We start from the raw sequence: 141,275 nt of genomic DNA, 5'->3' as shown, positions 1-141,275 counted from the left end.
ACTCACTGAATGTGAGCCCACACACCCCCCAAGTCCTGCAGGCAGTGATCAACAGCACACAGACAGCCCCAAACCCCAGCACACACCTTCAGCAAAGACACATTTGCTGTACCACTGCATCAGGTGTCACGTCCACACTTCAGCTGTATGAGGAAATAATGAGGAGGAGTGTGACTGCCACCACTGAACATCTCTGGAAAGGTTGCAGGGAACACCAGCCTTCTCCCAGACCAGGAAATGCTGCCCAGATGATGAGGGATGCCTGGAATTATGGATATGTTGCTTTTCCTTCCAGTCCGCTCAGTACAAGGCACAGCAAGCCCTGAACTATTGAGCTGCTGTGATGACCTGCAGAGTTTGCAGCAGCCACTGCAGACATTAATAATGCCACTGTCTGTGCCAAGGGCTGACCCTGCTCCCAGCCAGGGTCAAGGTCCATTGACTGCATGCTCTGAAATAGTCCAAACTGTATGGACATAGAAACAGAACAGCTTGCCCTTGGGCCAGTGATCAGAAGATGGAGTAACTGAGGGAAACAGGAGCATATAATACCCTCGTGCTGCACAGCACATGAATAAATGGTGAAGCACTTGCCAGCACAGCTGTCTCCATCTCACCCTGGCAGGTGACATTATCCTGAAGGCAAACACAGAAGCACAGGCCATGAAAGGGAGTGCAGTCCCTTCCCAAACCTACCTGTCATTCCATTGCCACATTTTTGTGAGACAGACAGACCCAGGTAAACAGAAGGGAGCCAATTAGGTGCTGATCTGAATGGTTCCATGGAAAGTTATTACTTAAAAGCTAATTAAAATAATTAGGGGACATTTTAATTAAAACATCAACTTAAAATGAATGCAGTAGATATCAAGCCCAGCAGGATGCACAGCTAGCAGATTCCCCTTGGAGGCTGCTAATTAGTGTTTGAAGTGACTGCTAACAATAAATACAATAATGATATTCCTTTAGGCCTTAGAAACTTTAAGAATCTGGTTCCTTTTTGTCCAGTGCATGCTCAAGGCTCAATCCCCACTGCATGCCCAAATAGTTTGAAACAATATTTCAGGATATTAGAAGATTAGAAAGCTGTAGTAACTTAGACTAAATCTTTTTAATGTTGCTCTATTCCTTTAACATAAAAATCCCTTGCAGCAGAGAGAAAACCACTGGAATTCCCAGGAACCACACCACCCACTGGGCCACACTGCAGGGCTGCTGTTTTATGTGGCTCATCTGTTCTCATGTCAGGACTACTTCCATGAGCAGGTTGTTTATGACCAGAAATTGAAAGGAAACCTTATTTTTCCTTACTCTGATACCAGAAGTGTTATAGCCTGGAAAAAGTTGTTCCTGGGTGCACATCTGAAGAGTCCTGATGGTCCACTGAAAGATACAGAAACCCACACAGAGCTCAAGCCCTCCTCTGATACTGTGCCTCCCTCTCCAAAGAGGGGTACACCAGCATTTGTTACCTTTGAAAGTTCTGCAAAGCATTTGCTGTAACACTGCAAAGGATCTAATTCTGATCTCAGGGGCACTGGTGGTGATCTGAAGCATCTCTTGTTCAAGAAGATTACTGACCAAGCCAGAAAGAAATTCAAGTGTCTCAAGACTTGCTTTGATGCCCCAGATGACACCAGGTGAAGATCAGCTCATTCACCGCTGAACACAGCCTTTTCCCAGCTGAAACTGATCACTGCATATCAATGTTACATGGCAATGCAGGACAACTGTGACTTAGATGTTGTCTCCAATCTCTCTTATCTAATTCAATATCCTATTCCACAGTGCAAATGGACAGGACAATAACATTTTCTGACTGCTGGCAAAGCCAGTTGCTGACATTTCTAGTTCACTTCCTTCCATCCACCCATCCACCCATCCACCCATCCATCCATCCATCCGGACTCCCAGCCAGGCAGGGACAGCTGCAGTGAAGGACAGAGTTACACTGATCAGCTGTGTCTTTAGTCCAGGGACGTGCTGCAGCAACACCAAGTCAGCATGAAGATGGACTGGGACAAAGGCTGGGAATGGCTTTGAGCAAAGACAGAAGACACAGTGCTAGTGGCAAGAAGTGAATAGAAAGAGCTGGCCTTGATCTCTGTGCTCTCTGAAGTGCTCCTGTAGGAAAGCTCCAGAATCAGAGGGTAATAAAAACACTTGTGCCTCTTGGCCACCAGCTGCTGCCTGAATTGATCCAGCTCTGCCCGTGGTGACTTGCTGTGCAGGCTCAAGGCACACATGAAACATCAGTTCAACACTACCCTAGAGGACAGAACATCAATAATTGTACCCAGTGACAGCCACGGCAGCAGCTCTTGCTCTACAGGAGCAATGGCTGAAGGGGAAGCAAAGAACTCATCAATGAAGATCTAAACAAATCTGGATTGCATTTGCATTTCATTCCGATTTAATAAGATAGTTATTGTTTGTTAAGTATGTGCCAATTGATTACTGCAGCAACATATTTATTAAAGAGGAATAATTCAGCTGAAGATGCATATTCTATTCATCGAAATTGAATCAAGCAGATTGAAAGCGATGAAGTGTCATTGAGCATTCATCCCCAGTTTACATGCACTTTGGAAAAATTTCTACAATCTGGAAGACAAGCTGCTCTGTTCCACAGCAACCTGTGACTAGCAGGAAGTATCATCCATGAAGGACTTGAGTGTAAGATGCTGGAAGCCAATTATGAGCCTGCAGACCCTGAAAGCCACAAAACCTTGCTCTGCCAGGAGTCCTTGTAGTGCTGTACAGAAGCTTCTCCCAAGAAGAGCTGTACACACAAAGAGTAAACGTAGAAATAAATGAAAAAACACAAAAACTCACTCCCAAAACTGGAGGCAGAAATCACAAGAGTCATTGCTCCTATCCATCTTTCCAGTAAAAAGCAAGTTCTTGTCTCCACTAAACTCCACAGAGAGCTGAAAAATCAGGAGGTGTGGCAACGACCACCCCTAAAAAAGGTGAAGAAAAGGCAGAGTTCAGAGCTTGTGCCAGTTCTGGAAAGGAGATGTGGGGTATGTGGGGATGGGGGAAAATTAAATCCCATTTGATGAATATGAAAAACTAATGATCCTCTTCATGGTGGTCTCTGCACATGAGCAGCTGCAAATTAGAAGACTGCTCCAGCCAGGAAATGTCAATTGTGTGGAAATGTCATCTTCATTGCAGAGCTCTCCTGAGGCTGCTGGAAACTGCAACTCAACTGCATTAATTTCCATCCCTCTTTCTCTGTCTCATTTTCTTTTATTTTTCAATCTTTTAACCTTTATTAAAATTTTTTAAACAACCACCTTTTCTGCATTCAGTAAAAATTTGTATCTATAACTGTGGAGAAAGGTCAAAGATTTCAATTAGAAAGGTCACTCCAGGATGATTGTGCAGCTGGATTCATATGCTGCCTGCTCTTTGGGAAGTTGAAGATGGCACTGAGTAGCTTCCTGTGCCAGGGCTGACATCTCCAGCTTTTTTAGTCCCAACAAAAATAAACTTTCAGACCTTACTCTTCAAACAGTGCAAAGGTTCACAGATCTCAGGAGGCTTTCAACAGGGAAAACTGAAATTTGAGTACAAATTGAAGGCCAGATGGAGAGGAAAACAAGATGTATACAGTCAGATGATTCCCAGTGGGAGCCCACTACACTCTCAGAGGTGAGTGTCTCTAACTGAGGACACTGGAGCTCTTGAAATCTCCAAAGCACCCTCAGCATGAAACAAAGCTCACTGGTAGGCTTATATAACATTGCTGTCTCAACTCCCCCTTCCCATATTCCACAATTCTTTCCCCTACCCTAAACTATACCTTGTTTAATAGAAAAAATAGATGACTGTATTCCCTGCTTTTGAAATAAGGGAGAAACAACAAAGTGCACAGGAGTGACAAGCATATGGCTGGTCAGGAGAGAGGGATTAAGTGAATTACAATTGATTTTCCACTGTTAATAAACCATGAAGTGCTCGTGATTGCATCTTGAGGAGATTTATAATTATTCATTGAATCTCAGAAGATAATTAAACTTCATTAAACACAGACATGACAAGCTTGCATAGTAAAGAATAAACCCCAGAGCAGGTTCCTTATCAGAGAGGGAGATACCATGTGGGAGATGATAAGGAGATCCAGGGGAAATAAAAACATTTTTAACTAAAACCAGTTTGTGGCCAAACAAGAAACTACTGCCCTCAATGTGGCCTTTTCACCTCTTTTCCTTTGTTTTTAAGGTTCTTTGCTTTGTCTTTCACACACTGCCTTTGACTGGCTGTGAATGCTTTATGTGAATGCCACTTCCCTATTCTGCAGCAGTTGCTGCATTAAAATGTTAGGAATGTTTTAGAGCCAGTGGGGACTGGTATTGTTGCATGTTTACCAGAGAGTCTGTGATCTCCAAAGCACAGCTTGAGGAAGGAGCAGGGCAGAAGCAAGGAGACACTCTAGTGGGGAGATGCAGTTCATCACCACATGGATCAGAATTCCCAAACAGTAGCATTTGTGGTATCAAGATAGTGCATATCTCTTTCAAATAGTTTGCTCTTAGCTTGTGACCATGTGAAAATTTAGCCCATGTAGTCCATATTCTAGAGATTTATTAGGACATAATGGGATATGTACAGGCTGTATGGTATGTTCAATACTGATATAAATCATGACCTAGTTAGGTACAAAACATTTGACACTGGATGAGCAGAATCTAAGAGTATTTCATTAAAATAAGTTATTCATCAAAGAAGGAACCCACTGGAAAAAGAAAAAGCTAACAATAATGTGCACTACTGAGGAGCAAAGGAATCTTGGCCAGCTAGTGTTGGTAACCAAAGCCCCTAACCCAGAATAACAATTGTAAAAATTTGATTACTTTGGTATTGGAAGCTGTCAGTGATTACAGTGCCCCAAACCAAGTAAACATCTGCTAATACAGTCAAAGGAGCCACTCACTGGAATGTTCTCTGCTGCTCATACAAGGTAAGCCAAGGTAAGTGTCTTAGGAAATGGGGTGTATATTCTATTCCTATCTGTTAGAGGTGTGGCAGTTGTCTTCTGTTAATTGGGCAGTTTACTTTATCTCTTCCACAAACCAATCCTCCCTTCAGGGAGACATCTGCTGTTAATGGGCTATTGAATGTCCCTGCATGGCTGATAAAATTCCATCATCCCACTGGGAGATGTGAGCCCAGAGGGAGGAGCCACGCATTCCTAACTGGATATAATCTGAGATTTGGAAGACCACAGTCAGCCTTTCCCACTGTATTCCCAGAGAAAGACCAGGCCCATCTACACCACCACTGGATCTTCAGAGGAAGACTACACCCTTCAACAGAACCACCCCTGGCACTGCAGGAGGGCTGAGCCACAATTCCAATGGGACTGCTACCAACAGCCTGACCCACAGGGTGTCAGGCTGTGTTCTGACTCTGTCAGTGTTGTTTTAGTTTACTGCATTGTTTATTTTATTTTTTTATTTTCTTCCCTAATAAAGAACTGTTATTCCTGCTCCCATATCTTTGCCTGAGAGCCTCATAATTTCAAAATATAGCAATTTAGAAGGGAGGGTGTTTACATTTTCCATTTCAGGGGAGGCTCCTGCCTTCCTTAGCAGACACCTGTCTTTTCAAACCAAGACAGTAAGCTAAAAGCCCCCCTGTCTTGGCCTAAGGTGATCTCACTGCCTTTTACACTGAATTTCCTCAAACAAAGAGAATGAAGATTTTTCAGTCCTGACGCAATCTTATTTTATTAAGAAATCTGATTTTGTTAAGAATTGCAAATGTTGACATGAAAGATGTTGATGCATAATGTTACCATTAAAAGATGCTTCCCCCAGTGGGCTGACACAATTTTGCTAATCACATATGCTCTGTGAGCACACCACACAGGGGAGGAGACAATGCACTTTGCACTGTGTTTCTGGGATGAACACCTTTTTACCTACCTGTGACACCCACAGGAATGACTGAGCCCTACATCTCTCCTTCATTTTCTATTCCTGCTTGACATAACACCTCCTCTTTCCCTTTTCTAAAATAGATTTTGGAAATATAGGTCTTCCCTAGCAGAGTGTAACTTAAAATCTTTGCACTATGGTAACATTGCCAGAGATGCACAGTGTACATCCAGCAGAAAAAATATTGGTATAGACAAACAAAAGGATAAACAGGCAGGCACATAAGAGGCAAATGATCATCCGAGAGCTGTTACTTATTTTCTCCCTTAGACAATCTTTGTACAAAGCCCAGAGTCTCTGGCACAAAGAGGATTCAGGTTTATCAGGCCTGATTTCTAATTGGTGCAATTGAACTAGTGAAAAGTCCTTCACCAGGTTAAACATTCTGTGAGCCAATTAACCTAAATTGATTTAATAAAGGAGCAAACCAGTCTTGCTGTATATACCCATAGTACTTGCTCCAATTCAGTTGAATTAATTTAAAATCAGTTTCAGAAAATCTTTGCAAAGCTTGTAAAGGGATTTCCAGTTCTTTCAGAGAAGAGAAAGGCTGAAGGGACACTCTCTACACCCAAGGCCCTTTCTCTCTTATTTGGCAATGACTCACACATCCCAGATTTGCAATGAAGATTTCTAAAGGCAGCCTTTCCTCTGGCTCTCACCCCCATGCTGTAGCACCATGTGTTTTACAGCATTGTCAAACATAATCATTCTTACCCTGGAGAGAAATTGGGTACCATTTTATATTTTACTACCTAAGAAAGGAGATTTTTTACTTTCTACAGTCCACAGCTGGCAGCAACAGCCCCATAAATCTTGTCAAATGCTTTTTGTTGAAATATTGTCCAGCAAGATATCTGTGAGGCTGGGGCCTTCATAGAGTAATGTGGAAAATGCATATTTTATTATTGGCTTTTCACAAATATTAAAATTAATATCATATGTGTTATGTTACAAAGTTATGCTGTATTAATTTTCTTAAGTAGTGTATTAAATATAGTTTTAGATTATAACATAATGTTAAAATAGAAACTATGCTATGTGGGATATTTTTTTAAAGAGAGGAATGAGGTACTCCCACTGAGATAGCAGCCACAGGACACCTAAATCTTTCAGAGAAAAAGAATTTATTGCTCCATTATCAGAAGAAACTAACTTCTTCCCACCTCCCTCAGCCATGAAGACACGGTCAGGATTCAGAGGAAGAAGCTGACACTGACCTGACAGAATCCTCTCTTTGAATGGAATTTATGCATCATGGATGAGCTGTATGAATATACAACAGGCTGTTGCTTTTAAGGGTTAATCTTCTGTTAACGTGGGTCCTTTTTTGGGCTTATTTTGCCCACAAAGAGGTACCTGGACTGTCCCTAACTCTTTGTTTTTATTGTCTCATATTATCCTAAATCCTAATTCTCCAAATTTTTGTTACTCTAATTATATTACTATTTTAATAACCATTTTATTACTATTAAAATTTTAAAATTTTAAAAACAAGTTATTGGTGGTTTTCACAGTAAACAAGTTAATGGCTTCCTGATCCCTGTCTGATAAGGAAGGGCAGCAGGGATAAAGAGTGCTGCAAAGTCCAGCAGCTGATGGGTGAGCTAAGAGACCACTGGGAGTTTGTTTCCCATGTTTCATCCAGAATAACATGTAAGCTGCAAAGTTTCCTGGCTCCCAAGAAAGGGATCTTATTCAAGAAATGCCACTCTGCCAATACTTGTGTTGCTGCAAGGACCTGGCTCTTGCCAGAAACCATGATGGGGGAAACCTTCAGGAACCACAGTGTGTGCCAGCAGAACTCATGGAAACCAGGAAAGAGGATAACTGGAAGGAAGGGAAAGGCAAGAATGTGAATGCATGTGCACAGAAGCAGATCTCCCAGCTGAGGGGACAGAATGCACTGGAATGCAGTGTCAGCACAGAGGAATGCATACAGGGGAGACCCAGCTCTGTCCATAGGAGCAAGCTTGGCACAGCTGCTGTGCCTGCTTTCTGCCAGGAGGGTGGCATTGCTAGGTGTAACTGAGCTGGATGAGGTTGCAAACAGTGCCTACAGAGCAGATGAACTGGTCTGCAGATGCAGAGCATGTTTTGGTATATGTGCTTCTAAATTTAAGTGGACAGTGATGGAAGGAAAGATGATTGTTCTTGCACTATGGGGGCATCCAAGATGTGCATTGCACATGTGTTAGTTGGTGCAGGTCTGTGTCCTTTTTGGGTGCTGACAGAGCCTCTTCTAAGAGAAAGAGATATTCAGCTTGATTCCTTCGGGCAGTTAATGAGCCATTTCCCTCCTCTCTGTCTTTCTCCTTGCTCCTCCCCATCCTACAACAGCACTTTGTGGGTAATGAAGAGATAATGTCATAATGACTCAGGATGTTATGCTCAGCCCTGTTGTGATGCCTTGGGACAATAAGTGCCCCTGTGAGAGCTCTGTCAGCTCAGCTGGTGGTGGTCAGTCAATGCACGGTCCCTTTCTGCCTCTCTGGGCTCAGGGATGTTTCAGTGAACCTTCATCCTGCAAAACCAAACCAAACCTTGCAAGGCCAGACGTCCCCAGCTTTACTGCCCCACACTTTTCCTGCAACCACGTGGCAGGAATGCAGTCCTACACACACAGCCTATACCAGTTACTGCGGGTTGGCTGTGATTTCTTATGAGTTGGAAATTCTCCTGAGGCCTCAGGAATAAAAATACTGCTAATTTTGGCTGGAAGCATAATGAACAGGAAGAAAGATAGATTGCTAGATAATTAAGTGAGAGCTTTGATAGCCTCATAAGCTGTAAGAGCCAAACTGGAGTCATGTGGAATTACAGTGGCATGGACTCCCTCCCTGCATCCTGCCACCCTCTCCTTTTAGGAACAGCACCTTAGGATTCTGAGCATGCAGCCGTCCTGCTTCAGGCTTTATAGGCTACAAGTCATTTTAAGGGGAAATGGAAGAAATGAGCTTTCCACAGATGAGTGTGATAGGAGACTCAGGGACTGACTACAGTGGGAAGGAGCAGGAATTGGCAAGCTGCCTCCCACCTGTGCCTCACCTGATTATAAGGTGTCTCCCCACACTGAGCATCATTCATTTATACTCTGAGAAACATGTCTCATACATAGGGCAAGAGGGCATGGGGAGAGGAGACAGAAAAAGGAGGGAATAATTAGCCACCAAGGACTTGAATCCAATGAGATTTACACCCTTCCTCAGCCATAAACATCTCTGTGAGCTCTATAGATAAACACACTTGCTCAGCAGAAGCAAATGCTGCCTACCAGCCTCCAGCTGCTCAGCCTCCCTGCACTCAGGATAACCCAATTATCCAAGGGGATGCAGCTTTCTCCACCCCACTCCTCTCCCATTTGCACACAGCAGCCAGCGGCTTCATTGGATATCTCATTCACAGTATATGTGGTGTCCTAAGAAGGACAAAGATAGTTTTTCCTCTTAGATGAAGCTAATGATTTGCCTGCCAGTCTTCTTTTTTTTTGCAGCACAGCCACACCAGTATATTCCCACACAATGGAAAAATCATCACACCATCACTCTCCCTCAGCTCCTCCTCCCAGTCCAGCTTGCCACGTGTAGTGCTTGTGCTGGAGTGGCTTCTGTGGCAACACAAAGACAGGCTGCTCACATACATGGCAAAAGAAGACATTTCCACGTAGCTGCATATCAGCTGTGTACAGTGCACATTCATTGCCATGAGACACATGTGCATGGATGAGGGCCACCAGGTCTGTAGATGCACATGGGATACTCACCAGAGTGTTGTAGATACATATAATATTGGCTTTTCACAAATATTAAAATATGTGTAGTGTTAAAGTAACTTTGATGTAGTTTTTATTTCTGTTGTTAATTAAGCTTAGACATAGTACTAAAATAGCTATATTTGTATTAAAATGCTTGGATGGGATAACATCCAGTGAACACAGGATGAGAACACCTGTACAGATCTGCCAACTATCAGCACTCACCATCTGAACAGTGTGGACCAAGGCCCAAAAACTGGAGGTGATAAAAAAGGACTAAAACCACAACCAAGGAATGTTCTTGCTCTAGAAAGGCAGACCCAAGGAGGAGCCAGGGTAAACAGTTCTTGGAATATGTAACCTAGTTTGGGAAAAAAGGTTACTGTGCATAAGGGTCTATGAATATGCAACAGACTGATGTAAGGAAAAAGTTATTTAAGGGGTATCCCTGGAGGTAACAGTGCGCTCTTGGTTCAGTGCCAAGATGCTCCGGGCATAATAAACTTTGCTCCATGGTCCTTGTCTCCTACTGTTCTTTAATAAATTTTTAAATTTTCACAGGAGAGTGAATGTGTTTTTCACAAGAGTATAGACACAATGCTTGGGAAAGGAGATTACAGTGTAGTCACTCATCAAAAGGTTTTGTCAAGTCTAATTTCCTATGCCATTTCCCCCATGAAATTACTTTGCATGCCCAAGCTCACTTTCCCAGTTGCATTGACCCTTTTGCCTCTTACGAAATATCAGAATTTTAAGTGAGGCTGCTGCTGTATGAACCTGGTAATGACAACCATGAGCTTCCTGAGCTTTTAAAGTCCCAGACACCTTGATTAGCCAAAGGCCACATGTCCAGAGCTGCACAAAGAGGCAGGGGGTACAGAAGAAAAGCTCTGGCAAGCATTTCTTCGTTACATTATCCTGCATGCACCCCTCTGGGAGTGGCTAGTTGTTCAAGAAGTTGTGATAATAAGCTCTCTAAAGATGCTGGCTTTGTGATGTCCAAAGCACAGACACCTGACAGCACTGCAACCACTGCTTAATTGCACTGTCAATACCACCCTGACCAACAGGGGCCAGGCTGTACTCTTTGTGGTTTGTGGTTTTAAACTAGTTTTTTCAGTACTGTTGCATTTATTATAATCTCTCTAATTGATTGTAACTCCAGCTGGAAATTTCTTGAAAGGTATTTGTGTGGGGTTATTTTCTCCCACTAGTTTACTTTCAAACCAGCACAATGTGTTTACTTTTTTTTGGTAAACTAATTTCTTTTATGACAGCATAAATTCTAAATGTAAAAAGAAAATGTATTTTTAACAATTTATAATGTATTTTATTAAGAAATCCTATTTGTTCATTTTACTGCAAATCAGGGCTCCTTTTCTGCACATTAACACACTGCTCCAGGAAGGGATCTGGAGTCTCCAAGCTGGAGATTCAAACCCCCATGCAAGCCCTCCTGCAGTTCTCAGAGGATGTCAATCTCTGCCCAGATGCTTTGCAGGCAGGGCACATTCTCACCCTTCCCACAAAGAGTGACCCAGCTCACAATCCGGGCTGAGCTCCACCAAAGGGCTCTGCAGTCTTTGCTGGCACTGCAGATGTACTCCACACAAGCAGTTTCTCTGTCCTGACCTTCCTGCTAATACCCAAACTCCAATCCAAACACCTGCACCTCAATGAAATTGAATCACGATTGCCATGAACTCATCTCCAGCCTCATTTTCCTTTTCCTCTGCCTGATTGTGAGCCTTGCCTGTATGACAGCTTCATTACAGGCGACCTTCAGCACTGGCTTTTGTGGGGAAGTGATTTAGAACCAAATTACTGATATATTTCTTTCATCTCCTCCCTCTTACTGAAAGAAGCAATAGCAGCCCTGGAGAGGCTGCCTGAGACAGCATACTTTTAACACATTATAGAAGGGGAGAAAGAGAGCAGAAAGCCATTCCCCATCACAGGCCAACATGAAGGGGCTAAACTGTTCTTGGAGAAATGCCAAAACAATTGTACAATTTATTCTAAGAGTACAGAAGAGTCTGGTTTAGACCAGCCAGGAGACAACTCTTGAGGAGTTGGGGATTCTTCTGAGAACAGAGAGAGGCAGCTGGAAAAAACAGGGGCCAGGTGGCTGCTTGGAAGACAGGATCCCTGTGGCACATGGGCAAAGCAGAAGGGAGATGGCAATATGAGCCTCATTGTTATGGGCTGGTTTAAATCTCATTGGAAGCAGTGAGAAGAGCAGCTGTCTCTGAGTCAGGCTAAATCAAGGAACACTTAAACGTGTCTTTGGTTGGTACAAACAAAGCAATGTAGGCTGCTCGAATTACAAAGACATGGGTTGATTTGAATTGAGCTGTGATACAGCTTCACTGTAGACCAATGGCTGTGAGTCTGTGAAAGAGAAGAGGAGGAAGATGAAGAAAAATAACCAGAGCTAGAGCAGATTATCAAGGACAGTCAGAATAAGCAGGGGAAACTTGAAAAAATGTCAGAGAGATGGTAATGGAGAATGGAGTTTTTAAAGAGGCCTCTGCCTCCTACAGGGCACTAATAGCCAGGGGACTCAAAAGCAGGGGATGTGGGGAAGCAGGAGTGGGGAGGGAGTCCCTGCTCCCACTGACTGAAGTGTTTTCCACCATTAGAGCCTAACAGGTAACAGAATGCATCAGCAGCAGATTCTTGAGTGAGTGTCCAGATCAAAGACTTGAAAACCTTGATCCACCCATGAGGCACTCATTCTTTTCAGCAGCAGCATCCCCAGTTAGCCAACAGCTCCTGAGCAAGACTGCTGTATGATGAACCACATAAAAGAGAATCTCTGTGATTCTTCACTCATGTGGGCTCAGGAACAGAGGGCAGAGACACACTGAACCATCCATGGAACAAAACCAGTAGCAGACTGTTTCAGCACCATTTCAGTAGAGTGACTGACCAGATGAGAAGAGCTTAATTTACAAACAGAAAATATAAAAGGAAAGTCAAGACTGCAAGCAAAGCAACAACAGAACAGCCAGTAATGAGAGGTTCACACAAGAGGAGATTGGCTGATCTGTGTGGTAAAGAGCAGCACACAGGGACAGAGCAGGAGGAGATTAACTGCTAACACTGAAGTGCTATTTCCAGCTGACATTTATCTCTGCCTTGAAACTCCCAGTTGGAGAAGTGAATACAAACAGGAGAAATTTACACTGGTCCCTTTATGCAAATCTAACCTTTCTGCACCTGCCAGGTAGGGAGCATTTATTTACATTCCGCATGCCTGGCTACACTGGCAGAGGGAATGAATCCAAACAGAGAAGACAAAAAGGAATATGGTCTATGGCTGTCATTTCAGGACTTATTACAGGCATTGCAATTTTAATGTGGCAGTTGAGAGATATACACCCCAGCAAATGGACTGGCAGAAGACCTGTGTGTGTGCCAGTGCATTGCTTCACGTGAGAATTTCATTGCTCCCTGACAGGCAGATTCAGAGATGTTAATCACTGACACAGTCTGTACCTGTGCCTTGCTCATAAAGGACCTCAGCAAATTCCTTTAGCATTATGTATGAAGAGAGATGAATTCTACACCAGACAGATCTGAGTCAATTCTCCTTTGCCACAATGATTTTTTTAAGATGAAAATATGTTGAGTAGTAACTGTGAATTTGTCACAATTTAAAATAGAAATATAACACTCATAAACACTATCAAATTAACAAGTTGATATTGACTCTTAACAAGTGAAAATAAACTACCATCACCCCAGACATAAGGCTGCCTTCTTTTTGGCATGTCAAATATCTTTTTGCAAAATAAAGTCATTTTAAGCTTTTTACATTAAAAAGTCTCTTTTTGTCCATGTAAACACAATGCAGCTGTCTCTTCAGCAGAAAATAGCACAAGAGCCCTTTGTACAAATGACCAGGAAAAGTAAATGTCATAATAGAGATGGACAGACACCTGTTTCTTGGTGCATCATGCTGAATCTTTATTGCACACAGTTCATAGTTATGTGGTTATCAGAAGGCACCTTGTTTAATTCCAACTGGCCAGCAATTTATTGTAACTCAGTTCGTTGGTTGGTAATGACTAGTGTACATGTCCATCACAACCTTTCTCTCTAATGATGTTTACATATTTGTCTCCTAGGTAAAAAACAATTTGTCATGGATAAGAGTCTTTCTCCTCACAGGAGCAATCAGTTCCCACAGGAATAAATTGATATGCAAGCTCATTCCCACTGTTACCATTCTTTTCTCATCAGGCTAGCTGTAAGCTATACTTAGCCAAAGTAACTGTAAGGCCTGAACCATGATTTTACAAGGCCTTTCTTTTGTAAGGTTTTACCTATATGTGACAAGTAAAGACCCACATATTCAGCTAAAAGGAGAAGATTTCAGAAGGACTGCTTGTGCCTTCACACCATCTTGAACTATGGTCACAACACAAGAAATTAAAAACAGTGCCCTAAAAGTAAAAATGCCCTGAGATGTCTGGCCTGCCAGGTCAAGAATGACGTTGCACAGCCCTGCTAGGTGTGCTCCAGCTGCATATTCCAGGAGGCTGACCCAACTGATTATATCACATTTTCCAGCTCATGAAGCATCCTCCAAAATACTACTGACACTAGCACTCATATAGTCAGTAGAAACCCTGATCTTTCAAACATGTTCAGCAGCTCAGGATCCTACTGACAAATGCCCTGGAGGGATTAATTTCTAGAAAGTACTCAGATCTCCCTGTCTCTGTGGTATCAGTGTCTGGGCACCAAGGCCACTCAATGCATACAGGCACGGGGATTGTTGGCAGCCAAGTTTTTTTAGAACTGCTTTAAGTCTCTTGAATTCAAATCTAAGTCAAACACTTTATAACTGATGAAATTGGCTTAGAAAACAAGAAACACTTTAAAGCATACCTGCTTTAAATGTCAAATGTTCAAGCTTTTCACTGCAACTGTGAGACTAGAATTGACTTCTCAGCGCAGCAAAATAGCTCGTGGCATGTTGTTCCTCTAGGGTCTCCAGAAGATGAAATGATGCAAAGTTTGCAGTGAATACTATAGAAATGGGCAACCTTTGAGCAAAATCACTGGTTCCTCAGCTGATCTCCCATACTGCATGGCAACACTGGGACCAAGCTCATTGGGGTCACACGTAAGAGCCTTGTGCACACAAAGCTCCCAGGTTTCCAGCATTGCCTCCTGTAAAATCAGGTTTCTTTCAGCATTTAACATCCAGCCCAGTTTTGCTTAGTACACAAGAACGGACAACAGCTTGAGGTGATGGGGCTGCAGGTCACTGAACCAGGCACACCCTCACCTTACCCCTGCCCTGCATCTCTGCCTGTCTGGTTTTGTGCAAGAAGGGGGAAAAAGGATTTATGAAGGGTCAGAGAAAAAAGGCAGAGAAAGAGAACTCCCATGGAATAAAAGTGATGAGAAATTCAAGGTAGTTTTAAAGCAGTTCGTGAAGTCAAGAGACCAGGCTGACCTGAAGTCAGGGCAGTGAGAAAGTAATTGGATGTTTAAAGGCTTAGACTGAGGTTTTCAAAGCCTTTTCAACAACCTGAATGTTCATTTTCATTTTACTGGATTGTAGCCAAGAAAATCCTGTGGGCTGCTCAGACACTGGAGGTCTGAATTTGGAAAAAAGAAGCTAGACTTAGCTTTATTTTTCATCTTTATATATAGAGATCATTATAAAGAATCAGCAAAACGAGCCAATAATTTTCTCATCAGAGCACCTGAAGGAAGGGTTGGGAATTGCAGCCTACAGACTACTCCCATTCCAATTCAAGACATTAGAAAAAGCCCACCCATAGGAGCCATTGGGTTGTCTTTCCAGTAGGAAACAGCAGTAGTGGAAATTACTTTTTTCTGTTTTCCAGCTCTGATGAACTCTAGGTTGAGAAGACTTGGGGTTTCAGTTCTGTCAGACCATCAACTGCCCAGCAGTTAAAGAAAGCAGTAAGCAAAAAGAAACTGAGAGCAGCAGGTAGCTCAAATAAGTTTCTGAATCAATACCATTTATAGCAGAGACAGCTTCAAACACTGAAGCAGAGAAACCCAGCTTGATATGTTTACAGTATTTCTCACTTTGCTTTGCTTATTTTCCCCTCTCTACTTATTTCAGCCATGATTTTTTAAGAACTAATTTCTCCATGGACGTAAAAGCTTCATGTTTCATTCACCATTTCCTTACAAACTCTTCATAAAATGAACTACCTGTGGCAAAGGGGAACTGCCCCAGTTCTGTGGGCTCCTGAGTGGAACTCAGACACGTGGCCTTTCTTTTAGCAGAAAGAAATTATTTTCCTATTATTGAATTTAAAGGGAGGAAAACTGAGTGGAAAGCAGACAAAAAAACAGGCACTCCCCAAAAGGAATGAACAGCACAAGCCAAACCATGATGAAATCCCAGAAACACCTGTGCTGTGTGCTGTCTCTTACCTGAAAGCCACTGGAATACATGGAGATTCTTTTTCTCTTCCTGATCCAAGTAATAATGATACAGAATCTTTCTCCTTCCCAGCAACTTCTGGTTCCCAATATAATTCCTCTGGAAAAAGATGCATATCAAATCAGTTACATGGAGAACGTGGATACAGAGGATTTCTCTCTCTACAAGGTGCATTTTTCTTCTTCCTTGCTAGCTGAGAAAGTAAAATGAAAAATTGAATCTACAGTTCTTTCAAAAGTTTGCACAGAATCACAATCAATATTTTTCAATACACAAACAAGCAAAACCATGTTTTACCCTGAAAAGTTTGGTATAAAAAGCTGGTTATTACATATAAAAAGCTGGTTATTACTCCAAACAACCAGATGGAGAATCATGAAAAGTCCATATTTGTTAATTATCAACATTTTTTAGCAAGTTTTTAACTAAAATCCACTTTCCAGTGGGTAAAAATACTCCATACTTTTCATCAAAATGCTGAAAATATTTAGAAAGAGTCTAGGGTAAAATTTTTGGCAAGACAAGTAAACCTCAGTAGAAAACCTGGTCCATGGGATATGTATGATTCCTCTCCAGAGACTCAGCAGCATCAGACATGCTTCCAGGCTGCTAGCTGTTCCTCCAGGGATATTCTAGAAACCCTTCCTTCTTCAAGAAACCTTTTACTATATAAGATGGTTTAGGGATAAAATAGTCAAAGCTTTGGTTAGTTCCCACTGAGGAACCCAAAACAAGGACATTAAAATTCAAGGTATCAGAAACTACCCCTTGTCCTCATGTACAGAGAAGGAAGCAGCAAGAAGACAATCCCTGAAAAGCCATATTCCCTGCTCCTGCAGTACAGAGGCACAGTCAAGGTTAAACAATTGCCACTGAGGCTCTCTCGTGGTTTCACACTGGCCAAACACCGAGCACCCACAAAAGCCACTCACCCTCCCCTGCCACAGCTGAGCAGAGGAGAGAAAAATTTAACAAAGTGTTCATGAGTTAAGGACCAGGAGAAAACACTCCAAGGGCAAAACAGGCCCAGCTTAGAGATACAGACTGAGCTTACCACTAATAAAATCAGAGGAGGATAAAGAGAAGGAAAATAAGCCCTTAAAAACACCTTTTCTTCCTCCAGTCCAGTCCCTCCTCCTTCCCACAGGCAGCACAGGCAGACAGGGCATGGGGTCTTGGTCAGTTCATTACCCAAGGTTTTCTTCAGGTTGGTCAGGGGGAGAAGCTGTTACCTTGTGGGACCCTGGGGTCCCTTCCTCTCAGCACAACAGGTCCCCAGCTGGGTATTAAGTGACATAGACTACATGCAGCACAGAAGGCTAATAATAATCGTTATTACTTTTATACCCTAGTTTGCTACAGGTGGACCTAATTGGTCCTCCAATCAAAACACCATCACCACTGGCTAATTAAGAAACCACCCTTTGGCAATCTGCATCCCCTGAGGATCCCCACGGGCTGGAGGTGGATTTCTGCATCCCCCAGGAATCCTCAGGGGCTGTGGCTGGATCTCTGCATCCCTTGTGGTTCCCTCAGGGGCTGCAGCTGGATCTCTGCATCCCCCAGGGATCCCCAGGGGCTGGGGGTGGATCTCTGCATCCCCCTGGATCCCCAGGGGCTGGAGGGGCACAGCTGCTTCACCACGGTCATCACAGCAGCCTGCAGAGGAACCTTGGCACTGGCACCTGGAGCACCTCCTCCCCTCCTTCTCCACTCACCTTGTTGTCTCCATGTTGTTTCCCTCACATGTTCTCACCTCCTCCTCTTCTCTGGCTAGAATTAAAACTGTGCCACTACTTTTGTTTTGATTTTCTTCTTAAATCTGTTATCACAGAGGCATTCCCATCATCTCTAATTGGCTCAGCCTTGGCCAGCAGCATGTCCCTCTTCAGAGCCAGCAGGGACTGGCTCTGCTGGACATGCTGGAAGCTTCTAGCAGCTTCTCACAGAAGCCACCTCTGTGGCCCTCCACTACCAAAAAACAGGCCATGCAAAACCAAAACAGGCTACCTCAGGCTACCTTTCCAGGTTTGTTTTTTTTTTTTTCTCAGAGAACCATGGCCTTCTTGAGCTACTGTAGGAAGTTTTCTTTGTGGAGGGGACAACTTTCATGGGACAGGTCTTCCCATGGAGATAATCAACGAGGACCCTAAAGAGGAGATAAAATTCTCCCATGTGCAATGATCCAGACCAGATGCACTCCAAGCCCCCTTAACAAGCCCTCAGAAGGATGCTGAGAAACATTTAAATCTGTTCCCAAACCTCAAGCAGGGGGATTCACCTTCATCCCTGGGAACAGTGGAGAAGTGCTGTGTCAGCCGTTAGAGAGCTGCAGAAGGTCCTGGGACCAGGTGGGAAACTCTCCATACCCTGTGCTGTATTAAATTGTTTTTCCTGGGCCAGTTCTTGTAAGCCCTCGAAAAACACTTAATACACCCAAGGATAGCTCAGCTAGTACTTTGGGGGCATAAAATAAGCAGGATGGCTTCTGCTGCGGTGTTAGAAACAAAAAAGATTTAATAAAAGGCAAAATAACAAACAGAAAAACTCCAGCCAGGTACAGAGGTCTGCCCCTGGTAGAAACACTTCACAAAAGCCCCTCTTCTCTTTTGTTCTGCTCTTTTCTACCTGATTGATCAGGCGGGACTTTTTGGCTTCTATCCAATTAGATGTTCTCTGGTGTTTGGTGAAGTCCCTGAGGCCTTATGAGGTGGTTTTTCACCTAATCGTTGAGAGAAACTTCTGGGCTTCTTTTCTTTTTTGGGGGACAAAGGTTAGTTTTGCCACTCTGTCATTAGGGGGCACATTCCTACACCGCTGAGCATCAGACTCCTCAACCAAAACCCAACTGCAGCAATGCCAGGAAGAGATACTGTGAGGGGGAAACAGTTTCCCTCTCTTATAAGGACGTTTTAAGGGAATGAATAATTCATCCTGAATTACTTTCAGCTGAGGCAACGCTCCACGTTACCACCTGATTATATGTCCCATAAAAAGAGATGACAGGAATTTATCTCTTTTCTTTTGCTGGGTGGGCTGGTGGGGGGATAAATATGCTGCCACCAAATGAGAGTGATGAATCATCCCTCAGTGATTTGGCAGTTCGTCCTTCCTAGTGGGAGCAATAGGAAGAATGACTTCAGCACAAACCTTCAGGAAAGGAGAGAAGATCATCAGGAATGGAGGGCTCAGTTCTCTTAATTCCCATAGGATTGGAGAGTACCCAGTAAAAGTGTCTGAGCAGAAGAACCTTTCTTCTGAGAGCAGAGGAGTCTGCAAAGATCAGGTGCTCACATTGCTGCCTGGTGATAAGGAAATGATTGTTATTCTGCTTTATTATTGACTGAACAGTGGGGCTGGGCTGGAGAAGAGGAGCTCCAATGTACATTACCCAGAATCATGCTTCTTTCTGGTATAACAAGCTGTGCAGCACATGTCCATTGTTCATCTGGAAAATGGGAGGGAGAGATTTGTCCTGGGAATTAAAGCACAGCTTTACTTACATGAGACAAGCATGCTAGTGGGTGCTGCTCTGGCTAGAGGGATATCTTGTCCTTTACCCATTCCCACTTAGGACAACATGAGCCTTTCCCAAGAGGAGATCATTAGCTCTGCCAACATGGAGCTTTTGGGATGATTTGAAACCATTGAGCATGGATCAATTAGGGCCTAGTCTAAGAAATGAGGCCTTCCTTTCCTTAAAGCACTTGACATCCTGCTAGTGCTAGCAGTCCAATTTGAGATATTGTCAGAGATCAGACAGCTACAGAAGCTGAGCTGGGTAGCACTGCAGATTTTGGCCCTGGTACAGTGGAAGCTGAGGGAGAGAGAAACTCAAGGCAAGGACAGAAGTGAAGACACCATGTGTGGTCATTCTGACCCTCTGACACTGATTGCTCTGATGAGGGGAGATGCAACAAGGACTTTACTGGTGAAAGAGATAACAAAGGACATTACTGGCATAAGAAGAATAATCAGAAGATTGTGTTTCTAATGAGACTGCGACAAGAGGTTGGAGTGGAAAATTTGGTACAGAAGTAGTGACAAATACAGGTAAACTGTGTACTAAACTGGCTTTGCTTTGCTGGCATAAGCAGAGTCCATGTCAGTCAGTCCTTGCAGATGTCCCACATCCCATGTTTATGGCCATGCAGACAGCTGCAATCAAGCTACACCAAGCCAAAGGCAGCCAGATGCTTGATCTGCTTCCCCACAAGCAACATGTCCTGGATGAAAGTTTTCTCCCTCTGCACATCCTCCCACCTGTGCCCTCAAAACCAGTTATGTTTCATGCTATACCATAAATTCTCTGCAGCCAGGGGCACCCACAAGCACCGGAGCAAAGGAAACATTTCTTTGTGCACACTGACATCTCCAGTGCCCTCACCTGCACACTTTGTTCTGCTGCCTCTGTCCTCCCAACTGTGCCCAGCCTGCAAGGGGCTGAGAGAGCATGTAAATCTGCTACAAACACACGTCCTTCCCGCCCCCATGCTGGATAAGGGGAACATAAAACACAGTGGAGACTGCTGCTTCTCTATTATTTATGAAGCTTTGGTTATTTCATATATAAATAATCCACTACTGCAAAATGTTGCTGGCACTGTAATTGAATATTCATGAGGTATTTTTGTTGAGAATTTTCACCATCATTTCAAATCCAGCCATAAAAATAAAAAATTCAGCTGTCATTTCACAGTTTCAAGTCCTGAGGAACTAAATCTCCTTCCTGCCCTGAGGGCTTTGTGTGCAGGGTGGAACGAAGTAGGGTTAATATGGAAGGCAAGTTCATGCTGCATTGGAAAGAAGTGGGAACATCCTTCATTGTAGCTCTGTCTGCTGTCTTTTAACGTTGCCAGGATGCTTCATCTGGGGATGTATGCTGCCTGCATGGAGTATGTGCAAATTCCTTCTCTCCCTTCTAGAAACATTTCTCTTTTCAGGTTTAATCCCAGCCAGCACCTTGACAGAGAAGCAGCCAAGTGGGATCCCTCAGCATGGAAACTGAAAGCATGCTACTGCCACCCTGTGGAAAACGGTGGCCTGAATTGTTGGGGACCACTCCAGATGTTCTCAAGACTACAGGTGGTGTGGTGGTTAAAGAGGTATATGAGGCCTTCATCAGCCTGATGAGACCCAGAGGTAGAGGAACCAGGGAATTTCCATTAAATAACTTCAGGATTTGCAAGAAAGATGTTTGGATGCTTTACAGGAGCAATTTGTGGTATCTGTGCCATCCCTATGGTGTACCAGGAGGATTAAGTACCTCTGCTGCAGATGCTTTCAAGGACATCCTTGGCAAATTCCTGACAAAGGCAATGACTGAGCATCTCTTGCATTCTGGGATAGTCAAATGTGCAGCTTCACCTGCCTGCTTTGCTAGCATTCCTTTGCTCTTTCTCCCAAGGGTCTTTCTTCTCATGCTTTCCAGCTCCTTCTATTCCACACACACACAAAAAAAAAAAAAAAAAAAAAAAGGAACTAAGCAAAAGGTAGCAGCACTATCCAAACTCTTCTCTTTTCCTGATTTCTATCCTTCTGTGAAAAGGTTCTACAGCTGCCTGCATGACACATAAGCCACTGGCCCAATTCTCCTCTACAATTTCTTCAGATCACTGTTCCTCCTTTTTCAATTCTATGCACAGAAAGGAAACAGCAGAAGGAGAAACAGCAAGTTCCCTTCTAACCCAGCCTCTCAAAACCAAACTGGGGCATATGGGAGCCTGGCAGCCAGATCTGAGATCCCCATCCACACAGATCCTCTACTGTCCGTGTGCCAGTGGTATGTCAGTCTGTGTCACCAGAGCATATCCCAAACGGGGCCAGAGCTCTCAGAGCGCCTTTCCTTCCAAGAATGATTTATGGACCCTGTCAGTCCAGCAGACTGAACTGCAGAGACAGCTGGAGCATGCAGCAAAGAGCACAGCAATCCATCAGCACCAGCTGAGAATCACTCAGGAATCCATCAAGAGCTTCATCCTGGTGACATCTTTGCAGAGGCAGGAGGAGAAACAAAGGAAAAAGACAGAGACAGAGCGAGCAGGGAGTGGACAATCCACACAGGATTTCTCAGAATTTCAAAGCCATGGAAGTAAAGCAAGATGACAGACATTTTTTGGGTCTTCAGTGATTGAGGTGGTCCTGTTTCAAAGCCACAAATTACAATTCCTCACACAGCTGAGCAGCACTTTTCAGTGTCAGCAGTATTCAGGAATAGCTTTCCCATTGGCTAGCTTTGTGGTAGGTGTCACTCACTTCCAGGTAGGAAAGCTGCATGGTTTTGAAGGCAAGAATATTGTAGTGTTCAGAAGCTGCCGTTGGCAGAAAGAATCAAGCCTAGCTCCACTACAGAGGAAAAAGGTGATGCCCTGTAGTTCAAGAAATATAAAACAAGCTGCAGCATGTCACTGTACAGCACTGGAACTTGTGGTCTGACCTAAACCTGACACCTCAGCAAGAGCCAAGCTGAGCCATTTTTCACTGAAAAAATGCAGACACATAGATACAAGTACCCCAGACCAACAAGGACACAAGACCACACAAGACCTTACACAAAGCCTATAGAGACACCCAAGTTCAGAAAATTGTATGTGCAACAGGTCAGCTTACACAAAGGGAAAGGGTAAAAACAGAGATTAAGTGTCTGGAATCTACAGGTATGGCAGAAACCTAGAAGATGCAGACACACACTCATCTGTGCAGTGCCAGTACGAATACAAGAGTGTACATTGTCTTTGGTCGACAACTCAGTGGTAGGAGATACGTCAGGTTCCCCAGTAACACAACTTCTCTCCATCCCAAACTCTCTAAAAAAACAGAGAATGTGATTTGTTCTAAATTTCTGTTAAGCATCAGGGAGAGAGGTAAGAGGGAGAGAGGTAATTCTGCTCTCAGAGGAAAGAAAATCAATTTATCTTTGAATAGGGAGCAACAGAACAAAGCACATTATTTCTTTTGCTTTATGGACAGACACTTGTTATTTTGAGTCATGCAGATTTCAGGTTAAGAATGTGCTCCTAAAACTCAGGAAAGATGGAGAATGTGTTGGGACACCTCAGAACAGCAGAAAATTTGGCAAAAAAAACAAATACCAAATGAACAAAAGCATTCAGAAGCTGGAAGTAGAGACAACAAACGTATTTGTACATCACAAGGAGGATAAGACTCAGTAGGTACGAGTGAGATGGTGAGGGGCAGGAGAGCTGTGGGAAGAAAGCAGAGGTGAGCATGAGCTGGAAGAGCTGGAATGACTGCACAGGAGAAGAGTGAGTACCTGAGACTGGGAAGAAGGGGTCACAGACATCCTGACCCAGGTTTATTTCTGGTATGTGTCTCTTCTGGAGCCCCTGACTTTTCTCCAGAAGACCCTCTCTCTACCTAAGCCATCCATGCAGACAGAGTGTGTTGTCACAAAGGGCCCCTGGCCAGGTAATAATTAGCACTGACTCCATGATTCACAGAAGGCTGATCAGTCTCTATCTTCTTATTAAGAAACCCATTGCTTTTGTAGACAGTCTGCTACAGGTGGACCTAATTGTTCCTCCAATCAAAACACCATCACCACTGGCTAACTAAGAAAACACCCTTTGGTAAACAAATCTCCATAACACATTCCACATGTTCACAAACACCAGGGGCAGCAAGTCACGATAAGAATTGTTTCTCATTCTTTTCTCTGATCTTCTCACAGCTTTCTCAGGCAATGCCTGGGAAAGTTGTGTGTTTCTCTCTGTGGCTAGAGAGCTGCTGCCACAAGAGTGTACCTCCCTGCCCTGAGAACACAAGACAGTATGGGGACAATATGATTACCAGTTGTCTTAAGTTGGAAATGCAAGATGTAGCTGGGGGTGTGTATTCCATTGCCATCTGGACGTGAGGCAGTCATCTTCTCCTAATTGTGCCACCTGTTAAAAACAGGTGAGGCAGCTTTATCTCTTCCACAAACCAATCCTCTCCCCGGAAATATCTTCTGTTAATGGGCCGTTGAGTGTCACTGCATGATTGGTAAAATTCCATCATCCCATTGGGAGATGCTCCGTCCCAGAGGAGGAGCCAAACACTCATACCTGGATATAATCTGAAATTTGGAACACCACAGTCAGCCCTTTCCTACTGGATTCTGTGAAGGAGACCAGGCCCATCTACACCACCACTGGACCTTCAGAGGAAAACTCTACCCTTCTACATGGTCACAGCTTTAATAGAACCACATTTGTCACTCCAGGAGGACTGTGGCCACCATTTAATCAAAGTGCTGCTAACACCCTGACCAACGGGGTGTCAGGTTGTATTCTGACTCTGTCAGTGTTGTTTTGTGTTACTGCATTCTTATATTTTCTTTTAATTATTTTTTTCTTAATAATGAACTGTTATTCCTACTCCCATATCTTTGCATGAGAGCCCCTTAATTTCAAAATGATAACAATTCAGAGGGAGGGGGGTTGCATTTTCTGTTTCAAGGGATGCTCCTGCATTGCTTAGTGGATACCTGTCTGTTCAAACCAAGACACCAGAGTAACAGGAACTGTTTTCACAGCACAAGACAGGCTGAGCTGTATCCACTTACTGCCAGCATGTTCTCTGGTGCCATCTGAGTCACACAGACTATCTGGAGCCATTTCCATTTATGATCCTTTTATCTGTCTAACCAAGGGATCACACACTGCTTGTCCCAAGAAGAATAATGAAGCCTCATACATTACACATCCCCCACAAGGGATTTAATTTCCTTTAACCTAAGAGGAGGATTTGCCTTCAGTCTCCAGCCTTTTTATTATCCATTTGTTGCTCCATCTACAGTACAGATCACAAAGGAAATTTTTAAGTCAACCTTTGCTTGAGCATCATTAAGGCCTTACACAGAGTCCCATGCTGCTCACAGCTTAGAGAAATAGAATGAGACAGTGGCACTGAAGGCTGTATGGCCTTGTTCTGCCTCTTAACAGTGCACTGCAAGGACAAGGGGACGTCTGGCTCATAACCACAAAGATTAAATGATGGGTCAAGAGAAATGAAGCACTGACACTTACCCTTCCCTTAGACCCAAGCTTGCTCTAAAACAGGCCGTTCAGACAAACAGCAATAGCTCTGGCTGGGTGAAATGCTGCTGTTCACACAGTGGGAGCAGCAGCAGCATTAACTAATGAGCCAAGACTCCTCTGGGCTACACAAGGTGCAAAGATACACCAAGACAACTGTCCCATCACAGAGAACAGATCCAGTGTTCTCAGCTATTCTAAACATGCACATGCAGGTGAGCTGGGGCTACTGACTTCTGCTCCTGGCTCTTCCAGTGATCCACAACCTATTTCTTCATATTTCTTATTTGAGGGTATTTCTTCAACTGTCTTTGCTTCTCTTCCCATGACTGCAAACAGGAGCCTTACAGTTGAATAAAGTAGATTATTTTAAAGAGTGTGGATGTCAGAGTGGTACAACGCAGGATGTAAGAGAGGCTCTGCAGGGTTAAACAAGGCACCCTGTTCCCTGCTGTAATAGCTTCCTCTTCTGGCTGACTCTAATGATGGCTGCCTGGGGCTGCTGAGAACCCTCCCACACACAGCACCCCAATTTACCTGCCAGTCTGCAGCATGGCCTACTAAAAACAAACAGCTCTCCTACACACAAAATGTAAACACAAGGAAACAATAAAATAAAAAGTGTCCTTACTGTGCATTATAAAATAATGAAACTGAGGTTTTTTTCAATTTGTTTCTACCTCAGACAGTGGCAGTGATCAGCACTTTACAAAATATGCCTCTTCCACATCCTGGCATATGTTATTACTGTTATTAATAGCCAGCTATTCCCGAGGGCAGCACGATGTACAAGTACATTTATTTCCTTGCCAGCCCTGTCACCCCCTTTCTGGTGCTCCAGCTCCCTAGAGCACATGGCACTATGAGGGAAGGGAGGCAAATGGAAAGTTAGGTACCATTCTGCCACACTCCAGGCACAACTGAGCCTCATTCTGTCAATCAGGATGTGCTTCTTGTTAGTTTTATATCATCATAATGGCATTACCTGTGTCTCACTCTACTGTTATTTCCTGCTCCTTCCTCCTAAATCAAAACTGGCCATATGTCTTGGTTTGAAAAGACAGGTGTGTGCTAAGGAAGGCAGGAGCCTCCCCTGAAATGGAAAATGTAAACAGCCTCTCTCCAAATTGTTATAAATTTGAAAAAAATGGGGGCTCTCAGGCAAAGATCTGGGAGCAGGAATAACAGTTCTTTATTAGGGAAGAAAATAAAACTATAAAATAAACAATGCAGTAAACTAAAACAACACTGACAGAGTCAGAACACAGCCTGACACCCTGTGGGTCAGGCTGTTGGTAGCAGTCCCATTGGAATTGTGGCTCAGCCCTCCTGCAGTGCCAGGTGTGGTTCTGTTGGAGCAGGATCCTGTAGAAGGGTGCAGTCTTCCTCTGAAGATCCAGTGGAAGAGGCAGATGGTCCCCTGGGAATCCAGTGGAAAGGCTGTGCTGGTGTCCCAAAAGTCTCAGATTATATCCAGGTAGGAATGCTTGGCTCCTCCTCCTTTGTGGAGCATCTCCCAGTGGGATGATGTTTACATTTTATTCCCAGCATGAGTTAGACAATATACACTTCCAGCTATTCAGTTTCCAGGCACTGGATCTCACTGTGGCCATTGTCTGCTAGATTAATGAGTTTTCTATTATCAGAAATCTTTTCCTTGTACTTACAGACTGTGATCAAGTCACCTCTTTATCTTTCTTTGTATAAACAAGATGCAATTTCTTGGCACTGCCACATTTCACAGAAATGTATAAGAATAAATATACACAAGTTGTGACCCTACCATGATGGAAAACAGGGTTTCCAGAAATAGAGTAATTATTCAGAGTTGTTTACAGAGTTTATCTGTACTGGACATAAAATTTTGATAAAAATTCACAGGCTTGAGCAGTTATTACTTTGCTGTTGGCCACATAAGTCGAATAGAACAGTTTCAACTGAAGGACACAGAAGTGTGTAGCTGCTCATGTTGACTTCTCTGAGTGCTTGTGCATGAAGCTTCAAATTACTTCAAGAAACCTTTGTATCAGCAAAATGCACCTACTTAAATATTTGTGAAAAGAAGTATCGGGTCAAACTGAGAGTCAGGTTTTCCCTAACATTCTTCTGCTTCTAACAAGAGGGGAAGTATGATTTTGGCAGAACATGCAAACAGACTCAGTGCTCACAATGGGCTTCAGATTCTGAACAGAGCTCACACTTGGGTGAATCCAGGCTGTTCTTTGGGAAGCCATACCTTAGCAAGTTAGCTGAAATCATGCAGCTCAACCACAGTGGCTTGTTTACAATGTGCAGCTTGCTATTCTATCCTCATTCCAGCTCTTTGGCTGTTGTTCAGTTTTTATTCCATTCTTCTTGTTATGTCCCCTGACATCCTTTAGGAAAGTTGAGTCTTATTTCTCTTTCCCCTCCACCACATGAGAGCTCATAAAGCAGTGCAATGGGCAAAAATCTGAAATACTTTAACAAACAAAGCAATGTAGCCAAAGCAGAAGAAACAGAATTAACTCAGTTCACTTCTTAACTGGTCAGTCCTGGCTTTCTTATTCTCTAATAAGAGAAATTAGCATTCCTTTTAAATGTTTTCACGCCCTAAAATTGTTTCTAAATTTACATATTAGCTAGTGAAAGAACTTAGTTAATCTACACAAGGTAACGTTTCATCTCAGCAAAAGCCTATTCTACTTTATATGCCTTTGCCTTCATTTCTCAGGATCATAATACTCAGAAACACTAATGAAACCTGCACACTGACTCTTCACCTGGAACTAGAGAGAGTAGGGTGCCAAGACCAGAAAAAAACATACATTTTAGTTTTATAAGCACATTCGTACAAGAGACATTTGTGCAAGTTTAGCAAAGATGGAGAGACATGGCTTCCATACAGCTTTCCACACCAAACAATGTTTGGAGGGAGAACTGTGAAAACAACATTTGCTTGATCTGAAAATGCAAGACGAAAAAAAAAATGGTGGTTTAGGGAAAGTTTTTAAATGTAACTGCACCCCAAAAAGGCCAAGGCTGTTATCTCTTGCCTCACTTGAGTATCAGTCTGAGATTCTAACACACCTTGCTGTCAGCCATAGGGTTTAACAGGACAAGACCTTGTGTGTCCAGGGCACTTCTGATGGTGACACGGCAGGTCACTGCCCATGTGCAAGGAAGACAACAGTGCTCCAATCTTTGCCAAGGCTCTTGGAAGGTACAGTGCTTCTCTGACAATTAGGAGGAAATCAGTGCTGCTACAGTTAAACCATCTGCAAAAGCCACACAAGCTGCTCTAGCAAAAAACCTTTTTGCAGGTGTCAGTAGTGTCTGTACAAAAGAAAATCACAGGACTTGTCTGTGATTTTTCCCACCTCTTGCTGGTGAGGCTATCTGGTAGGCACTTTAGACCTGGGCAGAATACAAAGTGACTTTTAACTGCATATCTGTCAAGGATACAGAACTATGATAGGCAGGAGTTTGAAAGCACTCAGCTGCAAAATGGGAATGGAGGTGGTTCTTGGCATTAGTTTAATCCATATCTGAGACAGAATTGGGTCACAGTCCTGGGAAGATGCACATAAAGCATTGGCCAGGGAGGAGAGAGACAGGAGCCCTTGTCTTGCCCATTTACCAACATACAACAGTGAAAGGACTTGCTCAAGCTATGTAATGTGTAAAGTCCCATCAGGAGATTTCTGGCAGATTTAAATAGGTTCTTGCATTGTTCCTGGATTGTAACTTCTAAGCAAGGAATAAAGAGATTTTGGCAATTTACTTTGGGCAGAGAAGGGAGAGAGCAAGTTTCGAAAGTGTTTGGACAGCTGAGAGGTATGTAGGTGTGCTTGGGACACTTTTGGGATGCTATGGATTGGGTTGGGGAATGTTCCAGGCTGGATGTGCACATATTTGGGACTGGCAAGTGCTGCTGGGATGCTGCCTTGGTGGGGACAATGAGACAGTCTGCATAGTGGAGGAGCCCAGTTGGCAGTGTCCATCAGTGAGGGGAGCACAAGATGCTCCCTGTGGCACATACAGCTCTACAACTATGTGGATCCTACTCAGATCATTGCTGCTACCCCACAGGAGATAAGTGTTTTGGGGAAAGCTTCAATCCATGCTTCTGCAGTGCAGGACATTTGCAAAGCTCCAGCATCTGGCAGAAGGGGAAGGGAAGAATGTGCCTAGCATCACTCCAGTCCCATCCAGCTTCTCCAAAACCACAGCTCAGAAATCCAGCCTAGCTTGCAAGTCTCTCCCTTCTTCCTCTCTTTCTGCCTATGTGTTTGCTAGTGATGGTGTAACAGGGCCAGAGAATAAATCAAGTGGTATATCAGAGTGTTCTATCCCTGACTGTGTAAAGAGCTGCTATTGTGACTTCCTGATATGATTTACCATACAGTGACAACGTTTAATGTCCACTGGTGTTATAATCTACTTTATCTTAACACAATCTTCCCCTGCTGAACCTTCCAGAGTCTTAACATCTATTTTCATGTTGTTTTTTTTTTATTTTTATGACTTGATACTGTGATTACTGTTGCACTCCTGCTCTTTGTTGAAGGAGAAATTAATAAGTTTTTTTCTTAAGCACTTTGCACCAGAACAGAATACCAATCAGCCTTCAAGCTGGGTTCCTGCCCCTTCTGGATTCATTTATGAACCTTTACTCTAACTTTCCAAGACACAGCACTTTTCAGATCAATAGCAAGTCAGCACATAAGGCCTTGTTCCCCTTTCCATAGCTCTCATTGTGGGAAGGAAAGGAGGCAGCCACTGAGGGAGGGAATATATGACTTTTCGTAGTTATTTCCACAGATGTGTTCCTGTATCAGGGCATCAGCCTCATCACACCTTGGAGAGGAGGGTTAAATCACTGCCATTTATATGAATTATCCTCTTCCTTTGTCATCCTTGCTTGGTTTCCCCACCTCCTTTCAGGGGTCACTGCATCTTCCTTTCTCTCCAGGAAATCATTGTTATTACACTATACCACATCTCTCTGCTCAAACAGTGATGACACTGTGCTCTCCTGTAATGAACACATTCCAGCTGAGGGTCAGGCTACACAATCCAAGACCTGCCAGTTAAACTCTAACACAGATGGAAGAGGTTCTGTTTCTGCACAAAGAAGTTGTTTATTTCTACCATAGAAACCACTTAGTTCAATGTCTAGTCCTTTCTTTCCCTTTCTGCACTCACTGGAAAAGGAGTCAGAACCTTCTGCTGTCCCTAGCCTCTTCCATCTCCTGAACAGTCCAGTCTCCACAAACCAGCAGCCACCCACGCTGGAGCATGTGTATGAACAAGCCATGAAAGGAGTGCACACACATGAGAGGCCACCTCTAGCAGGATGATGTCTCTCTCTTCCACTCCTAGGGATGCATTTGGTCTGCCATTGAAGTATTTCAGGGCTAAAGATGGATGGCTGGCACAAATTCCCAGCAATGCACTGCAAGGATTGAAAAACAGAGTGACATTGTGCCCATGCCTTGGATTAGGCTGTTCCCACTTGGCACCTTATTGCTACTACAATACAAAAAGCTTCCCTTCTGCTAGGCAGCATTTCACACCTGATTTGGACAAGTATAACTGAGCATGTGAAGCTGAGGAGATGAAGGGGAATACACCTGGGGTCTCACTTTTCAGGGTTTTTTTCTAAACATAGACCTGAAAGGCAGGAGCTGGGTGAGGGGACCTGGCCTCCTCTAATGGGGGACACACGTGAAACACGTTCACATGAACACCCAAGAGGCTTCAGTGAATAGATACCTACAGATATCAATAAACACAACCAGACAAAGGCACCTCTCAGCTCCCTGTGGTACAAAAGACTAGATTCCATGAGCTGTAAAATCCTACAGGAAGAGATCAGGACACAGTCTGGGCATTCATTGCCTGTGCCTAGGCTCTCGGGGATGATCTATAGCATTTACCTCTCCCACTCCTGTTTTTTCAGGATGATCAAACCCTCATCATCTCCCAAATAGCTGACTGCTAAGGCAGCAGGATAGGCTGGCTGCATGAGCAGCCAGGCTTGGAGCCCAGTCTGCAGAGACAGTGCCAGTATTGATTAGGAAACCTGTAAAACATAAACAAACTCTCTGTAATTACTCAGCCTGATGGATGCCAGTAGGTTTGCTTGCTTCCTGCAAAGGTGCCAATAGCCTAACGGAGCAAATATCACCGTTATGTAATAAAACAATGCAGGTAATTAAAAACATCCTGGCAGGACTATAAACATGAGCATTATCTATTAACTCTTTCAGTGGAACATGAGGGAAAGGATGAAGATTCTGCTTCATTTGAGGGGAGACAGATTTAATGGATACTTGAATAAGGGCTGAGCCAGTAGGTAATCACATAGAGTTCAACACTGCCCTCTTCTCTGCCATGAAATATTCCCTTGAATATTACAGCATTCTTAAAGATCTCAAATTAAACCAGGGCCCCGCTGCACTGTGTTTCTTCTGTATCAAAACCTCAGAGACTTTACCTTAAACCAAAGGAAAAAATGTAGAGGTGCCCTCCAGAGGACATCAGGCACCTGATACACAGCCTTCACCTCAACAAGCCTCTGGTACTGGTCCATCAATGGGCAGGAAGCAGGGAGAAATGTAACCCATTTAAATGCATTAAGCACCTCACTGTGAGACCTCATCCTCCTGGGTTTCCTTACAGATGCTTTTACAGAAGGTTTTGACCTCAAACCATGGCAGGCAGAGCACTGAGGGGAGGGGACACTAGACCTGGCCACAGTGGGAACCATGGGGACATGGGAGTTATGCTAATAGAACCTTTCTGTATTTGGTCAAGTTTCCAGTTTCCCTTCACCACTGGTCAAGACCTTTGTCTTATAAGGTCATAACTGGAGTTCACCTTTTGGACATTGTGCCCCTATACCTGGCTGTGTTGGCCCCACCCAAAGGGTCTTTGGTTCCACCTCTGTACTCTGCAGTTTCCACATTTGCTATTTTCATTATTTAAGTTTTTATTTTCTGGGCTAGACCATCATTTTCTGTTCCTCTTATTTAGCTAGCTCCTCCCAACCAAGCCATACAGAGGAGTACAGTGGGCTCCTAAGCTCATCCCTCACCACAACACAGCTGGCAGCATAACCACTTCATAGAACTCTTGTTGAAGCCAGAAAAATCTAAGTATAGGCTTCAGTGAGACTTGGGCTTCACTGGAAACTCAAAGATTTCTGACAACTCCTTGCTAAATATTTTAAATAACTCTGTTTTCCTTCCTCAAGCGTACCTGAAAAATACCATCTTCCTATCAAGGACCATGATCAAGCAACTGTGACCTTCATGTGCATTAGTATTAAACAGCAACTGCTCTGGACAGCAGTTCATGAGGAGATTTTGGAAGAAAGGTCAAACACCTATGTCATGTGCAGCACAGATTAGACAAGGTTTAAGCTAGAAAGCTGCATTCAATGCCTAAAGGGACCATACTGCTATTCCTGTCAACAATCAGCTGGGAAGCCTTGGATAACATTTCCCTGCCTTAATTTCCCCTCAGTCACAGAACAGTTAATTTGTTGGTGCTTCAGCATCATTAAGGCTTGACAGACAGTGCTGTGGACATGTGAGCTATTTCTTTGCCAGACCTTGATGCAAAGGACTGACATGAGCACAGATCACAAAATGTGATCCTGGAGAAGTAGAGATACACAGATTAAGCTGTGTTGACTTGTACTCACTAGATCAGAACAGTCCCTAGGTACAGCTTATTTATAACTGCTCTGAGAAGAGTCCCTGGATCTCAGAATGACAGCTGAGAAAGGAAATGTAGATTTCTTTTTTTAATTATTTTACCTCTGGCAAATGTTTCTTGCTCACAAGAAGACATAATTAAATCAACAAAGACATAAAGATTCCTGAATCACAGACAATGCTGCATTGTATCTGACCTCTTCTGCCTTGCTTACTGAGCAAAGAACTGATCTTGCTGATCTAAGAAACTTAACTAGTGCATGGAAATCACAGCCAGCCAAACCTAGGTGGTGAGAAGAAACTGGAAAAGCAGCCAGGTTGTCTTAGAGAGATGTGAGGTGTACAGGGACTACACCACCTTTGAGACAGCTCAACTGGAGCCCAAACCATCTTTACAGACATTGGTACTGCAAGAAATTGTAATGTTTTTTTTCAAACTGCCCATCAACAGGGAGAGCATGAAACTCTCCTGGTGTAATAATTCCTTCCAATATTGCTCCTTCAAGCTTAGGAGACAGACAGACCTGCATTATGCAGTGCCAGGTAGCCTGGGAGCCAGGAAACAAAGCATTGCAGGGCCTGTCCAGCCTCAAATGAACTAAAACCATTCATTTCCTATACCACCAAGAGCTGTTTCTCACCTACCACTACAAAAAAACCCAGCAGACTCCTTTACTTCCACACAACATATAATAAATATTTCTTACTGTTTCTAAAAGCATAATTACATGAAATTTTAAGCACAGTAAAGAAAAAGTAAGGCAGGATTTTCTGATAAGATTTTTAATGGCAAAACAGACTTACCAGAGGAAAGGAAAATTCCCAAGGTAGCTTATATTCTAAAACATATGGGAAATAACATCTCTGCATGACTTTTGCCTAGCATAAAAGGGTTTATAACAACAGCACTGACCAGGATCTGAAGCTGGAACTCCAGATTTTCAGCTTTGACAATGCGCATTATTCTTTCTAAGTAAATTAAACCCATTAATCATCATAATTAGTAACGCTCTATGTCAGTGTTATGGTAACAGAGCTAGTGATTATATTCTGCTAAAGAAACTAAAGAATGATGCTACAGCCACTACATGCTGCTCGCTGTCACTGTCTGGCTGTGAGGGAGGATGTTAATGCCCAAGGCTTAAGAAAGATGCCAACTTCAAAGAGATATGAGGGAAGCAAGAGATACCATCTCTCCCATGTTGGCTTTAAAGCCCCAGGAATGCTGAGAGCAGAAAAGAACAAATTCACCCTTCATATGATTCTGCCAAGGACTAATCACACAGACCTTCACAACTACATAAGGAGAAGAGCACTCAATAAAAGCTGGTTGTTGTCACATGAATCTTGGTGTGCTCTGTCCCATGCCTGCCTCCAACATCAGCAACATCAGTCTGTTGAAATGCTAAACCCATCAGGCCTCACCTAGAGAAACAATGCCCTGGAAAGAAACTTCAGTTCTCTTCCCCTGGGGCAAAGGTGAACAAACCTGGTTAAAGTTATATAAAAAAATTTTAAACTTGTATGTTTTCCAACAAGACCTGTAGGCTATTGAGGCATCTGTATAGAAGCTGAGAAACATGCAGAGTTCAGCTCTGGGGGCATTTGAGGTCTGGCCTATTCCTCTGACTCTAAACCTTGTAGTTGTCCACCTGTCAAAAGGGGAAACTTTTAAACATTCTCTTCCAAAACTTTCCATCACAACTAAAACCTAGACATGTTGAGATGGAAAGAAAAGAACCTGCACCAAATCTTTAGAGAGACAACACTAAACAAATTTAGTGTCACTCTCTATACAGCATCTCCTTTTATTCCATTTTTGACAGCCCTGGGAGCTTCTGGGATTTTAAGCACTCAGCATACTTCAATGTAGATTGGAGAATGGGAGGGTATATCAGGTACACCAGAAAGGACAGGGAGGTTGACAAGAAAAGCAAAGAGGCATGCAGGTGCTCTGAGTACACAAGGTTTATGGATGACTTATCCAGTCGTACACCATCAATTACACTGCTGCTGTCTCAGCTGGATGAACTCCTGGCAGGCAGGAGGCAGCTGGGGAGATGGATCTGCTTTTCTGTCACGATCAAGTGATGTCATGATCAGTCATGATCAAGACCAGCACTCCCCTCTCATCCAAGTAGGTAGATGTGTGCTCAGTTCTGCAAAGGAGTTCCTGAGAGCATCACAAATTGCTCCAGAGGTCCACTGGCCATCTGCTGCTTCCCCACCTGGCTGGTTTGGAAGGTCAGTGCAGGGAAGCAGGCACCACTGGTTCACCCTCTGTGCCATAACACTGTTGCTAGTCTGGCACAAACTTCATGCTCAGTGGGCATAAGGCCAGCCATTCCTGGGCTCAGAGGAAGATGGGGACTAAAACCTTTAAAGTATTTTTAACAGCTTTCTAGAAAACAGTGCACAGTGAGCAGCCTCCCTGCTGGAGGGAAGGATTCCCATAGGACACAGTGTTTATCAGTAGCACAGCACCACTCACAATATGAACAATCACACACCAAAGCCACAGCCCCTACAATATGTTCCTAAATGCACAGTACAAGCACCAAAAGATGATGTCTGTTTTCTCTTCAGCTCTCTTAGGTGGTCTGTCTTTGCTTTGGTGGCTGTTGGTGAAAGGAGTTTTTGTGCTTGTGGATTTCTGTTCCTGCCTCTAGATCTACAATAATCCCACAATTGTGATGCCAAGCAGTGCCTGAAGACCATTTCATCACAGTCTGTATAATGTGCAAATACTAATAAGTTAGAGGGACTTTCTCATTAATTCTCCATCCCAGTGACAAGCCAGAAATTAACACAATTGATTTTCTCTGCTCATTATCAATCATCCAAGAACTTCGTCACATCTCATCTGTCCCACCTGGGTCTCAGCATATATTTGCCAACTTCAACATATATTAAACTAATAAAAAACAACAGTCATAGCAACATCTGGACTCAAACCCCAGACAAAAACAGTATAAGTTCCTAACTCCTTTGGTGGTAAATTTCCCACTATGTACCAGTATCCCACAGAGAACCAGTAAGGCCCAGATCAAGGAACAACTGATTACACACTGCCTGTTGTGTTAATATTTTCTGTCTTTTAAACAAAACAAAACAAAACAAAACAAAACAAAACAAAAAAAACAAAAAAAAAAAAAAAAAAAAAAAAAACCAAAAAAAACAAAAAAAAAACCCAAACCCACACCTCTGTGTTGCTTTAAAAACTTAAAGAAAACAATGCATAGGGTGTTTGCTTCCTGGAAGAAGCAAATTCAGGCATCTGAAATGCAGTTAGTCCCACAAGCTCTCTGTGTCACCCTGGAGAGCCTGTAAAAAAGTGTAATCTTTTAAAATTGTCAGTTCTCTTTGGTTCATCTGGATCCAGAAAGTTCTCAAAACAGACTTAGAGACAGAATTATCACTAGATAATAATAACCTGTATGGAAGCTGTTTAAGGGTAATTCCAACCTTTTTTATTAGGTGACTTTTGAAATTTCCAGTACAGATTTGGAAGACTAAGCAATAAGAGGTCAGAAGGGTATTTCGATCTGGAACTGTTTCTCCAGATAATTGGATTCCTAATCCCTGAAAGGTCATGATCTCAGTTTACTGTGCTGGGAAGAAGGTGCCCAATTAGTCTTTTATTACATGATCCAGCACAGGCATTGCCTGCAAGGTAACAACTTTTAAATCATCACGGGGAAAAAAATAAAGCTTTTGCTGGTACAAGGAAGTCAGGCTCTGATAGACCAGCTCTGTCTTGTGTTCCCACTGGAATAAGAGAGGGATAAACCTTTCTCCCAGACACTGTAAAACAACAGCTCACAACATCCACAAACACGAAGGACAATAAAGTCCATTTTCCAAAGGGTGCTGGTAGGCTAGCTCGTATGCAAGAGCCTGCTCCTGTCTAAGCAGGGCTGGATACAAACTTCTGTAGCCCAGACCTGGCAGCCCACCTTGGCTGGGCAGTACTGTTCTGTGTTGTCAGCTTTTTCTCAGGTTATGGCAGTAAAAGACAGTAGCATCAGCAGAAAAGCATGGAGGAAGGGGAGGTGTTCTCTTCTTTATAGAGAGCCCATATTAAATAATAAAATCATCTCTCAAGGACTGTGAAGTGTTTGACAACAGCACAGAGGAGCTCATAAATACAGTGGAACCAACTTCTTGTAAAATGTCTTCACAAATGCAGAACAAAACACGAAGGAACTCAAACACACTGTCCCCATCTCTGCAGGGCGTTTACAGGAGCTACCAATGGGCTTAAATCTAGTCCTAAACAACAACAACACCGCAAAAAAACCAAACCAAACCACACCAAAAAATCAGGAGCTAAGATCAGCAATGGTGTGCAAGCATCCCCTGACAGAAATTCATGAAGGTCATACTCCACATCATACCTGGTGTGTTCTTAGTACTATTAGTGCTAACAACAACCACTGAATGTTTCATGCAAAGACTCTACCAATGAATAAGGACAAGGAATGTGTCTCTGGGAAAGAAAGCATGCTCAAGGAACTGCTCCTTTCTGAATGAGACACTAGACAAAGTCTGGGGCCAAGACAGGAATAAAGATCACTGACAATCAGACAAAATGATGTCACCTTCCAGGTACCTAAAGTGGCTGTGTAAGCAGATGGAGCATTGCAGAAAGAAAATTCAACCCTTGTAGTTCCAGGAGATAAATCAAACCCATTAATTTGTTAATATGGGTAAGACTTATTGTAACCAGATGATTTTTTAATTTCTTAATTAGACCACTTGAGCAGCCAAATATCTCATCTGAATCCTCTCATATACCAGTGCTGTCTCAGGGATGACATTTTGTTGTATTTTTTTTTCACTGCAGACCACAAAGGTATGCACTTTTTCCTAAATATGCTGACAGTTTGTAAAAGTAAATAGTGGAAATTTTTAAGGCTATACTGGGAACTAAAACAAATCAAAAAACTGTCAGAAACCAAGACTTTCTCCTTCTTCAAGGGCTGAGCTTAATTCCCTATGCAGCCTGGTAAATACATCCATTCATGTGTAACAAGTTTTATGGCAGAATTCAGACTTGAACAGATTTTTACAGCCCAAGCACAAAATCCCAATCGGTGAGGCAATAAGTCAACCTGCAACATCACTACAGAGAAAGGACAAAGCTCAGAGCCAGCAGTGATGCTGTGAGGTACCAGGGATCAGAGGTGAGCACAGCAGGCTGCTGACAGCCAGCTCCCTCTTCACCAGGACTCCAACACATCCCAGCCAGTGCTTGGCAGCTCTGCCAGAGTGCACAGAGCTCTGCCAGATCCCCTCAGCCACATTCCACGTCCAGTCTTGGTTCCTCACATACAGCTCTTCCAGCTCACTTCAGTCCTGCCTTGGAACCACATGTCCAGGCTGTTCTGCCCATGCAGGATGGGTATGACTGGCAAGCACTGATTGAATCTATATTCACCAGCTGGGCATCAAGCCTGGGGACTCTTCACTGTCACTCACTTGGCAGTGACTGAACAATTTATAACAAATTGAAGGGTAAGGACTTGATAATGAAACTATTTAATTTCCACCTCTGATTCAGCTGCCACCTGTAAAACTGCAGACAAGGAATGGGCTCTGGAAATGCACTGAAAGACCATTAGATTTCTGCCTTCATCTTTATGCCTGTGCCCACCCACATGAGCTTTGTTAAATGACTCCTCCTGATTGATTATCACAAGAACACAGCTGCTTGCATCCTTTAGAGACAGGTATCACATGCAGAGCTCAAAGCTCCCAGCAGTCAAATGTCCTTTTCTGTCCAAGTGGGCTGTCACCCCAGGAAAGGGGAAGCAGTGCCTGCTGAAACTATGGAACACTGTAGTCTATTTGGACAACTGCCTCATGTCAAGGACAAAAAAAAATGGAGCACAGGCTATGCTTGGCTGCTGACATTTTACAAATGCTTGTGCTAGTATTATGAACAGCCCCCCTGCCACAGAAGCCAGTTTCTGACATTCAGACCTAGATTGGCACCATTTGATCACCCTTTGCATTTTCCATCAATGTCAGCCCCAATCCCAAGGCGTTTCATGACAATTAATTCAGACAAACTGCTTAAAGCTACACAAGTTCCAAATGCCACATTTCTGTACACACCTCCTTAGCCTGGGAGCTTGGGTCAATTTTACTGATAAAGCTCTTGTTTGGCAGATGAAAATTGAAGTCTATTTCCACTATTCCCATTGCAGCACAGATATTTCTACTGCAATACCTCCCTGTGAGTCAAACTGTTCCCTGTCCCTTCCCCCATACACAGACAGGGGTTCAGAGGATTTCAGTTTTCCCCCCCCAAGAAGTGTTAGCAGGAGAATGGTGACGAGGATGGTGAGATGTTGAATAAGAGAAAGAATCTACATCAAATCCCCTTTTCCCTAGAAAGTACAAAGCCTTACTTTAGTAAATGAGGAAAACATTTCTTCCCTTAAACTTTTCCTCCAGAAGATGCTTTTTAGACAAGTCAGAATGCAATGCATTTTCTCTCACGTGCAAAACCATGCGGATTTCTAGAAAAAAAAAAAACAAAACATTTTTTTCCCTTCTGTGAGTTAGCCTGCTAGAGAGATTGATATTCTTCTTTTTATGTCTCAATCCTCAGGAGACAGGCAGGGCTTCTAAATTACTTGGATTTCACCATCTGGAGATGAGTTAACTCTTAGTAGAAGTGTGCATCAGCCATGTATGTACTTGCATTCAACCATTCAGCCCAGCACTCTTCTGTAATAGGAATTTAGGACATGGCTGTTTCTAACCATGTAAATTCTTCAAAACTGAAGATTCCTATACACACACACACACTGCAAACATACCAGTCTCATGCTTAAGGGTTTTCCAGGACACAGATCTTCAGAAGACAAGGAGAAGGACAATAGCCAGATGCCCAAGACTTGCAATTTCAGAGGCAGATGTCGAATTCATACATCGAGCCAAGTCATTTCCCTTCTCCAAATCCCAGGCTTTTCCATCTAAGAACCACACCATCAGCTTTGTGAAAATGCTGAATATCTCTGGACAAAGCAGCACTATATAACACAGCTAAAGTTCCCTACGTATAAGAAAGACTTCTTTTCTCTAGAACACCTCAATTTCTGTGTTTCCACATCTTATGCAGGGATACTGACAGAACCAGTACTAAACATGGAGTAGTTTAGATTACACTTCCCCAGCTCATCCTTTTGCATTTGAGCAAGTTAAAATCCTGGGACCCAGTGACCTTGTAAACTAGGTAATTTAGGATATGGATTTTAAAATCCAGGCTACCACTGCTGAAAGGAGGATAGAGGCCCATTACTACTCACAGAACAGCAGGTGATTCCTGCCATGTAAGCTAGAAGGAAAAAATGTAAAATCTTTTGACATAAAATAACCAGAATTTCTGCTTCTGAAGTTCATTAATATATAGCTGTCCTCTCCAACTTTCTTCTTTATCTTTGCCTTTAATCGTCCTCTCCCCATACATGTACAAATGCTGTTCCACCTTTTCCTGGTAACCTCAGCTACAAAGGTTTAAAGAAGCAAGGATGCTGCAGAGGATTCATTCAGAAAGGAGCTCTACAGAAAGCCTAAAGCACATCACCGGGGAGGCAGCTTTGTGTTTCTTGGTGGCTACTTAAATTCTACTGAAGAACTGATTTAAGGGAGAAGAAAGACCAGATGAAGAATGGTATGGCACAGCACCAAGTATACTGGTGAGGGGCTGGGAACACAAGCCCTGTGAGGAAGCAATGAGGGAGCCGGGGGTGCTCAGCCTGGAGAAAAGGAGACTCAGAGGAGACCTTACCACTCTTTACAACTCCCTGAAAGGTGCCTGTGCTCAGCTGGGGCTGGGCTCTTTCAGCAGGAACTGACAGAACCAGAGGACACAGACTCAAGCTGCACCAAGGGAAATATAAATTGGATATTAGGAAAAAGATTTTTCCAGAAAGGCTGATAAAGTACTGGGATGATCTGCCTGGGGAGGGGGTGGAGCCACCATCCCTGGATGTAATTAAAAAAAGCCTGGATGTGGCACTCAGTGCCATGGTTTAGTTGAGGTTGGACTCGATGATCTTTAAGGTCTCTTCTAACCTAGTCATTTTGTGAATTCTGTGATACTCTTAAGGCTTTATTGAGCTCTAGAACACATACACACACACACTCTCTCACACAAAAGCACATGAATCTCTACCATGGTATTTCCAAACTCTCCTTTATTTATATTGACTGGATATAAGGTTTACAGCAGTACAGCTATCCCCCACAGGTTAAAATATGACTTAACTGTGGTATACAGCGGCCTCACGTCATACAGAAAGTAATTTATACTCTATCTGAAGTCATTTCATCAGACCTTGTGACAATAGCTAACAAGACTGGGATGATGGCTTATTAGACTCTCTTTCCATTAGGTCAAAGTCTGAGAAGCTTCTTAATTCCCACAGCAGGATCATTTGTGCAGATGTATTTGCAAACACTAGGTGAGATGTAAATTGCTTGAAATTGCACCTTGTATCAAACCAGCATTTGGTTTATTCCCTTACCACTAGTATGCCAGCCCATTTGGGGCACAGACTTTGCATTTTGGCTTGATGGCACACCTATAAGCATGCCTCATCTTTATTCTTTGAACTACATCAGTGACAGGGCACACAAACCAAACCACTCCCTAAAAGAACTTTCCATTTTGTCCATTCTAGAGAAGACTCCAGGCTTCATTAAAATTGCTATGCTATTCTGCATTTCCCAGTTAAGAAACTGGTCATGGATCTAGCACTAGAACAAAGAGCAGGTGCCAGGATCTCCCTCCTCAATTAGCACCTAAAATCACTCCCAGACTAGCAGACCTGCCCAGTGCTACTCCAGCCTAGGACAAGACATCTGAAAGGTGCCAACCAGGAGGCAGACAGGAGCAGGCAGATCCTAACCTCTCTACATTTTCAAGCTCCTAGAGCAGCATTTGTGATCCAGTGTCTTAGTGAGGTTCACTGCCTTCCTTGCTTCCTGGCAAAGTGCCTGTGACACGTCTCTCAGCCAGCATGTTCTTCCTGATCAGCCATCTCCTTAATGAGCAGCTTCTCGTTTTTGTTTCATGACAGAGTAACTTGATGGTGCCATACATTTTTAACTCTTCAAATCACTCAGGTCCTGGCAAGCCAATGAGTATTCAGCAGAGGACAGTCAGGGGTTATGGTTTTGTTTTGTTTGGATTTGTTCTACTTTTAAAAAACATTTGGGTCGTCATGTGGAGAGGTTGTGAACTCTGGTGTGTGAACTCACTCAGGATAGTGCATGCATGAAGCCTGGGAAAGATGCACAAACAAAGGTTTCTTTCTGAGGGAATGGACCTGCAGGTCAGTGAGATAAATGTTGGAGCAAGTCACACCCTCTCAGCTGACCCCAAAGGAATGCTTAACTAGGTCCTTCAAGTTTTTGTCATTGACACAAATCCTTGTGGCCACTGAAATATCTTTAGATACACGGGTTTAGAACATGGATTTTTCTCAAGATGTGACAAGAATAAACAGTGAGAGCATTAAGAGTTATCATCAGAAGACAGTATAAAAAAAATCCCGTAACAAATTAGTTCATTTTGGGTCTTACTCTGAGTTCAGAAAAGCACAAAGACCTTGTTTCAGACAATGAAACATGGGCGTGATTCTGTCCAGCAATGGGCCTGTTTCCTTTAGACATACAGCTGCAATAATCCAGCCCTGCTGAGCTTCATTGAAATGTATACATTTTTAGGCAATGCCATTGATTTTATTTTGGCTGGGTATTTAACTCCACCTTAAAATGGAAAACAGCTTTAAGAAGCAAGAGCAGCATTTCATTCTTTAACATAATTAAGCAGGCTCAAACTCTGAAGGTGATTCAAATATGTGAGAAACGACACTCACTATTAAAATTTCAAAGGTTATTAGACCTTAAAAAAAATACAACAAAAGACTGAACAAGGAAAAATTACAGCGCTGGGAGCACGAAACTAAGCAACCATGTGCTCACCTACAAAAGCGATGTTCTGGGCTTTTATACCCTTGGCCCCTCCCAAAGTCTTGTCAGTTAATTCCTTTTCTGCCATCCATTGGTGAAGATCATTTTCTTACAACTTGATTGGAGGTCAGGTGTTGCCATGCCACAACTCCTGGTAACAAGCCTGCCCTCCCTAAATGCTTGACCAGTGTCAACAATACAAGGGGGAAGGGAGAGAGAACTATGGGGAGAACATACTAAACATAACTATTAAACTTCTCTTAACATACACATCCCTTAATTGTGAGAGCCAACCATCACATTGTCCATCTATATACAAAATAAAAATAACCTACCCATGACCAGACAAAGCAAAGTGTGAGGGGAAAGGCCCAGTTATTAAGATTTCAGGCTGGAAAGGAGAACTGTCAAGCGCTCCCCTCCAAGGAGCATCACCTTGACTAAGCAGCAGTGATTCAGTCTACTCACCCAAGTGACAGGGAGAATAGAGTCCAAGCTACTAAAAACACTATAAAAGTATTGAGATTTTTCACTGGGGATTCAAGACCTGTTAAAAGCAATTGACTGAACAGAAGTACACCTCATAGTGTGTGCAGACACGGCATTCTTTGCCCCACAAGTATACCGTGCCTCACACCTAGCTTACCCACACTCTTTTGAGTGTGTTTGACACAGTTTGACTCTTTTGAAAACCCAGCCCTCAGCATCTGAACAGAAAGAGCTTATTAAGCCATCAGCAAAGGCTTTAAAATTTAAGAGTTGACTGGCTTTCTTCAAATGCCCATTTCTGCCAGTACCTGCCTAGGCCAGGAGCATCTGTTCAGTCATAATCTGCACAACAGAAATTCATCTGCAGCCACTTATCTTTCAAGTTCCCTTACACCAGAGGATACCCGATGAGATACAACCAAACACTAAAAAATCCTTTGCAAACGCAGCTCACGGGTTCCTGTAGAGAAAAGGCGCTGCCGCAGCAATGGAAGGGCAACGCTGCCATCTGCTGCCACTCGGAACTGAAGCTTCCTTGTTTGGAAAGATCAGCCACGTATTGATGCCATGCTATCCTGCATTTTATTCTTTATAACTATCTCTAAATGTGTTTGTGAAGCACACTGTGCCACTGGCCAAGGAAGGAAAATTTCAAACCGTGCTCTAGGCTCATTTATGACACACATGGGGGAGGCATTATGCTGTCACAGTTGAATGGAGCTATGGAGTCACCATAGCACTGGAAAACTGGCAGACATACTGGTGAGGATTGCCACTGGCCAAGGAAGGAAAATTTCAAACCATGCTCTAGGCTCATTTATGACACACATGGGGGAGGCATTATGCTGTCGCAGTTGAATGGAGCTATGGATTCACCATAGCACTGGAAAACTGGCAGGACATACTGGTGAGGATGAAAAAGTTCATCTTTATTAAAAGTATTAAAGTTCATCTGAAACCTCCTTACAAATACTGAACAGTACATGGCACAGAAAACTACATCAAAGAAAATTCTGCGCATTGATTAATATACCAGAACTATCCTAAGCCTGCCATTAGGAAATGACTGCTACAGAACTGTTTGCCTTGTGACAGGGGAGGACAGGACTATGTGATTCATAAAAGGACTTGTACACACAAAAAAAAAAGTATGATTTTTCAGGCACTTACACTATAAACATGGCAGATAGTCCTAGATTGCAAGGCAATGTGTGTTCTATTGCCATCTGTTAGAGGTGGGGCAGTTATCTTCTATTAAGTTTTCTTTATCTCTTCCACAAACCAATCTTCCCTGCAGGAAATACCTTCTGTTCATGGGCCATTTGAGTGTCCCTGCATGGCTGATAAAATTCCATCATCCCATTGGGAGATGCTCCACCCAGAGGAAGGAGCCAAGCATTCCTACCTGGATACAATCTGAGATTTTTGGGACACCAGAAAAAGCTTTCTCCACTGGATTCCCAGGGGAGCAGCTGCCTCTTCCACGGGATCATCAGAGGAAGACTGCACCCTTCTACAGGATCCCTGCTCCAGCAGAGCCACCCCTGGCACTGCAGGAGGGCTGAGCCACAATTCCAATGGGACTGCTACCAACAGCCTGACCCACAGCGTGTCAGGCTGTGTTCTGACTCTGTCAGTTTTATTTTGTATTATTGCATTTTTATTTTCTTCCCTAATAAAGAACTGTTATTCCTGCTTCCATATCTTTATCCATATCCATATCTGAGAGCCCCCCTTAATTTCAAATTTATAACAATTTGGAGGGAGGGTGTTTACATTTTCCATTTTCCATTTCAGGGGAGGCTCCTGCCTTCCTTAGCAGACACCTGTCTTTTCAAACCAAGACACAGATGAAGACCTTCTTTCTTTCATGACCATGTTTTAATCCATGTGCAAAAGTACAACTTGAGTAATATAAAAGAATCAAACATAGCATAATTAACTGAGTAACATTCAGACAGTTTATTGGGTTTGAAGAAAGGCCAGGAGGTGCTTTAGAACACATTAACAGATGGATACAGATCAGTTCATCTACCAGTGCACATTCATCACTCTGCAATACAGCTCATCAAGAGTGACCTGAAAGAAGTTTCTAAAGTTTATATTCAGAGAAAGTAGCATGAGACAGGGAAAGTGGGGTAGGGGAAAAGACCCAGCATCTTCATCACAAAGCAAACCAATAAACGAACCTCTCTTACCACTCACTGATTATATGTGAAGATTATTTTGGCCTAATTACATTGGTTAGGACACCCTTTATGTTAGTTCCTATCTAAAATGTTTTCTAGTACTAACAAGCTTTTTGGAAAGCACAGAGATAAAGCACTTTTTACTTTCAAAGCTCTTTATGACAATGATGTCAGCTCAGCAGTCCTGGAAGTTAGGCAAAAATTAGCTGTTTTCTGAGACCCAGAGAAGTTAAATGACTTCCTCAAAACCATGGTGAAGAATGTGTTAGTTATTACTAATATCCTTAAGAACCTGGAATGATACTGTTTTTCAAAGAGAGGGAATTCAAGGCAACGAGCATTTGCTAGTAAGAAATTACCAAATTTTCATCTCAGTTTTACTATTAAAATACTTTTAATTCCCCCTACCTCAGAAAGTGTTCCACACATATATTGTTGTAACAATGAGCTGTTTCATCTTAGTAACAAAAAGCACTGGTCCTTTCCAGCCCTAAGCAGACATCCTACCCAAGAAAGGGTAGTCAAGGTACAGTAAGAGTTACATACTCCACAGCACCAATGATCTTCCCATTATTACAATTACAGTTATCAAAGATACAAGCCAAGTTACTTGAAGGAATTTAGCTGGAGTACTCTAGATTTTTGTAAAAAAAGTAGAGAAAAGATAACTAACCATTCTTTGAAATGGAAAGCTATTAAAAACCAAGCTATCCTAAAATGAAGCACACAGCTGCTACAAAGGGCAGGATTAACCCAATAAACTTGCATATCCCCAATTGCAAGGTTAACAGATTTGTCAGCTCAGCCCTTACTTATCCCTACAAAAGCTTTTGGTTTGCAGAAATGTGAAATGGATATTGGAGCTAGGCTCTTCTTCATTCTGTAGGTCCACAAAGAAGCAACAGTAGAAACTCTGTTGTGTATATCTGCAGTGAATAGTTTCCAAAACCTTCTGGATATCCCCCTCCATCCAAGCTGAACTCTTGCCTTTTCTCCTTGTGTTTTTAATCCTAACAAGTGTTTTGCTGTAGAAAGCAGCTGCTGAAGTCCAGCTCTTCTTCTCCAGTGCCTAGCCAGATTAGAGAGATCATTTGCCCATTTTAATAAATAAAAGATGAAACTGTGGCTCATTAAATAGTCCTGCAAAGACTCCTCCCCATTAACTTCAGCTCAGCTATAACTGCTGGGTAGCACTGGATAACATGAAGCCATAAAACTAGTCTCTAAATAGCTGCACCATGTAATCTGGTACCATCAACTCAGCTTTACTGCTGTCACTACAACCCACCAATGGGACACTTGGCTCTTTCACATTTACACCATGATGGCACACCTTACCTGTGACAGATGCAGGCTAACACCATGTGAGTTTATTGCTACTTTATTGCTCGTGTGTAAAAGCCTGACCCAATGGTTCTCACACACACACTTGTTCAAAAGCAAGGCTGTGACCTGGCACCAGGAGCTCTAGTTCAACACCTGCGTCAACTCCTCTGAGCTTATCACAGCTCCTGCAAAGAAGCTTTTCAGGAAAACCTGCCTACAGATACCAAGTAACACAGAAGAGAATTCTGTTGCCACTAAGTAATATCTTACGGATCAAATCCATCTTTGCACTGGAAGGCACAAATTTTCCCCATTATGTTTGGCATGTTTTTCACACAGCTACATAGCTGCTGAAACAATCAGCTCTCCAAAGGGCCACATGAACAGCAAGTGGCAAGATCTGCAGGAGAAAACAAAGCAACGCTGTAAGGTGTAGAGTGGGGAACTTCCTTCAGGGATCACTTAATTGTGACTCAGTAACACAAACTCTGGACTCCATTAGGAAAAATCTTGTTAAAAAATTGGTTTCTTCCAATTTCCAGTCCTAATTTTTAAGCAGAGCCAATGCACAAATCCAGATTTGTTTTTTCTAACATTCTATCTTTCTTCTTTGGTGAACTGGGCTTCTTATAATAAGGCATTTCACTATAATACTGTGAATAATACTCTAAATAAACAGAGAAAAACAAATTGGAAAAGAAAAAAAAAAGCTTTTTTAAAATCAAGAACTTGTTTTCCACCTATGTATCCATTAATCCATAGCTATTCAGAGAAATTTGGCCCTCTGTCAGCTCCCCCTAACTCAAAAACCCTCATTTCAGAGAGTAAATTCTAAGCAAATACAAAAAAATGGAAACCATTTTGGAAACCATTGTTTTTCTACCCATTAAGGGCTTTCCAGTTGCATGGTTTGCATTTACAGCTTCACTTTTTGTAACAGAATACAGATTTACTGGTTTTGGCTTAAAGTTTTTGCAGGGGGCTATTCGTGCTCCATTTTAGCACTACAACCCACAGAGATTTATAACTTTGAAATTTCTAGGCTATATGGGACAAGCAGAAGCAATAGTGCATGAATCAGTATCTAGTGCATTTCAAGGGGCTTGGAAATAAAAGCTCAAAATTTGGCTAGGAAAAGCAAAACAAAAATTAAAACATACAACAGTGAAGATGAAATACAAGAGAGTGAATTAATGGCACCTACGTTGTGACACTAAACATTTGGCAGTGTTTTCTGATTCCCACATGGGAGCCACTGGACTCCTTCACCATTACAAGAAAGTAAGTGATAAGGGAAATCATTGTGCTTGTGAAGTAAATGGAGAGTGTGATTTGAGGCTCTATCTTTCATTGAACTGAGTTCACTCACTTTCATTGAGTGAAAAAATTAGGTGGCAGAAGGAAGAGGTTCTTTAAACATTTCCTTGAACTTATGTCACCTTGTTCCTCAAAGCAAAGCCACACAGTTCTCCCCTTCTGAAGAACTGAGAAATCACTTTTTTGAAACTATCAGCTGTGTTGTATAAGCTGTCCAAGAGCAGAAATCACAACATTCATTATCAACAGTGCAAGGTGGCCTTTCCATTCTTCTCACTGTCCATAATGGGCCATTTATTCATAACATCCACTGTTAATTGACATGAATAGTGAATTACGAGGCCTGACCCTACAGCTCTTCTCACAGTTTGGGCAGAGCACCGGCTGGTGCCAATGTAATGCCAAAAACATAGAAAAGCCCCAGCAGCAGATTGAGTTTGGCTGTCCGCTGAGGAATTTTGTTGAAGTTCTGACTCCGGAACTGTCTTTCCAGTGAAAATGCCATGGGGATGGTGAGCAGCGGCAGCGCCATGCTGATGGTGTAGCGTGTGGCCAGCACACAGAAAATCAGGTAGGGCAGGAAGAGCAGCACAGTGTAGAGAATGTAGGAGAAGGTGGGGCCGATGAGGATGGCCAGGGTGACAATTCCCGCCTGCCGGTCTGACTCCATGTCCCGGGTGTTGTTGCTGTGCAGGATGGCCTCAGTGCTGAGGGCCAGAGGGACGGCGTAGAGCAGGGGTGACAGGGACAGGTACCCAACCTGCACTGCATGGGCAAACACGACAGCCAGGGGCCCAAAGGTGATCAGGATCACCACATCGCCAAGCGCAACGTATTTAAATCCGATCCCTGTGGCAAGACACAAGAATAAAACCGAGCGCCATTAAATAACTCAAATGACAGAAGAGAATGGATGACACAACAGCTCAGCCTTTCCCACAGGAATATTGCAAAACAACCAAAGCACATGCAGCTATGGCCAAGAAACATGTTATTTCTTTCTTCTCTTTTAAGATAAGAGTTTCTCCAGACAGACAATGTAACAAAAACTAAGAGCCAGGTTCTAATGCCCACCTAGAAGCACCAGTCTCTGCAGAAACCCATAGAAATAAGGTACTTTTCAGTGTGATCATGCATACTAGAACCTGATCCTGAAGAAATACAGAAAATGCTCAGAACAAAATGCAAAACTGACAGGACACTTTCAGGAAAACCCACACAGCTGAAAGTCTGACAGTTAGAAAACTAAGCTGGTTTTTCTTCTCCTACTAATGATGTTTGTATCTGTCCAACACAGGAAGACACTGAAATATCCTTGTCTTATTAAGAACAATCACAAAGCGTACAGCACGGACAGTGAAGCTCCATCTAAAGAATAACAACAAAACATTCCAAAACAAAGTAACATTCCCACCAAAGGAAAGAAAATATGCCGTTAGATACTCTGTTAAAGGATATGAGATAAACTTCACAAAAAGATTCAGCAACAGTTCTGATAAGCATCTAAAGCCATATATGTAAAGAATAATGCCTCAACACCACTATCCAACTGAAGATCTTAGTATGACTCTTCCCACAACATTCACTTGCAAAGAATACAAGTTTACACACCAATACTTCAGGAAATAACACAAATATTTTATTGCAGTGCACTAGATAGATCACGTGTGTCTTCTAGAAACCTCTTGACAATTCTATCACTTCTACATTCAGATTCACAAGAAACGGGATGCAGCACTTACCTCCGGTATAAAGGAAGGAGCTGGAAAGTCCTCCAAAGTAAATGAGGGCCAGGTGCTCCAGCTTGAGGGTCGAGACAGCGTAGAGCCCAGCAGCGCAGATACAGCCCACGGTGTAGAGAAAGACTCCGAACCGCACTACATGCTGCGGCTCCAAAATCTGGTCCACCAATGTCCTGTCATCACTCTTCTTGTGATCGATGCCTTTGGAAAAGTCATAATAGGTATTCACCAAGTTGCCGGCGCCGTGCACAGCCAGGACGGTCACGGCGCTTCCCACCAGCAGCCCCGGGTCGAGCGCTCCCTCGGCGCGGTACGCCAGCGCGCTGCCCAGCGCCACAGGGGTCAGCGAGGCGCTGAAGCTCCAGGGCCGGAGCGCCAGCACATAGGCCGCGCACTTGTGTCTCCAGCTGCCGGGAGCGGCCCCGTCAACGCCCGCCAACGCCGCGCCGCTGCTCTCGCTCCCGCGGGGGCTCTCGGCGCTGATACTGATCTTCTGCACCACGTCTGCCGGTCCCATGCTCGCCCCGCCGTCTCGCAGCAGCACCACCTAGAAGGGGAAGGGCCGCGCGTTAGCGGGGCCCGGGGGGAGCCAGGGGCGCCGCCGCCACGGCGGCCTGCGGGAGATGCGAGAGCGCCGCCATTACCCGCGCTGCTACGACCGCCACCTGCCCGGCCTCGCCACCCCCGCGGCCTCGTGCGAAGAGTTCCGCACCTGCCGGCACCTCCCGGCGTGCAAATAAAAGGAAAATTAAGCGGCCCCCGGCGTCACGCGCGGCGGCGAGGGGGTCACCCCGCAGCACGCGCCAGCACCACGACTCATGTCACAGCCGCCACGGAGCGCCCGAAGCCTGGCGCAGACACAGCCGCCTTTGCCGCCGTCACGGGCAGCCGGACACATTTCAGCGGAGCACACCGGGCACGGCAGCGCCCTGCTCCCTTGACGCATGCGCGATCAGCGCTCACACCCGCAGCATGGCTGCCGCTGGGGAGAACCTTAAAGCTCGACTCCTTTCAGCCCCTGCTATGGACAGGAGCACCTTCCGCTCACCCGCATTGCTCCAGGCCCCATCCAACCCGGCCTTGGACACTTCCATGGGTGGGGCAGCCACAGCTTCTCTGGGCAACCCATGGCAGGACCTCCCCAAACATTTTCCTAACATCTAAGCTAAATTTCTTCTCTTTTAGTCTGAACCCGTTCCCCCTTGTTCCTGGTTAAGAGTCCCTCCTTGTATGCCCCTCCAGATACTGAAAGGCTGCTCTGAGATCTCCACACAACCTTCTTTTCTTCCACGACAGCACCACACAGCTCGGTGTCACTTGCTGAAGGTGTTTCAATGCCATTGTCGCCGACAAATGGATGAATGCTATCAGCGCCAGTACAAGCCCTGAGGGACACCACTCGTCCCTGGTGTCGGTGTGGACAATGCGCCGCTGACCGCAACTCTTTACGTGCGGCTATCCAGCTAGTTCTTTATCCAACGAGATATCTTTATCCATCAAATCCATGTCTCTCCAGTTCAGAGCCCAGGATGTCACGCGGAACAGTGCCAAACGCTTCACACAAGCTCAAGCAGATGATGCCGGTTGTTCTACCCTATCTATCCAGGCTGTAGCCCGGCCATAGCCGGCACCTCACGGAAGGGCGGAAGCCGGCATCGGGAAGGTGGGACTCCTGAGTGAGCCCAGCCATTCTATTGGTCAGATGTGCTGCCACTCAGTCACTATTGCATTGATGATTGGTCAAAAGGCGACTGTCCTTGCGGTTCCTTGGGGAAGGGGCGGGGCTTTAAGCGCTTCTTCCCCCTTTCCCTTTTCCTATTGGTCAGATGTGATGCCGATCACGGCGTTCCTGGGAGCCTATTGGCCAGCAGCGGCTCGCCGGCGCTGCAGGCGCGGCGGCGGGGCAGGCACGGGGCCCGGGGCCCGAAGTAGGGGAGGCGGCGGCGGGTGAGTGAGAGCGGCGGTGTCTCTCATCATCGTCGGCTCCCCTTCCCCTCAGCTCCCGCTTCCTGCCCGGGCCGACCTGCCCGAGCGCCCGGCCGCGCGGCGCTGCCGCCTGCGGCCCCGCCTGCCGTGCTCGCCTTGCCCCGCCTCACCCCTCACTCCCGGCCTGCCGGGCTCCCCCGGCTCGGGCCTGCCGGCTCCGGCCCGCTGGGTTCTGTGGCCCTGAGGGAGTCCCAGGAGCTGCCTCCGGGCCGGGTAGATGGGCGGCAGCAACCCCGCCGCTGTTCTTTGATCCGGGGAACCTCTCCTGGGCTCCTGCCAGCAGCCACCTCACCTATGGTCCCGCTGGATGTCTGTGGCCGCGTGTGGAATATTTGGGGAGAATCAGTTGAAGTTCTAGTGTTAGTGCTTGGTTTGGTCTTACATAATCTGAATATCGGTGGAGGGCGGGGGGCGTCAAGCATCTGAAATGTTTTTGACATGAAGAAAGGCTCCTAAGAAAGTTTGTTGATGTGTTGTGCTAGGAAACCCCGTGTTGCAATGACTGGCGTTGCTATAACTGGACTTCCCATCTCTAAATATCTGCTGGAGGATGTCACACTTGCCAGTGCTCAGTCTTCCTTGTGTTGGTGTAACGCTGAGGTTTCTGTGAAGAAACTTGGATGAAAGTGTTCAGGGAGGGCATATGATAGTGAGATAATCCTGGGGATGGTTGTGCTTACTTCTTATAGGTAATTGCAAACCCTAGCTTCACCCTGCTGGTTTTCAACTGTTGCATTACCCTTGAGTTAGGATTAAATCACCCTAGGGGACCTGGCCTACTGTAATGTATTTTGATATTTGAGGAACTGGAGAGAAAATAGGCTGGGGGTCATGATATGTGGTGATACAGTTTTGTCGTGGAGTGTAATGCCTAAGGAATATAGTCATTGTTTGTAATTGTATGGTCTACCAACACAGCATCTTTACGGGTATTTTGGGAACAGGAGGGACAGCCTTAAGAAAGCAGCTCGGATATTTCAATTCAAGCAGTAAAAAATGTGTCTCTCTGAAGAATTTACAGGACTTGATGCCCCTGAGCCCCAGCATACTGCCACCATGTCGGGTACTGTGTCCATTCTCCAACAATTTGCCAACGGCTTGAAGAGTCGCAGCGAAGAGACGAGGGCGAAAGCTGCCAAGGACTTGCAGCATTATGTCACCATGGAGCTGCGTGAGGTGAGTGCTGCAAACGGGGTTATCTACCCTTGTGTGCCTTGTGAGTGTAGAGTCATGGCCTGGGTGCCTTGGCAATGGAGATTTTTTGGAATATGGAAGCTGGTCTTAGGGGGGAGATGGGGCACAGCAGAGAGGTTATCTTTGTCCCTGGCATGTAGGAGAGGTGAGCAAGTTGGTGGCACAAATGGGTAGTCAAGTACCAGAATAAGTAAACTTGCTGCATATTGATCACAAATAAGGGAAACTGTTTTGAGTTTGTAGTGTGTGGTTGATTTAATTTCTTTCTGTTTAAGTGGCATAAGAGGCATTGTCTTTGTGGAGGTTTTGGAGCAGGAGGGAGAGAGAGAAAGCTGAAAGCTGATTTGAACTTTTTGCTTTCACAGATGAGTCAGGAAGAATCTACCAGGTTTTACGATCAGTTGAACCATCACATATTTGAGCTGGTCTCTAGCTCTGATGCAAATGAAAGGAAGGGTGGCATTCTGGCTATAGGTAAGTGAAAGTGCATAATGCTTCTGTTGAGTTTTCTCTTCATGCAGCCATCTTTAGGGACAGATTTTCAAAAGGAATGAGCTTTTATAGTTGGGGCCTGATGTCTGACTGCTCAGGAACTGGGTGTGTTCTAGTTGCTGGCTCTGAAAATCTGTGTGAAGTGTCAGCATGGGAGCTACTGAGAGTGGCTGAAAACCTGGTACTTAATGGGCCCTGAGCTCTTCTGGGAGTAGAGTATCAAATGTGAATGCTGAGCACATGAAAATTCTGTTCTGGAGCTCAGCTGAGAACACTTTTGTGCTGCCCCTTTATATGTTTCAGGGTAGACTGACTTTCTCAACTCTCTTCCATCTGGAGAGATTGATTCTTGTTATTTAAATTTGCCTGGCTCCATAACAGCAACTTCCATCCGCAAGAGGGGCTCACAGAGCTTCTGCTTTGATTCTGATCAGCCTCTCCATTGGTGGCTCTGGCTGTGTGCTCTCTGAGATTGCAGAGCTGCCTGAATCCCCACTCTTGGGGAAGTCAGCTTGCATAAATACTTTGCCTTCCAGGCAAGTAGCCTGTATTGTAGCAGTTACTTCTTAAATAGCCAAAGAGATGTGTGTGGTTTAGGCTCATAGACATAGTCAGGTCTGTGTGTCTATGTCTGGTCCCAATGTGTTGGCAATGTAAATCCCTTAGAGAAATCTTTATTGATAATATCAGCCCTTAAGCTAGCAGTATCACATTCAAGTTGTTTTGTGAATTTAGTGATGTTGAGAGGTGCCAGCTTGACAACCCTGGACACTTATGGCCTCTTTATCTACAAAACAAGTACAACCCAGGCACTGGCAACAAAAGCTTCTGCCATGCTGGTGTCTGATGAATTGCCTCCATCCTCGCCAGGAAAGACTGTCTCTAGGACTGAGGAGGAGAGCATTTTCTTGGTCTGTTCAGTCTTTGACTTTGCTTGTGAGGTGCTATAGTAGTTGCATGCAGATGGATGTCTTTCTGTTAGGAATGGGTCTGATCCCAGGGTGAATTATTTTCTTCCTCTTCTAAAACTAAAAACGGGGAAAATTTATGAGGCTACCAGATGCATTTTTCTACTCACTTAAAAAGTTCAGGCTCAAAAGAATGGTGGCCCTTTCCTGTGCTTGATTTATTTTTTTTTTTCCTCTGTGGATTTGTAGAGGGGCTTTTTAGGGGGCCTTAATGGAAATGTTTAAGGAATGTGAAGGGAATACTAGCTGTCATCCAGGGATTACCTACTGTCTGCCTCACTGACTCTGGGGAGAACTGCAGCACATGAAAACTGCAGCACTGCTCCCTTTCTCTGCAGCAAGTCTTATCGGTGTTGAAGGAGGTAATGCCACCCGTATCGGCAGGTTTGCCAACTACCTGAGGAACCTCTTGCCATCCAATGACCCTGTTGTAATGGAGATGGCTTCCAAGGCTATCGGGCGACTTGCAATGGCTGGTGACACCTTCACAGCTGAGTATGTGGAGTTTGAGGTGAAACGAGCTCTGGAATGGCTGGGAGCTGACAGGAATGAAGGTCGTAGACATGCAGCTGTAAGTGATGCCTTTTTTGTTGTCATGAAATAGTTGGGATTAGTGAACAGTGGTAGGAAATATGCACAGAAATCTGCAGAAAAGCTTTGGTCAGGACGGGAATGGTTGCCAGTCCATCTCTGAGAATCTGTGACGCTCTCATGGCAGACAGTGTGCTGCTTCGTTGCTTCTCCATTAGCCCAGTGACTAATGAAGACCAAGACATTGTTATGCCAGGAATTGTCAGAGTGTGGGGATGGAAACAGCTTACAGACATCGACAGTCTAAACAAATGGTGCTACACTGTAAAAGTTATGAGGTTTGTCTCTGTATGCTCATCTTTCACATTGTTACTGTTTCCCTCCCCACATCCAGGTTCTTGTCTTGCGTGAGCTGGCCATCAGCGTGCCTACCTTCTTCTTCCAACAAGTGCAGCCATTCTTTGACAATATATTTGTGGCTGTGTGGGATCCCAAACAGGCCATCCGAGAGGGAGCTGTCTCTGCCTTAAGAGCCTGCCTTATCCTTACCACGCAGCGGGAGCCAAAAGAGATGCAGAAGCCCCAGTGGTACAGAGTAAGAAAATAACTTTGTTTTGAAGCAGTGCCTTATAGTGCAATACACATGTTCAAGTGCCAGTTTTCAGAAGTGCTGGCTAAGCTAAGAACCTGTCACTTTTGTCAGTAAAGAACTGCCTCTCCTTGAAAGGCTTGAAAATATAATGGCTTCCTAAGTGAGTAGCTCCTTTAGCCTACTGCTGCAAAAGTCAGCAAGATTGAACTCCTTCAAGATTACATTGTTCTATCTGCACCTCATTCGGCTGTTGAACTTGACCTAGTTTTATAGCCATGCAATTAATCTAGTGTCATCTCTTACTAGTAGAGGGTTTTATTAGTGTAGATAAAACGTAAGTGTGAAAGATAAGAATTACTTTGTCTGAACCTTTCCTTTGCTGCCATTGTCGTATGAATTCAAGCTTGGTGATATCAAATACGTTTTGGGCAGTGCAGTCAAATGTTATGAATTTGGATTTCTTGTAATCAAATAAGTGCTGCAGATAGCAATGAAGCTGATATCATGCTGTTTGATTAGTGCTGCTGAAAATGCTCTGCAGCAGAGTCCATAACTTCTGGGTGAATCAGAATTTTATGGTGTTATGCTTCTTTTATTACTCATTTGAGGTTTGTGGCTACTCTTGGAAAATTCAGAATGTCAGTAACTCTTGACTGGCAGTGCTCGTTCATTTCCACAGACTTTGTTTCTGCATTGTCACTGAGTTTTTTTTCTTTCCCCCAAGCATACATATGAAGAGGCTGAGAAGGGCTTTGATGAGACTTTGGCCAAAGAGAAAGGAATGAATCGTGATGACCGAATCCACGGTGCCTTACTGATCCTCAATGAGCTAGTGAGAATCAGCAGTATGGAGGGAGAGGTGAGCAAAGGAGCAAGGTGGTGATTGTGGGGATTGATTGTGAGTGTATAACAACTCCGCAGTCTGTGGAAATATCCATGGTGTTGCAATGGGATTGTTGGGTGGAAAACTCATCTGAGCATGCAGTCGAGCATTAAAGTGTGTTAGAGAAATAAAAGGGACAAGTTTGGGCTGAGGAGGTAATAAGCTCCAATAGAAAGTCTATTAACTTGATTAAATACAATGAAAAATATTTTTTCTATGGAATTAGTGCTCTCTTGCATGTTAGATACTCAAATATTTTTGCTGGATTTTACTCAGTTGATGTTTTACAGCCATTTGAATATTGATTATACAGGATGCTATTCAGGACATTTGCATAATAACTGTACTGAGAGTATCTTAATTACTTTTTTTTTTTTTTAATGTTTCTCTACTTTGTCCAGCGCCTTAGAGAGGAGATGGAAGAGATCACTCAGCAGCAGCTTGTGCATGACAAGTACTGCAAAGACCTGATGGGCTTCAGTACCAAGCCTCGCCACATCACTCCCTTCACAAGCTTTCAGTCTCTTCAGCCCTCTCAGTCAAATGCTTTGGCTGGTCTCCTGGGGTACAGTGCTCACCAAGGAATTATGGGTTTTGCAACCTCACCTGTCCCAGTAAAATCTACTTTGGTAGAAAGTCGATGCTGCAGGGATCTAATGGAAGAGAAATTTGATCAGGTATGTATTTGTTCTTCAGCTTGTCTGCCACATTCTCAATATCTGTTCTTGCAGAGGAATTGTACTCAGTGTTTTGACTTAGCAGGCAATACCAGCTAGTATTGAATTGAGCCTTCAAAACTCAATATTTACATGTATCATGGTTTTGTCACTGTCTGTTTTGGGGCAAATTACTTATTTCCTTTGGAAGCAGACTTGATTATCATTTTCTTTGAGGCACTCTGAAGCCAACTGTCAGTAGAATGCCTAAAAGCACACAGGTAATAGACATTTGTGCATTACTGCCAATGGCCATCCTTTAAAGCCTAATCTATTTCTTCCAGGTCTGCCAGTGGGTTCTCAAGTGCAGAACCAGCAAAAATTCTTTGATCCAGATGACAGTTCTCAATCTGCTACCACGACTGGCCGCTTTCCGTCCTTCAGCGTTCACAGGTGACGAGATGAATGGTTGGATGTTAGAAATATTGCTGAACTTGGGCTGGAGGTTATCCAGATCTCTTTGGCCCAGATGAACTTGTGCAGCACACCAGATGTGGTGCTTGTCTGATGAGCACAGTCCTCTGTGGGAAGACAGTCTTTTTTTCTGAATAAGTGTGACTTGATGGCTGATGCCAAAGTGTTGCTCTGATGAAGAAAATAGATAGAAATCTATTGTCAGAATTTGGTGATCAATACCATAAGACATAAAAACCTCCTTTTTCTGTTTTCTCCTTAATATGTCAGACTTACAGGAGAATTCTCTCATGCTCTGACTCAGTATATGCCAAATATTATTAGAGTTCTCTTGCTTTTTCTCTGTTGCATGTGCTAGGAAATACCTGCCAGTTTTAAAGCAGTTTAGTTGATTTATCAAGCAAGTTTAGGAGAGTATCAGAGTTGGAGGCAAGTCACCAAGCTGCTCTTAGTGGGTTGGAACAATTTTTGTGTTAATTATTCCAAATTTCCAATCAATCACTATAACCAAGATGCTTGGATCTTATATATGTATAAAACCTGTTGCAGTGTGGGTGTTTTATAGCTCTTTTGTTCTGGTGATTTTTCTTTTTTAAAACAAAGCCTTCTGTAGTTGGAAATGTTTATTATATGGTGACATGTTTGCCACTGATCATGTCAGCAAATTTAATATTACTATGTCTGTTTTCTAGTTTTACACTTGTAAGATTTAGTTGGAAATGTTATGCAGCTGTATAAACCTAAATGAATTCCAATATCCATATTATTTTCTCTTGTGGGCAGCTGATCAGTATCTTCCAGACACCATGAATCATGTTCTCAGTTGTGTGAAGAAGGAGAAGGAGCGAACAGCAGCCTTCCAGGCCTTGGGTTTGCTTTCTGTGGCAGTGAGGTCTGAGTTTCAAGCTTACCTCCCAAAAGTTCTTGAAATCATAAAAGCAGCTCTTCCCCCAAAGGACTTTGCCCACAAGTAAGTATGTGAAAGTTAGAGGAAGAAATGGAAACACTTGCTTTTTATATAATTTTTGTAATGTGGGATCAAATTCTTGTATTAAAATCAGAAGTGTTTCTGTAAGACTGATAACACAGAAGGAGGATGAGGAAAGATGTTTGGAAAATAGCAGCTCCTTGTAATTTTGTGGTCCTTTTCCAGGAGACAGAAGTCTGTGCAGGTTGATGCCACAGTCTTCACCTGCATTAGCATGCTGGCACGAGCCATGGGACCCAGTATCCAGCAGGACATCAAAGAGCTTTTGGAACCTATGCTGGCTGTAGGCCTGAGGTGAGCATAAATCTGTTCTGCTGTTAGCTGCAGGATGCCATTGTCAGCCATACAGAGTGAGATCTTAAAAGTTTTCAGATTGATGAGGAAGATTATTGCTTTTAAGTTGACATAAGTGATCTTTCAGAAGATCACTATAGCTGTTTAAGAAGATTGGTTATGTTTTAACTGTTAGTGTGTCTGTTATTTAATAGAATTCGTATCTCAGTAAAGAAATCTTGTTGTAGAACAGCTAGTCCAAAAGTAGTCTCCTTTATTTTCCACTATTTAAACACATTTGGCAGCAACCTGTGAAATTTTTGAGAGCATCTGATAGCCAGCAGACTTGTGGCATATCAGACTGGCAGAGAAGGAGAGCTGAAGTGCTGAATATTTGTTCCTGGCTTCTTTCACTTTTGTAGCTGACAGTTCTTATTGGAGGAATTAAGTTGTTAGTATGGAAAGATGTGGAGAAAGTTTTCAGGTAGCACAAGGCTGTTTAAATTGTATTGTCATGTGGAAGTGAATTTTTGTTTAAAAAACCTAAGTGTAAGAAGTCATTTAGATCTGTAACAGTATTAGAGCAGCACTGGCTAATGTAGTGATGTGTGCAGCAGTCCTGGGACTTTGCTCACCCAGTTTATACAGGAAGGTCACCTCGTGCCTCACTTCACACAAGGACCCTGTGCTCTGCTTGCAGGTGTTGCTCTCCTGTGTGAATGCCCACAATTGTATTGTGATTGGCAAAGGCATAAATAAATAAAAAGGTGAAATATCCACGTCATTGTTTCTTTTCTAATGACTTTTTCTTGCTTCCTGCTCTCAGCCCTGCTCTAACAGCTGTGCTGTACGACTTGAGCCGTCAGATCCCACAGCTGAAGAAGGATATCCAGGATGGGCTGCTGAAAATGCTCTCTCTTGTTCTGATGCACAAGCCTCTGCGACATCCAGGCATGCCAAAGGGCCTTGCCCACCAGCTGGCCTCCCCCAGTCTCACCAACATCCCAGAGGCCAGTGATGTGGGGAGCATCACCCTTGCCCTGCGTACACTCGGTAGCTTTGAGTTTGAAGGTGAGATGAAATAAGGAAGCAAGGGGCAAGGGCGTATGGGATAGAAACAACTGGGGCATTGGAGCAGAGTACAAGTAACAGAAAAATTCAGAGAACATGTTCTTTAAACTGTTCTCTGGTAAAACTGGTAGTTGAGGTGTAAGCCTGTGTTTAACCACTCGTCTTCCTCTTTTCAGGCCACTCCCTGACTCAGTTCGTTCGGCACTGCGCAGATCACTTCCTGAACAGCGAGCACAAGGAGATCCGGATGGAAGCAGCCCGCACCTGCTCTCGCCTGCTCACGCCCTCCATCCACCTGATCAGTGGCCATGCCCATGTGGTCAGTCAGACAGCAGTGCAGGTCGTGGCTGATGTCCTCAGCAAGCTGCTTGTGGTTGGAATAACTGACCCAGGTTAGTGTGGGATTCAGAGAAAAGATTCTCCTACCACATGTTAATTTTATCATGTGAGCAGGTGATGATGTTACCAATAGAAATAGAATTTGTGATAGAATTTGAACATATTTGTCACTAAACTTAATGTGTCACTCTTGGTAAACTAGAAAAAAAAGTCTCCCAATTTCTTTTTTCACATCTTGATTTTTGAGGTATTAATAGAACACTAGGGAAAAATGCTCCAGATGTGCCCTTGGTAATCCTTTGAACTAAGCAGACCACTGAGACTCCTTTTGCTGCTGTTCTGGGTCACAGCCTTAAATTCTGTAGTTTGGGAAGGAATTGGTCCTTCTTGTTGAAACTTTGTACTTGGTTTTTTTTGCTCTTTCAGTTGACCTCATCTCAGGTTGCCACATAGCATCCAAAAGCGACACTTGCAGGTGCAAGAGATTGCCACTGTACTAACTTGGTTACTGGGGCATGTTGAGCAGCACAGAGATTTCTGGGCTGACCTGTCATGATTTTTGTGTGTGAAACGCTGATATAGTGTCTTGCTCTGGGGAAGCTCTTGTGAAGAATTTCTGAGGCTGTTTTGTGAACAAAGGCAATTTGTGACAGGAATTTAGTGCATTTAAAGAGAAATAAATGTGTTCTTGCAGACCCTGATATACGTTTCTGCGTGTTGGCTTCTCTGGATGAGCGGTTTGATGCTCATCTTGCCCAGGCTGAAAACTTGCAAGCTCTTTTTGTGGCCCTGAATGATCAAGTGTTTGAAATCCGAGAGCTGGCCATCTGCACTGTGGGGCGCTTGAGCAGCATGAACCCTGCCTTTGTCATGCCTTTCCTTCGCAAGATGTTAATCCAGGTAAGGAGGGATTCCTGCAGGGAAGAGTAATTGATACTGAGACTAAGGTGGTGTTAAAGAACAGGGCTATCTAGCTGTTAATGCATGGAGAGCAGGGGAATCAATCTCTTTTGGAAAAGAGTTATTGCCCAGCTGAGTGGGTTTCAGCTGATCTTTCTCATGATCAGTGGTTGGACTGATGCTCTGTGGATGTATTAAAAAAGAAAGGAAGGATAGCAGTTGTTATTTCACCCCTAGTCATCGTGCCAGAGTGCTTTCCATCTCTGTTGAGGAAGAATGTTGTGTGGTGCTTTTTTAGGTGAATCTTTGTAAACACAGATTTTAGAGCCATTGCTTTTATGCTAATTAATTTTAGCTTAATTTAGGATAAATTATAACAGTGAAACACAGAACGGCGTTTACAAGTACTCAGTTGTGACAGAAGGAAATACAAAGAATTTCTACCTACCTTTATTTTTCCGTATTGCTTCCTTCCATTGTCTCTTGTGCAGATTCTGACAGAGCTGGAACACAGTGGTGTTGGCAGAATCAAAGAGCAGAGTGCCAGGATGTTGGGTCACCTGGTTTCTAATGCTCCACGCCTCATCCGTCCCTATATGGAGCCTATCCTTAAGGTAGGGTCTCTGTGTTTCCTGGTGACTTTGGAATGAAGTGACACAGCGAGTGACCCTCAGGAGCTACAGTGCTTTTGCTTCATCATAGCAGGAAATAAGACAAATTGATGTAGATGTTACTCACAGGAATGCACATGGGTGACAGTTTAGCCCAATTTAAGTCCAGATTTGCATAATGTTTATGACACCCAAGTTTCTTTTACTGTTGAAATTCTTACTATGATTGTGGGGTCAGGTGTAACAAAAGAAAAGATAATTTTGAGTACTCTTTAAACACATCCTAATTTGTCCCACTGTCATCCACCAGGCACTGATTGTGAAACTGAAAGATCCTGATCCAGATCCCAATCCAGGTGTGATTAACAATGTCCTGGCTACAATAGGGGAGCTTGCGCAGGTAGGGATATACTGCAGATACCTCTTTGCCATGCTTGTTAAGGTTTTGGGAATGCTAGATGAAGGGTGAATTTTTGTCTTTCAATAGGTCAGTGGGCTGGAGATGAGGAAATGGGTGGATGAGCTCTTCATTATAATTATGGACATGCTACAGGACTCCTCTCTGCTGGCTAAAAGACAAGTAAGTGTTTACAACTGTGCTAAACTTGACAGCTGCTGTGACCATAGCTGTAACAAAATATCCACACATCCCATCATAGCTGCTAAAATGAAACTTGAAATCATTCAAGTCTCTAGTGGAGTTACAGTCACAGTACACCAGTGAGGGTTTACAGTACCTGTTGTGACGTAGTTCAGAGCTTTAGGGGAAAAAACAAGAAGGAAAAGAAAGCTGTTTTTGTTGGAAGGCTTGGACTCACTGAATTCAATGTTTATTTGAATTGTACCACTGAGTGAGGGCAATTGTGACAGCCTGAGATATTATTGATTATTACTTCCTTTACTATTGCTTATAGAAAAATGTTCTTTATAGAGGCTTTCCAACCATGGACTGTGATTTGCAGTGTGATCCTTAAATGCTCAAAGAAGCTTTACAGAAGTTGAATGACTGATGTATCAGAAGGCATGATAAATTCCCTGGTAAAAACTAATCTTCTTTGGGCCTCGTCTTTGTAGGTGGCTCTTTGGACACTGGGACAGCTTGTGGCTAGCACTGGTTATGTGGTAGAACCATACAGGAAGTACCCAACTTTGCTGGAGGTGCTTCTGAACTTCCTGAAGACTGAACAAAACCAGGGCACCCGCAGAGAGGTATGAACATGAAACTATCACACAACCACTTAGCAAAGCTGTTTGGGAAGAGAGAGGGGCCAAATAAATGTGCCTGCATACACTTGAGGCAGGGAGGGAGAGAACATTGTTGTGACTGAGCAACACGCAATAAGCAGAAATAAGAGTGCATGTGTTAAGTCAATGAAGTTGCTTCCAGAAACTGGATGGAAAGGACTGTTTTTTCCAGGCAGTCACTTCTGTTCCACATCTTCCCTCTTAAGTCATCAGGATCTTTGCAAATATGGGGGTTTGAGTGAAGTTCTAATGAATTTTTTTTTTTGTGTCTTTTCAGGCTATTCGTGTGTTGGGGCTGCTGGGTGCTTTGGACCCTTACAAACACAAAGTGAACATTGGCATGATCGATCAATCACGAGATGCTTCAGCTGTTAGCCTCTCGGAGTCCAAATCCAGCCAGGATTCTTGTAAGCATCTCAATTTCTTTCAGATAGATAGCTTTATGATTTACAAACACATCTTGACTGTTTTGTTGCCAGTTTGTCTCTTCTTCTTAAAGAATTGTTAGTGTACATGTTTTCAACTTACACTTAGGTGTTCCAGAACCCATATTCAAGATCTTTTAATATCTAGCTCATGACGCTGCCTTCTTTCTCCTAGCTGACTACAGCACCAGTGAGATGTTGGTGAACATGGGCAACCTCCCTCTGGATGAGTTCTATCCAGCTGTCTCTATGGTGGCACTGATGAGAATTTTCCGAGACCAATCCTTGTCCCAACACCACACTATGGTAGTTCAGGCCATCACCTTTATTTTCAAATCCCTTGGACTGAAGTGTGTGCAGTTCCTGCCCCAGGTCATGCCAACGTTCCTTAATGTAATACGGGTGTGTGACGGTGCCATCCGAGAGGTGAGTGTGCTGGGGACCACTCCTTCCTGGTCCTGTATGAAATTAAGAATCCATTTCCTTGAAGAGACTGTGACTGGCTTTGGGCATTGCTGTGCTATGTGTTGGTGCCAAGCACACTGCAGAAGTGAGGTTCAGCTTTGCTTTTTCCCTTCTGTGAGCAATTACTGGAATGCCCAGTGCAAACAATTTTTCTGCTTTTTATTGAAACGGCTGCTTCTGAGCATAATCCTTGGAAGGCCAGTATTTGATTCTGTGTTTTCACCAAGCTGAACTTGTTCAGGAAAAAAATCTGTGTAGCTTCCAGATCTTTCAGTGATCTGTGTGTTAATACTCTGTGGCAAACAGTGTTATTAAATAATAGGGGTAGATTCTTCAAATTTCTGGTGCCGTCATTTACTTAAGCTCATCTCTGAGAAGGAAAAATCCATTTGATACAGTCTGCTAACATTTAGAGCAACATGGGTGGTGATTCCACAGCAGTGCTTTCTCTTCCTTCCCACTTAAGTTACAGTTATAGAAGGAAATGAGAATTGTGTGAAGATGATGATGGGCTTAAGGTTCATCTAACCAGAGATGCTGCTGTTTGCCAAGGCTCTTCTTCAGGCAGCCAAATGCTCTGGGGTGTGAAGGGCAGTTTGTACTCCTTATTGCTGCTGTGTTTTATAGGTGTTCCCTTAGCAGAATCCCAGCTCTGCTATAGAACTGCTGTTTTCTCCCAGCCTGAACTACTGCTGAGATTGTAAGGAAAACATCTCGTGTCTGGGTTGGCTGAGGTTCTAGACCTGACTGATCTAACTTGCTTGAAAGCTATGCACTTGTGCACACTCTGTTTAAAAATTTTCAGGTAAAAGAAGATGGTGAAAGTGTACTGGGGAGAAGAGCTGAGGTGGGTATGCGTGACATAAAGCCTAAAAGAGGAAGGTCCTTGTCCTGTATGTAAGCATCCTCTCACTACACCAAAAAACAGGCACAGTACAGGAGCTCAGAGTTCATCTTTGGTAAATGTATGTGTACTGTTCTCACTAAAGAACTGAGATTATTTCTTATTATTAGTTCTCATGAAAGTGTTATCTCTTTTTATGAGCTCCATGTTGTATTTTGTGACTGTAGTCTTCAAAAACTGCATGAAGAAATGAAATTTAGTAGACAATAACTTACATTTTCCTATTTTTTGTAGAGAAAATAGACTCTCTACATCAAAGTGATTTAGCCCACTTGATTTCATACCAATTTAAAGAGTAAATTCATTGTCACAATTGGATGTTTAAGATTGTATTGTGGTGGAAGGAACTACAAAACTGTCATAGTGTATCCAAATAAAATTGGCTAAGTCAAAATTCTTCTTGGTGGTGAAGAATGAATGGTGTAATCAACCATCTTTTAAAAAAATGCAGTGTTTCTGGCAAGGACCTAACTGCGTTCCCCAGTAACTTTTCACCAATATATCTTGTGGGGGGTGGGAAAAAGTACAGAAGGAGTATCTTAAACTGTGTGTCAGTTTGGTTTTCAGGCAGGGGGAAAAGACAAGGGGCTAAATTTTTGGAAGCATCCTTCAAATTGAATTACAATACACTGTAATTGAGGTGTCTGTGCTTGCAAGTCTGTTCTGACACTATAGATTTGCTGGGACTTTATAAACCCCTGTTTGTGTGCTTGAGTGTCTGAGGCTTTGAGCTCACAATGTTTTTTTTATGCAAGCTGGGGAAACCCAACCGATAAACTCAAAATCACTTTTTTCCCCACTGCCCTCTTAAAAACCAACAACAATAAAAATTAACCAAAAACCCAAAACCCATAAAAACCCACAAAACCCAAACTGCTGAGCTGAAGCTGCCAAGAATTTAGCCCCAGATTTTGAGCAAATAGGAGCTATGCATGCTATTTGTTTGATAAATTAGCTTGCAATTGCCTGTGAAACTCTTTACCCAGTGGCTTTGATATTTGGGTAAGCTACACTGATTATTACACATTTCTTCCTTCCAGTTCCTGTTCCAGCAGCTAGGAATGTTGGTGTCCTTTGTGAGAAGTCATATTCGGCCCTATATGGATGAAATTGTCACCCTGATGAGAGTGAGTGCGATCTTTATGCCAGTACTTTACTGTCACAGAGTGGTGGACAGTCTTTTTCAAATAACAAAAGTATCAGCTAATTCAGAAGTTCATATGAAGTGCAGAGTTGCATATATTTGAAGTAATAATTGTATCTTGAAATACCATTTATTTGAAGGTACAATATACATTATTGGTAGTAACTGAAGTGTAGCTTCAGGTTCTGATAGTGACTGAGTTCTTTTCAGCAGCTGGATTTTGTGCACTGACTACTTTCAGAAACATAGTTTTAGCAAGAGATACTTGGAGTTTCATAAATAGGTGTCATTTCACATAATTTTTACTAAATGTTTGTAAACCTGTAGAAGGATTAGGAAAAAATCAGTTTTCCAGAGGCTGTTTTCAACAACTATAAATGTACTGGAAGCACAGAGTGTTTTAAAACCAGAAAGTATAGTCCTTCCTTGCAATCTTGAATTTATCTACAGACTGTCCCCTACAGTTTACTTTTCCTGTAATTGGTACAGCTCAGCTGAAGAACTGCTGGATTTTTCCCCCTTTTTTTTTCTTTCTTTTGTAGGACTTCTGGGTTATGAACAACTCCATACAGAGCACAATTATCCTACTTATTGAGCAGATTGTGGTAGCTCTAGGAGGTGAATTCAAGCTTTACCTGCCTCAGCTCATTCCTCACATGTTACGGGTCTTCATGCATGACAACAGTCAGGGCCGCATTGTTTCTGTGAAGGTGAGTGGGGCTGCAGGCACTGCTGTGCTTTGGGCACTGCCCAGGCAGCTGTGTTCCCAGCTCAGCAGGGCTCCTTGCTGGTGTGTTGCACAATCAAATGGACAAGTGAAGTTTGGCAGTGGCTTGGTGTGAAATGATGCAGACAGTTGTTTAAAGTGCAGGGTTGAAGAAATTTTTCACTGGATACTGACTTGTTTAAAATGGATTTCATCCATGACTTTGAGTCACACTGGGTCCTTTTGGTTGAAGGATTTGATTCTCCCCCTCTATTCTACTCTTGTGAGACCCCACTTGGATCATTATTTACAGTTCTGGGGTCCTCAGTGTAAGAAGGACATGAAACCATTGGAGCAGGTCCAGAGGAAGCCACAAAGTTGATAAGAAAACTAGAGCACCTCCCCTGTGAAGGCAGGCTGGGAACATTGGGGCTCTTCAGCCTGGAGAGGAAAAGGTTATATGGAGACCCACTGTATGAAAGGAGCTATAGAGCAGCCAGAGAGAGACACTTTGTCAGGAATTGTAGTGACAGGAAAAGGAGTAACAGGTGCAAACTGAAAGGGGAAATTTAGGTTAGATATTAAGAAGACATTCCTTACTGCATGGGTGGTGAGACACTGGAAGAAGTTGTGTGTTTAAGTTGTGGGTGACCCAACATTGTCATGGTTCAGAGTCAGGTTGGATATGGCCTTGAGCAACCTCATCTAGTAGAAGGTGTCCCTGCCCATGGCGGGGAGGTTGTGACTAGATGATCTTTAGGATCTGTTCAAGCCCCTTGACATTCTAGCCTTCTGTGGTTTTTCTCTCCAGCTGCTCAATGCGATCCAGCTCTTTGGAGCTAACCTGGATGACTACCTTCATTTGTTACTACCTCCCATTGTAAAGCTATTTGATGCCCCAGATGTCCCTGTGGTGGCTCGCAAGTAAGTCCTGGTGGCTTTGCAGTCTCTCTCTTTGTAGTTTTACCTGTGATATCCAAGTTCTGCAGTGGCTGAACATTTACAATTAAATACCATTTAGTCCCTTCCTCAGCTTTTTTGTGTTAAATCATTGCGAAAGGTTATTTTTGTTTGGACATTACAGCAGTGTTACTAATTTTTTGGGTTTGTTGATGGATTTTGATTGTTGTTGGTTGGTTGGTTTGGGTTTCTTTGTTGTTGTTTGTTTGGGGTTTTTAAGATTTTCTGATTCACACCTGCTAGTATTTTAGTCACTTGCAAACTGTCCTGCAAGTACTACCTGCTTTAACAGAGTTCTGCTGGCCTGTTTTTCCTATTGTTATTAATCCTAGGAGGACGGAGCACTTCAGTAATTTTTCTTATTTCTTCTTTCTTAACACTATGAGAGATAAATTCTTCCCTCTTTTTGCTCTGACTTAAGGGCTGCTCTAGAAACAGTGGACCGCTTGACAGAGTCCCTGGATTTCACGGATTATGCATCACGGATTATCCATCCCATCGTACGAACACTAGATCAGAGCCCTGAGCTACGAACAACTGCAATGGACACCCTCTCCTCTCTGGTGTTCCAGCTGGGAAAGAAGGTAATATTATTTTTTGGCTTGAAAGCTCACAGAAGGTGTGACTGTCCCAGAGATCAAGGCTTTAAAGTTGAAGTTTTGTTATGTACTCACAAATTTCCAAGAGAACTGATTTTTCTTCTCTTAGTTGTTTTTGGAATTGGGAGTTACTGAAATCAAATTGTTTGTTGATGAGAAACCAATTCTGACAATGTGATGGAATTTTACTGTTCTTGGTGCCACTGAGTAATACGTTTGTGATGCATTCCCTTTTACAGTACCAAATTTTTATCCCAATGGTGAACAAAGTCCTGGTGCGACACAGAATTAACCATCAACGCTATGATGTTCTCATCTGCAGAATTGTAAAGGTAAGCTGACAAGTGTACAGTTGTTTGCACTTTTGGGATATTGTCATGTTGAAACAGATGTTTCACTTGTATTTACTCATAAATGAGGAGTGGCTGTTGCTCTGTTTCTGTGTTATGTGCAGCTTTTTAATGCAACTTTGAGGTTGCAATGGGAAATCTTTTGTCTACTGATATTAAATATTTCCTACAGAAAAATCATGGCAAGTTCCAGGGAAGATCTTAGACTTGTAGCCGGTGTCATTACTATTCTTTTTCTGGATAGTTCTTAAATGTGGATTTATCCTATTTTTCCCATGGTTTCAGGACTTGAGGAGACCTTGTTATCTCAGTATTTTCTGTGGAATGTCTTTCATTTTAAAAATTTAGTAACGAGTTTACAATTTGTGTGGAATAAGGAACTTGCAAGTCAAATAGGCAATAGTGCTTGTTTCAATGTACATTATTTTGGCTTTTTATACTAGGAGCTAAGAGTTCTTGACAGTTACCTTGAGTAGAAAAGGGATATAATTTAGAGTTCTCTGGCTTTTAAGGTGTAATCTTTATAATGGAACATGGTTATTTCCTTCACAGATTTTGCTGTATGATTTTGCTGCCAAGTGTGCTTTTTTTTTGGCTTGTCAAGAATTTCTTCTCTATGGGTGGGTGTGATCTTCACTGTAAACCAATTATTGTAGGGTTACACTCTTGCTGATGAAGAGGAGGATCCTCTGATTTATCAGCATCGAATGTTGAGAAGCAACCAGGGAGAAGCTTCAGCCACTGGTCCTGTGGAAACAGGTCCCATGAAGAAATTGCATGTGAGCACCATCAACCTGCAGAAGGTAAGACTGGAGCCTTCATAGTGTGAATTTGCTACTGAAGGGAGCCAGTGTGTCACACTGAAGGAGTTTTGTCTGATACATCTGAACTACATTTATTTATATTGCTTTATGTTGCTTTTCTATTGTGTACAAAACTGAGGTCAAAGTAGTGTCTGAGACTCTTAAAAGTTGCTCAGCACCTTCTAATTTTAAAGATAGGAGTGAATGGCTGTGAAGTAACCTTTACACTTGCTTGTTAAGTATGAACAAGACTTTCTGGATCACAATGAATAATGTCTCACCAGAAGAGACATCTTTTTCAGAGCCTCTGCCATTTTTTTATTTTTGCTTTTGCTCCTCTTACATCCTAGTTTTATATTTTCTTGAAGGCAGAACTTAATAGCAAAGCACTGGTTAGTTTGAACAGTACATGCATGCAGCACACAGTTCAGTAATGGGATGGACTGGTTTGAAAATGCTGGACTTAAAAATATAATTCTAAATGCATTAAGTATTTTTAAGCTGATGTTTCAACAGTGTCTTCAGCTCAACATGTATTTTTGTAGGGAAGGGATTGTTCATGTTAAATACTTGCCATGTCGTGGCAGGAATACATTTAGGGAAGATTTCTTAGGCATAAGACTTAAGTACTGCAGATTATCTGGTAAAGGTAATGGATTTCAGGAAATTGAAAAGGAATTCTCAGCATGTGGTTTGGAGCTGTAAAGAAGTAATGCTGCCTGCTGATGCATTTCTTGTGCTCTTGGGTAGTGCTTTGTTTGGTAGGTGAATTGTCTTCCTTTGCACTGCAGGCCTGGGGAGCAGCAAGAAGAGTTTCCAAGGATGACTGGTTGGAATGGTTAAGGAGACTGAGTTTGGAGCTGCTGAAAGATTCTTCCTCACCATCCCTGCGCTCATGTTGGGCCCTGGCTCAGGCCTATAATCCCATGGCTCGGTACAGTATTTCTGGATTTTTATCATTTGAAATGGTAGATGGAAACCAGATATTATAAGGAAAAAATAAGGTTATTTAGAAGGTCTTAGGTTTCATAAATAGAGACAGTTCCTGCTTTGGCATAAATCAAAGAGCCAACAGCTTGATTTCATTTCCACGCTTCCTAGTTGGCTGCTCCATGATATGCACAAAATCTTTTATTGAAATTCTGTATGTTAGTCCAGAAATAAGGTAATAAACATAAGTGAAGCTGGAAAAACAGCAGAATATGAAATATTTGTATTGAGTATTTACTGTGGTGAATAAAAATGCATCTGAGTGAAATAAACTGCAGTGTTTTTTTACAACCAGCATGTTTGGAGAAACTTTGATAGCATATGATAGCACAACATTTCTATTATTGTAGTATACCAGCCTATTCTATATTTTTTAAATCAAGGTTTCACAGAAGTTAGCTTTATCAAAACTAATCACTGTTTATTGCAGGCAGGCATGTAAGTGTATTTTTTAGCTCTCTTTCTCTGGTTAAGAAGGTGAGCCCACTATCAAACAGACTTTTTCTCATGAATCCCCACCTCACACTGTCTTTTGTGTTCCTCCCCAGAGACCTCTTCAATGCTGCTTTTGTTTCATGCTGGTCTGAGCTGAACGAGGACCAGCAGGATGAGCTGATCCGGAGCATTGAGCTGGCCTTGACTTCTCAGGATATTGCAGAAGTCACTCAGACCCTACTGAACCTGGCAGAATTCATGGAGCACAGTGACAAGGTAGAGATGCTGTTGGGCAGCTCCTTCTAGTGCTGTTGTGCTGGCTATTCTCTGTGGAGTTCCTGACTGCTTTGTAACACTCATCCTGTTCTTGATGTGTGTGCTCCTTCCCAGGGCCCACTGCCTTTGAGAGATGACAATGGCATTGTCCTTCTGGGGGAAAGAGCTGCCAAATGTCGAGCATATGCTAAGGCCCTTCACTACAAAGAGCTGGAATTTCAAAAGGGTCCCACCCCAGCTATTCTAGAGTCTCTCATCAGGTAGGACCACAACTGGTGAGATTTCTGCTCTTCAAGTAGCTACAATTTAAGATACCACTAGGATAAATCTAGGCAGTTCTTAGGACTTCACTCTGTCATAAGATGTTGGTAAACTACTTGAAAATGTGCAATTTTAGCTGCTAAGTTTTGTCCTTCTGCTGTGTGGTTAAAACTATGATAGGAGCCCAGGGAAGTTTTGCAGGGAATTTTTGCAGGAAGGAGTGCAGGAAAAAGTTCTGATTCCCCTCTCTCACCCTCCCACTTCACTATGGAATGTCATGAAATGGCTGCAGGTTGAATGAGACAGATAAATAAGTCAGAAAAGCAATAAGTCAGAAAAGTTGAAGTTCTTAATTAAGATTTCTCATCACATTCTGCTGATATAGCTTAGATAGGTCTCATTGCTTTTATGTCAAATAGAAGGTATTATAAATTATGTGTTGTTTCTGAGCTTGGTCAGTGACACAGATGTTAGCCTGAAATAACCTGCGCAGAATTTGATGCTAAACTACATGTTTTAAAATGTGAATCTCTATTCCATATCACAGAAATGTTAGCTCAGCTATTTGAGATTAACAAATTGATTTTGGTTGAGCAAAAATTTAACTTTGTCTTTATGTAGTGAATTTTTCAACCCTCCTACTTCCTTGGAATTGTGTTTTCCAATTTTTTTCTCTATTATTTTTTCACCCTTCATTCTGCCTCATATTATTGAGAAAAAGACAGAATTCAGTGTATTTTTTTCTTGGTCTCAGTTGCTTATGCAGTTGTTTTTTTGTGTATCAAAAAGCAGGTTAAGGAGCAAAGAAATGACATAAAGCACACTTAAAAATGAAACAATTTATTAGAAACGAAAAAGTTTTAGAAACCTTTAAAAATCCATTACAGACCACAGTTAAAATAGTTCCAACTATAGTTCCACACAGTTGAAAATTGCATTATGAATATTTGAACATATGTAAATTCCCAAGACACCTTTCTCTTCCATTTCACACAGGACTGAACAACCTAATCTAGATTCATACTCTCTTCAAGGTGAATAAAATTAGATATATTAATTATAATGATCTTGTCCAACATATTCAAACAGTGGTAGGGCTATAGGAGGAGTCTCATTCTTTTTTTAACTGTTATCTTTAACACTGTGTTATGTGAGGGAGAAGTTTATTTTTGACAGAATACCTCTATGTGTCTTCCAACTGGGGTCGTTTTCAAAACAGATTTTGATACTCCTCAGTCTGCTGTGTTGGCAAACATTCTCTTAGGTGAAATAACTTCTGGCACTTAGGGATTCTCTGGTGTGTACTAGTGTTCTGCTCATGAATACAGTGGTTTTAAGTGTTGGAGTTGAGTTCTTTGGCTGTGTCTGGACTTTCTTTTTGCTAACCTGCTGCTCATTCTCAGCCTTACTGACATGCAGCATGTTTGTATTCTAACCTGAATACAGTTTGAGAACTGCCCAGAAAGTTGTTTTTCTAGTTTATCAGCATTTAGGTGATCTGTGTGGATAGAAATAAACATTGGAGGGCCCATGGGACAAATCCTCCTCCAGTGTTACTATTTGTTAGGGCATCCTTCAGTGGGGATTATTTGAGGCAGCAGCAGGAGGTGGCAGTAAAAGGTCAGGGGAGAATCTGGACAATGCTAATTAATGCAACATTTTTGAGCTTTGTTCTTCTGTGGGAAAGTAAGCCACTTAATGTACACCAAAGAAAGGTGCATCAGGGACACTTCTGATTGATTCCTCTGGCTTAAATGAGTCTATAACTTTTGTGGTTTGAGTGCTTCTTGAAAGAAGTTGCTTAGCAGTACTTGCTCCAGACACTGAAGGAAAGGAAGCCAAGAGGCTTTTGCTTTTCAGTCCCTGCCTATCTGGTTAATAGTACTAAGGCAACCCAGTAATCACACTGCTGGTGAAAACACACCCATAGGTTTTCTGAAGGTGCTATAAGTGCATTCAGTTCTAAGCTACTCTAACACAATATTTTTCCCTTTGCAAAGAGCCTGAAGAGGAGGAAACAAGCCCGAGTCCTGATAGTACTGGTGGCTGTGGCTGGTGTCGCAGTGTCTGTGCACATCACCAGTACGTAGCTGTTGCATCTGTTGGATGAAATGAAACATTTTTTGGCTGTTTATTGCCCACCTTTTGCGTGGTGAAGCCATGTAGCTGTACAATCAAACGTTGATTTCTTCTATGGTTTGAAATCCTCTGGCCGGATCTTCATCTCCACTCTCTTGAGGGAGTAGGTGGATCCGTGCCATCCGTACCAGGTGATGCCATCCATGTTCTTGGTGTGCTCTCCTTTGCGGTAGTAGACCCCATTCAGGTTGGAATCTGTGCAGCAGTTGTACCAATATCCACCTTGTCAGGAAACATAATAGATTCCTGACATTGATTTGTATTAATTATATTTCTATTTATATTAATTTATATTAATGATTACTACTTGTTCTGAATGACAATGAGCAGAATACAGCATTTAATCCCTAGAGCCTGTAGCTCTGATAGTTGAGGTTGCAGGTAAATTTAAAACTTAATATAGATATTTAGGAACTTAAAGGCATTATAGCTCTATAGTCAAATTATTCCAGTAGCTTTTAATTTAGTTGCTCATTCCTCTTAGAATGTTTCCTTGACATGTTTCTGACTCAGTGAATTAGCATAGGAAATGAATCTGGGTAATTCGTTAGAGCATCTTAGGGTGTTTAAAAAGTTCCTGAACTCTCTGAATATTTATTGAGACTGAGATCAACAGTTTTATTTGCATGTTGTGTGTGACGTAATGTGGAAAATGAAGAGCAAGATGTAATGAAGATAATGATCTTTGACAGAACTCAAAGATACTAAATTAAGAGAGTAGCCTCTGAAATTAGAGGCTTGTAATAGGGTTGTAATAAAGATCACAAGTCAAGCTGAATGTGGAGGTGAATACAGGAGAAGAATTACAGGTGCCTACTAATACTAGGATTTGAAAACTTACAAAAATAAAAGGAAATATAAGAACCTAATAGATATTAAGGAATAACTTCCTGTCTCACTGTATGTTATCAGCATGTGAGACAGTCTGGCAGATACTATAATGGACTGGGTAACTGTGTGTAGGGGACAGCACACACTTACTTTAAGAGTACCGATGTCTGTAATACACAGTCTGGCTCTGTAAATCAGCTTTAACTGCCAGATTTCCCACACAAGTGTATTTTCCAGAACGGTTCACCTCTCCCTTGATTTTCCATTCAGATGTTACTGGTTGCATGGAAAGAGGGAGCGTTGGGCTCTCTACAGCTGACCCAAGCCGCTCTCTGGGGACAGGAGGGGTGTGTGTGTGTTACCTTTACGGAACTGGGCGCAGTCATCCACACACTTGTCGTTGTCCTTGTCCTTTGTGCTGAAGGCCGTGTTGTTGTGGTAGCGCAGGGAGTCCCGCCCGGTGTTGCCGGTGTAGTTGCCCAGGAACAGGCGGTAGCTGTTGATTTCGTTGCTCAGGGTGAACTGCCGGTACTGGGCATAGCGTGTGTTACCTTCCCAGTCCTGCACGCAGCAGGGAGAAGAGATCAGTCCTGTTAGAACACTTACCAAAAAGACTCCAACATCCTTTATTATATATGTGTATTTTTACTGTCTCAGACTGCAGAGACTGCTCTGTTAAGGCAAAGGAACTTTCCAGAGCAAAGCATAAAACTTCCAAGTTTTATCTGCACTGGTGTTGTACAATCTGTAGGAAACCTGATGTGTAGCTCTTGCATCCAGTATTCTTGTGTCAGCATGCTGCCTCAAGTAATTTTTTTCCTGTCTGAAACAGTGACTTTTAGATATCAAGCCCTTCAGTTTATACATATCCCATCCTTCTAAGCTATTGTACCAACTATAAACTAGTCTAAGTCAAATCCAAGCCTTTAACAGACTGGAGGAACTGAGGGTTACACAATGCAAACTCTTGTACCCAGGCTGGAAGGAAGTGCTGCAAAATGAAGACTCAGAGGCTTGGAAACTTAATGGGACATCTCTTTTTGAATTTTTAAATCTGAGATGATCAGCAGTTTGATCTCTGTCTGCTGTGGCTTCTGCAAAGAGCCCCAGACATTCTGAAGACACAACGTGTGTGCAGACAGAAGGTTGTGCCACTGGCTTTGCACAGGGGAGAACATACTTCTGTCTTGTGTTTGAATGTATTCCTAGGTTGATCCTACTTCCTTCTCCTGTAATTAAAGCATGCAAATTCTTTGGGCCTCCTAAAAAGATAGGAGGTGGTGTCTGGTACTGGGGAATAAAGAAGCCTTTTGCTGCTGAAATTAAGAGCTTATTGATTACCTCCAATTCTACTCGCAGAACAGTGGGGCGTCTTGAAAGTCGGTAGATATTTTCATTTCCCAGCCAAAAATCTCCCCTAATATTGCCAAATCCTTCCCTATACTGTTTCCAGTCCCTGTTGAATGATGTCAAACCAACTTTCCGTCTTTGGATGACAGTCCAGCCACCTCCATCTGTCTCCATGTCACAGAACACCTGGAATAGGAAAAAAAGGCAGTGGTTACTTCTCAGTAGACTTAGGAAGGTTCAGTTCTCTTAACACAAGACATTGTTCCAGATTTCACAACCTGAAGAAACTTCTATGGCAAAAAATTATTAGATAAACCCTTTTTCTATTTTCTCTCTTAAAAGTACATACACTCTTTCCATCCTTTAAAGTTTGCTTAGATAAAGATGCTGATGGCAAGTGCAGGGTACCAAAACTTAGTGTGTGCTTTTATCATCTCTGTAGAGAGGTATTTCTTGATTGTATTTTTAAAGACATGTAATGTGCATTATGTACTGAATAGCCTTACCTCCAGATCTGGAATTCCCAAAAATTCATCAGGAGGTAACCTGTAGACACCAGAAATTCGGTAGTTCCTCTGGTAAAGTGATGAGCAGTCATAAACAGCATCTACTTGAATCAGAACCAGAAAGTGAGAATCTGAGCAGCAAGAACTCTTCTGTAAAGGTGCTTTCTGCAAAGTTTAGTTTGTAGTACAAGGAGTAAGGAAGAAGGCTTTCCACAGGTCTAATGTTTTCCTGAAATGGCTTCATTATGAGTAGTGTGTGCATTGGCAAAAGGTGTTGTAACTCTGCGATTTTGTGATATTTATTTACTTTAATATTTTTAACCTCTGCTATGCAAAAAGACATCTCTGCTTTCTCATCACGTTGCCACTGTGTGTCCGTGCTGGAAAGTATATTTGCTCACCCCCTACTAAGTAATAAAGACACATGCAGTGAAATGGCCAAGCCTGCTGCGAGGTGTCTGTCTTGAGTGTGTGAAGAGGTTGGCCAAGTTTGTGGGTGAGGGATGTTTGTTCAGCCCTCTCTGCACTGGCATCTGTGACAGAGAAAGTGCCTTTTAACTGCAGTCAGTCAGTCTGTGAAAGCCTCTTTTCCTCCTGTTGCAGGAGCTGACTTGAAGGTGGTAAAATGCAGAGCTATTTTGAGGAGGATAAATGAGCTGAAGCAAGGCTTTATAATGTCTGACAGTTTTCAAAAATGTCTCTTACCTAGTGAGGTGAGACACATCTGTCTTAAATACCTTCTGGGCTAGTTTCTGCTGCATGTAAATGTTTTTTCTTCAGCTTCAAGAGACTTGTTATGTTGTAACTTTTTTTAAGGCCTACTGTAAATAGTGATGTGTCAAAACTAACCAGATGGAACTATTTTAGAGGAAGAATTAAATAAGTAGATTTAGAAGTTCTTCCTTAATGTTAAAAAAAAAATCCTAATGAAGTCTTTTGGCAAACCCAGTTGAGACTGAGACAATCTAAGCTCTTTGCAGAATTTCATTTGAAGAAAAAAGTCAGCAGAGACTTCTTTCTTCTAGAAGTGCCTTTACAGGTAACTGACCTAAAAATGCACCTGCATTCCACATTGAGTACAGGCCTGTGCAATCACTGTGTGCAGTGACATTTTCCCTCAGGGAAGAGAATTTTGAAGAATTTAACTGTGGTCTGGCTAGGTATAAATCACAGTTTGTATTCTATATCACAGTTTGTATTTAATCCACAGCCTTGAACTTTTAAGAACTATCATTCAAAAATAATGGACCACTCTTTTTTTTACTCTGGTTCAGAGATGGTCATAGAGATAAAATTACAAATCTTTAGTAATTCCTTGAGAGCATTTCTAATTGTTTTAACAATTTCTAGTCTCCTGTCAGCTCTGTGAGCTCAGAGGTTATTACTGTCAGAGCCATTCCCTTACCAAGCCAGCTCCTGTTCTTTTAGGATTGGTAGTGTAGTGCTCAGAAAATGAAAGAGTAGACTGAATTCCTCACTGTAGAAATGCAATACCTGTTCAATTTCTGCATTCCTTAAGAACAGACATAGATACAAAAATACAGATGAAGAAATTCAAACTAGTTTTCTCATGGCCACTGCCAAACAGCAGTTTTCAGTGTGCATGCTTGCTAACCATGTTAGCAGGACATGCTAGCACTAGGAACTAGTCATTAATTGTGCATTGAGAGGTGTCTCTGGGAGCTTGGTGACTCCCTCCTTACCAGCTGATGTTTGTGTGACCATCTGGGCTGCCTGGAGTTGCATGATGTCTATCTGGTTGTTCATTTCGGAGTACTTGCTCTCGGCGTCGATGAGGCGCGTCTCCATCTGCTTGGTGCTCCCTTCCAGCTCCATCACCTGCATCACCACATTCACCCAGTCCCCTTCCTGCTTCTTGCTCAGCTCCTGCAGCATTCTGCTCAGGTTGGCTACCTGCAGCTTCAGCTCCTTGATCTCCTCACAGCAGCCTGGCATCTTCAGCTGTGCATTCCCATTGATCATCCTCCTCTTGGGAGGTTTCTGCAGCAGTGCTGGGTGGATCACCACAGCCACGGTGACAATGCAGAGCCATGCCAGCTGAACCGTGGGTCTTGCTGGCATTTTTGCTTACAGCAACAGAAACCTTCCAGCTGACTGCAGTAGTCTGAATGCAGCTGGGATAGGTATAAAATTTCCTGCAGCAGCCTGGTACCTTCCTTGCTTCCAATGAAGTGAGTCTCTGAAGGTGGAGCCTGAGGAAGTGGCTTTTTTTCAGACACCTCCTGTCAGAGTCTATGCACTTTGGAAGTCTGTCTCAAAGCATCTTATATACTATTTTTCTGTTTACCTCCACCCCCCTGAAACTATGAAGAGCTTGCTGGCCCCTCCCAGTTCATCTGTTCATATCAGGTATTTACAGGGTGAAATTGGAACAGGTTTCAGCCAGGAAAGGTTGGGGAGAGCAGGAGAGACTTCCCTCAGTTCTGTCCTGAAGGGGTGTAGGAGAGGGCTAGGAAATGAGAAGAATTTCCAGCAATTATTGCCTGTTGGATTGGAGCCCTCTTGGTGACTAGTTCTGGCACTTAAATAACATGAGAGCATTAGAGATGCAGAATGTGAAAAGGCTGTTCAAAATGGGTGAGTTTATAGAAGTTCAAAGAACGTAGCTCCCTAGAAGGTAGCCCTGGCTGCTACAAGTCCTACTACAACCCCAGAAGTTGTTTGGGGTAACTGTGATTGCATTATTTCTTAATTTAGACAGTATTTTAGCAAATGAATTAGTTAAGCATCTGATCCTCTTCTCTCTGGATACTGGGTTCTCTGCACTATTAATGTTGTAAAATCCACTGCTGTTCTTTTAGAAATGGAATATCTGAGGGTGGGATGAAATGAAATCTGCAGAATGTGTAATTAAAAACTCACTCCTCTGTTTATTCATAGTGGGAAGTGAAAGGACATTAAGTAATGGTGAGAGTCTATGTAAAATTGACACAGGGTGGTTGTTTTTACAGGCAATGGGATCTAACACCAGTGTTAGGGAGGCCAGTTTATTAATAGGATTTTGAGAGGCAAATCTATGGTTAATTAAAACATCCATAGTTACATAAACAGTAGATTTTAGAGTAAATCTTAAATCTTTAGACATTCAGAGTATTAGTCCAGTCTCACCTGGCTGAGATGCCATCTTCCCCTCCTCTTTTATAACTTTTAACACTTCAGAATTTTAGTATAGCAGCTTGATGTCCAAATAAAACCATTTCAGCAAAGGTGCAGCCTTTTCCAGAAGGTCTGCAGGCTTACTTCTAGATCCTTCTGGATAAGTTTTTGCTCCTCAGGCCAGCTGCTCTGTAATTGCCTAACATGTGGGTTCTTGCATCTTCCTGCAAAATTTCTGATTATGATAATGGGCAGAAATAAGATGAAATAAAGGATTAAATGCCTCATGTATCTGCTCCTTGCATAAACACTGTGAAAGCTTCTTGATGTCCAAGGAAACTAAAGAAAGCTAATCTTGCACTTCTCACAAAGGCCATTAGGACAAACCCAGCTGACACACACTGTCCCATCTTGGCTTCTTTTGCTGATCCAAAGTGGCTGCAGGATTTCTGCTTGATTAGGAACCATTAGAAGAGCCTTGCTGACCTGACATTTGCTTTTAAAGAAATAGAAGGCACAATTGCTTGTTGATGCAGTTTCTCTCCCTCCTCAGCTCTGATACACTTGTTGCTTGATGCTTTGTTATTGCCTCTGATTTTCACTGGGGCTGGCTAATAGTTTTTCTCCAAAACAGACCCACAAGAGTGTGAAGATGTTGTTAGATGAAGTCATCAAAGCACTGCAGGAGTGGAATATTAACACTTGTAAATCTGAATTTTTATAGAGAAGGAAGAGGGAATCTTTACGAGGAGGTCAGAATTAGAGCTCTCCAAACAAGCAGTTGTCTTGTGGGTGACTGACTGCCTGTGTGCTGTGCTCAAGAGAAAACAACTGAGTCTGTGTCAGCTGCTGAGGCCACTGTGTGGGATTGGTGAGCTGAGATACTGCCAGAGATATGCAAGTACAATTTGTTTAAAGCACAGAGGGTACCTCCATAACAGACCATAGACTTCAGTCAATTTTTGCCATGGACATTCCAGAAACCTTCCATAGCAAAATTGCTTTTTATACTTCAGACCAGAAAGTGCCACTGCACACAGATGAAAGCCTGACCTTTTTGTTCTGCCTCTAATCCTGTCTGAGCCCTCTTCCAGCTGGAGCTTCTGTGATTCCCAGAGGCAAATTCTTCACTGGCTTCCTGAGATGAGAAACATGTTTTTGTCAAAGTTGGAACAGAAAATAGAACAGGCCAGACTCTGCTTCTCTGCCCCAAAAGGCCACCCTGCTACCACCCCCATTGTGTTACACAGGACTTTAATCCATTCTGCTGCTGCTCCCACTCACCATAACTCTCCTGTCTTGGACAGGTGTGCAAGAGGGGAGCCACCTGTAGGTCCATGCATTCCCTCTTTATACAAATTTTGAAAGGATCCAACATTCAATCAAACACATATGTTACAAAAAGGCCTCCAAATCCCTTCTCTAAACTGGAATATTTAATTGGAAATAAGATAGCCAGGGTTTTATTTTGGATTCAGCTTCTAATTTGTATATCCAAGTGCAAACCATCTTTCTTCCGAGTACTTTGATTTACCAGATTTAAAACAGAATGCTTTGTTCTGTTTAAGAGGGTGACAACAGACATATTGTGCAGGAAGGAAAAAGCACAAATCTTCCCATCTGTCATTATTTTAGAGAAAACATTAAAAGAGATTTGTGCAGAGACATCCCTTGGCAGAGATATCAGCCTTAGTGGAATTTGACTTCTTTATGAATATTTGAAAGATGGGTCTTTCCCAGTTTCATGGAGAGCTGAATGTGGTCACTGAGGTGGCAATAGCTACAGATGGTAGTCATTGCCAGGTGAGGTCAGTAGCTGGAGCTGACAAAAGCTGTTCTGCTGTTCTGTACTGTTCTACTTATGATTTGAATTCAGGATCCTGGTACATTTTGTAAAGAGGTAAGGTTTGGGGCATAGCTGGGGAGAAATTAGTTCCATGATTACGGGGTGGATCCTGTTCTTTCCTTTCCCCAATACTGATGGAGAAATTGAGCATCATTTGACCTGAAATCCATCAGCCTAGTTTTCCTCCATTATATTTTGTATGTGGAAATACTGTGGTACATGATAGCTAAAAAAGACAAGATTATAAAGTCAAGAACATGAGACAAATCCTTTTTGACTTTATTCATGATGCAGTTCTGAAGTGGTTGGGAGAACTGAGGCTAATCATGGTTTCAGTCTGTATGTGCCATATGTTTATAATGTTGATTGATGTTACTAAATTCAAATATATCATTATTACTTGATTAGAACCAGTTATCTCCTGTCCCTGGAGGGCCAGATTAAATTTGAGGTGAGTTTAAATGATTGCCTTCTCTGGGAAGCTGTTCTGGCAGGTGTATGCAAAGCTGAGACAAGAAGAAAAGCTCAGTGCCCTGTGGCTATTTATTTGGTAGCCATTCGTTGCAAACCCCTTAATATGCATCTGGCAAATGCTGAGAATCTGGAATTCCTGGTGCTTGCTGAGGTGGCAAAGGCTCTCATCAGCTCTCAGCTGGCCCATTGTGGAGCCCACACTGTGCTGGAGCTCTGCAATACTGCTTTTCCCTCCCAGCAAATGTGAAACTGTTCACCTTTGGCTTTGGAGATGCTCATTAATGCTCCAACATTTACTCTACTACAGCTTTATGGTCAGGATTGTGTTGTAAATCTCTGACGTTATATGGGAGAGAGCTTGATAAGAAACAAAACACTGCTGGTTCCTGCTTTCTTTTGTGATTTGTGATTTTTTTTTTATTTAAGGCATCCCCTCTTTGCATAACCAAAACACAAAGACTGGCTCTGTGTTTCACCTTTTTTTGCTAAATATCCTACTTAGCAATTTTTTTTCTTCTCTGCTTTCTGGCTAATAAAAAATAGGTGATACAAAACCTTTTGCAGCCTAAGCAGCAGGGTTAGCTAAGAAATTTACTTTAACATTTTTCACTGACTTTTTTCTTTCAAAACTGATGAATGTTTTTATTTATTTTGCAAGCATTTATATCAAGTTTGGGAACTTAGCCAGTTTGGATGCCTGTGAGCAATGTGGTGTCTCCTTGTTGGAAGCCAGAGGGGCTGCTCTGGCCTGGAAGCACTCAATCATCACAACTCTTACTGAAAACAGTTCTTTCCTGGTATCAGTTTCTCAAACATATTTGTTCCCAGAATGGTAATACTTTTTAGTGGCATGATGGACATTTCTGAGATTTCTTGAGTCAGGGACTGGGGGATGCCTCAAGACAAATAAATCATGGAACTGGGGAAAATGGCCATCAAAGCCAGTTCCTTTTGCCAGAGGATTATCTGTTCCCCAAGTCTCCACTAAGTAGCAGTGCCTTCCAATCCTAGAAGCAGATCTCAGCACTTCTTCAGGAGGAAAAACAAGCTTGGCTGAGGCTGGTAAAGTCTGTCATATAGAGAATCTTTCTAAGCAAACTTGAGGAGACTGAAAAAAATAGTTATAAAAAGAGGTTATCTACTTGTCTAGATTCTGCATACAAGCTGCTTTATTGCAAAACTAAAGTTTCTTTATTATGTTTGGGATGCATTCTGGCAATAGGAAATGTTTGTGCTCCCTCATGGATAAGTTTGGGACCGCTTGAAAAGGCTCTGTTAAAATAAAGGGTTTCTTCTTCTAATTTTTGTGAGAATATGAGGAAGTCTGGTTGCTTCTGAGTTCTTGAAAATTTAATATATTTTGAGTGACAGATAGTATTGTCAATATCAAAGATAATGGAAGACTGGAAATCTCGCAGGACTGTATAAAAGAGAACAATTCTAATAAATATTACACATTTGTGCCTTGGGTTTGTAGGGGAGAAAAGCCCATCATTTGCATTCTCTTCCCACTGAACACAGTAAAGTTGGTGTAGTGGTTTTGGTTTGCCAATTTAAGATTTCTCCAATTTTAAAACTTCCCAACCAATGCTGATGAGTGTGGCAGGTTTGGTGCTGGTTAATCACCAATGCAGTCACTTCTGGCTGTGAGGTAGGATTTTGATTCCCTGTTCATGTCTGGTTTCTGTTTAAATAACCTTTAAAATATACAAGCAATAGGAGTATATTTTTCTTAAGTATTGTTTTTTTGTGATTCTAGCTCAGTGTACATGTAAAACCTACAGTTTTGATATCTTAATAACCAAGCAGTAGATTTATGTAGCTTTTTACTACTAATAAAATTCGAAGATTTAAGATTTTTGACCAAGATTTTTGTATTAGGAAGTTTGTCAAGGGTAGTCAGTTTTTGTAGGGATAGACTGACATAGCAATTGGAAAATGTTTTTCATCAGAAGGCTTGTTTACATTTTATTATCCCACTCCTCATGATCAAGTGCTCCAATAGGTCAGGGTTGCACATGATGCTGACTACAGTACAGATACTGTTTAACAAACGGGGGTGGAAATTTAAATTATATTGTTCTGTGTAAAGTAATTATGCAGTGGGCCCACATGAGCTGAATTCATACCAAACCTTATTGATAAGAATTAGTTTTGCAACTAATTTATGCTCATTTAGAGGAAAAGTGTAAGGGTCTTCTGTTGTTTTGTTGGTTTTGCTAATCACTTTGTTTATTGAATAAAATGTGAAATGAAATGGTGGGTATTAAGCACTGAAATTAGTGCATTAGTTCAAAGTTGATTTGACTTAGGAAGTCTTGTTATTCCTGTGCTCTCCCACTTGCAAGCATGGGACAGCTCTGTCTTGAAACAGCTCCAGTATATTTTAGTAAGTATGTTAGCATTGAAAACACATAATTTTAAAATCTTTTCCTTGAGCATTAGGACTAGAATGCTCTTCCAGCCCATAGCAGCAGTAGAAGGCCTTTCCTGAGAGATGTTACCAGTGACCTACCAAAGCTATACCTAAGAACTTCTAAAATGTTCTAAATGCCCTAAAAACGTTCTTTTACGCTCTCCTGCCAAGCCTTCAAGTAGGAGATAGTGGTGGAGTTTTTTCTAGCTTTTTAACAAAAATGAACTGATGAATATGTTCTTCCCTCAGTGACTATGGAGAACAACTCATCTTTTCCTTTAATATTAAACTTAACATTATTCTGAGCTAGGTATAATTGCAAGGACATCTGCTTGTAAACAAAGACTTAAGTTACTGTCCAGCAGCTTAGCCAACAGCATTGGCTCTCATATCTTGAGAGATGTTTTCCCACCTTCTCCTTTCATCCAGAGAGATTTTGTAATTATCTTTTTTCAGCTAGAAGGAGAAATCCATCCCCTTGACTCTAATCCAGTAAACTGCCCTGATTTCCAGCAGCAACACTGTGGCTAAAAACCCCTGGCAGCTCTGCCTGGCTGGAATATTAGCCCTCAGGGCCTTTTCTGAATGCCTGGATGCTTTTCTGCAGTGTTTTTGTTTCTGTTCAGTCTCCAGCATGGTGGCTAGAAAACAGCTCTGGAGTGCTTTTAAGAGTGTTATAACATTTAGGGAGATTCTGTCTGAGCACAGACTGCTCAGCTCTGCAGGGAGAGGAGCAGTGCCTTCATGGAAGGAAGGTGAAAGAGAAGGAAAGCACAGAACGTTGTATTTTCTTAATGTGTGTTTTGAATGCACCAGGTTAATAAAATAGTGTGTATACAAAATAGGCTGGGAGAGGGGAGTCACAGCATTTATTGCTTTTGCAGAAATGGTCCTAAGCACAGGGAAAAGCAGCTGCAGGGAGAGGCTTATCCCAGTCAGAGCCTTATCCTAGTCCACAAAATTACCTGTCACTCTCACTGTGCTGTAGATCATTTGTTACAAGAGAGTAATTTATGATTATTAACAACTACTGCTGTGTATTCTTGTAAGTCAAAGTCTTTCTCCTTTCCCTCCCCATCTTTTCCTTCCCTTTGCTTAAATCTAACCATAAATAGATTTGAGACAGTTAATTCTGCTTTGGACAGTCAAGAAAGTAAGAAACAAAAGGAGTAATTGAGTGCACCAGGAAGTGGCAGAAGAGCATTGCTAATTGTGAAATAATAAAAGAAAACAGTCAATTTTGTCAGGAAGTGTTGTCAAGGAAGATAACTTGGAAGTAATTAACTGTCTGACATGCTGGAATGTGCCTGCCAATGGCTCTTCAAGTCATCAGGTCATGAAATGTGACAGCCATTTATCACTTCTGTGAGGCTGCTGCCAAGCTTTCCCTTGGGAAACTAGCTGGAGTTAGAGTGCTCTTTGACTACTTTGTTAAAAAAATGACATGGGTCTGTTTTAAGTGCTTCCTATTGTTGGGTGCCAGTCATCTTGAACTGTGATTGTGGTGTATTCTTAGTCTGGCTAAATCTGATTTTAGTTCAACCACTCTGAAGGCCCAATATCCAGGAGTATTTAACTTAACCTTCACAGGTATCCACAGTATGTCTGGGAGCTGGATTCTTTACTTGTCAGGAAAGGAGGCTTCCAGAGACAGAAGAAATGTAGCATTCATTTGAAAAATTTACCCTTTCTTGGTCTGTGTGTTACTCCCTTCAGTTCTTTAGATTTGCTTCTCTTTACTGCCCTCTCATAAGGGGGAAGTCATGCAGCCATTCTGATGATGGCAGGCAAAAAAGAGCATTTCTGAGAGCTCCTGTGTCTGTGGTCCTGTCCAAAGAGCATTGAAAGTCTCTTTGCACTGCTCTCTGTTGCCGTGTTTTGTTTTGTTAATAATGATGCTATTTCCATTCCAAACATTACCTGATGTTAATATTGGGCTGTAGGATGTGTTGTAGGTGCTCAGGTGTTGTGATGTTGCTTTGAGTAATTTGCACTTCTGGTTCTCCAGAGTCAGTAGGGAAAGAGGAGGGCAATGAACCAGAGGCTGTTCATAAACAAGCTTTATAAAATAGCAGAAGCTTAATCAAAAGTTAATTTCCTCATTAAATTGGGGTTTAGGAGTACTCACTGAGTACCTCATTTCTGATAGTAAAATAAGGAAACAAATGTGAAATAGAAATAATTTCAGAGAATAGCTGTACCTCATGAACTAGAGAATCAGGTGCAAGAGTAGACTATTTGCTTGTGCTTCATAAAATTCAGCAGGCCTTGCAAAACAAGTACAGACTGAGGATTGGTTGTGATGGCAGCAGTTTCTGGCATGTTCTTGAAAACTAGCAAAAGAAAAGTGCCAGTGCTGGTTAGTACCAAGGCAGAGGCTTTGTATGAAATGTGAAACTGAAATTAGGGTTGCACATTTTTTATGTAATTTCCTGGTGACATTTGTCAGCTGTTTTAATGATATAGACTGCATCATTAAATTCTGCTTTGATTTTTAGAGGAGTTGGTGGTTTGTTTCAGAGAATGGGGAGGAAAAAAGTTAGTACTGTAAAACTCTTAAGTACAGCTGTTTGAAAAATCATGCCTTTAAAATTATTGGCAACTATTCTTCTCACTATGCAGGCTGTTACATAGAATTGATAATCATATACCATCTCTATTTTGTGTAACAAGTCTTCAGACTATGTGCAGAGAATGTGTGCACCTATTGTTTTGAAAATATATGGTCATTGTGTAGTTTATGTAGTTTCATTGTTCATGTGGAAGTCTAAACAAAGAGTGTTCCATTGGTAATTCGAAATTATAGACTTTGGTATTATCAAGTAGAAGCTTCTACCAACGCCTAATATGCCAATTGTGTTAAATAATCTTTATTTTCCTCCCTTTCCAGCATTAACAATAAACTCCAACAGCCAGAAGCAGCTGCTGGTGTGCTGGAATATGCCATGAAGCACTTTGGGGAGCTGGTGAGTCCTACTGGATAATCTGCTTCTTCATGTCTTAGGTTTTTATGGTTTCTGTACTTAGTTTTTTTGGTGGGTGGTGGTGTGTTTTCTCAATCAATCACATCGAGGTTCTATCCCTGCTTATAATATTTCATTGTTCATAAAGAAAGGCCTTGCTGCTTACAGGGATGTTCAGTGGGCACTTTGCAGCAAATGCTGGGTACAGGAGCTGCAGGAAGCTGATTTGGAGGAGAATTTTGCAGCTGCTGTTGATACTAAATGCAGCTGTGAGCAACTAGCAGCTTGAAGACATAAGTCCTGTTATTTAGGATAAACTGGGAAGGGAGGGAGTTCTTGTTCTAAGCTTAAAGGATTTGAGAAACTGCATCAACCCTCAAGATAAGGATTTAATGGAAGTTAACCTCTAGTCTCTCTCAAAAGTGTTCACAGGCATTATTTAGAATAGCAAGTTAACCAGTCCCTTACAATTTAGACTGCTCACCAAAATCAAATAACCCCATTATGTATTTGTTGTGTGTCTTTCTCAGAATGATGTACCTTTTATTATTCCTTCTCATTTTATGAGTAATTTAATTTGTGTTCAAAGACCAAACCACCTATGCTCTCCTGATAGTTCTACTGGTAAATAAGATGATTTTGCAATGGTAATTGTTGCAATGTTTTAGGATAATTAGGAAAAGGAAGGCAACTATGGAAGCACAGTAGACCAGCCTCTCTAAGTAATAACCACTAGAAAGTGGGACCAGGTATAAGCACAAAATGGTGGAAATCCTCTGGTGTAGGATTATGTGTGGTTTTGACCTAGACTGGAAAATAAGTCCTTTCTGGGAGAAGTACAGACTTCAAAACATCTTTGCAGCTTCTTATAATTCCTTGGGTGGATTGAGCAAAGTTCTGCATTACCTAATTCTGACTTCACTTTTTAGCAGCAACACAGTCTAGCAGTAAATGTAGTTCAAAGCACAGAGCCTGCCAGAATTGAAAATAAATAAAAAGAAATTAAGAGGAGCTGTGAGCTCTGCTTTCAGGGACCTAATTGAAATATGACTTAGCTGAGAAGTTAAAGGGCTAAGTGGAAGACCTGGCATGCAAATCGTGGTTTATAGTGACCCTGCCCACAGGTCTGGGAAAATAATCTGCCTATGTCAAGACATGAGCTGCCAAAGACTGAGCAGAAAAACACTGGCAGAGAAAAGCATGGAAATATATTAAGGCATTTTATTTCTTGAAAATGAGAAACAAAATCTAGAAAGAAAGACTTAAGAAAAGGGTTTAACTGATACAGATCACTGCTTGGCTAACTTTTAATGGCTTTGTTACAAACCATTGCCTTCCCTTGTGAAGGGTGTGATTGGGTCCCAACTTCATACTGCCTGCTATATTAAGTAATTGCCTAGCAGTAGCCAGATGCAAAGTTTGGCCTTTTTTTCTAGTTAGTCATTCCATTCCTGAATGCAAGGCTGTTTTTCTTGTTTGAATGCAGGTATGTGCAACAACGGGAAGTGGAATATGTTACAGATTTACCCTTTCTCCTGTTCCACTCACTCTGCCTGTCCAAAAAGAAAAGCAACAGCTGCTGATTTGGTATTTCAGTGGCACTGAGTAAGGGGGTGATGTTGATTAATCCCTCTGGTAAACCTGAGTTCATTTCTGGACAGGTGGAGCAGTGCCAGAATTCCAGTTTTCACATTAGCTCAAGGCTCTTCTCTGTGTCACAGAAGTCTGTGAGGTTATTTAGAATGATAAAAGGGTGAAGTGACCAGCACAGACACAGAATTTTATAGGAAAAGCTGTGGTAGTTAATACAGAATGATCAACATTAATCCTGCTGTTTATTTTTACTTTTTTTCCCCTTCCCTTAGGAAATTCAAGCTACCTGGTATGAAAAGCTTCATGAATGGGAAGATGCTCTGGTGGCCTATGACAAGAAGATGGACACAAACAAAGATGATCCTGAGCTGATGCTGGGACGGATGCGTTGCTTGGAAGCACTTGGTGAATGGTAAGAGGGGAATGCCTGAAGACTAAAGGAAAATGATGTCTTTGTGTTCTCTGGATGCTGTCATTCAGGTGCAAATTTTTTGCCTGAATTCCTATTTACTCCCACTTTGAGTATTTGTGTGGCATCTCACTTTGTTCATTGAAGTAATGACATCTCTAAGCCTTTTGGGACTGGCCATCTGGTGAGCTAAGGTCTTTCTGGAAGAGAATCTGCAATCTTATAATCAGGGCAGCCCCATTTATAACTGAGAGATTGTAGATAGAGAAAACATTAACTGAGCAGAACTCGTCAGAACGAGTCATAAAAGGAGCTCATTGTGACCCTCCTTTTTAAACTGATTAAAACATGAGAGATTTCTATGTTTATTCAGTGTCAGACCTTGTAGAAGGATGAGGTTTTCCTTACTTGTCTTTTTCAGCATTTCTTAAGCCTTGTCTTTATGGACATTTAGTATTTCAAGTTTTGTGTCAAACATCTGTTGTCAACACACAACTGATTCGAATCAGTGTTTGTGACAGGGTGAGCTGCTGGTGACTTACAGCTTACTGCTTAACTGGGGGCTTCTGTTTTTTCTGGCTATTCAATTCCAAGAAGATAATTGGAGAAGGCACCCTGTTCACTGTGGCGTGCAGTTCTACCCAGGGGCAGGTGTGGGTTCGTCCAGGTTCCGCCTCTCTTCTGAGCTTTGCATATGACAAGCTCTCTCCTGATGGGTCCTGACATGAACCCAGGGGATGGCACCACAGTGAGGAGATTCCTCTTCACTAAAGTCATTTTACTGCTAGAAACAGAACTGCTTGAGAAACTTCATTCTGGCATCATTTTTCTGCTCTTTTTGTTTCTAAGCAAGGGTGAGACAAACAGGGTGTAGCTCTTCTAGTAGGGAAAATAGGTCCTCTTACTGGGCATTCCTCAACCAGCTTTTATACAAGTAGGCTGTTCTCACCAGGGATTTGAAGAATTTTTTCCCCCCTGCAGGATGTGTATTTGTGTTAAGTGTCCTTTCTGAACCTCCTACTTATTCATGTATCAGCAACAAATATATGGAACAACAAAAGGACAATTTTCATCTGTTGGAGCTAGATATCATGAATGTATTGGTAGTCTGTAGTGACCAGAGCAATCGGAGTTCTCTTGTGGGACTGGACTCCAACTCTGTGCAGCTGTTTTTACAATTCAGAAGTGCTTTTGCAAAGTGCAGTCTGCTGCCCTGCAGCTGACTCTGGAGATGCCATCCTGAGGCTGAGGATTCCACAGTGTGGCTGCTGATACTCTTCAGTGGCCTTCAGCTTGACTGGCTGTGCTGCTGGAGTCTGCTTCACGGGATAAGGCAGATAATCTAGAATGATGTTGTGCAGCATCACTATTTCAGTACTCTGCTGTGGTATTTTTAGAGTACAGCCAAAACTTTCTTAGCCATTTATCTCCTCATATAGTTATTCCTGTAGGAGCCCTAGTGTTTTATCAGCATCTGTGAGGTCCTGATTTACTGCTGTTGCTAGGTTTGGCTTGGTTTTACATTTGCTTTGGGGTTTTTTTCCCCTCCTGGGCCATTAAGCTGTCAGAATTACTATCTTGCCTGTGGCAGCCTATTGGTTCTGTTTGACTAACTCATCTTTCTTTTTGGGAGGGGAGAGGATAACACTAGGGAAAGCAAGTTGTTCTCCCTCACAGTTGGCAGCAGTTTCACTGCTACAGAGTATCCAGCCTGAGAAATCCTGGAACTGCAACACCCAGGGTAATTGGTTCTATTAGTGCAGCGTTCACAGTTGATTTGAAAGAAATAATATAAAAAATCCTGATGCTTCCTCTCCACTGGAGATGAAAGATTCAGATGCCCTCTGAGATCCTGCCATGACAAGTCTCCATATGAGGTTACAGCAACATTCATTCTTCAGTCTTTGTCTTCAGATTTGATGTGTTAACTCAGAATGTTTGCTAGTAGGAGCCATGCCCAAGCTATCCAGATTGTATGTTTCTTCTACTGACACTTGCAAAAATTTTAAACATCCTTTTTTTGGTGATGGTTTGTTCGTTTTCTTGATAAATTTTTTTCCCTGTATTTATAACTGTCATTATCTGTCCAATTTTAAAGTAGGCATTAACAGTTACTGAGGAACAAATGCAAACTTCTCTTTGGATGTGTATTTTTAAAACATAGTGTACCTTAAAATTATTTTCTGATGATAGGATATTTGTCATCAGACTAAGCATGGTTGAGTTGGCCAGAGGAGTCAAATCCTATTCTCCACTCAGTATAAAAAAAACCAATGGGGCTGGTTGTTGTCTTATCAGTGGGAAGTGGTTGTTTAATGAGGCATAATTCTTGGAAGAGGCTTTTTGCTGATCAGAAATTGTGGATTCTTCTTAGGGGGCAACTCCACCAGCAATGCTGTGAAAAGTGGACCCAGGTGAATGATGAAACTCAAGCTAAGATGGCCAGGATGGCTGCTGCTGCTGCCTGGGGCCTAGGTAATGTATCCTCCTGTGCTGGTGTGCAGCAGCCCCTGAGGTGCAAGCACAGACAGTTTTAACTGACTTCAGAGCTACAGGATACAGGAAACAGCAACATCAAGTAACCACATTATTTACACTGGGAAATGAAGTGAGTGTCATTCCATATTGAAGTCCTTTGGAAAACTTGCATTTACATCAAGTCTCCCAGTGTGGACTCCAGTAACAGAGTGGTCTGAACAGATGATTGGTTGCTTAAATGCTCACTTTTGCTTGGCTTTACACTGAACAGAGCTCAGGCTGGAAATAAGATAAAAATAGTTTCTCAGATTTGTGGCAGACTCTTATTTAGAACAAGAACAGTGTCTGCTGAACATTTTAGAGGTTGTGTCTGCAGAGTAGACAATCTTAAGTGAATAAATCTCTAGTGGTCCAAATGTCCATTTGTATTGTTTACAAGATATTTACTAGGGAGGCTGATAAATCACTTGCTCTCTGCCAGCCTTTGCTGAGAAAAACTCATGTTTTGCTTTTTAGGGCATTCATTCATTCAAATGTTCTGAAAGTGTCAGAATTTTAATTGTTTCATCACAAAGAATGAAAGAACCTTTTCCACAAGGATAACAATTTGTCTAGAAGAAAACTGCCTATGTTTTTCTTGTCTGTAGCTATGTGTATGTTGATGTATATAACAGTGTCCCTACCAAAGACAAGCTGTTGGAGAGCTGCCTTAAATGCAAAAGTACCACACAGCACTCAGGCCTAGGCACTGAGATCTAAGCACTAAGTCATAGTTCTGTTCTGTTGCCACATGGCAGAGAAGGCTGCTGTGTTACTGAGGATATCTGTGTCTCTGCAGGTCAGTGGGACAGCATGGAAGAATATACTTGCATGATCCCCAGGGACACCCATGATGGTGCTTTCTACAGGGCTGTACTGGCACTGCATCAAGACCTTTTCTCACTGGCTCAGCAAGTAATTATCCTCTTTGTTGGTGTCCCAAAATTTGGTTTAAGATGTTCTAGGCTACAGAGTTTCATGGAAAAACAGGCTGTAGTAAAGCAGTTGGCTATGACCTATGAATTGCCCAATAATGTGTTTTCCATGGATATATTAGACCTGGGTGATAGCTCTTACCTTGTATTTCCAGAAACATAGCAGTGAATGTATTGACAGATAGTGCTGTAGAACAATAGAATGCCTTTGTCTTTTTTTTTTTTGGCTTCTTTTACTTCTGTGCTTCTTTTCTAGACAGGCAGGACACAAGGATTATCTCAGCAGAGATTCTGTTCTACAAGGCACTGACTGTAAATTTCCAGGAATGCCTGAGACACTTCGAAGATTCCTAATGGATTTTTTGTGCACTTCTGTCTCTTACAGCTTTTTCAGTGAAGTGCTCATATATATCATGTATAATAATCTTAATTTTTCTGGTAGCACTGATAAATCTGATAAAGGAATAAGTCTGATAAAGGAATGAGTCTATTAAACAGAGCTTGTAATTTGTATTTGTAATGCTTGTTTGTCACAGAGGAGATTTGCAGAGTGACTCTGTAGATGTGAAACGTGTTGTTTACTTTCAAGGAAGCTCAAGTCCCATGTCTCAGAATTCTGTGCTGGCTTGCCAGCTTAGATAAAGGAGTAATTCAATCTGTGCTGTCAAAACCCATAAATAGATTTTTGGATGATGTGCACAGTAAAATTAACCAGGCATTCAAAAAGGTAAAGTTTGTGATTAACCTTTAACATTTTGAACAGGAAAAGCTATAGGTGAGAGATTATATAAGGACTAGAACTAGAGCAGGATTTATTTCATGCTTGAAGAGCCTGTCTTAGTTTGAGGATGAGAAATGAAATTTGCTGTCCTGTAAAATTCATAAAATCCTGTTGGGTTATGTAAAACAGTGAAAGCTATTTTCTTTTATTGTGTGGTAGCAAGAGACATTTCTTTAGGCTCTTTTTTGTAACCAACTTTTTTGCACTAAAACGTGAACCTTTCCTCTAAAATTATTGTTAATGATGATCTCTACAATCACAGTAGGATTAGAAATACTGCGAACTTCGATTTTCTAGGAAGACAAACTTCAAACTGTGCAGGTGATGAATGAAGGTCCCTTGACTTCCCTTATATATGCCCTGGCCACTGTTTTCCTGTCAAATGTTTCAATTTATGGGATCCTTTCCCAGAGAGAGGAAAGTGAGAACAATGCCAGCTTTGTTCATGAGATGGAACAGCTGAACAGCAGCTTCAACAGCTGACTCTAGAATAAAGCACACTACCTTTGCCCCAATATCTTCTATTTCAGTGCATTGACAAAGCCAGAGACCTGCTGGATGCTGAGCTGACTGCCATGGCAGGAGAGAGTTACAGTCGAGCCTATGGGGTAAGTTTAGCTGTCAGCCTTCACTCCCTTCCTTCATTGCAGCTTCAGACCATCTCTAAAAGTTGCATAAAGCTTCAGAGTGGTGCTTGTCTTGAACATAAGACCTATGTAGGCCCACAGGCTAAATGGCTTTTGTCAGATAAAAAATACAACTTTGCAGGAGCAGCTTTGGGACAAACTACAAGTGAGTGAAGTGAGGTCCACCACATCAAAAGAAATAAGAATTGACATTTAGGGAGTTTGAGTTTGAATCAGCTGGTCATCTAGGTACCAGTGTATAGCAGTTGGTCCTTTATCTGTTGGGCAGCCTATGTACTTAAGATTTTGATGCCAAAATACTGTTCCTTAATTATAGATTTGCTCTGTAGTGATTGGGATGGAATGTGATTCTTTCCTTCAGGCTATGGTATCCTGCCAGATGCTGTCAGAGCTGGAAGAGGTTATCCAGTATAAACTTGTACCGGAGCGCCGTGAGATCATCCGCCAGATCTGGTGGGAAAGACTGCAGGTACATCCATGGAAAGGTCAAGGAGGAAGATGCTGATGGGCTGGCATGATCTGCTTCATTTTGAGTCAGTGTGGTGGCTCAGCAAATCTTTCCATGTCTCTTTCCATGCTCACATGGCTGTGTGCCCCATCTCCTTTGTGCTTGTCCTGATTGACTGGGGTTTTTGTTTGGGCTTTTTTTTTTTTAATTAATGTTCCTGAGGTCTCAGCTCATATGACACTTTAAAAGAGTGAACTAAGCCTTGAAATAGATGTGTACAGATGAGAGACACCAGTAACATCCCCAAGGCTGCTTATCTCAATATTGGATTATATGTGGAAATACTGGTTTAGATCAAGCCAGTTTGAACTTTTTACCTGGCTGGCTGGATTTTAAGAAGTGAATTCTCTCCAAATGTTGGAAAACTGGTCATAGAATTCACATGCTTGTAAAATAAAAGATTATCCTGTTCCTTTTGGACCTCTTACAAGAACATTTCCAGCTGATTGGTAACATTTGGGACATTACTTAGTGCTGGAATTGGCAGTGTTAGGTTTATGGTTGGACTTGATAGTCATAAAGGTCTTTTCCAACCTGAATGATGCTATGATTAACTTTGACCTTTCAGAAGAGACCTTTAGCAATGTGATTTTCCAGTACTGAAAGAGAAGTTTGTGCCTTTCTTACGCTAAACATCAAAAATGTAAAGTACCTCTGAAAATTTAAATCAGACAAATATTTGACACTATTTCCTTACAAGAGGCATCCCTACAGTGAAAGTGAATACCCTCAGATGCAGTAGTACATACAAGAATCCTGTTTAAGTAGAGGGTGGGTGATTCCTTCAAGAGAAGGGGGCAAAAGAAAAAAAGGGCATAACTAAGGTGAAATGCTGCCTGGAGGAAGAACTTGTCCCTGTGCAGAGTTCTTCACTGGCAATGCTATAATCTGCCACATTATGAAAGCCTGCTGTATATTTTTTAGCTGTTTGGGAAACTGTGACAAAGCTTTTAGTCTCCCATCTGCATTCCTGTCTGGAAAAGCTCAGGACCATTCCACTGGGGTAGAGAAACTGAAGTGGCAGGAAGTGTAATGTCTGAATACAGCTTTTTATAGTCCTGAAAGCAGTACAAACAGTTCTTTAATATTTTATAGGTGTTTTTAATAGTTTTAAAATGCCTATTGGAAGAAGTTTATCTGGGTATTAGGGAACAAGCTTTGCCTAACTTCCCAGTCCTCAACTTGGGAGAAAAGAAAAAGGGAAAGAACAACTTCTTTGGTGCTAAGGTCCTTGCTGTCATTGGAAAATCTTTTGTTTACCTCAAAATCAAGTAGTTTCTGGCTGAATAGAAACTTGGGAGGATTACTGTTACCCTGTACTTGGCCACTATATCAAGCACCATGGATTTAGTTGTTATGGTCCCTTCTACAGTTCTACTTCTCTGTAGTACCCTTGAATGATTGAGATACAGACTCATCCTGCTCTGACAGTGTTGTGCCTCTCCTATCAGACAGACAAGAACCAGACAGTGCTTGCACAAGCAGCACAGCAGTTGGAGCTGCAGTTTCTGGCAGAAAACCAGTTTAGAGGTGCCAGCCTCCAAAAGGAATACGTGCAAGGCAAAGAAAAAGGGCAATGACAAAAATATCTTTGCAACCATTTGGTTTTCTACCATCCCCATGTTGAGATTTAAACCATAAAAGGGGGAGAAGGCACTTTGACTCACTTTGGAGTTGTATGAAGAGTTTTTCTGATTCTTGGATGTGTTTCAGCTTCAGGAGCTTTTATCCTCTTTCTATTAGAGGATATCATTAGACTGCAAGCACTGAGCTGCCTGCAGATTGTGAGAGTCAGGGACTGAACCTTCTTCACACACTGCAGTGTTAAAGAAATAGTTCCTAATGTCAGTCTGCTGTGAATTGTGGGCACAGAAGTCTCTGTCTTGATGGAAGTACCTTCAAATTCTGAATCAAGGTTCTGTACAGTACACTGGAGACCCAACACTAACAAGTGCTCTTTTTTCCTCTCAGGGCTGTCAGCGAATCGTGGAAGACTGGCAGAGAATATTGATGGTCCGATCTCTTGTTGTGAATCCTCATGAGGACATGAGAACTTGGCTCAAGTATGCCAGCTTGTGTGGCAAGAGTGGGAGGCTGGTGAGCATTGTCAGGCTCTGTCCTCTTCAGCAGGTTTTTGGATGATTGGCTTTACTGTGCTGCTTCACCCTTGGACATTCCTAAATGCCTTCATTGCCCAAGTGGGATGGGCTCTCCTCTGAGGAAGAAACTAGTCAGAAATTGTTGAAATGCTAAAATTGTAACCAGCATAAAGTTCATGCTTGTAGACAAGGTTATTTTTGTGGGACTGATATTATACCTGAGAGCCCCTGGGCCAGATTTTCATTGCATGCTGTAACTGGAAGTTTTATGCACTACTGGAGTTTGTCAATAACAGCTCTCTCTGCTAGAGCAGAGAGTCAAATCTAGGATGTGGTGTTACTGTTGAACATTACAGTCCTATTTTAACATTCATCACAAAATTTATCACCAAATACTTGAAATAGAGACTTTACACTTTCTAGTGGCTTCTGAAGTGAGAATCTAATGCCCTGATCCAAAGGAAGACATATGGTTTATCATGTGGTATTCTTATGAGTCCAGGGAGTCTGCTGTGTCTGTGTTGTAACTGGAGGGGTACAGCCATGATGTTTTCTGAAAAATCCTTTTGCCAGGATTTTTATCCTGAGGAGCTGAGGAGCCTCAGGAAAAAATGTAAACAATAATTATCTGCTGCTGTGGAATGCAACAGGTGCAGCTGTGATTGGTGCATGTTAGTTGTTTCTAATTAATGGTCAATCAAAGATGCAGCTGGCTTGGACTCTGAGAGTTATGAGCTTTTGCTATCATTCCTCTCTTGTTCTTTCTAGCCTTCTGATTAATCTTTTCTCTCTATTGTTTTAGTATAGTTTTTAGTATATCATTTTAGTATAATATATATCATAATATAATAAATCAACCTTCTGACATGGAGTCAAGATTCTCATCTCTTCACTCATCCTGGCACCCTCGAACACAGCCATAGAGGTTCAGGTGTAATTTTTAGTGTTGGACAATTCTGAAGCAATATAAGCTGGAGGTAACAATGACAATTATGTTTTAACCTGCTTTTTGTCTTTTCCACTTCTCCAGGCTTTGGCCCATAAGACCCTTGTCCTGCTGTTGGGAGTAGATCCATCTCGACAGCTGGATCACCCACTGCCAACAGTCCATCCCCAAGTGACTTATGCATACATGAAGCACATGTGGAAGAGTGCCCGTAAGGTACAGGAGAACACACTGCTTTCTTTCACTGCTCAGGTGTTGTGCAATACCATACATGTTAGCTCTTCAGAACAAAGGCAAAGCTGGGTGTTTTACTTTTGTTCCCCTACAAGAGAGTAACTAATTCCTTTCCTTATTGTTATTCAGATCACAAGCTTTTTGTTTCCTTTAAAACTCTGTAATGCAGAGAAAACCTGGCCATAATTTTCTTTCATATATGGAAAGATTATTTTCGCTAAATCAGTAGCTAAAACCCAAAAGATGCAGCCAGAATTAATGGTCAGTAGTAGCTATTTTGTCCTGTGTAGGTTTGCTGCTTGAATTTTCATCCACTGTTTTGATTGCCAGTCTCTACACTGTACCTGTGGTCAGGGTCACAGGCAGAAAGAGGAAAGTAAAGGGGGGTTTATTACCAGTTTTAGAAGTGTCCTGAACAGTTTGCACTTAGTTGCTGAGCAGAACTGATTTTTTCTGAAGAGATTATCAGAAATTTCTAACTGAAAGACAGCTGAAAAGTACAGGGTTTTGTCATGGGAACAATTTGGCACCAGAGAGCCCAGGGTGAATGTTTTTGACATTGCAACACAGGCAGAATTTACGTAATCAAATCCAATAAGCTTCAGACTGGATAAGTTATCTTTTTTTTAATATACATTAAAGCCTCCATTTATCCCCATATTCTGCCACATCTTTATTTTTTCTGCCTTGGGATTGCCAGCACTGGAGCAGAGCCATTGCTGTGGGAACATTGCCACAACTAACTATTCTTTATTTGAATTAAAAAGGCAGAAGGAGCTGTTGCTGAGGCCCTGTTCTGTTGGCTCTGTAAAACAGTGAAATTGCCTCTTACCATCTTCAGTAAATGACCCCAGAAGTATTTGGGGTCTCTGCCCGTCTCTGAGGGAAACTGTGTTTTGTGGTGTTTGACTTGTGGTCAGGCAGTAGATGGACATGGAGCAGGACACTGGTGCAGTGGTGGAAAGCAGAATGAGAGGAGGCACAAAGGTTAAGGGGGTAGGAGAACATGTCTAAAATTAACTGATGGGAGAATAAATGGACCCCTTGAAGATGGGGGAAAGCTGATACCAAAATAGATAAATGATACATAGTTACACCTGGTGATGTGTGTAGTTTTATGTAACTGTGTGTGTTCACTTGATTTGGTATCCTAAGTAATAAGCTGCTGATGTAGGCTGGTATGGTGGGAAATGACTATTTTTCCTAGCTCAGCAGTTCAGGGTTCCTTTGTTGACCTAAAATGGCAGTTTTCAGTACTGCCATTTTGGCACTGGTCAAACCCAGCAGGAAGAAAGCTGGCATGTGAAGGGAAACAGCCATATGGCACTTGCAGAGCTCCACAACAGTCTTCTTAAACAACAGATAAAAATTTATATGTAAACCCTTTTTTCTAACAAAGATCTTTGCCAGCAGCTGCATTCTAAGCCATATCCCTTAGAAAGGATGCATACAAACTTAGGAATTCGGTTGTTCTGGAAAACTTGCTGCTTTCAGTCTTAAGTGCTCCATCAGTCAGTTTATGGCCCTCAGTTTTCAATATTAATGGAAACTGAAGACCAGATTGTTGGGTGTATCTAGATATGAGAAGGGCACGTAAAAAGATTCTATAGTAATTCTGTTTGGCAAAATATTTTGCCTATTTTTAAGGGATGTCTAGCATAGCTATTTATAAGACCATTATTTACACCCCCCAGTCCCTTCTGTCTAGGTTACCAGCTATGGAATGCACCATATTTATGTTAATGAGTATGATCATTTCTTTTATTTCACCTTGGGCTAATACCCTTTGTCCTCACCTCTGAGTTGTGCATGCTGATATTTGAACAAGATAGATGAGACATTTGAGCTCAAGTGGTTTTTGTCTCTAACATAGCTCATTCCTATAGATACACAGAAGTAAATTAGGCTTCTAACTGCATATTCTGCAGTTCCTAACCTGAAATGACCTTGCAGATTGCAGAAGCTTTATTCTTAATTCTTTCCAGTGAAGCGTGCGTATGTTTTTCTGAAATCTTTATTCTTGGGTTCTCCTACCCCAGAATACTCTCCAAGGAATTTTAAAAATATATTTTCCCTCAGAATTTGATAGTGAAAGTTGCTTTAGCACTACTGCCCTGTATAATATTCTGGCATAGGAGTAATGCACATTTAAACTTCTTCAATAACTGTAGGAGAAATCTAGACTTTAATTTGTTGAAACAATTCATGGTGTGTACTTCAAGCCTAGACAAATCTGAAAGGTTAGGAGAGAAGATCAGAAAGCTGCAAGTTTTCCTTCAGGCATTATTTTCTCAAATTGTCATGGGTTTGGTTTTTTATTTCTTTTTTTTGTTTGTTTTTGTTTTTTGATTTGGTTTTGTGGGGCTTTTGGGTTTTGTTTTTAGTTTGGTTTTTTTTTTTTTTGTAGTTTTGGGTTTGGGTTTTTGGTTTTTTTGTTGTTGTTGTTTTTGGGGTTTTTTTTGTCTGCCCATAGCATATTATAGGTAGGCTTCTCTGGATTTGTGATCCTGTCTGTTCAGTATTGTCCTGGTCAGATACAGTTTGTAAGCTAGAAACATTTGATTGTTGCAATTGCCGGGCTAAGCTCGTGCTCAGCTGAAAATGCGATATCTCTGTACCTCGCACTGTGTGGGCAGTAACACAACATTCTCTGCTGCTGAAGCTTTCCCCCTGTACAGGTGATGTTGTTGCTTTGGCTGAGTGGAGTTCTAGCACATCAGAGCACGGTGTTAACTTGTGTTATGGTCACTCACACCTGTGGCTCTCTGTATGACAGTGAAGGTGTGCCTGGCATCAGAAGGATGCAGTTGTTTGTTCCTCAGTTTAGCAATTTCAGGGACAATAAGAATCTCTAACGTCTTCATTTACTTAGACATATTTAAGGTGTAAAGTGACTTTAGAGGGATGTTAGTAGCTGAAAAGCTCTGAAAGAAAACAAAACCATATATTTTTATTTTTGTGAAAATAATTTCTACACTGTCTTTCTCCCTTGAGAAATGGTATTTAAGTCCTGTGGTCCTCACTGCTCCATCATCCCGTTGCAGATCGATGCGTTCCAGCACATGCAGCACTTTGTGCAGACCATGCAGCAGCAGGCCCAGCATGCCATCGCCACTGAGGACCAGCAGCACAAACAGGAGCTCCATAAGCTCATGGCACGGTCAGCACGGGGTACCCTTTAGCTCTAGGCTGAAACTGAAGGCTTTCCTGAGGTGCAGGGGCCCTGGAGGTGACACATTTCAGAAAAAGCTCATGCTTTGATTAAAAGAATGGGATTTCTCATTTAGCTGCTTTGGTATTACATTGTTATCTACCATGTAATGCTCAGTAAATGTTACTGGGGCACATCAGCCTAAACAAGCTTATATTTGTTGCTGGTGCCTGGTTGTATTTTTCCAGCACTGTGGCTGGTTGGCAGGAGGCAGAGCTCTCAGCATGTCTGTTTCTTTGCTTTTCAGGAGATTCGGTCACTAGGAAAGAAACACTTCCCACACCCCTGGCATATCTGTATTAAGTACACAGGCTGCCAAGCACAACAGCAGTGCTTTGGGCAGTAGGTGCCTAGCATGTGATGGTCTCTTACAATACTGTTGCATAAAAACCTTTTCTCCCTTTTTCTCTGTGGATCTGTAGGTGCCAGATCTGGTTTTTTCAGTTTAAATTGAAAATTACATAGAGCTTTCTATTGAAGGTTTGCTTTTTTTGAAGGGAGGTGTGCACTCAATTTGCTTTTATGAGGATGGGAACCCTTGGTAAAACCATTGTCTTATTTTTTCAGTGACTATAATGGAAAACAAATTTGTAGTGATTTGCATACAGTATTTGTCTTGCACAATGCTTCCTGGAAAACTCAAAATACAGAAAGGACAGCCATGTCCTAACTCTGGCATTTAAAGCCTGCTGAGGGAGCAAAGTATTAAGTTTTGCACAAATCTTGACAACCCCACCCTACTGCAATAAAAATATGTTGTTTTTCCTTTCCTCTAGGAGGGAATGACTTAATGGGGTTCTGTCTGGGGGAAGAACAGTTCCTCTGTTTGTTTCATTGTTTGTTTGTCAGTGTTCTCCCCAGAAGGCTCTTTCATATGGTGCTCAGTGCAGCTCAGCAGCACATGTGTATGCATTTTATCAGCACAGACTGATGAAGTCTTTCAGTGTTGCTGTTACCTACTTCTTACATTTATTTTATCACTTATACAGATGAGGAAAAAAAGTTTGATCCCCACCTTTCCTCTTAAATTAAACCTTCAGCTAGTTAGTTCCACACTACAAGCAAGATGGAGATATTTTGAATCTTGCATCCAGCCTGTAGGAGAGGCTACCTGACCGGATTCAGCACATGGAATGTCTTTTAGACTCCAGACAGCAAGTTTGCCTTTTAATCCAGAGGCTGTGTTTTCATTTTAGATTTTGAATCAATAATCCCTTTGCTTAATTAGGTGTTTCCTGAAACTGGGTGAGTGGCAGCTGAACCTGCAAGGCATCAATGAGAGCACCATCCCCAAAGTCTTGCAATACTACAGTGCTGCAACGGAGCATGATCGCAACTGGTACAAGGTCATTACAGAAAAGTTTCCAGATCACTTTTATCAAATCCATAGTCCAGGAAAGGAATGTGTTCATTGGAAGACCTCCTGTAACTGTCTGCCTTGTTACTGCCAGTAGGATTAAAAAAAAAAAACAAAACAGAGCCAAAAACACAGAGCAAGTGGCCCAAGGCAACCATGAGATTTTTGTTTAGAATTTTATCTGGTTGGCAAAACTAGGCCACAATTCAGTTTCTGTTCTTGCTTTTGAGACTATCTCCTGTTGTCAGTTAGCAATGAAGGAGAAAGAAAATAGAAAAAATTAGCTTGTTCTCAGTCAGTATACTTGAGTGAGGAAAGTAGCCCTGTTGTTAATTCTCCAAAGACCTTTGATTTCATGGTTGTGATATTTCAGTTAATATTTGGTGCCAGATCTTCTCTGGGGCAGCCATCTTCTGTATTTTTTCCCATTACACATCCCCGAGTCCTAACATAGTAATTTTCATTTTAGCCTTTGAAAAATTAAGCTATATGCAAATATAATTTAGTTTTTGGTACAGAGCTCATTCGCTTTAATATTCAACAGGGAGTTCCAGGCCAAGAACTCAACATGATATTATTTAAGATAATAAGACAGTTCAAATTACAAGCAATTAGAGAAATCAAAGCATTGTGTTGTCTGCAGGATATTACTTAATGCTGTTGTTTGCAGACACAGAAAGGTTGGATTATATCTAACAATTAGGAAGTGCCAGTTGCAGAAAGGAGTCTGACTTCTGTTTTGTCCTGTTGGCAGGCCTGGCATGCCTGGGCAGTGATGAACTTTGAAGCAGTGCTTCACTACAAACATCAAAACCAGGCCAGAGACGAGAAGAAGAAACTCCGTCATGCGAGCGGAGCCAGCATCACCAGCGCTAACACTGAGGGCAGCAACAGTGAGAGTGATGCAGAGAGCACTGAGAACAGCCCCATCCCATCCCCAGTGCAGAAAAAAGTCACTGAGGTACCCTCCTTCCTCCCTCTTCTTGTTGAGAGATTGGTACTTATTGCTTAGACACAGGAAAAATATTATGGGCTAAATTAACGCAAATGATTATTAGCTGTGACCTAAAGGGGCTGTCGTAGGGGGTACAGTGCATTAGCAAATTATGCTGGTTAGGCCCTTCATGGAAGACTCTGAGGAATCTCTTTCATTTAAGAGTTATGGTAAGGTGGTAGTTTTTAGGCTGTTGTCCATAGCTTTGCAACAAACTGAAGTATAAAACCACTTCACAGCATTTTCCCTGCCAGGCTGAAAGACCTTTGTTAGTCAAGCAAAACACAAAATTCTAGGAGCAATATGTCCTGTGAAGAGTAGGAGCAGAAGTCAGCTACAATGGGGATTGGGTCTCTACTTCCACACATTTCTTCCTCTTTCCCCGTCTTGAGTTTAGGGTTCATGTGGGCTGATGTGCTTGCATAGAACTAATGCAGCAATTTCATTCCTGAAGGATTTATCCAAGACCCTCTTGATGTACACAGTCCCTGCTGTCCAGGGTTTCTTCCGGTCCATTTCTCTGTCTCGAGGAAACAACTTACAAGACACTCTAAGGTACTTAATAAAGCACTTACATTTCACAGTAAATGAAATCCAGCTGATAAAAGCACATGCTTTCAGATTAGGTAGAACACATTTCTGCTTTTTTGTTATGGTTGAATTAAGTTAATGCTTTGGTCCAGGCTAATTTTTCTTGGATGGATTATCCCTGCTTTCTGAGGGTTCTGGGAAGAAAAGTTGCTTGTAAATAGGTTTTGGGTTGAGGGTTTTTTGTTTGTTTGTTTGTTTGGGGTTTTTGTGCTGGGGTTTTATTGGTTGGTTGGTTGGTGGTTGTTTTGGTTTTTTTTTATTTGGTTGTGTGTTCGTTTGTTTGTTCCTAACGAAAGTATTTCTCTTTTTCAGAGTCCTTACTCTGTGGTTTGACTATGTTTGTTTGTTTGTTTGTTTGGGGTTTTTGTGCTGGGGTTTTTTTGGTTGGTTGGTTGGTGGTTTTTTTTTTTTTTTTTTTTTTTATTTGGTTGTGTGTTCATTTGTTTGTTCCTAACGAAAGTATTTCTCTTTTTCAGAGTCCTTACTCTGTGGTTTGACTATGGTCATTGGCCTGATGTGAATGAAGCTTTGGTAGAAGGAGTCAAGGCAATCCAAATAGACACTTGGCTGCAGGTAACTAACACAAAGAGAAAATCACAGTTCTGGGGGTAGTTTGGGGATTTGCTGCATGATATCTATTATGATCCCTTGCTAAACAATCCTCCATAGGTGAGTGCTGAGAGCAGTGTGCAGTGCAGTCTGTAACTGATTTAACAAGTATCTTGAATAGAAGAATGAGAAATGTTCCTGTATTTATATACAGATTAGTGCATATTAATGAGAAAGAATGAAAATTCTTAAATTAAACATGACATGCATTCAGTGGTGATCAAGTATAAAACACCACTGTCCTGCTTTGATGTAATTCACAGTCTATTTCAGGATTGCCTTGTAGAATGATTCTTGTAATTAAATTTAAAAATACTGTATTTCCTACTTAAGCATTATACTTCAAGAAGCATCTTTCCTTAGTAGGATCCTGTAGCAGTTTTGCACAGAACAGTTGTGATCTCACTGAGCTGTTGTACATTTCTGTTTGGAACCTTGTGTTACCCTCTGACCAACTCAAAAATGAGTGGTGGGCTTCCCTGTCTCCTTTAGAGGCTGTGAGGTCTCTAGGAGAGGACAGAACAACTGGTGCACTGAACATCTGACATGACAGGGCTGTTTCTTTTCCTTATCCTTCCTACTAGGTTATCCCTCAGCTCATTGCCAGGATTGACACCCCTCGACCACTGGTGGGACGTCTCATCCATCAGCTGCTCACGGACATTGGTCGGTACCATCCGCAGGTAGGCGTGAGCTCAGAGCAAGGATTTTCACAGCTGTCCACTGCCTGCACAGCAAGTCACAGCTAGTGATGACAGTGAGGATGGGCACAATTTCTGTTGCTGCTGCTTTCACCTCAGCACTTCACATAAAAATGGAAGGAGGTGAATGAGCCGTGCAGCCTGGGAAGAACTCTCTGTCTAATGTAATTTAATGTCTACTGGGCAGTGCAAATCACCTTAAATGTCTGTATGTCACTACTAAGAACCTACCTCACAGGTTTTATCTAAATTTCTTTCCACAGTGTGGAATATAACAAAATCCTATTTTTCTTCTTCCAGAGGCTCTCAATGTCCTTTTGCTATTCAGTGAATTAAAGTCTTGACAGCCTATTGTTGGATCAGAACACTTTCAGTAGTAAATTCCTATCACTATTTTTCAGAAGCAAGCTTGCTTCCTCCTGTTGATTCCTAAGGCTGCTGTTTGTTAATGCCTTGCTAATTATTTAAGTTTATGTAGCTCCTCTGTGGGGTTCTAAAGTATTATTGGTTGCTGTCCCTTGCAGGCTTTGATCTATCCTTTGACTGTGGCTTCTAAATCTACGACCACTGCTCGGCACAATGCTGCAAATAAGATCTTGAAAAACATGTGTGAGCACAGCAACACTCTGGTGCAGCAAGCAATGATGGTGAGTGCTCAGTGTAGCATTAAGTGTGTTATGTTGGATGGATGTATTTCAGTTATGGTAACACAAAATGACTATTCATTGTTCATTCTCTGCAAGTATAATTAATTTGGGGTATTTGCAACTGGTAGAAGTTACAGTATTAGTGTAATTTCCAGAGGATGCTTCCATTTTACAATAATTCACACACTGAGTTTTTGTGTTTCCTTATGAATAAATTTAGAGAAGTACATGAAAAGCCTTTGTTCCATAAAGAGGTAGTTTTGCTTAATTGGAAGTAGAAACAAAACTTACTGAGCATAGCATAGAAAGAGTAATGTAATTAATTTGATAAAGATTTTTATGAATAAATGAAAAATAATGCTTTCAGGTCAAGCTGCACAAGCATGTAGAAAATTTCAAAGGTAACAAATAAGGTGAGAAAAGCCTGGTTAGCTCCTTACAGAAAAAATGTGCCTATGGTAGTTCTTGTGGCTCCCTCTGGCTTCCAGGAACAAATATTTCGTAACATTAAAGAAGTTTCACAGTTTTAAGTCAGGACCCAGTCCCAGGGATTTCTTTAGACATTTAATCTTTTTTTCTGTCCTAAAACAGGTGAGTGAAGAGCTAATTCGTGTGGCCATCCTATGGCATGAGATGTGGCATGAAGGGTTGGAAGAAGCATCTCGTCTGTATTTTGGAGAAAGAAATGTAAAGGGAATGTTTGAGGTGCTGGAACCACTTCATGCAATGATGGAGCGAGGGCCTCAGACTTTAAAGGAGACATCCTTCAATCAGGTATCAGCAAATGGTCAAGAGGCTGTTCTTCAGGACAGCCACCTGCCCCAGATATGTTACAAGAACCTTTGCCATTTAACACAAAAAGTGAATCTCTTGGGACTCATTATGTTAGTTGCAGATTTCATTACTGACGTTTGTCTTCAGATCTGTGTCACTTTTGGTGACTATAAGAGGCCATGGTAGTCCGAATGCCCTGGAGTCTTGTATTGGCAGGGGTGTCTGATAGGGACTGTAAAACAATGACTGCTCTGCTGTTAATTATTCTGCTTTGTTCACAGTAAGCACTAGCACAGATAACAGAGAATTCACTGAGCTTGTAAGCCTACTCTTAAAGGGTGATTCTGAGCACTCAGTTCCTCCTGTAATGAAGTCTACTTGTGAGCAATGTTGTTTGATAAATTCAATGCAGATCTTGGATCCAGGAATTTCTGGATCTGCTATAAAAAATGCTATAAAATTCTGATCTGCTATAAAAATGTGATATCAAGTATTTGTAGTCAATTTGAAAAGAGACTCTGATGCTCTTTGTAGGTGTTAAGTGGTCTCCACCTGTTACACTACAGTCTGTTGAAATTCATTTTCTGTTGTTTTAATCCCTAGGCCTATGGGAGAGATCTCATGGAAGCTCAGGAGTGGTGCAGGAAGTACATGAAATCAGGAAATGTCAAAGACCTAACTCAGGCTTGGGATCTCTACTATCACGTGTTCCGACGTATCTCAAAGCAGCTGCCACAGGTGAGGGGGAGATTCAGATCTTTTGTGGATCTTACAGTGCAAGTTGTCAATACCAACCTTTGCTTTACGTTTTCTGATTATTCAAAACATACTAATTAGGTATTCTGGAAATAACTGCATAGGGTTTGCTGCAAATTTGGTGTTTATGCAGCACTTCCTATAAGTACCTGAAGTATTGGTCACAGCCTGAACTGTTTTAGGTCCCTGGACAGCATGAACTCTTCAGATGCTTCTGTGAGATTGAGCTGAAATTCTAAGGGGTTGTATTTCTTTTGGTTTTGGTAGCTCACTTCTTTGGAGCTACAGTATGTGTCACCCAAACTCCTAATGTGCCGGGATCTGGAATTGGCAGTGCCAGGAACGTATGATCCCAACCAGCCCATCATACGGATTCAGTCCATCGCACCTTCACTGCAGGTCATCACCTCCAAGCAGCGACCCAGGAAGTTGACATTAATGGGTAAGAGAGAGCAGTTTCCACTTTGCTATTCCAGTATTTAAACAGTTGTTGCTCTTAGGTCCTACTATATATTTACCTGGTAAAACCTCTACAACTTTTCCTTTCAGGTGAAGTTTTTCTTAATCAGTCTGACTGCCACGCTTTCCAGTTTTGGGTGCATGTGTGTTTACTCTTGTCTGTTTATTCAATGAGAATAAACTTTTGTGCACTAATTCTTTTGCAGGAAGCAATGGGCATGAGTTTGTATTCCTTCTGAAAGGTCACGAAGACCTTCGGCAAGATGAAAGAGTGATGCAGCTTTTTGGGTTGGTTAACACTCTGTTAGCAAATGACCCAACTTCTCTTCGTAAAAACCTCAGGTGTGTGCTCTGCATAATCACTGAAAATGCTTGTGCATATGTGACTCCTTACACGGGTGCAGCTTTGCAAGTAAACCTTGGCACAAGCAGTGGTTTTGGGAAGAAATGGCAAATCTTGGAACTAAGTTAATTAAAAAGAAAACCAGCGTTCATAGAAGTCTAACATGGAGGAAATGTATCAGAGGAGATTGTTATTTTATTTAATTGAAGTCCTATCTTGTAAATTGTTATGGTCTTTGAAGCAATGCCTATTTCAAGACACCTTGAGCACTGCCTTAGGAGCCTGAAAATGGCTTTTTGCCAAAGATTTTTATTGTGGTTACTAAATAGCTTGGTGAACAGTCACTGAGTGCAATTCTGCTGTGTCTTTCAAGCAAGAACACATCAAATATCATGTGCAAATAACAGATCATTGTGGGTGACATAACATGTACCTTCTGAAAGCAGCCTTTCAGTGAAAACCACATAAACTTTGAGCTTGTCTGTAGATTACCTGGCAACAATCTGTGCAAAATGGGTGTTTGAAGTCTATTTGAAAATACAAGCGGAGCAACTGTTGACAATTTGGACCAGAATCAGATTGAACAGTAGTTGTTTTAAGCATCTCAAATATTAAGTTTCAATGTACAACACTTTGAGCTGTGATTCTCCATTTTTCCCATAGCATCCAGAGATATGCTGTTATTCCACTGTCTACAAATTCAGGCTTAATTGGCTGGGTGCCCCACTGTGACACACTGCACGCCCTCATCCGAGACTACAGAGAGAAGAAAAAGATCCTGCTCAACATTGAGCACCGCATCATGCTCAGGGTAAGGGGCCAAGCTGGCAGAGGTTTTGGTACATTCTTTTAGGACACCAGTGTCTTAGTGAAGGAAAACAGTGCGAGGCTTCTTCCTCTGCCTCTTTTCTGGTTGTTACAATGAATAAAAAATATTAGATAAGAGTTAGTGACCACAATTGTTGCCATTTGGTAAGTGATATGTGTTTGGAATTCTGCTTGAGTGTGATGTGTCTCATACAAGGTGCTGTGCTGCTGGCATTACAAACATTGTGTTTAAGCAGCAGGACCAGAATTGGACAGATTAGAGAAACTGAACACTACTAGAAAATTTGAAATTTCCTGCCAAAAAGGAGAGCCTTTGCCCGCCCAGAAGACTTACGTGGATAATGTTTTTTGAAAAATACTTACCTGTGCAGTTTTTTAGTTAAACAGGGCTGTGGGCTACTGACTTTGTGGATACTAAATCACTGCCATCCCTTTTAAAAACAATTCTTCACTGTTGTGTGATTATCTCACTGTGTTTGAAACATACTGGTCAGTCTACAAATAATTCAAGTATAAACTTGATATTAAATTATTTATGATTACTGTGTGTTTCACAGTACAACCAGAAGCTACTGGAGGTGGCTTTTTAATTTGCTGCATGTCACTTCTGAATTACAGATGGCTCCAGACTATGACCACCTGACTCTGATGCAGAAAGTAGAAGTATTTGAACATGCTGTCAATAACACAGCTGGGGATGACCTTGCCAAACTGCTGTGGTTGAAAAGTCCAAGCTCGGAGGTGAGTGCAACACAAGTACTGGCAAACAGCAGAGTGTGTAATAATCTTCTCTGCAGAATGAGTGAGAGATGGAGTTTATTTATCCTAAACCACAGCTGAATCACTGCGGAACATGTATCCACACATTTAGCCCCACACAAGGGGCCTTACAAGGCTCAGAGCACAAGTGAAGTGTACAAGATTATGAGGAGATTTTAGTCTCCATATAGTCTGCAGGGGAGAGAAAAGCAGAAGCCCCAGAATATATTCTCTTAATGACTTAGACATCTAATTCAAGGGCACAGGGTGTTTGAACCCCCTGAAACTTACAGAGTACTGAATGTAAGCATATCACAGTTCTGCTTTGTGCAAAATGCAAATGGTTAATGCATCAATTACAATATAAACTGAAACATGCAACATACCTGCTTGGCTTTTTCTCTTTTGTCTCCACTTGTAGGTATGGTTTGACAGGAGAACAAACTACACCCGTTCACTAGCTGTGATGTCAATGGTTGGGTACATTTTGGGCCTCGGGGACAGGTAAGTAAAGCTGTAAAGGTTTCCTTTATTTAAAAGCACAGATTGTGAAGGCCTATCAGTTCATTCCTGAATCTGTTCCTGTGATAACATCTTCCACTGTGGTTTCTGCTGAGTTGTAGTGATACCATATTTCATGTCTTAATTATGCTGCTGTTATTTTCAGCACTGCAGGTATGAGATGCAGTTTGTGTATCTTGAGTACAAGTAAGACCTTCTTCCTTTTAGAAATGAATACACATGGAACTACATTAAGGACCACAAGTTCTAATTTTGCCTTTTCACAGAATGGGAAGTCTTTCTCCATCCATTTTATTAAGAATATAACTTCCAAAATACTTTTAAAGACAATGTATATTGGATTTAAAGTCTGTATTGCAAAAACAGCTAAACCCTTGAATGTTTTAATAACAAGAGCTATTATTTCTGGACTTTAAAGTCTCTAACATAAAGTTATAAGCCTTTGAAAATTGAATTAAAACAAAATTGGAAGATGTAAGCATGAATACAACACTGTAGTTTTGCTAGTCTGGATTGATTTTCTTCTCTGCTGGTGGTAAAACAATTTGTGTTACTTCAAGTGCAGCATAATGCATTACGTTTTTCTACACTAAAAAGGAAAAAAAAGAAAAAGCATAAAACAGGTGGAAAAATTTATCCTAACTGAAAAATAAACATTCATATCCAAGCATATCCAAAAAATGTACTGATCATTCTTGTCCAGGAGGTTATTTATCTTCCAAGATGAGAACATCTCTTACTTGTGAGAGGTAATTACAAAACACACTGTCAGGAAGGTTTCCTGTTCATCCTGAGATTGAAGATCTCAGACAAGCAAGCTACCACTGGCTGTTCTTGTTCATGAAGATAAATGTATTTTCAGACTGGAGCTGCTGTGATTTACTTTGGGTTTCTGTAATGGTCTGTCACCAATGGTCTGTTTTTTCTCCCACTCCTTCACCAAAGACACCCTTCCAATCTGATGTTAGACAGACTGAGTGGAAAGATCCTGCATATCGACTTTGGGGACTGTTTTGAGGTAAGTCTGTATTTGGACATGACATTTTCAGTAATATTTCACATTTTCTGGAGAACAGAAATTAATCTATAAGCCAGAACAAACTGACCTTGGAGTCTTATCCTGGGCAAACCCTTTGGCTCTCTTTTGAGCCTCCCTTTATCCATCTACAGGCAGGATGAAAATAATAGACACTTCCTCTCAGAAGCATGTCGTGGGGATTAGCTGACCACTGGAACAAGCAAAGAGGTGTTAACATCACTTCCATGAAATTTCTTGGAGCAATTTAAGCTGCTGATAGGCAGTCTGTGTTGCTGGGCACATGCTTGAGTTTTCCCTTTGTTATCAAGTTTATAATCAAGCTTCTCTGAGTAATTTGTGAAAACTGAGGAACATAAAGCTGTGACTTTATTTCCTATTTGGAATAAAATCTTCAAGGTTGTAGCAAAAAGATCACAGTACTTAATAACTTTTAAAAAGTAAGTTAGCTATTAATGTACTTGTTCTCCATCATCATGTGTTTAGGTTGCAATGACAAGAGAAAAGTTCCCTGAGAAGATTCCATTTAGATTAACAAGGATGCTGACAAATGCTATGGAGGTAAGCATTCCTTCTGATTTGGGGACTGTTCCTAGGGAAAATGGCAACCATTTCTCAGTTTCTCCTGTGTTTTTTTTTGTTGTGGCTAAACTTGTAAACTTGTAAACCACTCCTTAAGAACCTAGGTGTTAATATTTCAGCTTCATTTTCTGTGATTTAAAACATCTCCTGTGGTATCTGCAGTACATTACAGTGGAAAGCAACTTTTTAGTTAGAAAATAAACTACCCTGAAATTCCTCCAATTTCTTAGGCCTTCCTTAGTTTCCCCATTTCAAATAGCTGTTTTATCAACCAGACACAGTCAGTTGCATGGTACTTTACAAAGATCATCCACTTGGAGAAGAGAGCTTCTTAATTTGTAATTAATGCGTGTCTTGTTCTCTTAATGAACAAATCATAGAGAACTCCAGTTCAAAGCTACTTCCTCCTCCCTGAGTGTTGGGGCTGTACTTGCAGAGTGAACAAAGCAGTTGATTCACCTCTTTTTCTTCCAAAGGTGACAGGCCTCGATGGGAACTATAGAATCACGTGTCATACAGTGATGGAAGTGCTGCGTGAGCACAAGGACAGTGTCATGGCTGTGCTGGAAGCCTTTGTGTATGATCCCTTATTGAACTGGAGATTGATGGACAGTAAGTGATTCTGATAAAATAGTGACAGCAAGAGAATATGCATACAAGAAATCCAGAAGCCTGAAATCCAGTGTCTTTTCAAACAATCTGATCAAACTGTTAGTTTACATGTGCTGTTTCTGTGTGCACACAGTTTTAGGGATTTTAATATGAAATTACAGCAGTGATCAGGAGATGGACATTATTTTCAGGTGACATCAAATCTGGAGAAGGAGAAAGGCAACCAAATCTATATTGTTTGTGGACAAATTTGCTCTGAAACACTGAAACTGCAGTTCATCCTTTCCAACTCCTTGTTTTCTTGCAGCAAATACAAAGGGCAATAAGCGCTCACGAACAAGAACAGACTCCTACTCAACCAGTCAGTCAGTAGGTGAGTAGAAAAGATGGTAGATGTCACAAATATGCTTTCAAAGTAGCTGATTAGCAGTCTTGCTAATGTTTCTAGAAGAATATTTCAGCTGCTTTCAGCTTCACATTTACACTTTTGTGTTTTCATGTTGTTTTCAATAGAAATGTTGGACAGTGTGGAATTGGGTGAGACATCCCATAAAAAAACTGGAACCACAGTGCCTGAATCCATCCATTCCTTCAGTGAGTGTCATTGTTTCTGTACTGATCTGGAAACTGTTCTTAAATCAGAAAATTTCATCATGATCCAAATGCAATTATATGAGATGGGACAGATACAGTCTCTTGTCAGCATAGAAGTGATCAGTGTTGTCAACTCCCACAAAGAGTTGCATCTGTAGAAAATGAATCTAGGTTTGCTCTCAAAATAGTATTTGGAAAGGACACATCTAACAGCAGTACAAATGCTTTTATTGTTCAGATGAAGTGCTTATTCTGTGTCCTATTTCTCTCTTTTAGTAGGAGATGGTCTGGTGAAGCCAGAAGCTCTAAATAAGAAGGCAATTCAGATCATCAACAGGGTTCGAGATAAGCTCACCGGTGAGTGTTTAGTTATGTTTATACAAAAGAAACTAAAAATCTGATGGATCAGCACTATCCTTAGTGTTTGTATTTTGTATTAAACCTTTAATTTAACGTATTCTGATTAAGTGGATGAGGCCATTTTCCTGGTTTTGTCCATAACCTAAGTACTTCGCCTGTATTTAGATACAAACACCTCTGTACTTTTCAAATCAGACTTCTTTGTAACTACAAAGACTTCATATTTTGCGTGTGTTAGCTTGTTAGTAGAAGTTGAATTTCTACTGTCCTGGCTTCATAGTTTGCAGCACTTAGTTGCAAAATTTTACACTTTTAAATTTTATAAGAAACTACTCCCCACGTGCCAGATAATGTACCTGAAGGGATTAGGACCAGGATCTGTGACTCCATTCATGGTTCTTTTCATCCTTTAATTTCAAAGGTCGAGACTTCTCTCATGATGAAACTCTCGATGTACCCACACAAGTAGAACTGCTCATTAAACAAGCAACTTCTCATGAGAACCTGTGTCAGTGCTACATTGGATGGTGAGTTTATCTCTCAGCTAACCAGAAAAACTCTTCTGGAATAGTCTCTTTAGCAGGGAGCTGCTAAAGAGAACCTCACTTGAGCAGTTTCTTTGTAGGAGCCATACCACATACTGCATCTGATCTGGTAGATTCTGCAAGCCCATGGCAATGCCATAGACAGTCTCTAGGAAATTTCTGTTATAAGTAGTGACAAGGATTTTACATTTTAAATGTTTGAAATAAGGAATGTGGTGGTCAGTGCTTTCAGCTACACTGAAGGATAAAACAAAGATGATTTAGTGTCATTTTGAGAGTTAGATAACTTAGAACTATGCTTAAGGAAATAGATCTGTGTCCTGTTAATGTTAAAAAGTGATAAAGATCACCTGGCAACTTTACCTGTGCTCAAATGTGCCTAGTCTGTATGGAATCTCAGTCCTTCTCAGTGCTGTCTTTGTGAAACTACATGCAAGTCAACATTATTACAATATCTCTATTTTCTTTAGGTGTCCTTTCTGGTAACAGGAGATTCCAGAGTATGCACAGCCTTTTATTCTGGAGGCTTTTTCACTCCAAACTTGCTCTTCTACAAACACGAATTGAACGTTGGACTGAAATACAGCCTTTGTCAAATATTTTTAAATGTAAATGAAAAGAGTTATTGTATATTAAAAGTTGGTGTAAGCCAATGTATAGCTGCTGTTGGAAAAACAAGCTGTCTGAAACAAAACACTTGATTTGGGTTTCCAGGACAGTGAAGACTGATTGTACCACAGATGTCTATGGTTCCACTTTGTCTTTGGGGAACTGGAGATCCATTGAAAATAACTATACGGGTTTTCACTCACTTTGCAATGTAACTAAGTAACTTGCAGATTAATTATTGCCCTGGTCATTCCTGTTGATGTGGGTGCAGTGAGCTGAATGCGCTTGTGCAGGAGGCTTCATTTAGGTTTGGGGGGAGCTGCATAACTGGAAAGAAAGAGAAGTGGAATTTTACCATTGTTTCCTCCTGTACCTTGTTTTCAAACTTGATTCTTGCCCCAAAATTGGAAATTGTCTATCTGCTCATTACACTAGTTCAGGATTTGTGTTTCTGACTAGATCAGGGTTTTGAGCACATCCAAGATTTGAAAACCTTGAGCCTGAGCAAAGTCGGGCTGCCTCTGTGCAGAGTGATCGGTGGCAAACTGGATGCAGGGTACAGATAAATACCACTTAGGAGCCTCCTGCAGTGTCTGGGATAAAATGCAGTGGTGGGAAATAACTGGGGAAAGTTAGGGTTTGGCACAGGAGGCAGATGGGGGGGGAGAACTGGTAGTAACTTGAAACAGAAAATAATGGTTATTAAACATGAGGTTGAAGGTGAAGTTATGATTTATGAATTAAAAATATTAAAAACAATGCACAAAATACAACAGAGTAGCCATGTTTAGATGCCATGTTGTATTTGCATATTTTTGTGCCAATAAATTACATCAAAATGTAAACACTTTGGCTGTGTTCTTGTTTATTCCTAAGCCTTTCTTAGGCAGGGACAGGGAAGCAGATTACAATTTTTTTAACGTTCCTGTTGCCATTGATTTGTCTTTTTGTGCATCAGTTCAGGTCATTGGCTTTATTTCCCTTCTGACAGCAGCTGAATGAAGTCTGCCAGTTGTATACACAAACTGTGACCATGCAACCCCTAAATTTTTGTTTTCCAGAAGATGTGATGTCATCTGTGTGATAAGAACATGAGCTTCCTTGGGCTCAGGGTCACGGCCACAGCTCCAGGCACAGCATGGAGTGTTGGACGGGATTCCCTGGGCTTCCCCAGCTGCTTGTGCAAATGATGCACTCCAAAAATGGGAAATGGGGAGGTGGCAGTCACAAATTCGGGTGTTGGCCCTTGCCCTTTTCTGGGCATTGGTGCGGCTATCAAGGGGACTGGGCACCACGATATAAGAAAGATTATTAAGCCCCTAGAGTGTACAAAGAAGGGGTACGAAGATGGTGAAGAGCCTGGAGGGGAAGAGGAGCCACTGAGGGTACTTGGTCTGTTCACCCTGGAGGAGACTGAGGGGAAACTGATGGCAGTCTACAACTTCTTCTTGAGGGGAAGAGCATGGGCACGCATTGATCTTTGCTCTGTGGTGAGCAGGGACAGGACCCAGGGAACGGCTAGAGCTCTGTCAGGGGAGTTTTAGGCTGGATATCAGGAAAAGGTTCTTCAGGGGCACTGAACAGGCCTCCCCAGGGAGTGGTCGCTGCCCAAGGCTGCCAGAGCTCCAGGAACATTTGGACAGCGTTCCCAGGTACAAGGTGGGATTGTTGGGGCGTCCTGTGCAGGGCCAAGAGCTGATGATCCCTCTGGGTCCCTTCGCACTCAGGGCCGGTGGGTGTTTGCGGGGGGAAAAGGCCGAGTGTGCCGCACAGAAGCCCGGCCGGGCGGCCCTCACGGCTCCCCTCAGGCCCCCGTCCCACACAGCGCTTGTCCTGCCCCGTCCTGCCGCTAGGGGCGCCCCGCTCTTCTCCTCTCCCCCTTCCGGCCGGCAGCGCCGCGTTCTCGCAACAGCGCCCGGTTCTCGCGATAGCACCGCGTGTCAACATGGCGGCTGCCGCCCGTGAGGGGAGCCCGGAGGGGCAGGCGGGCAGCTCCGGGACGCCCTTGAACACCGAGGGAACTAGCACGATGTCGGTCTTGCCCGGGTTCGACAGCCCCGATGCCTTCGTCAAGGTGCGGTCGGAGAGGGGCAGGGAGAGCGGGCGAGGCACTACCGCTCCCGGCGTGCCGTGTGCGCTCGGGCCATGCCGGGAGCTGTAGTTCTGTCCCGCGGGGGCCGCGTGGGGATCCCAGCCTGAGCGGGTGACACCCGTAGGGTGTCCCCCAGTGCGAGAAGGAGGGTGTGGGCCGGGCCGGCGGGTGCGGGGGCCACAGAGACCTGTTACCGGCCTGGGTCGGGGCCTGGCCTTGTCAGCCATCGGGGATTCCTGGAAATGCCAAGGAATCGAGACCCTCGTGAGGGCTTGTCGCCATGAGAATTGCCCCTGGCTTATAAATCGCAGCGTCGGCCCCCGTGTGTTTTACCTGTGCACGATACTGATTCCGGAGAGGGAATGGCTGCCAGATCCCAAATAGGAAGCGTTGCAGGAATTTTGGGTGTTTTGTTAGCGTAATAAAGTAATTATCTGAGTTCCTGCTGATTTAGAACTGTAGAATATTCTGAGTTGGAAGGCTCCCACAAGGATCATCCAGGAGTCCAGCTCCCTGCACAGACACCCCTGCAATCGCACCTTGTGCCCGAGGGGACTGTCCTAGTGCTCTTGGAGCTCCGGCAGCCTTGGGCCCGTGACCATTCCCTGGGGAGCCTGGCCAGTGCCTGATCACTAGCTTTAGACTTCCGTTATTTAAAGCTGTCTAAATAACTCCGTGAAGTTACTCATGGTGAAAAACCCCACAATACCACACATTAGAACCATGCAGTTCCAACCAGCCAGGCAAAGTGTGTTTCTATCAAAGAGTACCCTGAGTAAACAGAAACGAAATACTGACAGAATGCTGTCATATAACGGTGTTGTTCTTGCACAGTACGCTCTCGGCACAGTGGTGGCTGCAACAAAGGCATCCAACGGGCTCCCCCAGCCTGGTGACGAGTACGATTTCTACTGCAGCTTCCCGGGGTTCCGTGCCTACTGCAGCACGCAGAGCGACCGCCTGCTCCGCTGGTAAGGGCCCTCCTGCAGCTCTGGGCTGCTGCTAATAGCTGTCAGTCCAAACCGGAATGTAGCCCCTTCTCTGGCAACTTCAAACTTGCCGTGGTAAAAAGGTGGTTTATTTCACGCATCTGCTTCTCTAGCACTTGGCAGCTGAAGTGGCAAGCTTAATTATAATTTCATGATAATTGCCATGAAGAGCTGTGCAGAGAGGAGCAGCTGATGCTGAACACATTAGGCTGTCCACTTTAAAACCCATGTTTGTGGGAAACTAATTCTAACACTTTAATACTGTATAGGTGCTTTTTCTGTTTACTGCTCACGTGATATCTATAATTTGATTTCAGACTTTGAAGTGTAGGAAGTGTAAAAGAATTGGATGTTTTAGTGTTTAGGTAGCCTGCTTTCAGATTGCTGACAGCTGTGCTGTTCTCTTGCAAGCATGAGCCAGGTGATGCAGTACCACGGCTGCCGGAGCCTCATGAAAGATTCCAGCAAAGTGACGGGGCTGGAAGATAAATTTGACATGCTGGTTGACTCCAATGATGTCATTCTTGAAAAAGTGGTAAGCAAATTATTTCTGGATGTGGTTCTTAAAAAGTATTCTGTTGCCACAAGTTTTCCTTTTTTTTTGTTGCAAGAACTTTAGCGGCGCAGCTTCCACAATTAGTCACTATTTCCTCAATTTTATGTATTCCCTTTTTATTTTAAAAACCCTTCCAAATGCTAGGCCAGAGATCACAGCAGCTAAGGTAGGTGGGCCAAGGGGTGGGAAGGTAATATGAGATGTGTGAGGAAACTAAATGCAGTTTGACATAAAATCCTCACAGCCTGAGAACATGTCTGTACGTTTGACAGTGCTTCTCTGAAGAAACCCTTCCCACCCCTGATCTTCAACATGTTCCTCCCATGTTTGTCTGTCTTGTGTTGCACAGAATTTGGGGGAGATGGCTATGGAGGTACCTACCTACATGACTTTCTTTACTCAGTCTGACTATAGTGTCTGAGTGTGGTGGTTTAACAGGTGCTTCACATTGTTTTTCTGGATTTTAGAGTATTTTACTGGATGAAGCAGCAGGAGTGAATAGAAACCAGCAGCCAGTCCTGCCAGCTGGGTTACAGCCCCCACAGATGATTGTTTCCAGCTGGAACCGTAAGGTGAGGTCCCCATGCTCAGTTTGGCTGTGTTAGCTCAGCTGTTCTCCCAGCCATTGCACTACCAGTTCTCCAGTGGAGCTGAGTAGTTAAATGTTCCCTCGTGTTTTTTCACACATTCTAAGTACCTCTCTCTTTTTCTCCTATTAATTCAGACTTGGTTCTGAAATCTTTGTACTTTCAATTGCCATTTCAGTTTCACATGCTCGACAGCCTTTCCTGTGCTTATAAATTCAGGATCTTGAGTCCCAACTTTTTTCCTTACTGGAAAAAGGTTACTCAGTTTTAAATGTGGGGATAACTCCTTCTCTGAATGTTGGATCAGACTGAGGAAAAGAATGTCTTGTAAGTCATGTTGGTTTTACCTCTGGGTTTTTTTTAAATAGGCAGGAGAATTCCACAAAAGAACTCAGTCTGAAACATTCCGACTGCTTCATGCCAAGAATATTTCTCGACCACAGCTTAAGTTTCGTGAAAAGATTGACAATTCCAACACTCCCTTTGTACCTAAACTTTTTATCAAACCAAATGCTTTGAAGCCTTTGCCTGAAGGTAAGGGGTTTATTTTTTGGGAGGGTAACTTGTTGCAAGTATTTGACACAAACCTGTCCTCGCAGTCTAGAGGAGAAATCACGGACTACAAAAACAAACCGCAGGAGATGTTGAACGTTTGGGTGTAGTGATCTTGGTGACACTGTTGTTTCCATATCTGCGATGGCAGGGTAGGTCAGCAAACAGCATCTTCTTGCTGGTATACAGCAAATAATCTGTTCCAAACAGATAATCTGCTGCTGCTTTTTACCACCTGGAACATACATGAGAGTCACTTTTGCATGAGAAGTCTTGACTAGTCTAGTTGGCTTTACAGATATTCTTTCAGATGAGTGAGCTGCAGTAGGTGTGTGGGAGACCTACCTTTGGTTTTGGTGCTTCATCAAAGCTGCTGGTAGCACCCTGTCTCAGTAACACATTCTGCTGCTGGCACTTAATCTGTATTCTGCACTGATGCAGTTGTACTTTTAGTAACTGGGAATGATTGACAAGTTTTTCTGAAGATTTTTCAATTTCCATCCAAGTTTTTGAGCTAAAACTACCTTGTGTCTTCCTAAAAACAGCCAAGTTGTTATTTCAGGTACAGAATGACAGCAAAAGCAGCAGCAGCACTAAATTGTTAAGTTTTTTTATACTTCATGAACTCTTGTGGTGGGTGGAGGGGGAGAAAGTAGTAGGCTGAGAACATGTTATGTGGGGGACCTAGTCCAGTTATTCCATATTGGTTGTTCAGCCCTCACAAAAAGTGGACGGCAGAGAAAGGAGCGCCCTGAGGACTTGGATGTGCCAGCTGCTTTGGCAGACTTCATACATCAGCAGAGGACGCAGAAAACTGAGCAAGACATGTAAGAAACTAACCTGACAGCAAGGTGCTTGGAGTCCCCTGGGTGAACCTGTGTCAGATTGTGCTGATGCTCATCATGTGTAACAGTTCTGCATGTGTTTGTGTCCACACTACATTGTATGTGATTTGCTGTAGACCTCTGCAGTTACATTAAACATCTGCTTTAAAAGAGACAGAACAGGGAAACTACCATAGCTCTCAAAGCCTCTCTGCTCTGTCCTCATAAAGAGGACTGGAATTTAGTCTGTGCTTGTCTCTTCCTAATTTCCACAGGTTTGCTCACCCTTACCAGTATGAACTGGAGCATTTTTCTCCACCAGATGAAGTTCTCAAGAAACCTGAACTCCAGGTTGGTGCCCACTTTTAATTTTAAACTACAGATGCAGTACATTTAAAGCCATACTTGACAAATTTCAGGTTTGAGGGTGGAGGTTGGGATTGGGAGTTGACAGTGAATATACCGTGCCTAATTCTTTTGCTCTGCCAGATGTACAGGCCCATTGAGGAAACACCCTGTCATTTTATCACCACACTGGATGAGTTGGTAGAACTAAATGAAAAGCTTATGACTTGTAAAGAATTTGCCTTGGACTTAGAGGTAATCCAGTTGTGTTTTATATTTAGAAGTTACACATGTACTTTTAGGAGCTAGGAGACCATTATATTCTTCTCATGGGGGGTGGGGGGGTGGTTTTCTCCTGGTTTTTGTACTCCCCAACATGAAAAGACAGTTCCTGACCCCTGATCTGTCTGATATTATCTATAAGGATGAATTAAACTGTGTCAGTACTAGAAGTTTTCCAATGGCAGGGCTGGCTGTGCACTTCTTAGTGAATTTGATCTTCTTTCAATTAATCCTGATTTTTTTAATGTCATCTTAGTCACTGCAAAGAGAAAGTTTGCTCATGCAGTGTCTTTTTTTCTCAGAGAAGTCCATGTTGCTCTTTCTTCCCTCATTTAGAAAGCCATTTGTTTTATAGCATTGTTTCTGTAATGGATCCTAGCTTACATCTCTCTCCACTGTTTTCAGCACCACTCCTACAGGAGCTTCCTCGGCTTCACATGTCTGATGCAGATTTCCACCCGAACAGAAGACTTCATTATTGATACATTGGAACTGCGCAGTGACATGAACATCCTCAATGAGACCTTCACAGACCCTGCAATTGTGAAGGTCAGCTGCAAAATTCACCAGATTTTTAAAAAATTAGTATTATTATTGTTGTTGTTTAAGCTTTCTTATAGTTAAAATCACACTGTGTGCTCAGTCTTGATCACTTGATTCTGCTTTCACTATCATTTGTTCATGAGCCTGTTTTCCTTGATGTTAGTAGTGAATTGCTTGCCAGATGCACTTATTTACTAGTTCTGTACTTAACAGTAAAAACCAGAGAAAAGAAATCTGGACACATGAGTATGAAAGCACAGCACTACCAGCCTGGAGTAGAAATGTTCTTTGTATCATTCCCAAATTTTTGTGCTTTTCAAGGTCCTTCATGGTGCTGATTCAGACGTGGAATGGCTGCAAAGAGACTTCGGTCTGTACTTGGTGAATGTGTTTGATACTCACCAAGCTGCTCGTCTCCTCAATCTTGGCAGACATTCTTTGGATCACTTGCTAAAGCTGTATTGCAATGTAGATGCTGACAAGAAGTACCAGCTGGCTGACTGGAGAATACGGTAAAAACTGACCCTAAATGGGCTGGAGCTGCGAGGTAGCACTTCTCCTTGTTTGCACTGCTAGAGCTTCTTCTTGCAGGACCCACAGTTATGGGTTAGTCTCAAAGTGAATGAGCACAGCATTTACCTGGCTGTGCCCAAAGCTTTTGAGTGTTACATTTTCCCATGGTTTTCTTAGAAAATTAGTTCTTTTTGGAAAGATCTGCAAAGATGAAGTAATGAAAATCTGGAAGCCCACTTCTTAGGAACAGTTCTTAATAACTACAGTGTTACAGAGACAGTATTTGCTCCTCTGATGCCCCCACAAAAACATGTAATCACCTGTGCAAGGTAGAGCAGATGGTGTTGGAGCAGTGATCTTGACTGTACAGGTGCACCCTGCACACCACAGAGATCTTGAATCTACTTTTGAAGGCTCTGCAGAGAGAAGATGTGACAAACACCATAGCAAGCAGTTCTGCCATGTAACTTAGCTACACAGCAGTCCTGCTCTCCAGCACAAGAACGTGAATTGGAGAGTGCACAGCATTTTACTGCTGTTCCCTAACCAATCCTTCAGTATGAAAACAGATTTTCCAAGCTAGTTCTTGGCATGTCTCATATTCATTTTGCCCTAATATGAGAAAAGTAACAGTTTGGCATGACAGCTGAAATACATTGGTGTAATTCTGGCTCTTTTTCTAGCCCTTTGCCAGAAGAAATGATCCAGTATGCCCGTGATGACACTCACTACTTGCTCTACATCTATGATAAAGTGAGGGAGTTGCTGTGGGAGAGAGGGAAGGAGCAGCCCACACAGCTGCAGGTTGTGTGGCAGCGCAGCAGGGACATCTGCCTGAAGGTAAAGCTTCACCTGGTTTGATTTGATCAGAGTATGGGATTAGGAGGAAAGGTCCTTTGTCTATTCTGTGTCTTTTTGTGTGTCTGAAAACATCTGTATGTACTCTGACTCAGTCACGTGCAGTCACTTTCAGTAGCTATGGTCCTTGGATTCAGATTCCTTCCTGCTCTTTTTTGAATGCTAGTATTCCTTGGCCTCACAATGCATGCAGGTGTGTCTTTTCTAAGAGAGATGTTACATTTCTGGTTCTGCTGGGTGTTCCTAGAAGTTCAAAGCCTCACTGGAGTTGCATTCATAGACAACTGTATTGTGCCTGTGGAAAACACTGTCTATGAAAGTGGGCTTTGTGTGATGTAGTAAAGCTTGACGATAGTAAAGCTGCTCCTGGATTTGATGAGGATGGATTTCCCCTAACAATGGATGAGATGTGTGTTTTTCAGGAATAGGCTTTTACCAATAGTTTAGGATAAAAAGCTCAAATACCCATTGTACCAGAGTGAATTTAGTCCCCTGATGTCCGTATGAGATTCTGTGTCTGAGGGAGGCAAAACAGAAAGCTCACGAGTGCTTCTTTTTTTCCTATCCAGAAATACATCAAGCCCCTCTTTACAGATGAGTCCTACCTTGAACTCTACAGGAGGCAGAAAAAACACCTTGATACCCAACAGCTGGCAGCATTTAGGCTGCTGTTTGCATGGAGAGACAAGATAGCACGTCAAGAGGACGAGAGCACAGGGTAGGAAGTCTTTTGTTATGGACACTGACTTAATGCTTCAGTAAATCTCTTGGATTATACATACCCCTTCCACCTCTGAGATGGGACTACTTTGTTACCTCTAGAAATTACTGAACCACTGCTTTGTTACCTCTAGAAATTACTGAACTTCTGTGTAACAAGCATCAGACTGCTTGTTACACAGAAGTTCTGCAACAGCTGGCAGCATTTAGGCTGCTGTTTGCATGGAGAGACAAGATAGCACGTCAAGAGGACGAGAGCACAGGGTAGGAAGTCTTTTGTTATGGACACTGACTTAATGCTTCAGTAAATCTCTTGGATTATACATACCCCTTCCACCTCTGAGATGGGACTACTTTGTTACCTCTAGAAATTACTGTACTACATCAGGCTGGTTGTTACACAGAAGCTCTCTTATGTTTCTTTTCTTTTTAAATTATTTCATTGTCTCAAACCTTGTAATGGGGGCAGAGTTGTGTACTTTGTAGGTGTTTTTAATTGTTTTTAACATTCTGTTACATTCATACCACCTCTTTGTGTTGTAGGTATGTGCTACCAAATCATATGCTGTTGAAGATCGCAGAGGAGCTGCCCAAGTAAGTTTTGTTCACATTGAAGTCTTACTTGATCTTAATATCCAGCAAATCACTTTTGTAGGTATGTGCTACCAAATCATATGCTGTTGAAGATCGCAGAGGAGCTGCCCAAGTAAGTTTTGTTCAAACTGAAGGAGTCTTATTTGATCTTAATATCCAGCAAATCACTCCCAAGTGTGTAATTACTTCTGCAGTCGGTCCCTTCCTTCCAGCTGTCAGTGCTGCTTTTCTCTGTAGCTGTTCAGTTTGGAAGAGAAATAAATAGTAGTACTCCTTCAGAAGGCTCGAGAGGTCTGGGATACAGCACTTGGATTGTATTGCACTAATAAACCACATTCCTTTGCATTGCTCTGTGTTACACATTCCTTCTGAGATTCTTTCACTTTAACAGAGCAAGAGAGGGGTGAGTGCCCCCAAAATTTATTTGGATTTTTATTGTAGTTCCTAAAGGAATGGGGAGGACAAGGGACAGATCCCTGAAAACACCCAATTTATACAATATTTCCTCTGCATTTGGCACTCATCACCTGACAACCATACTTGAGAATAAAAAAAAATACATCTTTAAAGGCAGGTGTGCTGCCTGGCTCAGCTTTCATAGGTGAATACTGAATGAAATGATGATGAGGACAGACAGACCACAGAAGTGAGAGGAGAGCTGACTTGGTGGCTTCTCCTCATCTGCACAAGCCTGGTGCAGAATTTCATCAGAGATTAATCTGACTTGTGTTGCTCTGTCACAGTCAGGATAGTAGTTATATCCTTTGAACTGCACATCCTTTGAATGCAAATGCCCAACATACCAGCCATAAATACAGCACACTGAATTTTCCTCCTCTCTCTCCAGAGAATCCCAGGGTATCATTGCTTGCTGTAACCCTGTCCCACCGCTTGTTCGCCAGCAGATTAATGAATTGCATCTGCTCGTTCAGCAGGCCCGAGAGATGCCTCTCCTCAAGGTAGGATAGCTTGTACCACACAGGAGACTAATCACTGGCATTCCCTAAGCCAGGCCCTGGAGCTGAGTGGTGACTGAGTGTGATGTGTATGCTGAAGTGTGCTTTTTGAACACTGGATTTTGTAGTAGAGCAGAAGGATGTGTTGTAACTTCTTGCCTGTCTGCTGTGTAGTGGCTCACACACAGTGTAGTTTCCTGGAAAACTGGAGCAGTAAATGAGCACACACTCCTTGAACAGAATGCAGTTTGTCTTATACTGTACATCACATTTGCCTCTGTGAGGAAGAACTGCACCTTGTGGAATTTGCTGGCCATGTAAATGGACTCATAAATATTTTACAGCTATGGTGAGGCAAAAGAACCAACCTGGGTGTAAAAAGTAATTAGTTAAAATGTATCAGCAGCATGTTGATATTAATGCAGCTTTCATCTGTGGGCAAGAATGTGCCCTCTCTGTGCAAGGTGTTTGAATGTATAGCCAAGTGCAAACACTGCAGGAGAAGAAGAAAGTAATTTTATTAACCTGCTAGCTTGTAATAAATGTTATGAAAACATTGATAAGGTGAGCAGCTAGAAGAAATGGGGCTTTTAAGTGACTTAACCTTTCTCTCCCATTCTAGTCAGAGATTACTTCAGCAGTCAGGAAGAGAGCACCTCTACCCAACCCTGAGGTATTGCTTGCATTGTATTTTTACCTAAGTCTTAAGCCTTAAACTTGGAAATAAATGTATCAAAATTCTACCTGCTAGTAAATAGCTTCTCTCATCCATTTTACAAGTTTCTCTGCTTTAGCTTAATGGTATTATCTGTGCCAGATTCATAATATTACCAGTTGTTAACTGATATTTTACAAACCACCATAAAGCAGCACTTAAGGTTTCATCAGCAAACACTCTGGCTGCTGGACAGTTTCATACATGTTGGAATATATTGACTGAGCTGTAAGAAGAGAGGTTTCAGATAAGTTTCTTAGGCTGACTCATTCTGTCTTGTCATGTGCATGAAGAACAGCATCTCATTAGCTCATGGCTGTTTGCACAGGTAGCCTTTTGATGCCAGATGCAATGTACTCTGGCCCATGAGCTACACTAAGAATATTCCATCTCTGAATTTCATCCATTTTTTTTGAATTTTCATTAAAGTGTCTCTGCAGTATGTGAAAATAATAGATTTGTAATGTATCAATGGTGTTTATCATTTGAATCTCTCTGCAGAAGCTGGAGAATGCCCTCTTTGGACCACATGACAGTTCACGGATTCCTATGGATGATTTTCAGAATAACTCTGCCTTGGGTAATTTAGAGATAACCTAAAAGCCATGCTAATAATGCAGTGATGGAGCTTTGACATGGGGAAAATAAGCAGTCCTGAAAAAACTTCCAGGGCAACCTCATGACACAAAAGAGCAGTAAAATACACATGACTCTTAATAAAAATTTTGTCTTCTTTTCATGCAGATCCTGCACTGGTTTTGGAAGATGTTTGTCTCTTTTCAGACAGTGAGAAGACAATGGATATTCAAGATAGTCAGCCAGAGTCAACATGTCTTGTTGCTACTACCACTGTCAGCATATTCAGTGTAAGCACTATGTTTGTGACAGTGTCAATATTGAAATACTAGAAAACAGACTTAATAATCTGATAAAACTGTGTGGAAGTGTTGAAAGAAATAAGGTGGGAATGCATGACAACAGTACTGACTTTTGACAGGCATAAAGCCTAACCAAGACAGCTGGGTTAGGGAGGCAGCAAGGTTACTGCCATGTCTCTGGAGGGTCCCTGCTGCAGCTCAGTAGGATTTCAGAGTGAGAAGCAGCATGGCATGAAATGGCAGTAGCCAAACAAAAAGAATATTCCTGTTAATATTTCTTCCTTTTTTTTCTTTTCTTTTAAGGAATGTGATGAAAATGAAGGAAATAAGAGGACTTTAACCACTGCACAGCGGAAAGCTCAGCTAATAATGGAGTCCTTTGAAAATCCATTTAAAATGGTAAAAGCTCCCAACAGTGGGATTCCAATTACCCAATGCAGAGGATGCCCTGAGCTGGTTTTCCAGGCATATCAGAAGGGCTTGACAGGGCATCAGCTCCTGCTCTGACTGGAATCAAGGGATTGTCCTTGCAAAGACACATGTGTGGACTTGTTTTCAAAACACATTTAAATACCTCTTGGATACAAGTCTTTCTACATAGTCAACAGACCATTCACCATGGGTTTTTAATCTAGTTTTAGCTTTTTCAGGTTTTTCATCTGTCCTTTGTGGCTAGGATTAGTAAGCTGATCCTATTCTTGAAATGAATCAGAAGAACAATAGAATGCTGTTACACATTTGGAGTGGTAAATTACCAGAAAGTAATACAAAATTATTTTCTGGTGTGCAGTTGATTGGTTGGTCTGTTGGGGGTGTTTTGGTTTTGTGGGGAAGGGTTTTTAGTTGTTTTTTTTTCTTTGGTATTTCTCCTGGTAGTAGCTGTAGTGACTTCTTTTTTTCCACAAGATGTTGTATCTGTAGAATATTTCTTCAAATGAACTCACTGATTTACAAGAAGTAGCATTTTAGCAATGAGATAAATGTCACATGCTGTTCAAAGCAAATTTTTTTTCCTCTCTACAGTATCTACCTCCAGAGGAGAATTCTGCCTATGTCTCACAATCTGCAAAGTTTGACCCATCATCAAAAATTTATGAAGTAAGACTGGTGCTAAAATTTCCTGCCAAGTAGTACAAAAGAAACAAATAAGTAGTTTATTTTCCATTGGGAGACTCAGCAATATAGATTTTTTTTTTTTCTCCTTGGATACTTCTTGAGAAATTTAACATGTTTCTATGACATTCGTATCCTTTGAAGAACCAGGGATTGGAGATCTTCTGCTGCATAGTCTCTGTCTGTCAAAGCTGAAAACTCTACTGAAAATATGTGCATTTGTTTTTGAGGCTTGTTTGTAGCTTTGAACTTTTAAAGCATTTGGTTTTACTTCACATGATGCAGCAGATCTTAATCTCTTTTATGGTTTAATTTATCTTTTGTACTCTTAATGAGCACCAGCATGTGTTAGCAAGTTTATAAACTTCATAAAACTTTAAAGAAAGTGTTTCCAGGTAATATTTTTCCATTGCAGATCAGCAATCGATGGAAGTTGATGAGTCAGGCACCAGTGCAGAAGAAGTCCAAGAATGAAACCAATAAGAAAGCAGCCCAGCAGTCAGGTACAGCCATTCTTCCCTTCCTTGCTGTGTCTTCAGACTTGATACAAGCTGCTTTGCTTGCTTTTTCTAAGCCCCTTGCTAACTTACTCCTGCTTTTTACAGTAATGCTTGTTTGTCTCCATAGCTGCCCATGTCCAGACACCAAAGGTGCATAAAAAGGCAGCAGAAAACGTTGTATCTATTCGTCAGCAAGCCACGGTATGTCATAGAATTCCTCCTTCCAGCCATTGCTCATCTTGACTGATATAATTCAGAATGAAACTCTGAGCCCTGTAACTGAAATACCTGAATGAGAGTGTTTTGGTGGTATTCTTTCTGGTGCTGCCCCAGGTGTAACAACAGGCTCCTGCTAATTGTGCTGTGCTCATCATCACATCCCTGCGTGTGTCCAGCAGGGGATGCTTTCCACCGATGCACTGCTACTCCTCAGTTGTTCTGCAAAGGTTCCCCCAAATGTGCCAGTGGGGCCAAAGCAGATCTCAGCTTCCCACATCCTGTGAAATGACAATTTAGCTTTTTATATAAGTCCCTACTGTGAGGTAAAAAAAAAAAATAAAAATAGCAGGTTAGGCCCCAAGAGCACAGAGATTTCTCCCCATGCTGTTATTGCTAAAGGCAAGAGCAGTCACTGAAGCCTGGCTCCATGGGGCAGTTAATTTGCCCAATGAGATGTTTCATTCTCCTTTCTTCAACTTACTCTTTTTTCTATTCTCTGGGTTGCTTTCATAGCAGGAGCAAGCTAATAGGAAGAAGGAGAGAGACACAAGTGAAATGGGAGCAGAAACAGGAGCAGAGTTGCCAACGCAAGAAAAGAAACGGCAGAAGAAAACCCAGCAACCAGAGGAGCTGGAAGCACTAAGGCAGTTTACCCCCTTTGATTACAGCAATTCCAGCTTCAAAGTGTTTGCAGGTAAGATCTGATCCCTTGCTAGAGTGCTGCACGCTGTGGAAAATGTTGTGTGAGTGTGAGTGCCAATGCAGTACAGACTGTTTCAACGTGCTTACCTTCTAGTGGGGAAATAGCTCAAGAAATTGACTTGAGGAATGTACACTTTAGTATTCCTTTTCTGATTTGGAAACAAAGTCCTGAAACAATTGGCCAAGTGGGTTGTAGGTTTGGATTTTGTTTCTTTTCTCTTACCTGTTTAATTGGAGCCAGGAACTAAGAGGCAAAGGAGAATTGATTCCTTTGTAAGAAAGCAGCTATTCAAAAACATCTCCTGCCCTTAAAAGATTGTTCTGGATTTTACTGTGTGGGAGACTGTAGTGGAACCTCCATATCATCAGAGGAACACTGTGGCATGCATTGTTCTTCATAGAAAATTTCAGTAACAGCTTTTCTCCTCTCTCTGTTAGGAGGCAGCAAATCAAAACAGTCACCACAATTTGATCCTGCCAAGCAAGCTTACACAGGCAAGGTATGGACCTGTCATGAAAGGAGGAACAGAAATGTGGGCAACTGTATGTACCCAGCCAGGGCCTCTCTGGGAGGCCACGTGATATTTTGTGCATCTGCAGAATGTTCCCTGGGAGCTGCTGAGATGCAGCTTCCAATCCCAAGTTCATGCTTTGTATTATTATTTCTTCCCATTCAGGAGGAGCTTCCTTGGAGTCCCTCAGATTCTCTTGTTGTTTCCCACCTATTCATACATTGCTCAAACCTATGCCTCTATACATCACACGCATGTCATATGGACCACAGCAAACCACCACAAATTCCAGTTCCAAGTTAAATTCTCAAAAATCCCAGGCATTCCAGTGGTCCCAGGACATGTCAGCTTCACGTGTTGCTCCTGTACTCCTCCAAGTACAGTTATTAGAAGCACTCTCATCTCAGAGGTTTTTTTACTTAACTTATTGCTAATTGAGATTGAAGAGAAGAAAAAAACCCATAAACAATCAAACCTTGGCCGCCTGATGAACAGACACAATGTTTTGTGCTGCCTTTTTATGCATATTTAGGGAAGTTGACCAGCACAGGGAAGTCAATGAGCAGAGTTCTGTGAAATTGGAAAGATCTGGCAGCACATGAATGTCAGGGAATATACTTGGGAGGAACCTCACTGTGGTGGTGTTTTATTTGTTTGTTTGTTTGTTTCTGTGTGCAGAAATTTGCTGGAGCTAACAAACTTCAACAGTCTGGAAACCGGAGCATGTCCTACCTGATGGGGAAAGCTGAAAGGTGTGGTTTTAGCCTGCTCTCATCCAGCTGGAGTGTTTGCACACCCCTGCCCCAGAACCATGGGCAGACCATGGCTGTTGTCCTCTACTGCTGTGGGAGCTTTAGCATATGTTTAATGGAAGAGGTTGCATCACAGCCTGACATCAGTTTAAAGGACAAAAAAAGACAAAAAATCCCAACAATTTAGGATTAAAGTGCAAAGACAAGTCTGGGTGGAAGGTTTGAAATGCTGAGGTAAAAGTTTGTGTTAAAGGGTGTGGGAGTTGCTTTCTTTGATCAGAGATAGGTGGAAGTGGAGAACATCTGCCTAGCTTGGGAGGAATAAGAGTATGAACATTCCTGTTCTGAATAGATACTTAGTGTTTAGCTTACAGGGTTTGATTATTGTGTTACTTAGTCATAAAAGAGCAACACTACCTGAGGGCAGCATTGGAGGGAGAAGGGTGCTCTCTGCCTCAGGACCCTCTCTTGATAGAATCATTGTAACATGGTTAGGTTTCAATCTTGAGTGAATTTACAGCAAGAATGAAAGTGTTTGTTAAACTCTTTTGCAGGGGTTCAACACACCACTGGCCAAAGAGATAATCTTTGTTACAGGACCTGTGGGAGTTGCTGCTGAATGAAACAGTAGTTAGAAGTGTTGCCACCATGAGAAAGCAATTGCCAGTCATTGATCAGTTTTTGTACAGAAAAGTTTTTAAAACCATTAAAATCCTTTTTTTTCCAAAAGGAAAAACGTCTTAATTGATGTCACTTTTGTTATATTCATATTGCTTTTATTTTTTTTTTCCTAATTATACTCAGTGTTGCTTTGTTTATAATTTTGAAAGTTTATCCTGTGTCTTCAACACAATTAGGCTAAACTTGTCACTTCTTGGGGCTGCCTGAAGTGCAGAGCCTGTCTTTGGAGTACAGGAGGAATCTCTTGGCATCTCTATAGGTAGCACAGAAATGAGAGAGATGCAGTAGATGTAACTCAAACCCCAGCAGTTCAGAGAAGAAAATGAGGCCAAAGTGTCTTTCATGATAGACCTTGCTTACAAATTGAACTGCCCAGCTCATCTCTTACAAGACAAGGTAATACAGAAAAAGAGTGTGTTTACCTCACAGTGTTGGTGTATTTTAATGGAAATATTGTATTTTAAGGAGAAGAAAAAAAAAGGTATAGGACACCAGTGGTTTCACCATAAAGTTCCAGAATGAAAGTAAGAGCAAAGAGCATTAGGCAGAAGGGAAGAACATGGATTGGCAGTGTTGTGGTGGGGAAAAGGTAGAGGGTTCTGTGCTGCAGCTGAATCTCTACAGCTAAACTAACATGTCCAAGTTTTGAATACCCACAGTGAGTTATCTTTATGTAGAAAGAGTATCAGAAACAGTATCATCAGTACTGGATGGGTCAGTGACAGAGATTATTCTAATGAAGACCTCTGACAGCTGGTAATACTGCTGTGGAGAGGCAGGGAACATGACATTTTAACAGGGCTTTATTTTACAAAGACTGTGAGGAGGCTTGAGATTTAGTTTGTTTTCAATCTTTTTCCCTGTTTCTGGAAAATAGGGAGTGGAAGGAACAGTGGAGGGGTTTTCCTCCTTAGGTGTTTTAGTATGAACAGTGCTGACTAAGCATTGTAATGGTAGAACAGTCTCTTTCTTAAAAAATCTGCTTGCATGGCTGAATACTGGAGCATGTTTTTGTAAAGAGGCAGTTAAATAGCAATTGTCTCCAAATGCATTTGCAGGGGCTGCCAATTCCTTCCTTGTCAGCTTTACCAGTTCTTGTTATTTCTTTAACTTGAAGAACGAGTGTTAGCAAAAGCCCCATTGGCGCAGGGGATATGAAAATCTCTGTGGTTTAAATCCTCTACTTTAAATTCCAAGGAAAGTGACATTTCAAGGATGATCCTAATTTTAGTCTTTTTTCTGTTCTCCCTTTATGAATTGCAAAAGGTTTTTAAAATGTCCTTAATGGAAGTGACTAGCAACTACACACATGCTTTGTTCCCTTGGTTGTGCCTGTGAAGTTGCAGCACTGCAGTCCCCTGCTGTGAGGTTGTTTTACCCTTGTGCAGCAGTTGTTGGAGATCTTTGGTTGGAGAACTGCTCTGGGTAGAACCTTGGTGCATTTCTCCCAAAGTCTGCTTCTCTCAGAACACGCCACATTCTGCAAGGCCACTGAGCCCTCACCTGGGCCCAGCAGCACCAAGCTGAATCTGCTTCTGCAGCATCCACACAATCACAGGGTGGCTGAAGTTGGTGGGCACCACTGCAAGCCATCAGGTCCAAGCTCAAGCAGGGTCATCCTGGAGCACGTGGCACAGGGTTGTGCCCAGATGGAATATGTCCAGTGAAAAAGTCTGCACACCCTCTATGGGCAATACATTCCTGTCCTTGGTCACCCACATAGTTCTTCCTAACCCCCTGCTGTGAGGTTGTTTCACCCTTGTGCAGCAGTTGTTGGAGATCTTTGGTTGGAGAACTGCTCTGGGTAGAACCTTGGTGCATTTCTCCCAAAGTCTGCTTCTCTCAGAACACGCCACATTCTGCAAGGCCACTGAGCCCTCACCTGGGCCCAGCAGCACCAAGCTGAATCTGCTTCTGCAGCATCCACACAATCACAGGGTGGCTGAAGTTGGTGGGCACCACTGCAAGCCATCTGGTCCCTGCTCAAGCAGGGTCATCCTGGAGCACGTGGCACAGGGTTGTGCCCAGATGGAATATGTCCAGTGAAAAAGTCTGCACACCCTCTATGGGCAATCCATTCCTGTCCTTGGTCACCCACATAGGAAAGTTCTTCCTAATCTTCAGCTGGGATTTCATGTGCATCACCTTCTGCCAGTTGCCTTGTGTCCCGGTGGCTGGCACCACTAAGCAGAGCCGTAGTTCGCTCTTCTTGGCCTTCTCCCTTTAGATATTTACACATTAATGAGTGCCCTCTCCCCGGTCTCTTCTCGAGGCTAAACAGCCCCAGCTGCCCCAGCCTTTCTTCTTGAGAGACGTTCTCACCAATCGTCCCCGTGAAATCCAACGCGATGCCTGCTCGTTACGTCCAACCCTTAAAACACCCAAATCAGACCTCTCGTTTTCCCGAAAATCGGTCGCTGGCGGTTCGGCGGGCGGAGCCGCGCCGAGGGCTCGGCGCCCGGGGAGCGGCGGCGCGGCTCGGGCGCGCCCTTTCCCCGTGGCCGAGCGCAGGTGGCCCGGCCCGGGGCGGCTGCTCCGCTCCGCTCCGCTGCGGGATGGAGCGCGGCGCGGCGGCGCTGATCCGCGAGGGCTGGTTCCGCGAGACGTGCCGGCTGTGGCCCGGCCAGGCCATGTCGCTGCAGGTGGAGGAGCTCCTGCACCACCAGCGCTCCCGTTACCAGGAGATCCTCGTCTTCCGCAGGTGCGGGAGGGCCGCCCGGGGCGGTGGGTGGATGGCGGGGCCGGTCAGCGCCATGCGGTGGGGCCTGGCGGCGCGGAGAGGGGGCGGGGGAGCGCGGCCCCAGGCCGGCTCCAACCCCGCTTCCCCGCTCTGCCCAGCACCACCTACGGCAACGTCCTGGTCCTGGACGGGGTGATCCAGTGCACGGAGCGGGACGAGTTCTCCTACCAGGAAATGATCGCCAACCTGCCCCTGTGCAGCCACCCCGACCCCCGCAAGGTGAGTGGTCCCCGGCCCGCACCTCGGCGTTCCCCCTCAGGGCTGCCGGGGCCTGTCCTGGGCCGCTCGGGCGAGGGGCCGGCAGGCTCTTGGGGCCCGCAGTTCGTCTCCGGGCGGCACGGGCCCGCAGGGATCCGCGCCGTTCTCCTCTGGTCGTGCAGCGAAAGTTCCCCGGGCCGACCCCGCTGACAGCCCGTGTTCTGCCCTCTTCTCTGCCAGGTGCTGATCATCGGCGGCGGCGACGGGGGCGTGCTGCGGGAGGTGGTCAAACACCCGACCGTGGAGTCCGTGGTGCAGTGCGAGATCGATGAGGTGCGTTGGGCTGCGGGCAGGAGCCCGGGACCGCGGGGCGGGCGGGCTGCCCAGCAGAGCGAGCCCGACCTCACAGCATCCAGGGAGCTGCGCTTTCACCTGCTGTCTCTCGTCAGCGCCAGGCGTTTGCTGCTGGTTCTGCTGGCGTGACAATGACAGCGCCACCTCTCTTTGCCTTGCGAGTCATCTACGTGGCAGCTGGCTGCCTCCTCTCTGTGATGTCTTTCACACACACTCGATTGAGGCCCTTCCAGGCAGACGTGGGCCAAGCACGGGATCTGGAGGAGTGCCCTGGCTCTGTGGAGGTGCTGCTTGTCCCTTTCCTTCGCTGCCGAACAGAGTGCTCCTGGCAGAGGAGGATGGTTGCTTTGTTGAGCAGTCTCTTGCAACCAAAATCAGGAAATAAGCAGCAGGGATTTGCTTCTGTGATAGATGGGTCAGTTGCTTTAGAAGTGGTCATAATTTTCTGTCTACTACAAGGAACTTGGAAGGGAGGAAGTCACTACCAATGAGAGCACGTTGAGGCTTTGGCTTATTGATGGTGACTGTTACAAAGTGGGCACCTGCTCAGAATCAGCCTGTGGCTGCTAACCTGTCTGCTCACAGAGGCTTCCAAGTGACAGCGTTGGGACGTGGGCTGGGAGCTCTGTCAGACCACTGGAGTTTACTCTTTTCCCAGTCCTCCTCTCAGCCAGTTTTATTTTACTTCACTCTACTTTACTCAGCCTGATGTGTTACCTTCTCAGAAAGTTTTGCTCAAAGTAAAGCTATATTTAGAACAGGAAATTCTGCTATATGAGATTGTGTGCTGTGTCTGCCAGCTAAGTAGGCAAACGTCTCTGGTTTTAACAAGTGCTGCCTGACACCAGCATATTTTTTTGGTTTTGCCAGCTGTGAGAAGCTGCTAGTGTTGAGTGCAATTGCTGGGCCCAGGGCAGTGGCTGCCTAATGATTTTAGAGAGAGAACTTTATCTTACAGGGGGATTGATATAATGGCTATAGTGCAGAATGGGGATATTTCTCATCTTGCATTCAGCAACCTGCTGGCATGGTTTTACTTAAGAAGAAAAATAAATTGATTTAGCTGACATCACCTATGCAAGTGATGTTCTGTAGGAAGCAGGAGCACAGAGCAGTCTGACCTGTAATCGTATTTGCTCAGTTCCTCAGGGAGCTTTTGAAGCTCCAGGTTTTTGTTGAGTTTGGCATAGACAGAGCAGCAGTGTCACTGAACCCTGGGGCTGTAGGAAAAGGCTGAGAGTAGCTTGCTGGCTGAAGATGCTGGCAGCTTTTGTGGATTTCACTGGCAAGTCAGACTTGAGCTGAAGGTACTGAAGGAAGTGAGTCATTGTGCTCTTCTCCCAGTCACAGCTGCACAGTAGTCTGAGAAGCAGCTTCTTGTAAGCCTCTGACCCCCTTGTGCTCTCTGTGTTGCAGGATGTGATCCAGGTATCTAAAAAATACCTCCCAGGGATGGCAGTGGGGTATTCCAGTGCTAAGCTGACATTGCACGTGGGAGATGGTTTTGAGTTCATGAAACAAAATCAAGAAGCCTTTGATGTGATTATCACGGACTCGTCTGACCCCATGGGTAAGAATTCTGGCCATAAAGGGCACTGTTTTCCACATACCTCCTTCGTGTTTTTTATTCTGCCTACCTCTTGGAAGTTATGCCAGCCTGCTGAGGATCCTTTCAAGTGAAAAGACTGTTGCTGTCTTGGTTCTTTTAATGGGGAAAGGGAAGGATGGAAAACATAAAATTGTATCAGCAGGCCTTCCTGGCAGCTGTTACATTTCTCTCCTCAAAATTCAGCTCCAGCAACTATTTCTTCTGGCAGAGTTGTTCCCTGAGTCCAGCAATCCCATGGGGGGCTGCAGCACCATGCTGGCAAGGGCAGCTTTGCACACATGCCTGCTGGTGAAGCAGTGGCTGACACACTGTTGGTGCAGCCCCTACCCTGAGGATAGCTCTGGTGAGGCTGCAGTATTTCTGAAGGGGAAAACTGAGGTAGAGAAGGACCAAATGTAGATATGGTACCTCATTTTAGGAACCCATCAACAAGTCTGAGTCACCTTCAATCTTGCCCTAGTCAACACAGAGAGGCGTCTCTAAAAGGCAGTTTGGAGCAGGAGTTCTGCTTCAAAAATGCTCAGTGCAGCAAGAGGAAGCTGCTAAGATTCTGTTTAATAGGGGACCTGGGCTTGCTGTTTAGCAAAGCTAAAGTCCTGACTGTTTTACCCTGCTGGGTGCAGTCTGGGGTTCACCTAGGCTTAAAACTTATTCACCTTTCTTCCAGGTCCTGCAGAAAGTTTGTTCAAAGAATCTTATTACCAGCTGATGAAGACAGCCCTGCGAGAAGATGGGATTCTCTGCTGCCAAGGTGAGGACGCTGCCACTGGCAGAGGCTGATGCCAGACCTTTACATACCAAGTGTGAGGCACAGAGGGGACTCTTCCTGGGGAGATGTGATGCAGGGAGTGAAACGTGTCATCTCCCAGGTAAAACAGTGGTTTTGATCTGACTGTGTCAGCTCATTAATTATTGGACTGGGCTTAGCAAAACTGGCATCAGGGTCTTGTCTTGTCTTTGAAACTACATGAGCTGTACAGGTTGAGACTTGGAAGCACTGTTAACCTGGCACAGTTCTGTGCAGAGAAGAGGGGCAGCTCTCACCTTACGCCCTGACTTTCCCTGCAGGTGAGTGCCAGTGGCTGCACCTGGATCTCATTAAGGAGATGCGTCAGTTCTGCAAGTCTCTGTTCCCGGTTGTGGAGTACGCCTACTGCACCATCCCCACGTACCCCAGCGGGCAGATTGGCTTCATGCTCTGCAGCAAGAACCCCGTGAGTTTCAGGCACCTCAAGTGCCCTTTTCCATTCCCTAGGAGCCTGCCTGAGACTGTCCCTTGGCACTGAACTCTGCCAGCTGTGGGGCCTCAGGATTCCTCATGGGGCCTGGCTCTGCCAGCCCAGAGCTCCAGAGCTGCAGTGCAGCCTGCTCAGTGCTGAATGAAGGGCAGAACTGACCAGTTGCTTTAAAAATGGTCATAATTTTATGTCTAATACAACAAACTTGGAAGGGAGGAAGTCACTACCAATTTCCAGAGCATGTTAAGGTTTTGGCTTATTTGATGGTGACTGTTACAAAGTGGGCACCTTCTGAGAATCTGAGCCTGTGACAGGTAATCTGCTCACAGAGGCCTCCAGGTGAGAGTTGGTGTTAGGATGTGGGCTGGTAACTCTGTCAGACCCCTGAAGTTTACTCCTTTCCTAGTCTGCTTCAGTGTGACTGTCAGATGGGTTTGGGGGCCAGCACTACTGCTGCTGCTGCACATGGCTAACCCGGGATGCTGGCAGCATGCACTGTGCCAAACATGGATTCTCCTTTGAAGAGCAAAGCCTTGTTTCTCGGATGCTTCATCTGGCACGTGGCTCGTGCAGTCTGACCTCACGCACTGACATCTGTGCATGAGTGCTGGTCACAGGAGTTACAGAGCATAAACCCCAGCCCTTGGTACTGGGGCTGCGCAGAACCTTTGACCTCACACTAGAACAGAAAGTTATTTGTTTTCCTGTGAGTCATCTCAGTTCTCTGCCATGCATCAGGATGCCTGTCACACAGCCTTTGGCTCCTTATTCAGATAGTCAAAGCTACGGACTTTGTTTTTGCAGAACACAAATTTCCGGGAGCCTGTGCAGCAGCTGTCTCAGCAGCAAGTGGAGGAGAGGAGTCTGAAGTACTACAACTCTGATATTCACCGGGCAGCGTTCATTCTGCCAGAGTTTGCACGGAAGGTAAGCCAGGCTGTGCCACTACACCTCCCTCAGGGGTGAGATAGGAGTGGGAGTAGACAGGACTGAGGGTTTCTTGCAGTCCCAAAGACTTCTGTGGGCAAGTCAGAGCAGGACAGCGTTTTGTATGACAGAGCAGAGTATGAGTCAGTCAGGGAAGACTGGAGTTCATTTAGGAGCTGTTCTTTGGGCTGATGTGCAGTGCCTTGATGACAGATCACTCCTACCAAAGCCAGGTCCAAGAGCCTGCAGAACTGGTGTTTCCCACTGGAAAGCTCCAGAAGTCTTAGATAAAATGTGCTTGATTTCTGGCACAAACAAGAGGGTAAAGAATGGATGTTCCAGCATAGATCAATCTTGCTTCTTGAAGGATAGTCTGTATTTCCACATTATTCCATCATATGACCACTGGACTACAACTGCAGGTTCCAGGAATAAATTCCTTAGAGTGTCATAGGGATGAAGGCAAATACCACAAGTGTGTTGCAGAGGTGGTGGTTGATATTTCTGCTGTGGCAGGTCCATGCTGACAGTTTGTCTGTGCTCTCTGCAGGCCCTGAGTGACGTGTGAGACTGAGACGCTGCTTCCTTCCTTCAAGTTGGACTCTGAGATCATCAGTGATGTGGCTGGGATCTTCTCAGCAGACTGCAGATTTACTCTCCACTGTGTGGGATTGTTTAACCCTTGGCCAGCCAACATTCCCTCTGATGTGTTAAGGATGATGGGGCACAAGCCAGATAAGCCTATTGAAAAGGTCCAGTGACTTATTGCGTGAGGTCAAAACTGTTCTTTCCAGTGCTGGAAATGTAAGATGTCTTTTTCCTTTCTCTCTTCCCTGCACCCATTCTAAATTCTCCCATCCCAAACACACCCCACACCCCCCAGCTGATGTGATGTATTTATAACTGACACATATTTCTGTCTGGTGGTCTGGGAACAGTCCAAAGGGTCCCTGACTCAGCCTTAAGCACAGAGAGAGAGAAAGAGAGAGAGAGCTTTGTGCACAGTTAGCTCACTCTCTCCTCGTGGGAGCTCCCTGCTGCTGACACATTTTGACTGGTAACAGGTCTGAGCCTTGCATCCCACTGCCCTCCTGTGACTCCTGCACTGCTCTGCAGCACAGCTGGAGAAGTCACAGTGCAAACTGTTGCCATTCACAATAGGTCTCCCTCCAACCCTGATGGAGTAGCAGTATTAAACACCAGCCAGGCATGCTGGCAGCAGTCTTGTGGCTTTTTTTTTGTTAAGGTTGTTAATTTTTTTTAATTGGTTAGAAACAGAAGTGCTGAGGTGCCAACAGGCTGACTGCTGTTCTTACCTCCGCCCTCAGAGAGGTTCCAAAGAATGTTTATCAGTATGGTGATAGGTTATATATATATATATATACACACACACACATATATATATATATATATAAAAAGCAAACCTTAGCTCCATTGCCTGATGTTCAGTACTGATGTTGGGGAGTTGGTTGTGCTGACAAATCTCTCATCTCAGTCATGCTGAGATGCCTCAGGCCTGGGTGTTTGCAAGTCCTTAGGAGGCATCATTGTTTCCAGTGCTGCCCCCAGATGCATAAGTTGTTTTTCATTGTACACTCTAAGATGGATCTGCCTTCACTTCTTTACTTCTGTTTTGAAGATTCTGTACCCCAGCACCGTGGGAATCACCCTCCCAGCACAACCACTGTGCCATTGTCACTCCCTTGCACTCAATTAAACACTTGGCTCTGGTTAAGGTGATATCAGTGTGGGTCAGTGTTCTTTGGAGGGAGACTGGGGGAGAAAACAGAGATCCTGAAGGTTTGCTCTGCTTCCAGGTGCACTCTCTGGTTCATCTGGCTTCCTCTCTCACTTGTCTTTAGGGATGATAAATTACCATCAAAATTAAGCACTAAATATACCATTACATATTTTGTATTGTAGTGTAGCTGCCCAATAGCTCCTCCAGCTGCTGTCATCCTCTGTGCTGCAGGCTCAGTCCCTGCTGTCCAACTGTTCTGCAGTCCAAATGCTGCCTCTGTTACAGTTTTCCAAGTGGTTTTCCAGCTGCCCATCTCCCTGCTGCTGTCAGGTAGCTCCTGTCAATCCTGGCCCCACTGAGCTGCACCCTCTTTTCCTCTGCAGAAGCGGTGGTGGCTCTGAGGGCTGAGCCACTGAGCTCCAGCTGAGCAGGCTGGGGAAAGGCACTAGGTGGCATCAGGAGAAGACAAAAATGCTCCTTCTGAGAGACTTTTCAGCTTGGTAAGAGAGAACTGGAAGAAGCAGACTTCAGCAAGGATTGGGACTGAGCTTTGCCATAATAGTGACCCTACAAACAGTGTAGGTGGTCCAGCCACTATGTGCCCACAGCAAAGGATTTGTGGGGTCAGTACTCTGCTTTCTTCTGACTGATGAAACCTAGCACCTCCTTCCCAGTGTCTCCTGCTACCAGCACTGGTGCAGTTTCTTTGTGGTCGAAGGGTTTGCAAAGCATTGCTGAGTGCAGAGCTGAGTCTAGGTCTCTGTATTATTGTGTTGAGAAGATGACACCTATTTTTCTCTTAGTTGTCTGGGTGACTGTCTTCTTTCTCACACAAATAGTTTGGGTTAATGAGGCATTTTTGTTGCTCAACTCCTGTGTTTTTATAAGGGGCAGACCAGTAGTGGAGCCTGGTTCTAGCTCCTCCTGTTTAAATTCCTGTGGGACCTGAACCTCACTTAGCCCTTCATCCCTGACAGAAAGCTCTGGCACTTTCCCCTAAAACGGGAATCAGGACCAGGACTATAGTCCAGGAAGGCCTCAGAGCAGCAGCCAACTAGTAACAAGTTCAAGCCTTTCACCCATCCTTGTTGAGTACAACAATGCCCAGGAGGGAAAGAGCTTCCTCAAACCTGTTGTTGGACTCCACACAGCTAATTATTCCTTCTGGTTCTTTGAGCTTTCTCCAGATTTGTCAGTTCAGCGAGTGGCCAGTGATGAGAACAGAAGACAAGACTGTTTCCCATCCAAATCCAAGTCACACATACTCTGTCCACAAGACCCTATATCTATATGTGTATATGTATAGTTTCTGTCCACAAGGCA

General features: G+C 42.8%; 5 protein-coding genes across 13 annotated transcripts; 3 read left to right on the top strand and 2 right to left on the bottom strand.

Moving 5' to 3' along the window:
- Nucleotides 1-45,202: 45,202 nt before the first annotated feature.
- UBIAD1 (UbiA prenyltransferase domain containing 1) lies at nt 45,203-51,553 on the bottom strand. Of its 4 annotated transcripts, none has more exons than XM_041419503.1 (3): nt 51,218-51,553; nt 49,942-50,488; nt 45,203-49,048 (listed from the first exon to the last, which is right to left on the bottom strand). In XM_041419503.1, exons 2-3 carry the CDS (start codon nt 50,456-50,458, stop codon nt 48,561-48,563), a joined length of 1,005 nt encoding a protein of 334 aa, XP_041275437.1. In that variant the 5' UTR covers nt 50,459-50,488; nt 51,218-51,553; the 3' UTR covers nt 45,203-48,560. The 4 variants fall into 4 exon arrangements, with proteins under 4 accessions (XP_041275437.1, XP_041275434.1, XP_041275435.1 ...); XM_041419500.1 differs by lacking the exon at nt 51,218-51,553 and adding an exon at nt 50,990-51,175; XM_041419501.1 differs by lacking the exon at nt 51,218-51,553 and adding an exon at nt 50,586-50,979 and having other exon boundaries at nt 45,204-49,048.
- A 244-nt stretch (nt 51,554-51,797) lies between these two features.
- MTOR (mechanistic target of rapamycin kinase) lies at nt 51,798-115,507 on the top strand. Of its 5 annotated transcripts, none has more exons than XM_041419421.1 (59): nt 51,798-52,286; nt 52,940-53,103; nt 53,487-53,595; nt 54,920-55,152; nt 55,507-55,707; nt 56,429-56,563; nt 56,989-57,264; nt 57,588-57,696; nt 58,501-58,687; nt 58,871-58,999; nt 59,805-60,049; nt 60,226-60,441; nt 61,083-61,288; nt 61,780-61,902; nt 62,210-62,299; nt 62,387-62,479; nt 62,974-63,108; nt 63,422-63,551; nt 63,745-63,995; nt 64,840-64,881; nt 65,979-66,065; nt 66,625-66,792; nt 67,600-67,712; nt 68,170-68,332; nt 68,587-68,679; nt 69,354-69,500; nt 70,292-70,434; nt 71,039-71,201; nt 71,316-71,461; nt 87,032-87,107; nt 88,970-89,109; nt 91,481-91,581; nt 92,423-92,538; nt 93,870-93,947; nt 94,348-94,455; nt 96,466-96,591; nt 97,624-97,755; nt 100,818-100,933; nt 102,213-102,330; nt 103,096-103,302; nt 103,790-103,890; nt 104,403-104,499; nt 105,120-105,218; nt 105,761-105,883; nt 106,475-106,657; nt 107,261-107,395; nt 107,681-107,855; nt 108,079-108,214; nt 108,879-109,026; nt 109,662-109,784; nt 110,224-110,306; nt 111,270-111,342; nt 111,847-111,921; nt 112,419-112,554; nt 112,862-112,927; nt 113,068-113,148; nt 113,428-113,505; nt 113,930-114,035; nt 114,524-115,507. In XM_041419421.1, the coding sequence occupies exons 2-59, from the start codon at nt 52,984-52,986 to the stop codon at nt 114,537-114,539; spliced, it is 7,605 nt and encodes a 2,534-aa protein (XP_041275355.1). In that variant the 5' UTR covers nt 51,798-52,286; nt 52,940-52,983; the 3' UTR covers nt 114,540-115,507. The 5 variants fall into 5 exon arrangements, with proteins under 5 accessions (XP_041275355.1, XP_041275353.1, XP_041275356.1 ...); XM_041419419.1 differs by having other exon boundaries at nt 113,425-113,505; XM_041419420.1 differs by having other exon boundaries at nt 51,815-51,888; nt 113,425-113,505.
- On the bottom strand, nt 72,310-78,523 carry ANGPTL7 (angiopoietin like 7). Of its 2 annotated transcripts, none has more exons than XM_041419507.1 (5): nt 77,992-78,523; nt 76,289-76,392; nt 75,774-75,968; nt 74,795-74,993; nt 72,310-73,823 (listed from the first exon to the last, which is right to left on the bottom strand). In XM_041419507.1, exons 1-5 carry the CDS (start codon nt 78,368-78,370, stop codon nt 73,654-73,656), a joined length of 1,047 nt encoding a protein of 348 aa, XP_041275441.1. In that variant the 5' UTR covers nt 78,371-78,523; the 3' UTR covers nt 72,310-73,653. The 2 variants fall into 2 exon arrangements, with proteins under 2 accessions (XP_041275441.1, XP_041275442.1); XM_041419508.1 differs by having other exon boundaries at nt 76,289-76,389.
- A 1,087-nt stretch (nt 115,508-116,594) lies between the features above and the next one.
- EXOSC10 (exosome component 10) lies at nt 116,595-131,200 on the top strand. The gene is made up of 25 exons (XM_041419462.1): nt 116,595-116,736; nt 117,589-117,725; nt 118,155-118,278; nt 118,767-118,871; nt 119,255-119,420; nt 120,154-120,265; nt 120,538-120,613; nt 120,752-120,862; nt 121,295-121,438; nt 121,754-121,944; nt 122,629-122,785; nt 123,373-123,521; nt 124,067-124,117; nt 124,965-125,076; nt 125,696-125,746; nt 126,290-126,368; nt 126,533-126,654; nt 126,970-127,065; nt 127,690-127,764; nt 128,195-128,282; nt 128,407-128,480; nt 129,012-129,192; nt 129,639-129,700; nt 130,391-130,464; nt 131,019-131,200. Exons 1-25 carry the CDS (start codon nt 116,608-116,610, stop codon nt 131,047-131,049), a joined length of 2,697 nt encoding a protein of 898 aa, XP_041275396.1. The 5' UTR covers nt 116,595-116,607; the 3' UTR covers nt 131,050-131,200.
- A 2,382-nt stretch (nt 131,201-133,582) lies between these two features.
- SRM (spermidine synthase) lies at nt 133,583-139,951 on the top strand. Its single transcript, XM_041419515.1, has 8 exons — nt 133,583-133,846; nt 133,984-134,104; nt 134,324-134,416; nt 135,854-136,007; nt 136,714-136,797; nt 137,115-137,260; nt 138,089-138,211; nt 138,762-139,951. The coding sequence occupies exons 1-8, from the start codon at nt 133,701-133,703 to the stop codon at nt 138,777-138,779; spliced, it is 885 nt and encodes a 294-aa protein (XP_041275449.1). The 5' UTR covers nt 133,583-133,700; the 3' UTR covers nt 138,780-139,951.
- Nucleotides 139,952-141,275: the final 1,324 nt, after the last annotated feature.

Source organism: Onychostruthus taczanowskii, unplaced genomic scaffold (assembly GCF_017590055.1).
Source record: "Onychostruthus taczanowskii isolate IOZ18803 unplaced genomic scaffold, ASM1759005v1 scaffold61, whole genome shotgun sequence".
NCBI lineage: Eukaryota > Metazoa > Chordata > Aves > Passeriformes > Passeridae > Onychostruthus > Onychostruthus taczanowskii.
Note: the sequence above shows the minus strand (reverse complement) of the source record. Positions and strands in the feature narration are given on the sequence as shown.

Coding starts and splice junctions, on each gene's coding strand:
- UBIAD1 (XM_041419500.1), bottom strand. CDS start 51,070: ATGGGTTGCCCAGAGAAGCTGTGGCTGCCCCACCCATGGAAGTGTCCA. Junction 50,489..50,989: donor TGGGGCCTGGAGCAATGCGG/GTGAGCGGAAGG, acceptor TTCCCCTTCTAG/GTGGTGCTGCTGCGAGACGG. Junction 49,049..49,941: donor CTCCTTCCTTTATACCGGAG/GTAAGTGCTGCA, acceptor GTCTTGCCACAG/GGATCGGATTTAAATACGTT.
- MTOR (XM_041419419.1), top strand. CDS start 52,984: ATGTCGGGTACTGTGTCCATTCTCCAACAATTTGCCAACGGCTTGAAG. Junction 58,688..58,870: donor CCAAAGGACTTTGCCCACAA/GTAAGTATGTGA, acceptor GTCCTTTTCCAG/GAGACAGAAGTCTGTGCAGG. Junction 109,785..110,223: donor TGAAAAGTCCAAGCTCGGAG/GTGAGTGCAACA, acceptor CTCCACTTGTAG/GTATGGTTTGACAGGAGAAC.
- EXOSC10 (XM_041419462.1), top strand. CDS start 116,608: ATGGCGGCTGCCGCCCGTGAGGGGAGCCCGGAGGGGCAGGCGGGCAGC. Junction 118,872..119,254: donor TTTCCAGCTGGAACCGTAAG/GTGAGGTCCCCA, acceptor TTTTTTAAATAG/GCAGGAGAATTCCACAAAAG. Junction 120,266..120,537: donor CAGAAAACTGAGCAAGACAT/GTAAGAAACTAA, acceptor TAATTTCCACAG/GTTTGCTCACCCTTACCAGT.
- SRM (XM_041419515.1), top strand. CDS start 133,701: ATGGAGCGCGGCGCGGCGGCGCTGATCCGCGAGGGCTGGTTCCGCGAG. Junction 133,847..133,983: donor GAGATCCTCGTCTTCCGCAG/GTGCGGGAGGGC, acceptor CGCTCTGCCCAG/CACCACCTACGGCAACGTCC. Junction 137,261..138,088: donor TGCTCTGCAGCAAGAACCCC/GTGAGTTTCAGG, acceptor TTGTTTTTGCAG/AACACAAATTTCCGGGAGCC.
- ANGPTL7 (XM_041419507.1), bottom strand. CDS start 78,370: ATGCCAGCAAGACCCACGGTTCAGCTGGCATGGCTCTGCATTGTCACC. Junction 75,969..76,288: donor TGGGAATTCCAGATCTGGAG/GTAAGGCTATTC, acceptor TTCCTATTCCAG/GTGTTCTGTGACATGGAGAC. Junction 73,824..74,794: donor CTGCGCCCAGTTCCGTAAAG/GTAACACACACA, acceptor TTTCCTGACAAG/GTGGATATTGGTACAACTGC.